Source organism: Hyla sarda, chromosome 1, assembly GCF_029499605.1.
Source record: "Hyla sarda isolate aHylSar1 chromosome 1, aHylSar1.hap1, whole genome shotgun sequence".
In the NCBI taxonomy this organism is placed as follows: Eukaryota; Metazoa; Chordata; class Amphibia; order Anura; family Hylidae; genus Hyla; species Hyla sarda.
In genome coordinates, this window is record NC_079189.1 from 85,310,815 (window position 1) to 85,432,710 (window position 121,896).

General features: G+C 42.3%; 1 protein-coding gene across 1 annotated transcript; it reads left to right on the top strand.

The window, feature by feature from the left end:
* Nucleotides 1-20,504: 20,504 nt before the first annotated feature.
* On the top strand, nt 20,505-121,338 carry SLC30A9 (solute carrier family 30 member 9). The gene is made up of 18 exons (XM_056557158.1): nt 20,505-20,784; nt 49,418-49,579; nt 58,786-58,848; nt 63,329-63,428; nt 65,868-65,960; nt 69,831-69,913; nt 73,322-73,380; nt 80,632-80,699; nt 81,351-81,453; nt 85,195-85,250; nt 90,534-90,669; nt 90,753-90,792; nt 92,268-92,339; nt 94,441-94,548; nt 96,494-96,659; nt 99,650-99,779; nt 101,895-102,008; nt 119,939-121,338. Exons 1-18 carry the CDS (start codon nt 20,685-20,687, stop codon nt 119,981-119,983), a joined length of 1,698 nt encoding a protein of 565 aa, XP_056413133.1. The 5' UTR covers nt 20,505-20,684; the 3' UTR covers nt 119,984-121,338.
* The last annotated feature ends 558 nt before the right edge of the window (nt 121,339-121,896 follow it).

Below are 121,896 nucleotides of genomic sequence, written 5' to 3' on the forward strand. Positions count from 1 at the left end.
CATCTGGAGGCCCACAGTTTGGAGACCACTGTGCAGTGGTTTCCAAACTGTGCTCTTACAGATGTTGCAAAACTACAACTCCCAGCATGCCCAGACAGTCCAGGCATGCTGGTAGGTTGTAGTTCTGTAACATGTGGCCCTTCAGATGTTGCCGAACTACAACTCCAAGCATGCCTGGAAGTCTAGGTATGCTTGGAGTTGAAGTTTTAAAACATCTGGAGGGCTACAGCTTGGACACCACTGCACAGTGGCCACCAAACTGTTACCCTCCAGATATTGCAAAACTAACTCCCAACATGTCTTTCGGTGGTCTGGGCATGCAGGTAGTTGTAGTTTTTCAACAGCTGGAGGCACCCTTTTTTGGGAAACACTGAGTTAAGTAACAAACTCAGTGTTTTGCAACCAGTGTGCCTCCAGCTGTTGCATAACTACAACCCCCAGCAAGCACGGACAGCCAAAGGGCATGCTGGGAGTGTTAGTAGTATGCCTCCAGCTGTTGCATAACTACAAGTCCCAGCATGCCCTCAGTTGTCACTGCATGCTGAGAGTTTGCAACGGCTGAAGGCACACTGGTTGTGAAATTTGTTACCTAACACAGTGTTTCGCAACCAGTGTGCCTCCAGCTGTTGCAAACTACAACTCCCAGCATGCACTGATAGACTGTACATGCAGGGAGTTGTAGTTTTGCAACAGCTGGAGGCACACTGGTTGCGAAACACTGAGTTAAGTAACAAACTCTGTGTTTTGCCACTAGTGTGCCTCCAACTCCCAACATGTCTTTCGGTGGTCTGGGTATGCAGGGAGTTGTAGTTTTTCAACAGCTGGAGGCACCCTTTTTGGGAAACACTGAGTTAAGTAACAAACTCAGTGTTTTGCAACCAGTGTGCCTCCAGCTGTTGCATAACTTCAAACCCCAGCATGCACGGACAGCCAAAGGGCATGCTGGTAGTGGTAGTTTTGCAACAGCTGGAGGTTTGCGCCCCCCCCCCCCCATGTGAATGTACAGGGTACATTCACACGGCCGGGGTCTACAGCGAGCTTCTTGCTACAAGTTTGAGATGCAGCAAGTTTTCCGCCACAGCTCAAACTCCCAGCGGCAAGCTCGCTGTAGACCCCGGCCGTGTGAGTGTACCCTAAAAACACCACACTATACTACATTACACAAAATAAAAAGTAAAACGCTACATACACATACCCCTACACAGACCCCCCCCCTCCCCCCCAAATAAAAAAATTCTCGTATGACACTGTTTTCAAAACGGAGCCTCCAGCTGTTGCAAGACAACTCCCAGTATTGCCGGACAGCGATTGACTTTCCAGGCATGCTGTAAGTTTTTCAACAGCTGGAGGCACCCTGTTTGGGAAACACTGCCATGGGGTATTTTTGGTATCGGAGGCAAGTGTCATTCTTGCATCCGGTTCCGTCCTTATGCAAATCCCTTATTTAGTCCTCAAATGCGCATGGCGCTCTCTCACTTCAGAGCCCTGTCGTATTTCAAGGCAACAGTTTAGGGCCACATATGGGGTATTTTCGTACTCAGGAGAAATTGCCTAGCAAATTTTGGGGGGCATTTTTCTCCTATTACCCCTTGTAAAAATGTAAAATTTGCGGGAAAACCAGCATTTTAGTGAAAAAAAAAATAATAATTTACACATCCGACTTTAACGAAAAGTCGTCAAAAACCTGTGGGGTGTTAAGGCTCACTGTACCCCTTGTTACCTTCCTTGAGGGGTGTAGTTTCCATAATAGTATGCCACGTCGATTTTTTTTGCTGTTCTGGCACCATAGGGGCTTCCTAAATGTGACATGCCCCCCAAAAACCATTTCAGAAAAATTCACTCTCCAAAATCCCATTGTCGCTCCTTCCCTTCTGAGCCCTCTACTGCGCCGATCGAACACTTTACATACACATATGAGGTATTTCCTTACTCGAGAGAAATTGGGTTACAAATTTTGGGTGGATTTCTCTCCTTTTACCCCTTATAAAAATACAAAAACTGGGTGTACAAGAACATGCGAGTGTAAAAAATGCAGATTTTGAATTTTCTCCTTCACTTTCCTACTATTCCTGTGAAACACCTAAAGGGTTAACATACTTACTGAATGTCATTTTGAATACGTTAAGGGGTGCAGTTTTTATAATGGGGTGATTTGTTTGGTATTTCTAATAAGAAGGCCCTTCAAATCCACTTCAAACCTGAACTGGTCCCTGAAAAATTCAGATTTAGAAAATTTTGTGAAATTGCTGCTGAACTTTAAAGCCCTCTGATGTCTTCTAAAAGTAAAAACATGTCAACTTTATGATGCAAATATAAAGTAGACATGTTGTATATGTGAATCAGTATATAATTTATTTGGTATGTCTATGTTCCTTACAAGCAGAGAGTTTCAAAGTTTTTATGAAATTTTGGAATTTTTCACCAAGAAATGATGCAAGTATCGTCGAAATTTTACTGCTATGTTAAAGTAGAATATGTCACGAAAAAACTATCTCGGAATCAAATTCATAAGTAAAAGCATCCCTGGGTTATTAATGCTTAAAGTGACAGTGGTCAGATGTTCAAAAAATGCTCTGGTCCTTAAGGTGAAAATGGGCTTGGTCCTTAAGGGGTTAAATCCCATATTATCACATAAACCATTATCTGGTTGCTAGCATGAGCCTGGAATAAATCATAAGTCAAGGACAGGATTCGTGTGATAAGCCCGTTTAGTCTGTGGGGAATAAGGTGTGGTAAAACACATCTAGACGGACACTGCCCCTATAAGAGTGATGTGGATGACGGTGAAAACGCCAGGTGAGCCTTTTAGCATATTAGTCGCCTAGGAGGAAGGCAACGAGGGAAAAGACACCTTACGAGGGTTTCCCCAATAAGCTACCTAGGACCAGACGGCTAGTATGAGTTAGCTAATGTCTAATACAGAATTGTCATGCATCACAGGTAAAGGCCAGGAGAGCCTTTTAATCAGGTAAAGGCCAGGAGAGCCTTTTTAACCTATTAGTCGCCTAAGAGGACGGCAACGGGGGAAAGACACCTACGGGTTTCCCCAATAAGCTACTTAGGACCGGACGGCTAAGGATGGGTCAGCTAATGTCCAAGAATGACGGAGAACCCCCAGATACACGCTCTTAAAACAATCCTTGAAGAGTTACATGGCAAGAATGCAGTAGTCCAGTTAGAGAAGCTCATGAAAGAATTCCATGTCAGCAATGAGAAACAGTTAGATGTAGAGTTTTGGGAAAGCATTGCAGAATGAAAGAGATGGAAAGTAATGCTATAGCAGGAATACAGGGATGTACGGAGTTAAGAATGAATTCAGAATGTGACAGTGATGGAGTAATCAGCGTTTGGAAAGATAGCAGGTTATGGGAATGTTGACAAGTTGAGTTGACTAAAGCTAAGTGAAGGAAATAGAAGTTTTTCTGTGAAATCTATGTGTATGTTTGTTATTTCCATACAAATTGTTTGTTTTTTCAAGTTGTGTTGTCTACTGTGTATGCAGGACATGGTGTGTCTAACATGCTACATTTTTAAGTGAGTCTTGTGATGGTAGAGAACGTGAAATGAAACTTTTTTTCTCTTCTCCTGGAACCTTTATGGTCTAAATATGGCATCTAGGGACTAGCCAGCGCCCAAAAATTCCAAGAGGAGGGGCTTGTACGTCACATACTGTAGACAAAGAAATAAGTGTTTACCTTATGGGATAGTTTGTGAATACTTTTTAGTAAATGTGGAAGTTGCCGGATTAGTGGAAATTCTGGAGTATGCAATGTTTTAGTTGAATGAAGCAGAATGTATTCTCTCAGTGAAGTTGTTTTAGAAGGCTACTGATAAGCTTTTGTGTCTGAGTATATATATATATCTTTGTGTCACTATTAGGTTTGTTTGGTTGTGATTTCTGATCTTCAAAGATAAATTCAATGTTTGTGTTTACTAATCCTGATCCTGTGTCACGATATCTGTTTAATATTTTAGTGTTCCCTATCTGTATCTAATTGTATGTCACTGATCATTCTTGGATTAGTCATTTAACCCTTGCCTCTTCTTGCTTATGCTGTTCTGTTTAACACCCTTGACTTGTAGCGGCTTGGTAGTCTGGGCTTCTTTCCCATCCAGTACACTCCTCTCTACACTAGATAACTGTGCCCTTGAATCCAGCTTCATTGCTCTCTGGTGGAGAATGACTGGATTCAGAGGGGGGAAGAGATGATGGGAGAGGGGCATAATTTAATAACAAACTCTGTGTATAATAATAATGATGATGAATGCCTGTATAGAGTTAATGTTACAGGAGACAGCAGGGTTCTCACATGATGGGGTATGCATTCTGCATGACACCAAGTATTCAAAAGAACAAACTCTCTACCTGCTTGCACAGGGCAAAAAGGTAATGAGTTGGCTGCACTAACTGGAGCTTACAGACTTGGCTGGGGTAAAACCGCTAACAGACTTATCTGAAAAACTTTTCTCACCTCTTCAGGCAGACCAATAAAAGATGCAGAGAGTTGGAGCACTCATGGAGGGGCTGCTAATGTCAGAGGAGGTGGGAATTGTCGAAATTAGGGTCCATACTAAGACTGGTACTTGCCAAAAATAATGAGTTGGCTGACACCACTACAGAGGCAGTCGCCGCACTGCCAGTGATATCTGTCAGAGACATGAAGGTAAGCGTGGAAAAAAAACCTTCACAACAGGCAGATGTTGCTGTAAAAAGAATCTTGGAGGATGTTAAGGGACAGAGGAGGGAAGACGGCATATGGGGGACTTCCGCAAAAGTTTGCCTGCCTAGAACTCTGTTTCCCAATGATAGTCCAAGTAATACATGGTAAAACACATTTTGTCCAAAGGGCCATGCTGCAAGTCATAGACAAATCCTGGATAGCCCCTGGTATCTCCACTACCGTAATAGCTTTTCTTCAAGCCTATATGACCTGTGCTTTATACAATCCAAGGAGGACTATACCAGCCCCCTGAAAGTATACCCAAAGCCACTCTGTCTGCTCTAGAGAGTCCAGGTAGATTACATAGGCTTGACCCCTTGTTCAGGCTATGTGTTTTTCTTGGTGTGTGTTGATCTCTTTAGGCTGACCTGAGGCCTACCCCATGGGGAGGATGTATTACAGTTATAACATTAGTATGAGAATCTGTCCTCATATGTGCAGTTCTTGTGAAAGTATCTGAAACTAACATGTGGGCAAGTGTTGTCTTTCCTTCCAGACCGGACAGCATTTAAGGAACCCACACTCTACAGCCTGGAGACGACGTGTATGTAAAGAAACATACCAGGAAGTCCCTCGAGCCCTGATTTGAAGGACCATATCAAGTCCTCTTGACTACAGCCAGCTGGATTCATGCATCACACTGCAAAAGGATGGTATCTGACCATGACAATACTTTGGTTTCTGTTTAACTGTCTAATATGTTACATCACAACCTTACATGATGAGTTACAAAAGCATCCAGATAACAAATTCTTGAAACACCACTTAATGTTGGCACAAAATCTTACAGTGAAAGATTGCTGGATATGCACACATGCTCCTACATCTGCCCAGAGTATGCCTTAGATTGGGCAACCCTGGTAGCAGGGAAACCTGAGCAGCTTTGGACAAGGACCACAGCAGATACTGACCTTTAAGGGGGGCTCCTGGGTAGCAAGTGAAGTCACACAAATACTAGACCTAGGACTAATACCCACACAGGGGATAAAGGTCAGTTTTAGCAGAACATATGTAAGTACTGATACATTTAAGCCTAGTCAAATAGAGAGGTACTTACATGACAAAAACTGGCTGAATAATACACTTTTTCCTCAAGGTACCGAAGAAGAGTGTCATAACATGACAGGACACCAAAAATGTAGTGAATCTTCATATTACCAGCCCTATGACCTGACATGTAATAACCCAGATGTAGGTTACTATGGCACATTAGGACAGAAACTCGTATGGTGCTACATGACTAACGCCTCAAGACTGATTGACAAAGTTAATAAACTGATTAATCAACATTCCTCATATTGGGAACTCCCAAGAGACATATATTGGGTATGTGGAAGGGGGGCCTACAAGTGGTTGCCAGTAGGGGTTAATGTACCCTAGCCAGACTCACTCCCTCGACTTTTGTGATACCCAACAAAGATGTTGACATGAGAGCAGTCCCAAGACACATGCTATACCAGATAGCAGCAGACAACAAGGAAAGAGAGAATGGAAGACCACACGTAGTTCAAATAGGAACAGCCAATAAACTCTTCAGCACTCTCTTTGTATACCCCTTGATGATGCAAATGTGGGACAAATTAGTTGAGGCCACTGACTACCTTGACGACCAAATATGACATTCTGGAAATCACTAACACCTCTGTGTCTGTACAAAATCAGTTGATGATAGTGACTAACCAGCACACGATAGTTCTTGATTACCTTACAGCTGCTCAAGGGGGAATGTGCCAGATTATAGGCCACACTTGCTGTCACTACAGACACCACAAGTACCATCCAGATGCACCACCAACTTGAAAACATACAAAAATTAAGAGAACAGTATGCTGAAGACAATGACAACAATAAAGATAAGTGGTGGGGAGACACTTTCTCCATAATGAACCCAGCCATCTTTTTGAAAGGTATTGGAGAATGGATAGGAGGTGCCATACACTTTATACTACAAGTCGCAGTTGTTATTTTTTTAATCTTATTTAGTTATAAAGCTTTTGATGATATGCATGCTGCAAATATAGAATCAGCAAGTACTGAGTATTGTTTACTTCAAATGAATGGGTTAACATAAGCATTGTATGCTGTTTTCCCAGGATGTAGAAGAAATAATGATCAGCATTTGTTTCCAGGTTCTCATGTCTCCTCTCTTTTCCTTTTGTTTCTAGATTGACATCACACCTGAAACACTCTTCTTGGTGAGGATGCCGGTCCATTACTCAGGGGACGGAGCCAATTTAAGAAGACTTGGTTCCCTCGGACAACTCGCGGTCTGGGATAGTACCTGAGGAAAGACCTGCTATACACCTGACCTGGAGGATCCAGTTCTTTCAGATGATGATGTCAAAGGGGGAAACGATGGAATTGGGTAGAGGAGAATCCATTTTGTATTAAGAGAATCCATTTTGTAATTCAAAGACTTGATATTCTCGGTCTAAGTGACTGTATTCTATTCTTCTTATGATTTCCACATAACTAACTTTTGAACTAGAGACGATGGGCACCTTATCTTCAAGAATGCAGTCACTCTTATCTTTTCCTACCCTAGATGCGTCCTTGAAACAATGGTTCATTATATTTTAGCTTAAGCAATGTATATTTTGTATCTAACTTTCTTCTGCAAAAGATTTATAGTTTCCTGTGTTTTCTTACACTGTAAAGTTTAGTGCGCATGCCTTATTTGAAAATCACCTATATAAAATACACTTAAAAAGAGGGCTAGGCCAGTTCTGCCTTCAGCTTACAGAGACAACGCTTGTGCTTGTGTCGTGATTTTGAATGGCAGGTAGCGTTGGAAGGAAAGTTGGGTGACTGCAGCCCCATACAGGCTTTCCACGCACTATTGGGAATCCGCCGACAAGACGTCTCGACCTTTTGGGTTCGAACCTAACAAAGTAACAATGAAAATTTACCACTAAAATAAAGTAGAATATGTCACGTTGGGGACCCCCGTGATCTTGCATGCAGCACCCCAGTTAAAATCAGTCCCCAGAGCAGCTGTCACGCCCCCTCCCATAGGCTTGCATTGAGGGGCGGAGAGTGACGTCACACCTCCGCCCCCGTGTGACGTCACGCTCCGTGGTCGCCGTTAATCAGACCCAGAGCGAACATGCTCCGGGGACTGATTTTAACTGGGGTGCTGCGTGCAAGATCACGGGGGTCCCCAGCGGCGGGCCCCCCACGATAAGGCATCTTATCCCCTATCCTTTGGATAGGGGATAAGATGTCTAAGTGCCGGAGTACCCCTTTAACCTCTTAAGGACCCATGATGTACCGGTACGTCATGAGTCCGCTCCCAATCTATAACACGGGGCCGGGCCTGGCCTCTAACAACGGCCGGGACCCGTGGCATGTAGCGCGGCATTGATCGCGGTTCCGTGCGCTATTAACCCTTTAGACGCGGCATTCAAAGTTGAATGCTGCGTCTAAAGTGAAAGTGAAACCATGCCAGTTAGCTCAGGGAGCTGTTCGGGATCGCAGCGGCGAAATAGCGGCATCCCGAACAGCTTACATGACAGCCGGAGGATCCCTACCTGCCTCCTCGCTGTCCAATTGCCGAATGACTGCTCAGTGCCTGAGATCCAGGCATGAGCAGTCAAGCGGCAGAATTATCAATCAGTGGTTTCTTATGAGAAACCCCTGATCAATGTAAAAGATCAGTGTGTGCAGTGTTATAAGTCCCTATGGGAGCTATAACACTGCAAAAAAAAAGTGAAAAAAAAGTGAATAAAGATCATTTAACACCTCCCCTAATAAAAGTTTGAATCACCCCCCTTTTCCCTTTTCCCATAAAAAAAACCCAGTGTAAACAAAAATAAACCTATGTGGTATCGCCGTGCACGGAAATGTCCGAATTATGAAAGTATATCGTTAATTAAACCGCACGGTTAATGGCGTACGTGCAGAAAAATTCAAAAGTCCAAAATAGTGCTTTTTTGGTCACTTTCGATCAATAAGTCCTATCAGTGCAAAAATGTTACCGCTAAAAACTTCAGATCACGGTGCAATAAATTAGCCCTCATACCGCCCCATACGCGGAAAAATAAAAAAGTTATAGGGGTCAGAATATGACAATTTTAAATGTATAAATTTTCCTGCATGTAGTTTTTCCAGAAGTACGACAAAATCAAACCTATATAAGTAGGGTATCATTTTAATCGTATGGAACTACAGAATAAAGATAAGGTTTCATTTTTACCGAAAAATGTACTGTGTAGAAACAGAAGCCCCCTAAAGTTACAAAATGGCGTTTTTTTTCTTCAATTTTGTCTCACAATGATTTTCTTTTTCCGTTTCGCCGTAGATTTTTGGGTAAAATGACTGACGTCATTACAAAGTAGAATTGGTGGCGCAAAAAATAATTTAGGTGCAAAATTGAAAGAGTTATGATTTTTTAAAGGTAAGGAGGAAAAAAAACGAAAATGCAAAAACGGAAAAACCCAGGGTCCTTAAGTGAGACCAGTGAGTATACCACCGAAAATTTGTTTAAACTAGTGCACAAGAATCTAAAAAATTATAATAAAACATGATTATACTTTATTAGGTATCAAGTTGAAAACATAAACATAGAACATAATGAATGAAATGAATACACAGACATCACTAAAAGACACTGGAATACTATAGATAGGTAGGTATGGATGAATGGATAAACTGAAATGGCAGCAAAGGAAGGATAACATATGTTTATCACTAACAGTGCCTGAACATACACAGGGGGGACCACAGAACAATCAAAAAAAAATAGCCCAAAGTGTATTAAGGATGCCAGACCATACCTACCAACCCCAGTGAGTGTCAGCTACTATCAGCAGCCAGACACTCACTGCTTATGGCTGGTTTTCTGCTGCTCGGCATTTAACCCTTTAGATGCTGTGATCAATGCTGATCATAGCATATAAAGTAAAAGTGCAAGTTTCCATTAGCTCAGTGGAACCCCCGAGGGTCTCCTTACCTGCCTCCTGTCTCTGATCGCCGATCCAATGATGCAGCCTGGCTTAGCCAGGCTATATCAGTGGATCGCTTATAACACTATGTAATGCTATGTCATAGGCTTGGCATTATACAATGAATGCAATCTGCCTACTATTATAGGGGGAGCTGCCTACTATTATGGGGGGGAGCTGCCTACTATTATGGGGGGGAGCTGCCTACTATTATGGGGGGAGCTGCCTACTAATGTGGGGGAACTGCTTACTATTGGGGGGGGGGACTGCTACTAATGTGGGGGAGCTGCCTACTAATGTTGGGGAACTCCCGACCTAATGTTGGGGAGCGGGGAGCTGGCAATCTAATGTGGGGGAACTGCAACCTAATGTGGGGGAACATGCTGCCTACCTAATGTGGGGGGGAACTATACTGCCTACCTAATGTGGGGGGGAACATGCTGCCTACCTAATGTGGGGGGAACTATACTGCCTACCTAATGTGGGGGGAACTATACTGCCTACCAAATGTGGGGGGAACTATACTGCCTACCTAATGTGGGGGGAACTATACTGCCAACCTAATGTGGGGGAACATGCTGCCTACCTAATGTGGGGGGAACTACAAGGTACTGTACATCGCGGTAGGAGGGGTAGTCTTATATGGCAAGTATATCCCAAACTACATTTTAACTGTAAAAGTTGGGGGTCGTCTTATACACCCAGTCGTCTTATACGTCGGCATATACGGTATATAAAAATTATGTAAAACCCCCTCTCCTAATAAAAAATCAAATGACCCTTATTTTCTCATTTAACAAAAATAAAAATAGTTTGGACATTTACACACGCAGTGATACCAAATATATTAAAATATGTTTATGATCCTGCACGGTAAACGACGTAAATGTAAAAAATAACAAACACCAAAAATACAGATTTTTATTCAGAGAAAAATTAACAAAAATCCAGTCAAAAAGTTGCATCACAACAAAAATGGTAATGGTAAAAACTACAGATCATGGAGCAAAAACTGAGCCCTCATACATCCCTGTATATGGAAAAATAAAAAAGTAATAGGGGTTAGAATAGGACAATTTTATGCATACCAATTTTGTTAAAAAAAAATAGCATTTTTTTTTATTAAAGTAGTACAGTAATAGAAAAACTATATAAAATTGGGTATAATGTTTTTTTTTTATTCAAAATAAGTTTTGTTGAAAAAGCTTTAGGAACACAATACAGGAACAAAGCAAAAACAACAGAGAAATTGAACACGAGGTCCAGGGGCCAATGGGGGCCCAAAAGGACAATAGATATAACATTGGAAAAATCGTAATTAGGCAATGCATCAAGTGCATGGTGCGTATCGTACAAACAAGGAATGAAGAATGCAGCGGAGTGCCTGAGAGGGATAGTAAGGTAAAGCAGTCAGGTGCCCAAGGGCATCAGTAGCTGCAAGCAAGACTGTAGAAAAGAGCAGGCCAAAAACCGAGAGAGAGGGAGCTAGGTCACGCCGCGTAGAGCAGAAAGAATCACTAAAGACAACACCATGGGGAAGAATACATAAAAATGATATCTAAAAGAAAGAGGAAACAAAAAGAGGTAGAGATAGAGAGCTCAGGAACAGGGAGGAGAACAAAGAGGGGGGGGGGGGGACCGAGAAACCAACCGGACGTGTGCAGGGAGCAAACCCAGGGTCCTATACCCATCTGAGGAACAGAACAAAGACCATGGGAGCCATATGGCCTCCATGCTGGCAGCATCAGACAGGAGGGTAGTTAGCAACTCTTCCATACGCCGGGTCTGAGCAACCTCCGCAAACCATTCGTCAATGGTAGGGGGGTTTTGGCCGCCTGAAGAAGGTGGGGTACTAGAGACCTCTTATAACTTGACTGCGCGATTGGAAACATAAACAACAGGACGGCCTCAGGGGTGTGAGGGATAGAGACACTGGTCACCTCAGAAATGATTTGAAGGACCAAACTCCAAAAGGGGGTCAGCGCAGCGCAATCCCACCAAATATGCGTCATTGTTCCTACTGCATTTCCACATCTCCAACACGTTTCAGGAACCGAAGGGTACCAGCGATGAAGCATCGCCGGGACTCGGTACCAGCGAGAAAGGATCTTAAAGCAGGTTTACTGGGCCTTGGTGGCAATCACCGCCTTATGAGTCAGAAAGAAACATCTGGACCACTCCTCAGGGGAGAATGTCCTACCCAGCTTGGTTTCCCAGGCGCGACAATAAGCCGGTAGGGAAAGAGATCCGGGGGAGATCAATAGATCATAGAGAGTGGAAATGCAGTGTCTAGGAGACGATGAGGCAGTGCAGAGGCGTTCAAAGGGCGTCAGTTCCCTATGCAGCGCAAAATGAGCAGGGAGCGAGGAATGAAAATGGCGCAGTTGGAGATAAGCAAAGGGAGCTCGTCAGGAAGACGGCCTCTCCAATAGCAGGGTATCCAGAGATTTGAGCTGACGCGCAGCCAGGATATGACAAAAACGGAGGGGAGCAGATAAGGAGGCTTCAAAGAAAGCCCCCTCAGAAAGCCCCCTCAGAGAAAGTCTGGGTGATCAGTTATTGAAAGGAGAGGGCCCTGACGATCAATTAAGCCACCTCCCACCCTCACATAGTGTAAGGAGGTAAGAGTGTGACGCGTGGAATGAGTGGTGGAGTAGGAAGTGAGGTAGGCCGGGGACCATGTCCAAGGCAGGGTGGCCAGGGCTTTAGGACAAACATCTTGGGCCAAACGCACCCACAGCTTAGAAGTGGAAATGTGCGACCAGTCAAGGACACGTGCATACACACAGGTTAGGAAATATAAACGACAATCAGGTAAACTCGCCCCTCCAGACAATTTAGGTCTGGAAAGCAGGAGACGGTTCAGGCGGGGCCGTGTCGATGACCAGACGAACAAGCCAAAGCATTGCTGTAACAGGCGCCAAAACGAGGAAGGGATATGGATAGGGATGGTCTGCAAGAGATATAGCACATGGGGTAATATGTTCATTTTAATGATGGCCATCCTACCAAACCAAGAGAACTCACTTCTATTCCAATTATTCAGGTCTGCACGAAACTGTGCCAACAGGGGAGAGAAATTGAGGGAGAACAATTGAGAAAGGTCGGATGGCATCTTTGTCCCCTAATAAGTAATACTACGGGAAGGCCATGTGAAGGGGAAACTTGAACGGAGGGAGGCTTCTGTGTGAGCTGGTAATGAAACGTTGAGCGCTTCCGATTTCGAAAAGTTAATTTTAAAATTAGACCACAGGCCGAAAGGCGGGCCATGAGGTTAGGCAGCGAGACCACGGGTCCGTAAGGTACACTAAAAGGTCATCTGCAAAAGCAGAACATTTACATTTGTGACCACCAGCAACCACCCCACAGATATTAGGGTACACTCTGATACTGGCAAGAAGGTGTTCCATCACCAGCACATACAGAAGGGGTGAGAGGGGTCAGCCCTGGCGTGTGCCGTTGTGAATGGGAAAAGGGTCAGAAAGCGTGCCATTAACCTTCAGGTGTGTAGTCGGGGAGCAGTAGAGGGCCATGATCCTAGCAGTGAATTGAGGGCCAAGGCCAACATGTTGTAGGGTTTGTGACAGGGAGGTCCAGGAGATGCGGTCAAAGGCCTTTTCTGCATCAAGGGAAAGGACCATCATAGGCAGTGCAGTAGTCCGCGCAAAATGAATAAGATCAATAGTCTTGATAGTGTTGTCCCGAGCCTCCCTCTCCGGCACAAAACCCACCTTGTCTAGGTGTATCAAGGAGGGGAGAATAGAGTTTAGGCTGACTGCCAGCAATTTGGAATACATTTTCAAGTCAACATTTAGGAGGGAGATGGGGCGATAGCTCGCACACAACTGGGGGTCTTTACCGGATTTGGGGATAAGAACTACATGGGCTACCATTGAAGAGGCAGGGATGGGATTGGAGGGGGAGATAGAATTAAAGGCCTGGAGCATAAGGGGGGAAAGGGAGTCAAGGAGGGTTTTGTCAAATTTAGCTGTAAAGCCATCGGGGCCCTGGCTTTTTCCACCCGAGAGGTCCTTGACAACCAGGGCCAGTTCCTACGGGGAGAAAGGAGCGTCCAGCATCTCCATAGTGTCAGAGGAGGAGGGGGGGAAGGAGATGGCATGGGCGGGGTGGAGGGAGGTTATATAGCTCAAAGAAAAAGGTATGAAAAGCAGAAGCGATGTCCTAGGTTGCGTGTAGCACCGAACCCGTCTGGTCGCGAATGCAGGGGACGTGAATCTGGGCCATCCTAGTGCGCAGCACCCTGGCCAGCATACGACCACTTTTATTACCATATTCATAGAACCTACTCCTCCCCATCTGGAGACAGCGGCCCCAGGATTCCTCCTGTAAACGTTTAACCTCGAGCATAGCTAACTGCAGTTTCCTGAAGACCGAGGGAGAGAGCAAGCGCTTGTGGGACAACTCAAGGGAAGAAACCAGATGTAGAGCATCACATAGGGCCTGGGCCCTAGCCCACTTAAGACGGGATCCATGTTTAATAAGGACATCCCGGAGGACACACTTAAGCACCTCCCATTGATAAAACGGAGCCGTGTGATCAGAGGCATGATCATCCAAAAATGTGGAAACAGATGTGATCAGTTCAGCCAAACATAAGGGATCAAGAAGCAAGGATTCATTAAGCCTCCACGACCAGGCTGACCTAGTCAGAGATGGAAGGTGAAGGGAGCAAAAGACTGGGGCGTGATCGGACCACAGAATGTTACCAATTGAGGAGGATGCAACCCAGGGCAGAGCAGCATTCTGGATCAGAATATAATCCAGCCGACTGTAGGACCCATGCGGAGAAGAGAAAAAACTACAGTCCCTATCGGACGGATGGTATAAACGCCATACGTCGGTAAATTGTAAAAGAGCAAGGGCACGCTTCACACGTTTAATGGCTGCATGAGACAGACTAACGCGACCCGCAGAATTATCTAATGTAGGGTCCAGAGTCAAGTTCAGATCCCCGCATAGGACCACAGTACCCGAGACCACCGGCAAGATGGAGTCAACCAGGTCGACTACAAAGCCCACCTGACCTTGGTTGGGAGCAAAAGCATTAATAACTGTGAGAATGGTAACCCCCCCCAGGAAAAGGCATAAAACAACAAACCTAGATAACGGGTCTAAAGTAACGTCAAGAACCTGGTGGGCCAAAGACTTGTGAAGAGCAATGGCCACCCCTTTAGTGCGCACCACCGGGTTATCGGCACAAAAGCAAACCGGGTAGTACCTGTTCTTAGGGGCAGGGGTACGACCCGACATAAAATGAGTTTCTTGGAAACAGGCGATATGTACCTTGCATTTATGGAGATGGTGTAGGATCTGAGTCCGTTTCGCTGGGGTCTTAAGGCCCTGCACATTATAGGAAGCGATGTTGAGTTCCGCCATAAACAAGAGCAGGGCAGAAAGCACACGTCCAGTCGGCTACCGTAAAGAAAAGAAGAGACGAGGGACAAAGCACAAAAAGGAACACAAGACAAAAGAAGGAAAGACAAAAATTCTGAAGAGAAAAGGGGGACAAGAGAAGGAAAGGGGAGGAAATGCACAACACTCAGAAGCAGCAGGGATAGAACTGCCGCAAGTCAAACTAAGAAAGTTATGGTCAAGGACCAAGGAGACAGGCGTCAGGAAAAGAACCCGGCGGTGTCTCCACCCTACGAGGGGGAAGCGGGAAGCAAGCAAGCAAGAGGGGAGCCGAATTCCAGCACCCCTATAGTAGCTGAAAAGAATAGGTGAGAGGAAAAGGTGACCTCAAGGGGAGAGCAGTATTAATGGAAAGGTGCCAAAGGAAGATGGGGGACACAAGATCCAAAAGAAGCAGGGTAAGAAGGTGCAGGAAGGGAGAAAAGCAGGTGAACTGATTAGTGGAGGGGAGGGAGGGGAACAAATAGATAAGTATGAAAGAACCAAAAATGAAAGAAAAAGGAGGAAGAGCTCCAGGAGCACGAATCGCCATATAAGACATCAGCAATCAGTGTAAATCTGCAAAACAGGAAATAAGGAAAACATAATATCAATTAGCATAACATCATGACAGTCATGTAGCATCAGAGGGCTCCGCCCTAGAGGAGGAAGGAACAGATTCCCAGTGAGTGACTAGCCTTTGACGGTGAGAGCCACGGGGTGGGAGACCAACACAGGCTTGCTTGGGTGATTTCTGGGGAGAGCGCTGGATAGGCCTTTTGGACACTAGAGGAGCGAGCATGGGCCATTCTGGCAAAGGGATGGAAGGAATGTCCAGGTCCTTAAGAAAACCCGGGAGGTCATCAGGAGTACGTAGAGTAAAAGTCTTGCCATCCATCCTAACCATGAGCGCGAACGGAAATCCCCAACGATAATTCAAGCCTCTCTCCCGCAGTATCCCCAGAAGCGGTCAGAGGGCCGCACGTTGGGCCAGGGTGTGGCGGGAGAGGTCCGGGTAAAGTTGCACTTCCACATCTTTGTATAGGATCCGGCGTCTAGTGCGGGCAATACGCAGAATGTCCTCCTTTAGGGCGTAGAAATGGACCCTGCAGATCACATCTCTAGGGCGTTGGTCATCCGGGTGGGGTGGGCGGAGAGCCCTATGGGCCCTGTACAGTTCAATGTGGGCATCAGCAGATCTGTCCAAGAGGTCATTAAATATCGCCAACAAAGCAGGATACAGTTCATCAGTTCCAACCGCCTCAGGTAGGCCTCGTAGACAGATATTGTAACGTCTACTACGATTTTCGATGTCGTCAAGATGCTGTTTTAAGACAAAAAGTGGGTCACTGTGTTTTTGCACTGTTTCCTGAAGAGCTTGGAGCAAAACTGCAGAGGAGTCATGTGCTGTCTCAACCGTGTCCAGCTTGGACGACAGGGCGGATACCTCAGTGCGAAGTTGAGCAAATTCTTGTTTGTATTCGAACACCATCTGTTTAGCCATGACCGAGAATTCCTCTCTAGTAGGTAATAAAGCAATTAAGAACTGGAGATCAGAGAAAGTAAGCGGCCTATCCGGCAGAAATGCAGGAGATGACAGACCAGCAGACGGTGCCCCCTGAGAGGGAGATGGCAGGGGAATAGGAGATGGAGAGGCATGGAACACAGGCAGAGTGCCTCTCAGGCTTAGTGGGGGGTCACACAGTGCAGGTGCGGTCATAGGCAGTCCATGCCAGCTTCAGGCTGGCCCAGAGTGGGGCAGAGGGACACTTCAAGGCCCCCCAGAGGTGGAGAGGGACACCGGTCACGAGCGTCCCAGGAGGATCCCTGGGGGCCACACTGGGAGGCCTGGGAGGGGTTCATCAGAGGGCCCTCCAGCAGGGGGGTGGGAGACCGTGAGTCCTGGGTGCCTAACAGCAGTGCAGGCCATGTGGGAGCGCCATGCAATATAGGGGTGGGAGCAGTAGGTGAGGCTGGGATAGCAACTGTGGCAGGAGCAATAGTTATGGGGGAGCAGGCAGCTGCGTAGCTTAGCTGGGGTGCTCTGCTCACTTGCGTCATCTCAGAGGTTCGATGAATCGCCGGCACACAGTCAGAGGCCGGGGGCTGTGCCGCACACTCCACAGCCCCGGCGCAGCATGTCAGCAGGTCCCGGCTGTCCTGTACTTCCGGTGTCTGTGGCCGCAGTAAAGAACCGGCCGGAGGCCGCAGAGGAGCAGCGAAGCTAGGAGCAGTGGTGTGCGGAGGTAGCAGGGTGGATGAAGGGCCTCCGGAGTCCCCTGTCTGCGCCGGAGTGGTGAAGGAGGGAGAGCACGGCCCGCCCCCGCAGGCCACGCTATGGGATCCAGGGAGGGAGAAGCAGCAGCCGCCATCTTGACCGGCGGCAATGAAGAGCTCCTTTTCGGCTGAGAGCGGGTAAAATACCGGGTGAGGCCACGCTGGGGGGGATGGCGGACGAGTCTGGGCCCCTTTACGATTTTTCTTGCAGGTGTTCCCCATGTAGTATCCCGGAGGTCACTGTGCAAGCAAGGGTGCAGGGACCGAGCTCCGGCACATGTCCTCACACCAGCATGGCTAGCCACGCCCCTTCATAAATTGGGTATAATTTTTATCTCATTGACATACAGAATAAAGGTAATATATAATTTTTAAAGTTTTCTTATAAATTTCCGCCCACAAATAATAATTTTTTGGTTTGCGGTACACCGATCACCGAATGACTGCTCAGTGCCTGAGATCCAGGCATGAGCTGTCAAGCGGCAGAATCATTGATCAATGGTTTCCTATGAGAAATCATTGATCAATGTAAAAGATCAGTGTGTGCAGTGTTATGGGTCCCTATGGGAGCTATAACACTGCAAAAAAAAGTGAAAAAAAAAGTGAATAAAGATCATTTAACCCCTTCCCTAATAAAAGTTTGAATCACCCCCCTTTTCCCATTTAAACAGTGTAAAGAAAAAAAATAAATAAACGTATGTGGTATCGCCACATGTGGAAATGTCCGAATTATAAAAATATATTGTTAATTAAACCACACGGTCAATGGCGTGCGCGCAAAAAAATTCCAAAGTCCAAAATATCGTATTTTTGGTCACTTTTTATATCATGAAAAAATGAATAAAAAGCAATCAAAGTCAGATCTATACAAAAATGGTAGCACTAAACACTTCAGATCACAGCGCAAAAAAGTGAGCCCTCATACCGCCCCAAACGCAGAAAAAATTTAAAGTTATAGGGGTCCGAAGATGACAATTGTAAACGTATACATTTTCCTGCATGTAGTTATGATTTTTTCCAGAAGTACGACAAAATCAAACCTATATAAGTAGGGTATCATTTTAATCATATGGACCTACAGAATAAAGAGAAGGTGTCATTTTTACCGAAAAATGTACTGTGTAGAAACGGAAGCCCCCAAAAGTTACAAAATGGCGTTTTTTTTCTTTCAATTTTGTCTCACAATGATTTTTGGGTAAAATGACTGACGCCATTAAAAAGTAGAATTGGTGGCGCAAAATATAAGCCATCATATGGATTTTTAGGTGCAAAATTGAAAGAGTTATGATTTTTTAAAGATAAGGAGGAAAAAACGAAAATGCAAAAACCCCGGGTCCTTAAGGGGTTAAACAGATTTTTTAATTACTTCTATTTCAAAATATTAATCCTTCCAGTACTTATCAGTTGCTATAGGCTCCGCAGGAAGTTATTTTCTTTTTGAATTTCCTTTCTGTCTAACCTCAGTGCTCTCTGTTGACACCTAGGTTTGCTGTGGGGATTTGTTCCTTCTCTGGACAGATTTAAAAAAAAAAATGTTTTCTTGGGGAGTTTTTAACATTCAGTTCTTCTGTTCATCCCCTGCATTTTCTAGTTTCTGCTGTTTACTCATTCTATACCGTGTCTAGTTCATTTATTCATATCTGTTGTTTATCTGGATTCCGGTTTCTGAACTGTTTGTTAGTATACTATATTCTGCTCTGTTTGCCTGTATATATTCTGTCTTGTATATCTGCTTGTTTGGTAGGCTTCTCTTTATGTTTCTGACCTGTGACCGACTATGTTTATTATTATTTTTTTAATGCCCACTGCACTTTAACGGAGGTAGGGACCGGAACCGTGGTTGTCGATCCGCCGTTTAGGGTGGATGGGCAAGTAGGCAGGGAGAGCGTTTCTAGGGACAGCTTAGGGCTCACTTCTCCCTGTCCACCCAGTGGCCATGACAGCAATATTTTAGTTTTTCCTTTTTAATAAATTAGCAAAAATTCCTAAAATTCTGTTTCCTCTTTGTCATTATGGGGAATTGAGTGCAGAAGGATGGGGGCAATTTTAACACAAGACTGCAAAATAAAATAATAATTATTATTAATAATTATTATTTATATAACGCTGCAACAAATTCTGCAGTGCTTTGCAATTTGCAACTTAACAAACTGTAAAAAAAAGTGAAAAGGTCTAAAAACTTTCTAAATTTGTTGGGGGGAGATTTATCAAAACCTGTCCAGAGGAAAAGTTGCTGATCAGATCGCTTCTTTCATTTTTAAAAAGGCCTCTGAAAAATGAAAGAAGCAATCTGATTGGTTGCTATGCTCATCTGAGCAACTTTTCCTTTGCACAGGTTTTGATAAATCTCCCCCATTGTGTGTATCAGGTTGGGTTCACAATATGGAATCTCTAAGGGCGGCCAGACATCAGTCAACGGTAGGACAGCACGGAAATTGGGGGAGATTTATCAAAACTTGTCTAGAAAAAAAGTTGCTGAGTTGCCCACAGCAATCAATCAGATCTCTACAATCTGATTGGTTGCTATGGGCAACTCAGCAACTTTTCCTCTAGACAGGTTTTGATAAATCTCCCCCATTGTCATCCCCGTAAACAGCAATGTATTCCACTTGGTATTACGTCAAAGAGTTTATTCTTGTGGTGGATGAAATTTAGCGGTAGAGGAATTCTTTAGTGTGCAGCAGAATCCTATTGACAGCAATAGGACCCTGCTGCACCAGAATTTCTGTGTGGAATTTCACTTGGAAAATTCATAGTGTAAAGCCAACGTTAGAGCCTGTTCACGCGATACCTAACAATACCTAATGTGAATGGGAGCTGACTGTATACCTACTGTGAATGGGAGACTGAGCTCTGATGTCAGCATCATATATAAATATATTAGAGAAGACTATACAATATATAGATATCAGAGCAGACTATATCGCCTGCTGTAAGTAGATAAATATACAAATGTAGGTATACATTTGCTGTTCATGCTGTGTCATCCTGTTATACAAATAAAGCTGTGTTGAAGTAACATAACCGCATTTTCGCGTATCCCCCACTAGATGGCGCCAATACGCAGCGCGTCGCTGGCTTTTTATGTCACACACACACACAACCTGTGACACAGACCCTCGCCGAGCGCCGTGTTTTGTCTCCTGGTTGTCGGCACCGCGCGCCATTTTCCTGAAGGCGATTCGCATTGAAAGCAACGGGCGATGTCTTCGACAAAATGGCCTCCATACTAGAGACACAAATCCACCGTTCTAGTGAAAGTATTCTTGACAGGTAACACAGACAGCTGGATGAGCTGTGTGTACCGCCCGGAAAGAATCACTATTGCACTATGGCTGGGGTGTCTGCCCGGAGCCGGGGCTGGTCCTCTCTCTGTAGGCTTTACCTGCGGGTTCATGCGGTATCGCCTAGCTGCGGACGGGCCTGTCATGGTGAGTAGGCTAATATTTAGGAGGACTGTGGCCCTAGGGTCTGGCTTATTGGGGGCCACATGTCATTTTTGTTTGTACTCCAGTATTTCCCAACCAGTGTGCCACCAGCCGATGTAAAGCTTCAACTCACAGCATGCCCGGACAGCCTTTGGCTGTCAAACCATGCTGGGAGTTGTAGTTTTGCAACAGCTGGAGGCACATTGGTTGGGAAACACTGATAGTGTATGAGAGGTCACATGTTCTGTTTATTATGGGGGAGTTTTTAGTGTGGGAGTCTCATGACCTCCATACACATCATACATTGCTCCTCTATCTATCTGTATGATCTGGGGATTGAGCTTAACCAAATTATTATACAATGTATATCACGGCTCTCCAACCTGTTGTAGAACTACAACTCCCATCATGCCATGAACGCTGCTTTTATATGGCACATGACCTCTTTTTAATCTGGTTTTGAAGGGGTTATCCAGGAATAGAAAACAGAGCTACTTTCTTTTAAAGGTGTGGTTCTGCAGCTCCGTTCCATTGAAGTGAATGGAGCCAAGTTATAAAACCACACCCAACGTGGGGACAGACGGGAAACTGTTTTAGAAAGAAATTAGCTCTGTTTGTTTCTATTCCTGGATAACACCGCGCACATGCCTGCTGATCCAGAACCAGTTTTGGATCCAATTCTGTATGCAACAAGCTGGATCTGTTACATCCAGCATCCCATGGGTTAAAACTGGGCACGCCGCCTGACCACATGGGGTCTGCATGCCATAGGTGATTGTATGACCACCTTTATATGACGGGTGTGGATGATGGGCAGCTATAGGGTGAGGTGGGGGATCCTGTAGTGTCCATTGTGATCTGAACGGTTCAAGGTTCAAATAGAAAAAGATTGCAGTGTAAACCTAGCCTTAGATCAGTTTCCATACATGCTGGGAGTTGTAGTTTTGCAACAGCTGGAGGCACACTGATTTGGAAACACAAAGAGGGAGATTTATCAACAGTGCAAAGGAAAAGTTGCCCAGTTGCCCATAGCAACCAATCAGGTTGCTTCTTTCATTTTGCAGAGGCCTTGTTAAGAATGAAAGAAGCGATCCGATTGGTTGCTATGGGCAACTTTTCCTCTCAGCAGGCTTTTATAAATCTCCCCCATTGTTTTTTGCACAGAGAATTTCCGTGCGGACATTCTGATTCTGACACAGGGTGTCTCAACTGTTCAAAACTACAATTCCCAGCATGTCCAGATATGGCTGTAAAATAAAGAGCACAGGGCTTTTTTCAGCCATTTACCGCTTACAAAATGATTTTTCTGCAGTGATCTTTATGAAACTTTTTTTTTTTTTTTTTTACAAATGAAATCTGGTTGCTATGGGCAACTGCTCCCCCGCACAAGGTTTGGTAACTCTCCACATAGCCTTAGTTAATATTCACATGCATTGTAAGGAGCATTTTCCTCAGTAAAGTTAATTTCCTGCGTCCTGTAGGTGCTCTTCTTATTAGAAGCAGCATCGGTCTGAATTGGGTTGTAATCCAATTACCTTTTATTCAGAGGCTCCATTGTGGAGTTCTGCTCTGGGGCATGTGACTGTAGTGAAGCTTCTGGAATGATTCCCGGCTCAGATGATTCTGGAGCCAATGGCAGACAGGGGTCTCTGCTTTGTTTGATTGTCATATACATTTAACTCAGCACAAGCTTATGGGGTTGCACATGACTTTGTGTACTTCATTTTACAGTCACCCTGTGGCATGTAGATCAAATACCTACGTACATATAGGGGGAGATTTCTCAAAACCTGTGCAGAGGGAGAGTGGTGCAGTTGCCCATAGCAACCAATCAGATTGCTTCTTTCATTTTCCACAGGCCTCTTTAGAGGCCTGTGGAAAATGAAAGAAGCAATCTGATTGGTTGCTATGGGCAACTGCACCACTCTTCCTCTGCACAGGTTTTGATAAATCTCCCCCATAGAGTAGAGGAAAACTTTTCCTAAGCATAACAAAATAGCGCCTGATAATACACAGCCCTGATAGCCTTTGTGAGGATTAGGAGTGTAAGTTTTATTCTGTCAGCGCTGGTGATATAGGAATAAACACTGTGCTCTAGGGGTTAAACAGCTGGAGATCACACGGGCACAGTGGTGCCCATGTGGTCTCGGTATTGTACATGCATTGCGCTCAGATTACCTTAAAGGGGTACTCCGGTGGAAAACTTTCTTTTTCAAAGCAACTGGTGCCAGAAAGTTGGACAGATTTGTAAATTACTTCTATATAAAAAGCTTAATCCTTCCAGTACTTATCTGCTGCTGTATACTGCGGAGAAATTTTCTTTTCTTTTTGAATTTCTTTTCTGTCTGACCACAGTGCTCTCTGCTGACACCTCTGTCCATGTCAGGAACTGTCTGGAGCAGAATAGGTTTGCTATGGAGATTTGTCCTACTCTGGACAGTTGCTGACACGGACAGAGGTGTCAGCAGAGAGCGCTGTGGTCAGACAGAAAGGAAATTCAAAAAGAAAAGAACTTCCTCTGTAGTATACAGCAGCTGATAAGTACTGGAAGTATTAAAGGGGTACTCTGGTGGATTTTTTTTTTTTTTTATGAACTGGTGCCAGGAAGTTAAACAGATTTGTAAATAACTTCTATTAAAAAAAATCTTTACCCTTCCTGTAATTTTTAGCAGCTGTATGCTACAGAAGAAATTCTGTTCTTTTTGAATTTCTATTTTTGTCTCGTCCACAGTGCTCTCTGCTGACACCTGATGTCTGTATCAGGAACTGTCCAGAGCAGGAGAAAATCCCCATAGCAAACCTATGCTGCTCTGGACAGTTCCTGACACGGACAGAGGTGTCAGTAGAGAGCACTGTTCTGGCATCAGTTGATTTAAAGAAAAAAAAAATTCCCAGCAGAGAACCCCTTTAACATTTCTGATTCCTATTAAAGGGGTACTTCGGTGAATTATTATTTTTTTAAATCAGCTGGTGCCAGAAAGTTAAATAGATTTTGTTAATAACTTCTATTTAAAAATATTAACCCTTCCAGTACATATCAGCTGCTGTATGCTCCACAAGACGTTCTATTCTTTTTAAATGTATTTTCTGTTTGAACACAGTTCTCTCTGCTGACACCTCTGTGTGTCTCAGGAACTGTCAAGAGCTGTAGAGGTTAGCTATGGGGATTTGCTCCTACTCTTGACAGTTCCTGAGACAGACAGAGGTGTCAGCAGAGAGCACTGTGTTTAAAGAAATTGAAAATGAAAAGAACTTCCTGTGAAATACTGGAAGGGTTACGTTTTTTAAATAGAAGTAATTAACAATTTACGTTCTGGCACCAGTTGATTTAAAAAATAAAAAGAAATTTCACCGGAGTACCCCTTTAATGTTCTCTCCTCCCCCATCACAGATAATGTTCTCTCCTCCCCCATCACAGATAATGTTCTCTCCTCCCCCATCACAGATAATGTTCTCTCCTCCCCCATCACAGATAATGTTCTCTCCTCCCCCATCACAGATAATGTTCTCTCCTCCCCCATCACAGATAATGTTCTCTCCTCCCCCATCACAGATAATGTTCTCTCCTCCCCCATCACAGATAATGTTCTCTCCTCCCCCATCACAGATAATGTTCTCTCCTCCCCCATCACAGATAATGTTCTCTCCTCCCCATCACAGATAATGTTCTCTCCTCCCCCATCACAGATAATGTTCTCTCCTCCCCCATCACAGATAATGTTCTCTCCTCCCTCCATCACAGATAATGTTCTCTCCTCCCTCCATCACAGATAATGTTCTCTCCTCCCTCCATCACAGATAATGTTCTCTCCTCCCCCATCACAGATAATGTTCTCTCCTCCCCCATCACAGATAATGTTCTCTCCTCCCCCATCACAGATAATGTTCTCTCCTCCCTCCATCACAGATAATGTTCTCTCCTCCCTCCATCACAGATAATGTTCTCTCCTCCCCCATCACAGATAATGTTCTCTCCTCCCTCCATCACAGATAATGTTCTCTCCTCCCCCATCACAGATAATGTTCTCTCCTCCCTCCATCACAGATAATGTTCTCTCCTCCCTCCATCACAGATAATGTTCTCTCCTCCCTCCATCACAGATAATGTTCTCTCCTCCCTCCATCACAGATAATGTTCTCTCCTCCCTCCATCACAGATAATGTTCTCTCCTCCCTCCATCACAGATAATGTTCTCTCCTCCCCCATCACAGATAATGTCCTCCTCCCCCATCACAGATAATGTTCTCCTCCCCCATCACAGATAATGTCCTCCTCCCCCATCACAGATAATGTCCTCCTCCCCCATCACAGATAATGTCCTCCTCCCCCATGACAGATAATGTTCTCCTCCCCCATCACAGATAATGTTCTCCTCCCCCATCACAGATAATGTCCTCCTCCCCCATCACAGATAATGTTCTCCTCCCCCATGACAGATAATGTTCTCCTCCCCCATGACAGATAATGTTCTCCTCCCCCATGACAGATAATGTTCTCCTCCCCCATGACAGATAATGTTCTCCTCCCCCATGACAGATAATGTTCTCCTCCCCCATGACAGATAATGTTCTCCTCCCCCATGACAGATAATGTTCTCCTCCCCCATGACAGATAATGTTCTCCTCCCCCATGACAGATAATGTTCTCCTCCCCCATGACAGATAATGTTCTCCTCCCCCATGACAGATAATGTTCTCCTCCCCCATCACAGATAATGTTCTCCTCCCCCATTAAAGATAATGTTCTCCTCCCCCATGACAGATAATGTTCTCCTCCCCCATGACAGATAATGTTCTCCTCCCCCATGACAGATAATGTTCTCCTCCCCCATGACAGATAATGTTCTCCTCCCCCATGACAGATAATGTTCTCCTCCCCCATGACAGATAATGTTCTCCTCCCCCATGACAGATAATGTTCTCCTCCCCCATGACAGATAATGTTCTCCTCCCCCATGACAGATAATGTTCTCCTCCCCCATGACAGATAATGTTCTCCTCCCCATGACAGATAATGTTCTCCTCCCCCATGACAGATAATGTTCTCCTCCCCCATGACAGATAATGTTCTCCTCCCCCATCACAGATAATGTTCTCCTCCCCCATTAAAGATAATGTTTGCCTATGCCTATTTTCTGAGGTTGGTTTTATTTTCCTCCTTTCCGTTAAATGTTGAGACCAACATCCAGCACTAAAATGGCAGAAAATTTCAAGAAAAAAAAAACTGTTTAATTTTTCTTCCCATGGCTTTAAAGTTTCCGGAAATTTTGCATCCCAAGTCATGTGATCTCAAATCTTCCAGTGCCTGATGGTTACAACAGAATGTCAGACTCTGACTTCCTGTAGACTACAGAATGACATCATCACTTACCATACTAGCTCCCAGACCCCTACCTATCTTTGGGGCATTGTTTCCCAACCAGGGGGCTTCCATGTGTTGCAAAACTACGAGATCAAACTGTATTCTTTTCGGAGGAGATCTGTTTTTATCCATTTTTTCCCCTGCGGTCACTACCTAGTCTAAGATTCCATGTGCTCTTTGGCACTCTCCTCAAAGTAGTTGTAATGTTACCCTGTAGTAGTAGTAATGTTACCCCTTTATTCCATGTTGAGTAACCTTTGTTAATATTTTGTTACTTTTTTTGTCATTTAGTAGCAGACAACTTTGGTTCTATACTTTTTAATAAATTTTATAGGCGAATAAACATAAAGTCTGATAAAGTGCTGAGTTTCCATGGTGCTCTGTTCCCTAGGAGGACGTAATTCTGGACAGTGACCATCAGGACGTGTGTGTCTGCCTGGAAGCCAAAATGTAATAAAGACTGGACCCGGCCAGAGGTCATCTGGTTATTACTGTAATGTTCCATCCTAGACAGACACCACTTCTCCATGTACCTGTAGTGGAGGGAGTCATATTGTCTGATCCAACACAAGCCATGAGAGTTGGCAGCTGATACCCCATCAGGAAAACGTGATGTGGCTAAGGGTCTCTGTTAGAGATTTCCCGATACCGGTATGGGGACCGATACTGAACATTTGTACTTGTATAAATGTCCCCGATACCTAATCTGATACTCGCCGGCGGGACCCTTGCCGGCAGGTATCACAGAGGTGCCGAACTATGCAGCGTGCCCAGCAGCTGAGCTCGTGTCATAGCCCATAGTGATGTCCGGCATGAACCCTATAGACGCTGCAATCAAAGTTGACCACGACGTCTAAAAGTCCTGAAGTTAACTGCTGATTAGCTCAGGGATGCTGATCAGGATCACCGCAGTGAAATCACGGTGTTCAGATTAGCTGTGATGACAGCCAGAGGTCCCTTAACGAGGTCCGTGCCATCCAATCGTTGCTCCTTTACTGCAGCCATCCATGGCAGGCAGTAGTAAAGGTATGCAGATAACACTGATCAATGCTATGCTATGGCATAATATTGATCAGTGTATGCAATCTACAGATTGCATGTAATAATGCCCTAATTCCCTTATATATGTTTTACATATTCTAGTAAACTACTAATCTGCCAATATAGAAAAGGACAAGCTTGCACAGATTTTCCTCTACAGACAGGAGCCAACCGGTTGCAGGCAGTAACACTGGGTACGGGCGATTGAGTGACTTTTACAATGATTTATTACTAGATGCTGAACTCTGTGTACTCTATAGTCATACACCACCGCTCTGTGTGATGTGAAAACTGGAGGATGTAGAAACAATGAATTATGACCCCAGATTTAGGGTATGGGACAAATATGTCAAATCTTTCTCTCTATCTGTGTTGTCTGCACTAACACTGTGGACCTATCCTAAGGGTGCTCCTACACAGTGCAGATTTGTGTAGTTTAAATGGCCACTATCACCAAAACTATATTTTTAAAAACAATAGAGCCATAAAAAATAAGTATCTCTAATACTACTTCATAATTTTTTCCCACAGTTTCCCTTACAAAACTGCTCCTATAAAAGTGGCCACTAGAAGTCCTCATAAAATGTCCCACACCTGTTACTATGGACTCCAACGTTAGCAACATCAGCATCTCAGTCTGAATACAGACTTTATACAGAGCGGGGGCCCTATAAGCCAGTGTGCGCTCCCTGTGTGAGGATCTCTGAACACAGAGATCAGAGGAGAGCAGGCAGTGTGTGAGCTGCTGTGATTTGCTGAGAGGAGGCCACACACCCTCTGCAACTCGAGTGAGAGAAGGAGGATGTCACCACAGTAGTAAGGAGATTACATGAGGAGGAGGTTTGTTACAGTGTGTCACCCCAGTAGTAAGGAGATTACATGAGGAGGGGTTTTGTTACAGTGTGTCACCCCAATAGTAAGGTGATTACATGAGGAGGGCGTTTGTTATAGTGTGTCACCCCAGTAGTAAGGAGATTACATGAAGAGGAGGTTTGTTACAGTGTGTCATCCCAGTAGTAAACATGGGAAAGCTAGATAACATATGTTGACAGCCATATTGCTTGTCATTTAGCTTTACTACATAGTAGAGTCCTGCATTGGGATTTGAATCCCGCAGGACCCAACCCAAAACATGCGGGCAGTCAGTAGGCTGCTGTGGGTGGGCCCGGGCGGTCAGGCGCAAATCTCGCAGCCTCAATAGAAGTCGGACTCAGTGACTGTCTCACAATGCTCCTCCCAGTCCTGTCCGCTCCCCCTGCCGCCAAAGCACCGCTATTATGTGGCGCGCTCAGCCTGCCCTGGAGGATTGTTTACGCTGTACTCCACCTTCTACCGCCGGCCTGGTAGGTCATAGCTGCCACCAATGTTACCCACAATTCACACACATGCGCTGTGCTGCAGCCCTTTTGCTTAAGTTACTGCATCCGTTGGTGATCCTCCCATCCAGGGCCTCTGTCTGCACTGCTAGTCACATGGGGGTAAGGGCACTGCAGAGCATTGCACCCTAGTGTCTTCTACAGACCCTAGGGTGCAATGCTCTGTAGTCTGCACATACCCCCTATGTGTGTGGCTGTGTTTTTATTGTACATTCGTATACAGGTGGGGGTATGTGCAGAGCCTTGTACCCTAGTCTGTAGTACAGACTAGAATGCAATGCTCTGCATATACCCCCACTTGTATAGGAATGTACACACACACACACACACACACACACACACACACACACACACACTGCTATACACATGGGGGTATGTGCAGACTGCAGAGCATTGCACCCTAGGGACTTCTATAGACCCTAGGGTGCAATGGTCTGCAGTCATGCCCCCCATGTATATAGCAGTGTGTGTACATTCCTATACAGGTGGGGGTATGTGCAGAGCATTTCATCGGTCAGAGACCGAGGGCCTCTGAGTCTGCAGTCACTGCTATTCACATCTGTACATACACTAGAGTGCAATGCTCTGCACATACCTCCATGTATAGCAGTGTGTACTTCACACACTACTATACATTGGGAGTATGTGCAGAGCATTGCACCCTAGTGTCTGTACATTCCTGTTAGTGGACGGGATTGGACAAGAAATCTTCGGGAGCAGGATTGAAAACCAGTCCTACGCAGGGCCCTACTACATTGGCCCTCATTTACTTAGAAAATCGGGTTGTAAGTCTATGTTGCTTTCTTACCCGACTGCTTTTTTCCCCTGGTATTTATTATTATGTCGCATCCTGTTTGTCGCACGTGGGTTTTGTTGGTTTTGGTTTCCAACTCCTCTGAGTTGTCGGGAAAAAATCCACAACAATTCAACAAATTCGGGTTGGAAACCTTTATAAATACGCGGGAAAGCTCAGAAATGTCGGGTTACGCCCCTTTTTCGGGTTTGGGAGAATCCACATCGGGTCCGTCGGGAAAAAATGTCGCATCGTGTCGCAGACTGGCGCACGATGTCTGCGACATGTTGCAGACAACGATGCGCCAAAAAAACCCGACAAAACAAGTCGGGTTTAGAATAGTAAATGAGGGCCAGTGTGTATTAGGAGAACAACAGGCAAACTCCAGTAATCCTTCTTCCTCTCTGTGTAACATGTGCAGCATAAAACCAGAGAGGAAATGGTTACAGAGCAGAGTCCAGTGATTGGCTGACAGCTCAGTGAGACACAGTGAGGGAGGAAGTTTAGTCATGTACAGTGAGGGCAAGAGAGGGACACGCCCCCTGCCTGTGAGAAGATGGAAATTCAGTGTGATCTGATATCAGCAGATTTTAAAAGAAATACAGAAGCTAGACACATAAAAGTTATATGAACATGGTCAGGATGAGGTACTGAGTAAGGGTGGGTTCACACCACGATTTTCTATACAGTTTTTGGATACGTTTTTTTTTTTTTTTTTTTAAACGTATGCAACTGTGCAGAAAACCGTGCCCATAGACTTTCCATTCAAAACCGTATGCACCATATTGTATACGGTTGTCTCCGTTTTTCACACCACACCGTTTTTTACCTTTTTTTTTTTTTTCTGGACAGAAAAACCGTGGCCTACCACAGTTTTTGGTCCAGGTGAAAAACCGTATTGACCCGTATAAGTTTTTTTTTTTTTTTTAACATGGGAGTCAATGGGAACCGTACAGAACCGTATGTGGGTACGGTTCCATCCAGTTTTTACCATACGGTTTTTGACTTTGCACAGTTTTTTTTTCTTGGAATTTCAATCAAACAAGTGAAACTTTATTCATAATGGAGTGAAAAGTTCAAAACGTATGCGTTTTTTTTCTTAAAAAACAGATGCAACCGGACATCACTTTTCAAACCATATACAGTTTTCAACCGTATGCAGATAAAACTTAGTACACACGTTTTGATACAGTTTAGTCAGGTTTTGAGGAATCCGTTTTTTTGATCAAAAACCAGAAAAAAAACTTTATTGCAAAAACGTGGTGTGAACCCAGCCTAACATATAACTTTATTTTTTTTTTTCTGGGATATGATAGGTACACTTTAAGTGTAGGATCACACATGCTGTATTTTGCTGCTGCGTATTTTCCTACCCACTGAAATCATTAGAAAGCAAAATCGGAGTATTTGCTACCCATTGACTTCAATAGTAGAAAAATATGCAGCAGCAAAACACAGGACATGTGATCCTACTCTTAAAGGGGTACTCTGATGGAGTTTTTTTTTTTTTTTTTTTTCTTCAAATCAATTGGTGCCAGAAAGTTAAACAGATTTGTAAATTACTTCTATTTAAAAATCTTAATCCTTCCAGTACTTATTAGCTGCTGTGTGCTCTATAGGAAGTTGTATAGTTTTTTTCTGTCTGCACTCTGCTGACACCTCTGTCCATGTCAGGAACTGTCTGGAACAGGAGAGGTTTGCTATGGGGAATTGCTTCTTCTCTGGACAACGAGTCCCAGCGACTCCCATTTACTATTATAGTAGCAGGAGAAAAAGATGGTACATGCAATAATTTTTCTCCCGCTATTCTGTCCGGCTCTCCCGATGGCCGTCACACTGCTGGGTGCCTAAACATGGCCTTAGGTTGCATTCCCACATGCTGGTGAATGCATGCAGCTGAAACCACCCCCCATTTGTTGGCCTGCATTCACCAGCTGTCATATTAAAGGGGTACTCCGGTGGAAAACATTTTTTTTTCAACTGGTGCCAGAAAGTTAAACAGATTTGTAAATTAGAAAATAAATTAGTTGATAAATCAACTAGAGACCAGTCCTCAAGGTATATGTAGGGGAAAAAGAAGAAATAAAGAGAATAGAAAAGAATAGAAATAATCCAGGTATTAATTACAATAGAATATATTTATTAAAAGGTAATGATGTTTCGCTGGTGTCTAGTGTCCCTGCAGGGCCGTTGCATTGGACACAGAACACAGCGTGGATAGTAAAATTGAATAAAAATAAGAAACTTGCATCTATAGTTCAGTATCACATATTCAATGTTAAAATCAATAATGATCAATAATCAGTATGCTTTCACTGCTCAGTCTCTTATAAGAACAAAGTGATGCCTGTAGCTGAATACACGATATCATATATCAATAGCAGATTATTGTAACAGTTGCAGTCACAGTATGTGGAGATATTAAGTATCCAGTCTTAGTGGTTCAGTTTCAATAAACAATGTATCATCCTTTGGTAGTACAGTATAACAAACTGTCTCGCAGATTCACTTGGTGAAATGAGGAGAAGAGGGAAAATAACAGAGTCCGGTGCACAGCACCACTCACCACCCTTACAGCCGCTGGTATTGCTGTTATCGCCAGAGGAGCTGTTTCAGTGATGTGGCACGGAGGTGTCAGGTCTCCGGCAGTAACAGTCTGTGTCTCCTGTGTCCGGCAATGCTATGTGTAGCGCTGTAGGGAACATTGAAAATGTTTTCTTTGCAAGGTCCGCGGCTGGCACGGATGGCACCGGCCTCACAGGTATGCCGAGGGTCCTTGGTTGGCAGAGTAAAACAGCGCAGGTACAGCGGTGTGTTTAGGGCAGCGGTGGGAGTGTGTGCGGCATGCCTCGTGTGATTAAGTGCTTATGCGCGCGTAGAATGGCAGTGAAGCCGCAGTGGTCCCAAAGCTGGGGCTTCCAGCAGTTGCAAATAGAGTTCAATAATAAGCTGGATTATTGAAAAATATGGATTGATGCAAGTAGAATAATCGATTCTAGACGCGTTTTAAGGCCGCGGGCCTTTTCTTCAGTCGCTTCTAAGATGATTCTTATTTTTATTCGATTTCTTTTTATTCAATTTTACTATCCACGCTGTGTTCTGTGTCCCATGCAAGGGCCCTGCAGGGACACTAGACACCAGCGAAACATCATTACCTTTTAATAAATATACTCTATTTTAATTAATACCTGGATCATTTTCTATTCTTTTCTATTCTCTTTATTTCTTCTTTTTTCCCTACATATACCTTGAGGACTGGTCTCTAGTTGATTTATCAACTAATTTATTTTCTGTACTGTATAGACCTTTGGGTGAAGGTAACACCAGTTCACCTCAGGTATATTTACCCACTGAGTGAGCTACACTCTCTTTTTAGATTTGTAAATTACTTCTATTAAAAAATCTTTATACTTCCAGTACTTATTAGCGGCTGTATATTACAGAGAAAGTTCTTTTGTTTTTGGATTTCTTTTTTTTCTGTCCACAGTGCTCTCTGCTGACACCTCTGTCTGTATCAAAAACTGTCCAGAGGAGAGGTTTGCTATGGGGATTTGCTCCTGCTCTAGGCAGTTCCTGATACGGGCAGAGGTGTCAGCAGAGAGCACTGTGGTCAGACTGAAAAGAAATTCAAAAAGAAAATTTAAAAGATTTTTTAATAGAAGTAATTTACAAATCTGGAAAACAAGGAAATATTAGTCCTCAGCTCAATATCTAAAATAGATTCAATGATTGATGTCTGGTATCAGAAAGACTGAAAAAAATGAAATATGCAATCAAATGAATTAATTAATATAAAAGATACAAATACAAAAAATACAAAATAAGGAAATTTTGCGTTTCCCGCAGGACCCTACGGTAGTGCAATACTAAAATCACAATAAATGAAAATATATATAATGTCCACTACAGCTGTTATAAATGGATAGCACTTATAGATAAAATAGCATATATGGTACAAAAATATCAATATATATATATCATGCAACGATTTCATCCAAGTGTAATAAAATGTGCTCTATATAACATTTGTATCCAAATGTTTCAACCTGTATTCATAAGCAAATCACCCTGCAAAAACAATAAAATCACCCTGCAAAAACGATAAAATCACCCTGCAAAAACAATAAAATCACCCTGCAAAAACGATAAAATCACCCTGCAAAAACGATAAAATCACCCTGCAAAAACAATAATAAACATCTTGTTGAATATGAGGGTTTTAGTGATGGTCGCACTATGTGCAGCCGCGCTCACCGGCGAGCTCTTCCTCGGCGTCTGAAGTCAGCGGTCAGCTGATGGCATCTCAGCTGACCTCAGGTGCCGGTGGATGTTGAATGCCGTGGGTTACAGATGATGTTTCAAGGCGGAACCCAAACGGCTTTAGCAGGCAAAGTTCTCAGATACAAGAGTCCAAATTTGACTGAGATAAAACAGCAGGTGGATGCCACAGGTTGATACTGCAAGTGAAAATTGGTAGCAGAATCTCTGCAAATAGAGCAATGCAATAATCGCTCCACAACCGCAGCTGTAGTGTGAACTATGACAATTGGTCTCACACCAAACGCGTTTAAAGAACGTGTATAGTACCCCTTCCTCAGTGGTGAAACCTTATAGTTTATGTGCTTGCTTTTATATGGTTCTACATCATAGGAAATGTAATTAATGTTACTTATAAGACCAGATACGGATACATGGTCTGGACTACATCTCCAAGGTAAATGGGAAAACCAGAAATGGACGAGAAATAAACAATATATAATATTCTATACCCCTTTGGTAAAAATAGCATTTACTAAGTGTTGCATATGGCATATAGAAATGAATAAAAAATGAATATTGAGGTGATCAAGGGAACAAAAAAATTAAAATAAAGATAGAACACTAAAAAATATAAAAATAAATATGAAAATAAACATAAATAATTATAAAAATAAATATAAAAATAAAAGTAAGGTAAAAATAAAAGTAAAAATAAAAATAAGAATAAAAATAAATATAAATAAAAATATAAATTAAAATAAGAATAAAAATAAAAATGCAAAAATAAAGAATGAAAAATGAATAAAAATAACAATGGAAATAAAAAATAAAAAAATAGAAATAAAAAAATAATAAAAATAAAATAAAAATAAAAATTCAAATAAAAATTCAAAATTCCTTTAAAGAAAGCCAAAAAGTTCTAAATTAGAATTGAGGCCTCTAGGTTCAAGGCTCTCAAATAAAAAAAAATTTTGTGCCTCGGCTCTAGACATATGGGTCAAGTAGCTGCCTCCCCTCCAATCCTTAGTTATAGCCTGTATCCCCACAAAAGATAATCCTGTAGGATCCCTATTATGTAGTTTGGCAAAATGACTAGATAATGGATGCTTCATGCAGCCCTTCTTGATGTTCTAAACATGTTCGGAGATTCTCACTTTAAGGGGTCTCTTTGTTCTGCCAATGTATTGTTTTTTACAACTACATTGCAGAAGGTAGAGTACCCCTTTAGTGGTACAGGTGATCAAGTTAGGTATCTGCCATTTGAAGTAATTGGCAGTAGATAATACCTCCAATGTCTTCTTTGGGCCACCTAACAAAAGACAATTCGGGCATAAACCGCAACGAAAAAAACCCTTGGTGGTGAGCCAAGTAGAAGAACTGGTGCTGGTGGGCTTTTTAATTGAAGGAGCCACAGTGATGCTCAAATTAGGGGCCTTAGTGTACACTATCTGGGGTCGAGATGGGACTATACTACCTAACAACCTATCCTGTTGGACCAAATGCCAATGTTTATGGATTATGTATTTGATTCTTTTGTAGTCCCTATTGAATGGGAGTATGATTCGAGGAGGTGCATCAGTAGTTGTAGAATTGTGTTCAGTGTCAAAAAAAAGTAGCTCTATCTAACTGATTGATCTCATTTAATGCATGGTCTAAGACATGTTGGGGGTGCATGAAGAATCCATTATCTAGTCATTTTGCCAAACTACATAATAGGGATCCTACGGGATTATTTTTTGTGGGGATACAGGCTATAACTAAGGATTGGAGGGGAGGCAGCTACTTGACCCGTATGTCTAGAGCCGAGGCACAAACATTTTTTGAATTTGGGAGCATTGAACCTAGAGGCCTGAATTCTAATTTAGAACTTTTTGGCTTTCTTTAAAGGAATTTTGAATTTTTATTTGTATTTTTATTTGAATTTTTATTTTATATTTATTTTTTATTAATTTTATTTTTATTTCCATTGTTATTTCCATTGTTATTTTTATTCATTTTTCATTCTTTTTTATTTTTATTTATATTTTTATTCTTATTTTTACTTTTATTTTTATCTTTTATTTTTATATTTTTGTTTTTATAATTATTTATGTTTATTTTCATATTTATTTTTATATTTTTTAGTGTTCTATCTTTATTTTTTTGTTTGTTTCCTTGATCACCTCAATATTCCTTTTTTTTAAATTCATTTCTATATGCCATATGCAACACTTAGTAAATGCTATTTTTACCAAAGGGGTATAGAATATTATATATTGTTAATTTCTCGTCCATTTCTGGTTTTCCCATTTACCTTGGACATGTAGTCCAGACCATGTATCCGTATCTGGTCTTATAAGTAACATTAATTACATTTCCTATGATGTAGAACCATATAAAAGCAAGCACATAAACTATAAGGTCATTCACCACTGAGGAAGGGGTACTATACACGTTCTTTAAACGCGTTTGGTGTGAGAGACCAATTGTCATAGTTCAATAATCGCTCCACAACCGCAGCTGTAGTATGCATTGCTCTATTTGCAGAGATTCTGCTACCAATTTTCACTTGCAGTATCAACCTGTGGCATCCACCTGCTGTTTTATCTCAGTCAAATTTGGACTCTTGTATCTGAGAACTTTGCCTGCTAAAGCCGTTTGGGTTCCGCCTTGAAACATCATCTGTAACCCACGGCATTTAACATCCACCGGCACCTGAGGTCAGCTGAGATGCCATCAGCTGACCGCTGACTTCAGACACAGAGGAAGAGCTCGCCAGTGAGCGCGGCTGCACATAGTGCGACCATCACGCCGCCCCGGCTGGAGCACATCTGATTCCATCTAACCCGGGCTGACGACGGTGCGGTGAGTGGCACGAACAGCTAATTTCCATTACAGGCTCGTCCCTAATAATTATTCAAACCGGCCAACAGTGCTGTGTGTCTATATCGGACTATATGGATTTGCCATAAACCAGCACATACTCACTAGCACGGCGCATTTACTTTGAAAGGAGCACACAGTGTATACTCTTCTTTTGCAGGACTTTTTTGTTTCAGGACGTTAACCCACGAGCACAATCTTTTAGTGCACAGGACTTATCTATTCCAGGTGTTTTTGCAGGGTGATTTTATTGTTTTTGCAGGGTGATTTGCTTATAAATACAGGTTGAAACATTTGGATACAAATGTTATATAGAGCACATTTTATTACACTTGAAATCGTTGCATGGTATATATATATATATTGATATTTTGCTATCCATTTATAACAGCTGTAGTGGACATTTTATATATTTTCATTTATTGTGATTTTATTATTGCACTACCATAGGGTCCTGCGGGAAACACAAAATTTCCTTATTTTGTATTTTTTGTATTTGTATCTTTTATATTAATTAAATCATTTGATTGCATATTTCATTTTTTTTTCAGTCTTTCTGATACCAGACATCAATCATTGAATCTATTTTAGATATTGAGCTGAGGACTAATATTTCCTTGTTTTCCATTTTTTTACTGCCTCGTCCTAGCAATCTCTGGCACTGACACGGGCAGCGCAGGAGATCGGCGGCGGGACCCGGCTGTCAATCACAGCCGGAGTCCCGCCGCAGCTGCCAGAGCCGCGATCACGCCAGTCCCAGCAACATTAACCCCATAGATGCCGTGATCAATCCTGATCATGGCATCTATGGTGTTGACAGGGGGAACGCGCGTTCCCCTGTTCAACTGCGGCGTCGCAATGCGATTGCGGGGCACCATTGGTTGCTATGGCAGCAGGAGGTCAGATCATGACAGAAGCAGACAGCCTGCTACAGAAACCTGTGAGATCCAGCCAGAGGCTGTACAGTGTGCAGCTGATCGGGTCATACTGTGCTGCAGTACAAATGTATTGCAGCATAGTATAACCAGTAAAAAGTTTAAAAGATAAAATAAAGAGTTCTTCAACAAAAGTATGAAGGTAAAAAAAAAAAAAAAAAAAAAAATGCCCCTTTCCCAATAAAAGCCCTGTATTATCATCAAAAAAGATCAAAAACACAAATCATATACATAACATGTATTGCCACGTCCGTAATGATTTGTACTATAAAACTATAATGTAAATTATCCTGTATGGTGAACGCCGTAAAAAACAAACAAAAAAAAACGCTAAATTCGCCAATTTTGGTACAAATAGCGGAATAAAAAAGGTAGCACGTATCTCAAAAATGATACCAATAAATAGTAAAGCTTGTCCTGCAAAAATAAGCCCTTACTCAATGGCATCTGACAAAAAATAAAAAAGTTACGACTGTTGGAAAATGAATGGCAGATAATGAATTTTGCTCAGAAAAGGAAAAAGAACATAGAACGCTATATAAAGTGGGTATCGCCATAATCGTACTGACCCACAGAATAAATATAACATCACTTTTACCGCACAGTGTACATCTAGAAAAAAAATAAAAATAAAATGCCGGAAATTTTCCAGTTTTTCTCAATAGTTTGGAGTTTTTCACAAAAAATGCTGCATGTGTCAACAAAAATGCACCACTTATATAAAGTACAATATGTCACGAAAAAACATTCTCGAAATCGCTCCGCTCAGAAAAAGCGTTCTAAAGTTATTACCATTTAGAGAGATATATGTCCAAAAAAAAAAAGAGCCTGGTCATTAAGGTAAAAAATGGGTCCGTCCTTAAGGGGTTAATGTTATTCATTCATTATACTTCTCAGCTGGTCCCCAGGTCATGTGGCACCAAATACTCTTCCTCAGAAATACTTAAAGGATATTGGATTTTCCGCTAATTCTAAGTCTCCATAGGTTTTATTTAGCCCTGCAGATTAGGCTTGTAGAGGGAACGCGGCCTGCACGTTCTACACAGTGTCAATAAGACATAATAAAGCTCTGTACAGCACTGAGGAATGTGCTGGAGCTATAGACATTAAGAAATTATTATGCGTATCCAGAGATAGGGCTGGTGCTACTGACAATTTTTATGTGGCGAGAGGCACAGCAGCACTTCAGTAAGAACTTATGGCTGAGCACCCAGATTCTTCTGTCCCATGTATACACTGTATGATGTGTTGTCATATGCTGTATATCATGTGTCCTATATAGGGAAAGGGTTTGTAATAAGTCATGTGGTGAAGCCTATTAGATTTATTCTTAAAGGAGATCTATAGTGCTCTGAACTTGATCCCCTATCAGAAGGGGATAAGTTTTAGATCGCAGGGGGTCAGAGTGCTGGGGCCCCCCGTGATCTCCTGTACGGGGCCGCGGCAATGTACAGGAAAGCGGGCGTTCTGTCCCCGCATGACGCGGCAGCTGGCACGCCCCTCCATGAATCCCATAGAGATACATGGAGGGGCGTTCCGGCTGCCGCATCATGCGGGGACGGAACGCCCCCTTTCCAGTACTGTGCTGTTGCTTGTCTTGGGGTTAAACGGCTATGTCATGAGATTACCTTATGACCTTGGGTAGCTTTTTGTGAACTGGTATTTCCTGTTTGAGTTTTCATAATTCCCATAATTCCATTTTTCTCCCTCCCACACATCAGCCACCCCACCCATTGAAACATAAATGAGCTGCATCCATTCAAAAAGACCTGTGGTTTTCAATCAGGGTGCCTGCAGTTGTTGCATTAGTTGCAGATTGATCTCTCTCCCACCAAGCGATCGCTCCACCCATTGAAGCAGACAGGCTCCCTGTCATCAGCTGACTAGTGAGTCAGGTCTCGGCCGCATTGCAACCTGGGAAAAATCTGAGACAACAGTCATTTTGTCATTTTATTTTAAAAATAAATATTGGGGTGAAAATCACATAATTGTGAGAAAACCGTCACAAACACAGGTACAGACACTATATTATGAATTACACTAACTTTACAGCCCCTGTAGCGTAGTGAAATAAAAAACATTTCCTGGAATACCCCTTAAGGGGGTTAAAAAAACTTAAGGGGTTAAAGGGTATAAAAAACATACATTATTCCCTTCCATACTAAAAGTTCAAATCACTCCCATTTTCTCAACAACTAAAAAAAAACGTTAACAAAAAATTTACTAAAAAGAATTCAAAAAGTCTGATCAATACCACAATGATACCAATAAAAACAACAGATTGTGGTTAAAAAAAATTAGCCCTCATAAAGCCCAGTATACAGAAAAGTAAGTGTTTAATCAGAAGAGGACAATTTTAAGCATACTTATTTTCATACAAAAAGTTATAATTTTTTAAAAGTAATAAAATAAAACCTATACAAATTGGGTATCGTTTTAATCGTATAAGAAAGATAATGGGGGAGATTTATCAAAGGATTTAGACTGGTTTTTCCTGTCTAACTTTGTCGCACAGAAAGTCGCAGTCTAAATATGTGCGACTTTTGCTGTAGAGGATTTTTAGAACATGATGCATGCAAGTCTATTTTAGACGGAAATGCATTGGAAAATGCATTGGTGCTGAATTTATCAAGTGCGACTTTTGTGCGACAAGTCGCATCTGCCCAAAATACGCTGAAATGTCAGACCATGTTGGAGCAGGTCTAAATGCAGTTTAAGCTGTAGACCCTGAAGTCTGAGCACAGAATTTATCAAGGGCTGGGAGACCTTTGATAAATTAGGAGCACAATAGACAGGAGACTACCACATATGCTGGTCTATAAGCATTCCCAGAATAGACTAGATTAGTAAATGTCCCCCAGTGTGTCCTATCTCCCGAAAAGTGCACTGTTCCACAAACATTTTTTCTTTTTTGCGTTTCACTGTAGATTTGGTGGAAAAATGAGTCATGGCATTACAAAGTACAATTTGTGGCGCAAAAAACAAGCCTCATATATGTCTGTAGATGGACAATTGAAAGCATAATAGCTATTAGAAGGCTAAGAGGAAGAAACGAAAGTGTAAAAATGAAAAATACCTTTTTCCTTAACGCCTTAAGGACCAATACAAATAAACCTGTACGCCCCTGAAAGACCAGGCCTGTTTTTTCACATCGGGGATGTCTGTCTTTATTAGAGAATAAATCTGGTAACATTTTGCCAATCACGATAATTCTGACATTGTTTTTTTGTCACAAGTTGTCCTTCATGTACATAGTAAAAGTAAGACGATATCATTTGTAGTTTTTTCTTTACAATGCAAAAAATCATGAAATTTTTACAAAAAAATTAAGATTTTTTGCTATTTTAACACTAATAGGTTGCATATATTTATACATACTGACCAAATAGCTCATGAAACTTATACTTTCAGATGTCTACTTTATTTTGACGTCATTTTTTTGTTTTTAATTAACATTTTAAATTAGTTAGAAGCCTAACAATTTAACTTGAAATTTTGGAAATTTTGAAAATTTGAAAAGTACATCTTTTTTTGTGTGCTATGCAAGGTTTGCAGAAATTAAAAGGTAGTAGAACATAGGAACACCCCCCCCAAATGACCCCATTTTAAAAACTAGACCCCTCAAGGTATTCGCTAGGGGGTACAGTGAGTATTTTAACACCATAGTTTTTTGGCAGGAATTATTACAAGTCAGTGTTAAAAATTCGAAATTTGCAATTTTTCACAAATGCATCATTTGGGGGGCATATTTTTTGTACATCACTTCTGATATTGAAAGAAATGCACCCTATATTTTATTTAGCTGCTTGTCCCATGTTAGGAAATACCCCCGCTTTGGCCATATATGGTTCCTTGGCCGCGTGGTAGGACTCAGAAAGAGAGGAGCGCCATTTGGCTTTCAGGGCAGAACAGTACCCCCACCCCCACAAGTGACCCCATTTATATACCGCACCCCTACAAGTTATTGGCTGCACCAGGGACCTCTCTGATTGGCAGTATAATGTGTCTGTCTGTGACAGTTAATGGATATATCCGCCATGTTGTGGGAATAAGCACCCGCTCATGGCGAATATATCCATCACTGCTGCGGCTGGGTAGCTCAGTGTGTCCGCTCATGACTGCTGGCGGGAAATCCGCCGCTATGAGTGGACACACAAATCTACCCAGCCGCAGCAGGGAGCTCATTACCGTGACTGCTGCATAATGTGTAGGATCACACGGTGGACATCCGCAGCATATTACATGCTGCGGATGTCCGCCAATGCGATCCTACACATTATGCATTTTTTTAAATTAGATTCATTTAATAAATGTATTTTTAATATATATATTAATTTTTTTTTTTTTTTTTTACACTTTTATTACATTTTTTTTTTTTTTTTTTTACACTTTTATTTTATTTTATTTATTTTTACACTTTTTAATGCTTTGGAATACTTAGTATTCCAAAGTATTGCAGTTATATGCTGCCTGACAGTTTTCACTAGCAGGCAGCATATTAGGATGTGCCTCTGGCACGTCCTACAGGCAATAGCCAGGGCAGACCTGGGGATCTTTGTAGGACCCCCGGCTGCCCAGGTATGCAGCAGCACCCTGCGATGCTCCGGGGTGCTGCAGGAGAGACAGAGGGAGCCCCTTCCCTCTGTCAGAACTCCTTACAGCGCGTGGTCACTTCTGACCGCGGCTGTAAGGGTTAAACTGTCGGGAGTGAAGTGAACATCACTCCCGGCAGTGCGGCAGGCCCCGGCCAGCCGTGGCCACACACACAGCACCCTGCGATCGCGATGCGGGGTGCTGCAGAGGAGACAGAGGGAGCTCCCTCCCTCTGTCATAACACTTACAGCCCGCGGTCACTTCCGACCGCGGCTGTAAGGGTTAAAACTGCAGGGACCGAAGTTTACTTCGGTCCTGGCAGTGCAGCAGGGTGCCGGCTGTGTGATACAGCCGAGTCCCTGCCGCGATCTCGTGGGTGCACTGGGCAGCACCCACGAGAATAATGGACGAGTATAGACGTCCAGGTGCGGGAACAGCCGCCAACCTGGACATCTATACTCGTCCGTGGTCGTTATCGGGTTAAAGGAGTACTCCGGCGCACACTTTTTTCCTTTTATCCCGTCCGGGCTGCAAAAAAAAAGAAAACACACTTTCTCTTACCTGCCAACGAGCCCCCGGAGCTCCGGTACAGGTGTTCGGTCCCTGGGCCTATCACCGGCCGCAGCGATGTCCTGCCTCGGCCGGTGATAGGCTGAAGCTCCGTGTGACGTGCCGGGCTAACAGGAAGTAAGAAGAATACAGCCCGGGGGCCGAACACCTGTACCGGAGCTCCGGGGGCTCGTTGGCAGGTAAGAGAAAGTGTGTTTTCTTTTATTTTGCAGCCCAGACGGGATAAAAGGAAAAAAGTGCGCGCCGAAGTACTCCTTTAAGGAGTTAATTACCTTCTTTTTTTGCAGTTTTTAGCCTCCTCTAGGGGACTTGTAAAAGCAATCATTTGATTATACAGATCAGTGCAATACATACAGTATGTATTACATTGATCCATTCAATCAGTGATCTACTAGTGCAACGTGGAAGACTGTAAGAAAAGATGTCACAGTACTCCGGTGGAAAACTTCTTTTTTCTTTTATAAATCCACTGGTGCCAGAAAGTTAAAACAGATTTATAAATTACTTCTATTAACCCCTAGGGGACGGAGCCCATTATAACCCTAAGGACGGGAAAAATTTTTGCAATTCTGACCACTGTCACTTTAAAGGGTACCTCTCATCAAAAAAAACTTTTTATTTATTATAGATTAATGTATGCAGAATAACTTTACAATTGCATGTTATTAAAAAATATGCTTCTTTTTATTTAATTTTCCATTTTGAAGAAATGACACTAGGGGTCTCCCTACCAGTCCTGGCAGCAAGCATTTCAGACTCATGCTGGAGTCCTAAACACTACGAGCTGCCAGTCTGCTTTGTTCACAAAGGAGAACACTCAGAGCTGCCAGCCTGCTTTGTTCACAGCCTGTTTGGCTGTGAACAAAGCAGGCTGGCAGCTCTGAGTGTTTAGGACTCCAGCATGAGTCAGGAATGCTTGCTGACAGGACTGATCGGGAAAAATACAATAGAAAGAAGCATATATTTCATTAACATGCTATTGGAAAGTTATTCAACATTCATTAATCTAAAATATATCAAAAGTTTATTTGATGAGAGGTACCCTTTAAGCATTAATAAACTCTGGGATGCTTTTACTTTTCATTCTGATTCCGATATTTTTTTTTCCGTGACATATTCTACTTTATGTAAGTGGTAAACTTTTGTCGTTACTTGCATCATTTCTTGGTGAAAAATTCCAAAATTTGATGAGAAAATTTAAAATGTTACATTTTTCTAACCTTGAAGCTCTCTGCTTGTAAGGAAAAAAGACATTCCCAAAAAATTATATATTGATTCACACATACAATATGTCTACTTTATATTTTCATCATGAAGTTGAAAAGTTTTTACTTTTGGAAGATATCAGAGGGCTTCAAAGTTCACAGCAATTTTCAAATATTTCACAACATTTTCAAAATCTGATTTTTTCAGGAACCAGTTCAGTTTTGAAGTGGATTTGAAGGGCCTTCTTATTAGAAATACACCACAAATGACCCCATTATAAAAAACTGCACCCCTCAAAGTATTCAAAATGACATTCAGAAAGTTTGTTAACCCTTTAGGTGTTTCACAGGATTAGCAGCAAAGTGAAGAAGAAAATTTGCATGTGTAGATCCAGTTTTTTTAATTTTTACAAGGGGTAATAGGAGAAAAAGCCCCCCAAAATTTGTAAACCAATTTCTCTCGAGTAAGGAAATACCTCATATGTGTATGTCAAGTGTTCGGCGGGCGCAGTAGAGGGCTCAGAAGGGAAGGAGCAACAATGGGATTTTGGAGAGTGAGTTTTTCTGAAATGGTTTTTGGGGGGACATGTCACATTTAAGAAGCCCCTATGGTGCAAGAACAAAAAAATAAATAAAAACACATGGCCTACTATTTTGTAAACTACACCCCTCAAGGAACGTAACAAGGGGTACAGTGAGCCTTAACACCCCACAGGTGATTGACAAACTTTCGTTAAAGTGGGACGTGAAAATGAAAAATTCGATTTTAACACTAAAATGCTGGTGTTACCCCAAACTTCATTTTCACAAGGAGTAATAGGAGAAAATTCCCCACAAAATTTGTAACCCCATTTCTCTCGACTAAGGAAATACCTCATATGTGGATGCAAAGTGATCTGTGGGTGCACTAGAGGGCTCAAAAGGGAAGGAGCGACATTTGGCTTTTGGAGAGTGAATTTAGCTGAAATGGTTTTTGGGGGCATGTCGCATTTAGGAAGCCCCCATGATGCCAGAACGGTAAAAAAAATAAAAAAAAATAAAAAACACACATGGCATACTATTTTGGAAAAAACACCCCTCACAGAATTTAATAAGGGTTGCAGTGAGCATTTACACCCCACTGGCATTTGACAGATCTTTGAAACAGTGGGCTGTACAAATGAAAAATTAAATTTTTCATTTTTACGGATGACTGTTCAAAAAATCTGTCAGACACCTGTGGGGTGTAAATGCTCACTGTACCCCTTATTACATTATGTGAGGGGTGTAGTTTCCAAAATGAGGTCACGTGGGGGGGGGGGTCCACTGTTCTGGCACCATGGGGCTTTGTTAACACACGTAGGCTTCAATTTCAGCCTAATTCTCTCTCAAAAAGCACAATGGCGCCCCTTCTCATCTGAGCATTGTAGTTTGCCCGCAGAGCACTTTATATCCACATATGGGGTATTTATATACTCAGAAAAAATGGGGTTACACATTTTAGAGGATTTTTTTCCTATTACCCCTTGTGAAAATGAAAAATTTGGGGTAACACCAGCATTTCAGAGAATTTTTATTTTTTTATTTTTATGTCAAAGACCTGTGGGTTGTTAAGGCTCACTATACCCTCTTGTTACGTTATTTGAAGGGTGTAGTTTCCAAAATGGGTTCACATGTGGATGTTTTTTTTTGCGTTAATGTCAGAACCGCTGTAACAATCAGCCACCCCTGTGCAAATCACCAATTTAGGCCTCAAATGTACATGCGCTCTCTCACTCCTGAGCCATGTAGTTCGTCCGCAGAGCATTTTAAGTACACATATGGGGTATTTCCATACTCAGAAGAATTTGTGTTAGAAGTTTTGGGGGTCTTTTTCTCCTTTTACTTCTTGTGAAAATGAAAAGTATGGGGCAACATTAGCATGATAGTGTAAAAATTAAAAAAAATTTACCCTAAAATGCTGGTGTAGCCCACAACTTTATTTTTTCATAAGGGTAAAGGGAGAAAAATCCCCCCAAAATTTGTAACACAATTTCTCTTGAGTACGGAAATACCCCATATGTGGCCCTTAAAGGAGAACTCCAGAACATAAAAATTGTCGGCCATACTGCCGGCAGTACAAAAAATAAAGATGTACATACCTTCCTCCGGGGCCTTCGGTAACCGGCTCCGGCCTCCGCCGTGATCCACTTCCTGGTTGCCGGTGGTCAGAGAGTCTTACTGCGCTCAGCCAATCACCGGCCGCAGTGAAGTCCCGACTCGGACGGCGATAGGCTGAGCGGCAGTGAGACGTTTTCGGCCCCGGCAGCAGGTGCCGGTGTAGTGAAAGATTTTGTGTCTTGAAGCGTTTTCACACTGCCGCTCAGCCTATCGCCGGCCGAGTCTGACTTTGCTGCGGCTGGTGATTGGCTGAGCGCAGTATGATTCATCCGACCACCGGCAACTAGGAAGTGGATCACGGCAGAGATCGGAGACGGTTACCAGAGGCCCCGGGGGAGTGGAGGAAGGTATGTACCTCTTTATTTTTTTACTGCCGGCAGTATGGGCGACAATTTTTTTATATTCCGGAGTTCTCCTTTAACTGTTGCCTTGAAATACGACAGGGCTCTGAAGTGAGAGAGCGCGATGCGCATTTGAGGCCTAAATAAGGAATTTGCGGACCCGGCTACAAGGACGGGGCTTGTCTTCACTAAAACCCTACAGCAGTGTTTCTCAAACAGGGTGCCTCCAGCTGTTGCAAAACTCCCAGCCTGCCAGGACCATTTATGGCTGTCCGGCAATACTGGGAGTTGTGGTTTTGCAACAGCTGGAGGCTCTGTTTAGGAAACACTGCCGTATGAGAAATTTTTATTGGGGGGGGGGGGGGCACGTGTAGGGGGTGTATATGTAGTGTTTTACTTTTATATGTTAGTGTAGTGTAGTGCTTTTAGGGTACATTCACAGTTTGAGCTGCGGTGGAAAATTTGCAGCAGCTCAAACTTGTAGAAGGAAACCCACTCTAAACCCGCCTGTGTGAATGTACCTTGTACATTTACATGGGAGGGGGGGGGGCGCCCCAAACCTTCAGCTGTGGCAAAACTACAATTACCAAAATGCACTGACAGACCGTACATGTTGGGAGTTGTAGCTTTACAACAGCTGTAGGCACACTGGTGGGGAACTGCTGAGTTAGAATACAGACTCTAGCTCAGTGTTTCCCAACCAGTGTGCCTACACCTGTTGCTAAACTACAATTCCCAGCATGGCCAGACAGTCAGGGATGCTGAGCGTGTAGTTTTGCCATATCTGGCCCTTCAGATGTTGCAGAAATACAACTGCCAGCATGCCTGGACAGTCGGGGCATGCTAGGAGTTGTAGTTATGCAACAACTGGGGAAGAACAGTTTGGAGACCGCTAAGTGGTCTCCAAACTGTAGCCCTCCAGATGTTGCAAAACTACAACTCCAAGCATGCCCAGACTGTCCAGGCATGCTGGGAGTTGTAGTTCTGCAACATCTGAAGGGCCAGATATGGCAAAACTACACGCTCAGCATCCCTGACTGTCTGGCCATGCTGGGAATTGTACTTTTGCAACATCTGGAGGGCTACAGTTTGGAGACCACCGTATAGTGATCTCCAAACTGTGCCACTTCACATGTTGTAAAACTACAACTCCCAGCATGCCCAGACAGTCAGTGCATGCTGAAAGTTGTAGTTTTGCAACATCTGGCGGACCACAGTTTAGAGACCACTACACAGTGGTCTCCAAACTGTGACCCTCCAGATGTTGCAAAACTTCAACTCCCAGCATGCCCAGAAAGCCTTTGGCTGGTGATTTGAGGCGATCGCCGACATGGGTCCGGTCATCGCCTGGAAAGCGGCGGTGTTCAGAAATACGGAGGGCGTATGGATACGCCCTCCGTCCTTAAGTGACGGGATGTGAGGGCGTATGCATACACCCTTCATCCCGAAGGAGTTAAAAAATATTAATCCTTCCAGAACTTATTAGCTGCTGAAGAGTAAATTATTTTCTTTTTGGAACACAGTGCTCTCTGCTGACATCTCTGTCCGTTTAAGGAACTGTCCAGAGCAGCATATGTTTGCTATGGGGATTTTCTCCTTCTCTGGACAGTTCTTAAAATGGACAGAGATGTCAGCAGAGAGCACTGTGCTTGTGATGTCAGCAGACAGCTCTGTGTTCCAAAAAGAAAAAAAATTCCTCTGTAGTATTCAGCAGCTAATAAGTACTGAAAGGATTAAGATTTTTTAATAGAAGTAATTTACAAATCTGTTTAACTTTCTGGCACAAGTTGATTTAAAAAAAAGTTTTCCACCGGAGTACCCCTTTAAATGGGGAAGTCTGGTTCCCATTCTAGAAATCATAGGGAGTTACAGCTGTCCAACCCCCAAGTGATCAGACATGTAACCCCTATCCTGTTGATAGCGGAGACGTTCTTATTGTTATGTTATACTGTTATATGTATATCTGTTGTCATGGCACCCTGCTGCCCGTTCTTGGCCTCTGTGGCTGCCATGACAAGTAGGGTCACACATGGCGTATTTTGCTAGGTATTTTCTACTGGGTATTTTTCTTCCCATCAAACTTATTGGGTCGCAAAATCAGCTGCAGAAAATATGTAGCAAAATATGGCACGTGTGACCCTACCCTTACTGACGTTTTTAGAGGTGGGAATACCCTAAATCTGTTATTATGAAAAACAGTCCAATCAAAATTTATTCTATGGAAATTGAATAACTAGCTGTTTAGTATTGGGGGATTTGACTGCTGAGATTCCCACAGATCATAAGAACATAGGTGAAATGGAATGGAATGAATAGAGCACATCATGCAAACTCAGCCAGAGCTTCATTCTCTATGGGGCTTCCAAATATTGCCATGTGCACTGTGGATAAAGGATAACCCTTTTAATAAAGTTATAACTAGTCAGCACATACAGTAAAAGCTGGTTGCAGCCAAGCTTATTGCTATCATTCTAAATGTTTCCTGTAAATGTGTAAGTTAAAGGAGTACTCTGTTGCAGACTACTCCTGCTCCGTCTTGCCCGGGCTGCAAAACAAAAAGAAAATAAACCATCACTCACCTTCCTGGGTTCCTGTGGAGCGCCACTACAGCTGATCGGTCCTCCGGTCCATCTTCATACTTCCGTGTGAAGGAAGCGTCACATGGCGCTCAGCCTATCGCCGACCGACGCGATATTCTGCCTCGGCCCATAATAGGCTGAGCGCCATGTGACGCTTCGTTCACACGAAAATATGAAGAAGATGGACCGGAGGGCCAATCAGCTGTAGTGGCGCTCCGCGGGAACCCAGGAAGGTGAGTGATGGTTTATTTTCATTTTTTTTTTTTTTTGCAGCCCGGGCAGGACGGAGCAGGAGTAGTCTGCACCAGAGTACTGCTTTGAAGGGGTCATCTTGGAGCAGGAAAGGTATTACCTTTCTTGCTCTCTGGCACTCCTTGAGTTGTTGTATAACTTACACGATCGCGTACTGTATCGCCATCCAGTGACTTGATGGATGAGAATACCATTCCTGAAGGATGCTGCCGGGGGTAATCCACTGTAGTATGTGCTTGTGTTGTTGGACATCATGCTCTGTGTGTAGTGTATGTAGATTCAGTTCTGTGATGCTTTTGTCATTGTAACTCCCTGTGTTTTTGTCCAGGATGGCAGTGTTCTGTGAAAAGTAGAGGGCTCTTTTGTGTAATGCCATCTAGTCGTCTGCCAGTGCAAGCACAAATCCGGCTATATTCTTCAAATGAGCCCAAGGAAGGAGGTGGGCCAACCGAGGCCAGTGCCACAAGCTCAACAGAGAAATCTACAGCAGGTAACTGATATATTTGCATATAATTTGCATGTAAAATGGTTGAGGAATAAGGCTTGGTGATGGCCGCTTCCCATCTCGACGCATATGACATCCATACACCCGAGTGACCTGATGAAGGTAAAAAAAAAGTGTCAACTGGGTTATTGTTTTTCTGTTGGATTGAAAACCATAGACCTCTGTTCTACTCCAGTAAAAATAAGTATACAAGGTAATATATGTTATTTTTATTTATTTTTTTATCTACATGGGATTCTGTGTACGATGGAGGAAGTGGTATCAATCATGGAGTCCACTGTCTTATACCCTTGCTGGACACTGCAAAATAGAATACATGTGCCTTCATGATTGGTTCAAAATTGGTGTTTCAAAAGGATAGGGGATAAGATGTATGATCGCGATCTCAGTTCAGCCGCCGGCATTCTGTGCTAGGCTCTGCCTCAGAGACCTTCATGTCTATGGGAGGGGGCATGACGGCTCCTTCCATTCATGTTTATGGGAGGGGGCATGACGGCCCCTTCCATTCGTGTTTTGACGGCCGTCTCGCCCCCCTCCCATAGACAGTAATGAAGTGGGCGTGGCGTGACATCCCTAGAGGGTGTGGCTGTCTCAGAGGCAGTGCCCGGCACAGAATGTTGGGGGCTGCACCGAGATCGCAGGGGTCCCCAGCGGCGGGACCTCTGCGATCATACATCTTATCCCCTATCCTGTCGATGGGGATAAGATCATGTTTACATGGTGAAAAATGTGTGGAGTGTCCCCCTAGAAAACACAGACGGACATTCCACACATTTGCATGTTCTGCCGGCATTAGCACCGTTTGGAATTGCCCCGTCTCAATAGACAGCAATGCATTTCGTGTTGGAATCAGTATTAATACTCTATATTTGTCTATTTAATTTTCTCTTTTTTATAATCAAAAAACATGTCCAAAAATGAAAATTCTATTATAGGGGATTTAAAAAAAAAAAAAAAAAATTTTCACACATTTTCTCCATTAGAGGACTACCAATGACTGTTTAAAGTGGTACTCCGGTGGAAAACATTTCTTCTTTTTTAAATTGACTGGTGCCAGAAAGTTAAACAGATATGTAAATTACTTCTGTTAAAAAAATCTTAATCCTTCCAGTACTTATTAGCTGCTGAATACTACAGAGGAAATTCTTTTCTTTTTGGAACACAGAGCTGTCTGCTGACATCATGACCACAGTGCTCTCTGCTGACATCACGAGCACAGTGCTCTCTGCTGAGATCTCTGTCCATTTTAGGAACTGTCCAGCACAGCATATGTTTTCTATGGGGATTGTCTCCTGCTCTGGCAAGTTCTTAAAATGGACAGAGATGTCAGCAGAGAGCACTGTGCTCGTGATGTCAGCAGAGAGCACTGTGGTCATGATGTCAGCAGAGAGCTCTGTGTTCCAAAAATAAAAGAATTTCCTCTGTAGTATTAAGCAGCTAATAAGTACTGAAAGGATTAAGATTTTTACTTTTTAACTTTCTGGCACCAGTTGATTTAAAAAAATAAAAAAGTTTTCCACCGGAGTACCCCTTTAAAACAACAAATCCATTTTTATAGATAAAGAGCCTGTATCGATGGTAACTCTTTATAGCTCCAGTAGTCAGTAACCTTTCCAGTGGCTGGGGCTTCCATAGAGTTGTTCTGATCTCTGTCCAGGATTATGATCCATAGCACAGATATGGGAAGTTATTCTTATGTACAGAAAGCTGCAAGCTGACGTCTAGTAAATTATTACCTGTTGTGTCAAAGTGTAAGACAAAGGGCTCTGGGTATAGGAGCTGCTGTATATAGGTCAGTAAGGTTTTGTTGTTCATGGTTTTTCAAGGTTTTTATAAAAAGAAAAGAATATTTTTCGCACAGTTAATCTCCTTATTGCATCCATTAAATGAGCAGGTCAATTTGCAATTCAGGAATCTAGGAGCCTTCAGTAGCAATACCTGTGGAAGCTGAATTCACACTTGTGGTGTATGAAGATTGATGTTTTTGAGCCATACATGAAGTGTCTTTTGCTTTTGGATCAACTCCTGGTTTTGGCTTAAATAATTGCACCAAAACTTCATGTGTGAATCCAGCCTAATAATGTCCCTTTTACACAGGCCGAGTTAATTGAGCCTTTACACTGCTCCATTATCATGGGACCTTTTAATTTAATTGTTATCTGCTGCACATTGCCAGTTTACACAGAGCGACCACAATTTTAATAAAAGATCTGATCAACCCCATCCCACTCTTAAAGAATCTTCCATGACTACAATGTAAAAGTCACGATAAATAGAAGTTTAGATACACTTTTACAACAACTGTTATCCTTATACACTTGTACCAACTAGATGTGTTGGTAAACATCAAATAACAATATTTAATGTAAAAAAATGTTGGTTTCTGGCCCTTTTACATGAGCGGATTATTGAGAATTAGCATTCTTATGAACCACTCTTTGGCAGATAATCAGCCCTTTTAAAGGGACCTTAAAGGGGTACTCTGGTGGAAAACATTTATTTTTTTTAAATCAACTGGTGCCAGGAAGTTAAACAGATTTGTAAATGACGTCTATTAAAAAAATCTTTACCCTTCCAGTACTTTTTAGCAGCTGTATGCTACAGTGGAAATTCTTATCTTTTTGAATTTCGTTTTTGTCTTGTCCACAGTGCTCTCTGCTGACACCTGATGCCCGTATCAGGAACTGTCCAGAGCTGGAGAAAATCCCCATAGCAAACCTATGCTGCTGTGGGGGGGGGTTCCTGACAGAGGTGTCAGCAGAGAGCACTGTGGACAAGACAAAAAAGAAATTAAAAAATAGAAGAATTTCCTCTGTTGCATACAGCTGCTAAAAAGTACTGAAATGGTTAGGATTTTTTATAGAAGTAATTTACAAATCTGTTTAACTTTCTGGCACCAGTTCATTTAAAAAAAAAAATGTTTTCCACCGGAGTACCCCTTTAAGGGGATTTTCTGGGCTACAGGATTATTGTGTAATGTGTACTGAAGATAAAAAAAAAAGCTGGCATACTCGCCTCTCCTGCTGACAGATCTTCCTGTCCCCGCTCCACTTCTGTCTTTCTTCTTTCCAATGTGTCCCTACTATAAGAACTTCAGCCAATCACCCGGCTGAGCAGGCAGCAAAACGTAATTGGTAGGAGAGAGAACATGAGCACCGCTGGGAGCAGCAGGGGGAGGTAAGTATGTTCCCTTTTTTATCCTCAGTACACAAGGAGTTACATTACACAATACTACTGTAGCCTGGAGAATCCCCTCACTCATCTGCCACCCAGACAAATATTTGGATCAATTTGATAAATACATAGTGACATTTTGAATGACCTATCCTAGCCTATAGGTGATGGATGTCACTGTTAGCCATCAGACTAATATGTCTGTTACCTGTAAGCTATAATAAATACATCATAATAAGCTACTGAAAACCTAAGAAAGTATCCATTAAACTAGATGCTTGTGCCAGTTGCCATACAGCAGCATCCATTACACATAGGCTGACATGGCCTCCATTTATTTATTAGGGACAGTTTTTATTTATTCAATCTATGGAAAAAGTGTAGTCTAAGACGTTATAGCCTATTGCCAAGAGGACACTTTTATATGAAATCTGTTATGTTTTTACTTTAATAAAACATCTAATAAAAATGGGACAAATCGTGCAAATTGACTGTATCTAAAATTTGGTGCCTGTTCTCTCTGCCGCATATCACTATTCAGCTTCCCGCACTGTCCCCATAGCAGCCATCTTCAGTGTGACCCAGCATAATGCTATTCTATGACACTGGAGATGGCTGCTATAGAAATAAAGCAGTAAACACCCTCTCAGATTGCAGGAAGGGAGAACGGCACCCCTTCCAATCTTTAGGGGCTAAATTTGAAATAAATGTCAATTTACAATGTAACTATCGGTATATGTTGTCATATTGGAAACATTTTTGTTGGTAGAGCCAATATAAGGGACAAAACAACCGTTGCTCTGTCTTGTATGTTTCCACTGGGTGTCCACTTAAAGTAGTGTTAAGGGTACTCCACTGGAAAACAATTTAATATTTTTTTTTAAACTGGTGCCAGAAAGTTAAATAGAGTTGTAAATTACTTCTATAAAAAAAAAATCTTAAGTACTGGAAGGATTATCAGCTGCGGTTATGATCCAGAGAAAGTTCTTTTCTTTTTGAATTCTGCCTGACCACAGTGCTCTCTGCTGACACCTCTGTCCATTTTAGGAACTGTGCAGAGCAGGAAAGGTTTCTATGGGGATTTGCTTGTACTCTGGACAGTTCCTTAAATGGACAGAGGTGTCAGTAGAGAGCACTGTGGTCAGGCAGAATTCAAAAAGAAAAGAACTTCCTGAGGATCATAACAGCAGCTGAGAAGTACTGGAAGGATTAAGATTTTTTAATAGAAGTAATTTACAAATCAATTTATCTTTCTGGAACTAATTGATTTAAAAAAAAAAAAAAAATATGTTTTCCAGCGAAGTACACCTTTAAATGTCGATTCTGCATCAATGTAAGGTCAGTAGGGGAGATTTCTCATTGCCTTCCTGACATTTTAGTCAGTTAGTTTTTGCGCAAAATGTTTGCGCAGTTTCAAAATGGACAACTTTGGTAAAGTGACTTGTAAAGGTGCTTCATTCTTGACTGTGCAGCGGACGGACGATTAACTGTGTCCTTTTTTTAAAAGGCACAAAAATAATGCGCAATCGTTTAAAAAAAAAAAAAAAAAAAATGCAAATTCTTACCACCTCTGCCTTGCCTTAGTGATTTTTCATTTGGGCAAAATTTATCAAAGTCTGTGCACCTTGTTGATAAATTTGGCGCACATAAGCTGTGAAGTGGCTGCACACAGAAACATATTGATAAATCTCCCCCCCCCCCCCACGTCCATGGCTGTAGAGCAATGGATTCCGCAGGCATGTTGAGAAAAAAAACCACATTTTTCATTTTCCATGTCGGCCCATCTACAAAATGGTTAAAATCATTACATTCTGACTGCGTCCTGAAGTAGTTTAAGGCAACAAACTAGTCACTTATTACAAATCCTGAATATCTAAACAGCAATACTTCAAGCTCCATCTCCCCCGCATAAGATTTATAAGACAAAAACATCTGCCGTCATTAGCAAAACAAACGGATATTAATTTCCCTGAAATCCATCAGTTGTTTGCATTTTCGGAGAAGTTTTATTCTTTGTATGCGATGGTTCATGATAAATGTACATGTGTTTAGAATTATTCATTGTGTGCTTTCTGTCAGCGAGTATTGTCCTAAGTATGCAAAGGAAAAAAAAAATCAAAAACAAAATCAGATTTTCAATCTTCGCCTTAAAAAGAGCCAAATTTTCTGGAGCCGTTTCCTTTGCGTCTGTCTTATTAACCGATATCAATACCTTGTTAGATCAGCAGACAATGCAGTACAGCAGAAGGGGATTAGACCAGAGAAGGATCGAGGCCTTTGTATTACACCATTAGCACACCTGGGTATACATAGAAGACCGAGTCCTGTTTTTATGCTAAAGTGGCTGTAAATCGACATATTTGGCAAAAATCTGAGAAAGCTGCAATAGAAGGATTAGGCTGTTTTCACACTATAAAAATACCTCCGTTATAAACACCCGTTATGGAAATCGGCTGTTAAACGGCCGTTCGAAAATCCCATTATAGTCGATTGGATTTTTCTAATAGCGGTTTCAACCAGTTACCGTATTTTTTGCCCTATAGGACGCAACGGCATATAAGACGCACCCTATTTTAAAGGTGCAAAATCTAGAAAAAAAAGATTCTGCACCCAACAGTGGTCTTCAACCTGCGGACCTCCAGATGTTGCAAAACTACAACTCCCAGCATGCCCGGACAGCCGCTGGCTGTCCGGGCATGCTGGGAGTTGTAGTTTTGCAACATCTGGAGGTCCGCAGGTTGAAGACCACTGGTATAGGAGGTAATACTCACGTGTCCCCTCCGCTCTGGACCCATCACCGCTGCACTGGATTTTGCTCCATCGCTGTTACCGCGTCCCCATGGTGTCCCCGATGCTCCGGACATCTTCTTCCCCGGGGGTCCACGCTCTCCGTCATCACGTCGCTACGCACGCCGCTCCTATTGGATGACGGGACGGTGTGCGCGATGACGTCGAAGGAGAGCGCCGCCATGCAGGGGATCCTGGCATGGAGAAGACACCGAGGAGGCAGGTAAGGTCCCTCCTGGTGTCCTGTAAGCTGTTCGGGACGCTGCGATTTCACCACGGCGGTCCCGAACAGCCCGACTGAACATCCGGATTAGTGTTGTTTTCGCTTCAGACGCGGCGGTCAGCTTTCATCGCCGCATCTCAAGGGTTAATACAGGGCATCACCACGATCGGTGATGTCCTGTATTAACCGCGGGTCCCGGCCGTTGATGGCCGCAGGGACCGCCGCGATAGGTGTATATTCACCGTATAAGACGCACCATAGACTATAATTAGAGATGAGCGAACTTACAGTAAATTCGATTAGTCACAAACTTCTCGGCTCGGCAGTTGATGACTTTTCCTGCATGAATTAGTTCAGCTTTCAGGTGCTCCCGTGGGCTGGAAAAGGTGGATACAGTCCTAGGAGACTCTTTCCTAGGACTGTATCCACCTTTTCCAGCCCACGGGAGCACCTGAAAGCTGAACTCATTCATGCAGGAAAAGTTATCAACTACCGAGCCGAGAAGTTCGTGACGAATCGAATTTACTGTAAGTTCGCTCATCTCTAACTATTATGGATTTTCTAACAGCCATTTAACGGCCGTGGAAATCGGCCGTTAAATGGCTGTTAGAAAATTCGATTTTTATAACGGAGGTATTTTTATAGTGTGAAAGCAGCCTTACGTAAAAGCCTAAGCAACAGACTTACCGTGAAAACACGTAGATCTGCATAGGCGCTATATATAAACAACTTCTTCATCAAGCACATTTACATGTTAGTACACACATCTATTATGGCTTTGTGTGTCCATACACTGTGTGCACAATTATTATGCAGGTTGTATTTTTTTTTTAGGATTCATTTTATTATTGAACAACTGTTGCTCTCCATCATTCCAAAATGTTAATAAACATGAAAGGAAAGCTGTCGGCCTGTTCGCCCACACTAAAGCCAATATACACTGTTATAGTGTGGGTGAACAGGAGTCCAACGTGGGGTCACTTACTGAAATATGTCCCCCAGAAGATCCTCTGCTGAATTCAGTTAAATCAATATCAATATCCATTGAATGTGACTCTTCATTCAAATCAAGTGGAGTGGGTGAAGCTCCACCCCCTGTGCGCAATTCACTGAATTCAGCAGAGGAGCTTCTCTTGGACCCCTCGTTGGACTCCAGTTCACCCGCACTATAACCCAGTGTAAAAGGTTTAGTGTGGGTGAACAGGCTGACAGTTTTCCTTTAAACCTGAATATAAAGGAGTAGTCCAGTCCTGAAAAACTTATCTCCTATCCTAAGGGTAGGGGATAAGTTTCAGATAGCGGGGGGGTCCGACCGCAGGGACCCCCGCAATCTCCCATATGGGACTCTGGCAGCCCGCGGGAAGGGGGCGTTTTGACACCGCGCAAAGTGGCAGCTGACACGCCACCTCAATACAACTCTATGGCAGAGCCGGAGTGATGCTTTCGGCAATCACTGACTCTGCCATAGCGCTGTATTGAGAGGGGGCGTGTCGGCCACAGCTTCGTGTGGTGGTCGACACACGCTATCAGGCCGGAGAGCCAGGGCCCGTACGAGAGACAGCAGTCGGACCCCCCCCAATATCTGAAACTTATCCCCTAACCTTAGGATAGGGGATACGTTTTTCAGGACTGGACTACCTTTAAGAAAGAAAGTGAGGTTTTGGCTTTCCTGGGAGAATATCTATGTACGCACAATTTTTGGGAATCTATAACTAAGCAGAATTAGTATGCAAGTAAATGAAAAAGAAACATTTTCCCATCTCATTTGATTATTTTCATCTGTTAACAAACAACTCAAAATTTACAAATAATTATTTAAAAAATTAACTAAAATTGGTGTCCAATATAGACACCCTTCTTTTCAGTAACAGTCTAAAGGGGTACTCCACCCACAAACATCTTATCCCCTATCCAAAGGATAGGGGGATAAAATGTCTGATCGCGATCTCCGTGCAGCACCCGACATGCTAAACCCTATGTTTAAAATGCTGGGTTTGGGCGGCCGGAGACGTGATGTCGCACCACGCCCCCCCTCCATTCATGTCTATGGGAGGGAATGTTCGTGGGCGGAGTACCCCTTTAAGCGTTCCATGGAGTCTGTCAGTTTTTTGATATGATATTGTTCCACTTTTTATGCAGCAGCAGCCATAGACACTATTCAGAGAGGTGTACAGTATTGTTTTCCTATACCATCAATCTTCCTTTTCCAAAGGGCCCACAAGTTCTCAATAGGGTTTAGGTCAGGTGAGGAGTGGGCCATGTCATTATTATTTTCATCTTTAAGGCCCTTACTGCCTAGCCATGCAGTGTATTTCTTCAAAGCATGCATGGTTGGATGAAGTACTTACTGAGGCCAGTTTTAGGCTGTCGGTGACTCCTTTTAGGGCTTGTAACATATGGAGGTCAGCCACAGGGGGACTCGTAGCCCAGTGGATTGTGGAACACTCAGGCGATTTGTGTTATCTACATGATGGGACATAATGTCAAGGTGAGGGTCAGTCACTGTTCACTGTTCTATTTGTATCATGCCAGCAGATCTGAACACTCTCATGGGCAATAGACAGATGTGTAATTCAAGGGGACTCTTTATTAGGAGACTTCTCAGCCGTGCCCTTTGATGAATCTCTCTGTAAATGTCATTTGGATTTAAATCTAATTAACTTTTATTTTTCATGGTTATAATTTAGTCCTGTCTATATTATTTAACTTTTTCCAAATTTAAGAAAAAAAAAAAAAATCAGTGTATTTAAGTTCATAAACTTTGATTGAATGACAATGACTAACAGGATAATACGATTGAATTGCCACCAGAAGCACAAATTATTTGACTTTTGTAATGCAGACCGATCAGCAGAATTCATTAGAAATGATTATAGGAAAAATAAATGTGTTTTTAATTTAAATTTTTATTTTAGAAATCTATAATAAATGTGATCTATTCTAATACACTGATGATGAAAATGCTTATTTTGGATATAGCTTAACAAATTTCTTGTGTCTTCATCAGGACTGGATCTTGCCAAATCTGAACATAAAAGCACTTTACCCCCAGACCCTATTCAAGTAAAAGGTTTGTGTTCAGTTTACTATATCATCTTTCTTTCTTATAGGAGCCATGAAAAATGCGATGGATACCTTTTCAAACTCACCCCCTAATGGATCCCATGGACTCTTAAGTCTTCTAAGTTTTTGGTATTTTTGGCGGTAAGAATAACATGGAAAACTACTGTTCTTGCTGTCAAAAACATCAAAATCCCTATAGTAGCCAATATATGTTCCACAATTTATTGTTCTCCCAGAGGTGCTGATATTTGCTATTTATACTGATGTGTTATTTATCTGTTGCCTACCCAAGTGATCTAAGATGATGGAATAGGTTTATCACCTTTTGTCCTATATACTGTACTAGTAAATAACTGCCCTCATCTATATAACATTTTATTTAAAATAGTTAACAAATATTTAAGTATTCAGGTTCTTTCTGTAGTTATGAATGGTTAAAGCAAACCTCCTGTCTACCCTTACTAAATCTCATTCCCTTCAGTTCCCCAGTAATTCATGATTTTATAGTCTGAACCGTTTTGCCCTTCTTGTAATAGATAACCCCAAAGAAATAAATACATAAATAATTAAAAATGTTTTTTAATTAAATTAGTACAGAAATATATTATTATTTTTTAAAAAAAGGGTAAAACAAAATACACACAGACAGAATAAAACCAGTATTAACTGTATGTAAAATTATGTAATATAATATAAAAATAGTGGAAGCTGGGGTAAGAGTCCAGTGATAGTAGCAAATATATCAAATGTATTAGTTACTAAATAGACACTGCTGCACGCTAAAATATCGAAAAAAAAGTGCAAAAGTGACAAAGGAAAAAATAATAACAATGGTACCTGAAAAAGGCAGGCCAATGACTAGTAATCATAAAGTGCACAAGTGCCAAGAAATATATATATCTATATATCAAAGTGACAGTAACAATACCAAAGTGTTAATAACAGCAGCGGCAGCAGATACTGGTGAAAATGAAAGAAAAAATTGGCAACTCACCACTGCTGCATAAACGAAGTTGGCTTTATTCCAAAGCTTACTTCAAGACACCCATCGTGGCGGGGACGGAAAGAGTGGAGGCAGGGGGTACTCGTGGAACAGCGCAGTTTCGTGCCTTTCTGGCACTTCTTCAAGCCACGTAGACGCTTGATCCATCAGGTTTACCTGTTAATGAACCAGGTGAGCGGGGATACCGGGGCATGGGGAGGAAGGGGGATGGGGCCACACACCGGTATACAACAGCTTCAATAGCAATAGCACAAATGTATAAAAAAATATACAAAAAGTTCATAAAAAGACACTTAGATCTTGTCTGTCGTTGAGATCAACCGGTCCCAAGGCATTGAACTTGATGATTCATCGACATTCCTCCCTGTCTCGGGATCTTAACTGTTTCAAGCCCGGCAAATTTAATACACCGACCATTCCCCCTGTGGACTTCTTGCTTGTGGGATATGGAGCGTATGTGCTCTCATACACCTTTCTTATATAAAAGAGTTCACAGGGGCAAAGGAGGGCATGGACCACGTAGGTGGTACGGCAAGTGATCAGGTACAGAATGACCTGTTCACAGCCGCCAATGAATGTGACTCTGCTGTTGATATTTAGCGGAAGGAACGAACAATGTCCACACGGTTTGTTACCTTTTTGGGCTGTCTGGGTTAACCAATTTTCATGCGTTGTCTCTGAACGTGGGACTGTAGATTTGAACTTTTCTCCTGCGGTGACGTTTTTTTCTGTAAGCAATGATTGGCTTAGTTTTTACAGTATCATTTAGGTCAGGGTCAGATTCCAAGATGAACCAGCTTTTATAGATGGCAGTTTTAATAATTTGGTTCATATTGGAATTGGGAAAAGAAAACATAAATCCTTAACTGTTCTGAAGAGAATTGGTTTGTTTATGAGTGAGGAGGGTGTTACAATCATTTTTGTGTGCTTTATCAAAGGCTTTGTTGATTATATCACTAGGGTAACCCCTGTCTTTTTAACCTGATTTCCAGCTTGTTTGCTTGTTCCAAATATTTAGTCTCATTGGTGTTATTACATTTAAGTCTTAGGAACTGGGAATACGGAATGCCATTTTTACAGTGTGGAGGGTGGGAGCTGGAATAATGGAGAAGACATCCTCCGAGCCTTCCCATACTACCAAAACGTCATCAACATAACGTAAAAAGGATTTAATATGGCACACTTAGGGGTTGGACTCGGAGAATACCCATTTTCTCTCAAATGATGCGAGGAGCAGATTGGCATACGTGCAGGAGACTTGCCTCCCATGGCCGTGCCGATCTCCTGCCGATACATCTGTCCTCAAACTGAAAAGAATTATCAGTAAGAATGAACCGTAATGAATCAGAGACAAAACTGATGAAATCAGATGTAATATCTGTACTAGCAAAAACCTCTGTGACAGCCTGTACACCCGCACCATAAGGTGTTGCAGGTAACAGTGTGTTTTAAGGATGGGGCGCAGTAGCCATTCACTGTATTTAGTTAGAGCCTCAGTCGCAGAGCTGATCCCCGCGACAATAGGTCTGCCTGGGGGTCGGCTGTGCGACTTAAAAATCTTCGGCAGACAACACCAGGTCAGAAATCTCGAAAAATCTGAAAGTAACTTTTCAGCTTATGTACGTGAGATGATACTTTTTTCAGTGTATTTACGAAGAGAGCGAGCAAAGATGCTGAATTTTATCAAGGGTGGGATTTTTTTTAGGTGTATAAACTGCTTTATTATTGAGCTGTCTGAGAGCTTCTTCACAACAATCTTCACTAAGCATGACGACTGTTGCTCCACCTTTATCGGCTTTTTTCAGAGCCATTGCAGAGCCTTTTTTCCACCACTGGACATGTTGTCTATTTTAGTAGGGTATATAAAAGATTTAACCTCTCGCAATACCGTCCTTTCGAGCACGTCTAATGGACTGACCGGCAGGATTGGGGGGGGGGGGTTTGGTAAATCTTGACGTATCTCCTCCTCTTAATAATGAAACCTCGGTCGCGGATAAATCAGTATCTTTAATAGGGGTATCAGTTAGATCACAAGGATCTAGTATAACCTGTCTATCTTGTTCACTGCCATTGTCTACTGGGCTACAGCCTAATGGTCCTATCAGTACTGGGACTTCCCCTTCTGGTATGACTAAGGTGATGTTCTTAGATTTGGGGTTCTTGAAAAATGTGTGTAGGTTAATTTTTCTGACACCGTTGAACAGGTCCACCTCGAACTGAACAGGGTCAAATGACTCCATCAGTCCCAAGGTTAAGACCTTTAGATAGAAGCTACATGCAGTCAGGAGATAGGGTAACGAGATATTAATGACATTAGAACAGTCAAATGGTCTCTTCAAGTGCCCGTTTTCTTTTTTTTTGTAGGGACCCCTCCGTGGTTCTCTTCTTCTTGTGTCTCCCTCTCCTGGTTCTTCTAAAGGGGTCGAGTATTCCGTTGATTGTAGAATTGTGGCAGAAGATGTCCTAGGGCCTGTATCATTAGATTGACTTGACTCTGAATCCGTAGTCCAAAAGTCTGATATTGGTCTACGGTGATTATTGGCATATCTCCTATTCCCTTTTGCAGTTTTTCTTTGGTTCCATGTAAACTTGAGACTCTCCCCATCTTCACACCAAATCTGATGCCTTTTGTCAGGAGGGACTTTATCCAGGAGTGGTGTTCTCCTGTAATAGACATTATCTCTCCAAGCACTGACTTCATGGTGAGCCTGTAGTAGGCTTGGGTTTATAACATAATAGCCAGTCAGAAGAGGCAGAGCTGTAGTCTAAACAAAGGACACATCAGATTCACATTCAGGGCAGGCACATTGAGCATAAGGCCGATGCCTAAATGGGAACAGCATGCCCGTGCTGCAACTGGAATCATTCAGGAATCAAAGTGCGCAGGCTTTGAAGAGGTCCCAGACAAGTCCTGCTTGTCTGTCAACAAGCGACCAAGTGGGAAAGCACAGCACAAAGTGGCCGAGGCACATCGGATCCTAGGCCATGACTTTTTGACAACCATTTCATAAAAGTATTTTTTTGAGAAATAAAGACACTGATGCACTATACAAAGATATCCACTGTATTATTTTATTGCATACTGCTTAACACCGTTGGCGGTTCTTAATTTATTTTTCATGTGACCATTGCATTTTAAAGGGTTTTTATGGGAATACACTTTGATCGGACAATTTGGACTCCCTTATTAGCCAAATCATTTACTCATGGCATATCCACATACAATGATGCTTCACTATGTCTTCATTAAAGGGTTACTGGCACTACAACAAGTGGGACATCTTTCTTATTATGATCTGTGGAGGGCCCAGGGATGAGCCATCAATGTGCAGCTCCAGAAAAACAGATTTGGAAAAAGATTTTGAAAAGTTTTGTTGTACTCACTACTATATAACTTGACATCATTTTCTTTTCCTACTGTATGTTGTACTGTTTCAGTAATTGAACCCAACTTAATGTTGTTTATTTTTTACCTTTACTTAAGTTAAAGCAGTGCTAAAAAAGCGTGACTATGGAAGCAAATACATGAAGAATAACTTTATCACCGGAATACGAGCAATGAATGAGTTCTGCCTTAAACCCAGGTATTCATCTATGTTTCATAAAGAGACCTTGTTTGATGGATCATCAGAAATGTACAGTGGGGCAAAAAAAAAGTATTTAGTCAGCCACTAATTGTGCAAGTTCTCCCACTTAAAAAGATGAGAGGCCTGTCATTTTTATCATAGGTATACCTCAACTATGAGAGAGACAATGATAAAAGAAATCCATAAAATCACATTGTCTGATTTTTAAAGAATTTATTTGCAAATTATGGTAGAAAATAAGTATTTGGTTACCTAAGAACAAGCAAGATTTCTGGCTCTCACAGACCTGTAACAACTTCTTTTTAAGAATCTCCTCTGTCCTCCACTTGTTACCTGTATTAATGGCACCTGTTTGAACTTATCAGTATAAAAGACACCTGTCCACAACCTCAAACTCCAAACACCACTATGGCCAATACCAAAGAGCTGTTGAAGGACACCAGAAACAAGATTGTAGACCTGCACCAGGCTGGGAAGACTGAATCTGTAATAGGCAAGCAGCTGGGTGTGAAGAAATCAACTGTGGGAGCAATTATTAGAAAATGGAAGACATACAAAACCACTGATAATCTCCCTCGATCTGGGGCTCCATGCACTCTCCATCTCACCCCATGGTGTCAAAGTGATCACAAGAACGATGAGCTAAAATTCCAGAACCACATGGTGGGACCTAGTGAATGACCTGCAGAGAGCTGGGACCAGAGTAACAAAGGCTACAAACAGTAACACGCTATGCCGCCAGGGACTCAAATCATGCAGTGCCAGACGTGTCCCCTTCTTAAGCCAGTACGTGTCCGGGCCCATCTGAAGTTTGCTAGAGAGCATTTGGATGATCCAGAAGAGTATTGGAAGAATGTCATATGGTCAGATGAAACCAAAGTAGAACTTTTTGGTAAAAATTAAACTTGTCTTATTTGGAGGAGAAAGAATGCTGAGTTGCATCCAAAGAACATACCTACTGTGAAGCATGGGGGTAGAAACCTCATGCTTTGGGGCTGTTTTTCAGCAAAGGGATCAGGACAACTGATCCATGTAAAGGAAAGAGTGAATGGGGCCATGTATTGTGAGATTTTGAGTAAAAAAGCGTCCTTCCATCAGCAAGGGCATTGAAGATGAAACATGGCTGGGTCTTTTAGCATGATAATGATCCCAAACGCACCGTACAGTCAATTAAGGAGTGGCTATGTAAGAAGCATTTCAAGGTCCTGGAGTGGCCTAGCCTGTCTCCAGATCTCAACCCTATAGAAAACCTTTAGAGGGAGTTGAAATTCTGTGTTGCCCAGTGACAGCCCCAAAACATCACTGCTCTAGAGGAGATCTGCATGGAGGAATGGGCCAAAATACCAGCAGCAGTGTGTGAAAACCTTGTGAAGACTTACAGAAAATGTTGAGATGAACTTTTGTTATTTACCAAATACTTCTTTTACACCATAATTTGCAAATACATTCTTTAAAAATCAGACAATGTGATTTTATGGATTTTTTTTCTCATTCTATCTCTCATAGTTGAGGTATACCTATGATGTAAATTACAGGCCTCTCTCATTTTTTTAAGTGGAATAACTTGCACAATTGGTGGCTGACTAAATACTTTTTTGCCCCACTGTATGTCTGTTATTTTTTGCAGTACACCACAGTGTCATCACTAAAGGATCAGATCATTTGGAGTTATGGAAAGTCACACACCACATTACACACAGTACACCCCGTACTGTTTAATGTCTTGACCCCGAACGTATTGGATAACTACAAGTCCCAGTATGCCATGAATGCTGCAGACCCTAAAGACCTGCTGGGATTTGTAGTTCTCCTTGCAGCTGTTTTAAGCAGAACAGGACAAGTTATCTGCACTATACAATTGTTTTAACATACAATGGTTGTCCTGGAATAAATTAATCTTGTATGTAGAGGGACCACTTTATTGTAGCATGCATCACATGTATACTTTGAGGTATACTCCCAACTTACCTCTGTCAAAAGGAATAAACAGAAAGAGCTCTATTAGTGGTACTGAGATTATTTACGTAAGACTAGACAACTCTTTTAAGGCATGGTGTCTTGGGTAACACTGTGGCACCACATGGAGGTTGTATGTTCTCCCCGTGTTTACGCAGGTTACCTCCCTACTCCGTAAACATACTGACTGGTTTATTTCCTAAGGAAGTTAAGGGAAAGGGTCTGTACAACAATGCAAAATATGTTGGTGCTATATAGGCAGAAGGAAATTTATAATAATAAACATCTGTTCACTCTCAGTTTCAGCAAAAATGAAAAAGTGATATTTTAAATGTGCTGGTGCTAGGACTGTACAGAAAGAAAAGTCTGTGTTAATACATCAAAACTAAAGAGCAGATTGGCTTCTATTTTTATGATGTTTTGTCCAAGAGAAATCCAGTTCAACCGCATTAACCCCATTATTTCTCTTTGTTACATCAGTGACCTGGAGACACTACGGAAGATTAGACGGAGAAGTCCACATGATGATTCTGAATCATTTACTGTGTTCCTGAGATCAGATGTAGAAACAAAGTAAGTACATAGGGGGAGATTTATCAAAACCTGTGCAAAGGAAAAGTTGCCCAGTTGCCCATAGCAACCAATCAGATCGCTTCTTTCATTTTGCAGAGGCCTAGTTAAAAATGAAAGAAGCGATCTGATTGGTTGCTATGGTCAACTCAGCAAATTTTCCTCTGGACAGGTTTTGATAAATCTCCCCCATAGTCTTCTAAAGCAACACAGATTTAACATCTAAGTGTGTGTTATTACATATTCTCTCTGTGTCTGCCAAATGTAACTCCCAATAAAAGGGACTGAACAAACTGGTTGGATAGGTGGGACAACCAAGCAACCCCTACCTAATAGACTGACATTGCAGAAGGTAATAGCATGTCAGCCCTTTCATCACATATCCCATAAACAAGAGGTTTAATATTCATTTTCACATGACTGGGGAAGTGAAATGTATTTAGCTTCTTTGATCTGTGTACTGCAAAGTGAGTTTTGCACACATAAGGACATACGTACCTTAAAGTGTGTATGAGTAGCCACCTCTGTACTGCACGTGGATTATTTTTTTTTTTTTGTAACATACTTTATTGAATTTCCTTCATAGAAAAATACAACAAAAACAAAGGTATAAGTAGAAAGAGTACAACATTTTACAAAGCCCATAGTCCTAAAAAAGCCCACAATCAAAACAAGACTTGATATGATGGGATCACGTGCCAAAATTCCGGAAGTCCAATAGACTTTGCATGGCACTTCAGGCATTTTGACTCGTAATCCCCTCATGTCGCGCCAAGTCTCGGACTAAAAGAATGCGGCCGGATCACACAAAGAAATAATATCATACAATGGATAGGATACATGATAGAGCATAGGAGAGTATATGTGCGTTGGAAGCCTTAAAGCCCCCAGCATGTCCCAAAGAACACCCAAGCAGTACCAGGAAGAGTCTAACAAAGCCTTCTGTTTCTATAATGCAAGTGGTCTTTAAAGGGATGTTCCCATCTTATAAATTGATGGCATATAGCTAGGATATCCCAGTACTTTATGATCTGTGGATGGCTGACCCCTACTGGTCTTGAGAAAATAGTGACAGCAGTGCTAAATTAGTGCTGAAGCTGCGCTTCTCGTAAATTTTTATGAAAAACTGTAGTAAATGAAGATATTCTGGGGTTTCCATCTACAGTGGATAAGCACTACTCTACAGCGAAAGGGAGCGTTTCTGAGCCCCACATTATATGCTTAGTCACCCTTTACTAAAGTAAAAATTAACATTTGACAAATGACTGCTCCTTAATCCTTCGTTATTTACATTTTGACAACTTCTAGCAGGTTGTAATGACACGTCAGAAATATTGGTCAGTGGGGTCTGACTAATATTTAGTTGCTAGAACAAAGGGACAGGATCACTGAGCCGGCTTATTTACACTGTACCTGCAAAAGGGTTTATTGAAAGTTTCCATACATGAAATCTCTTATCCCACACACAGAAATGAATGTGCACAGCACATGCAGCCGAGCACTTCTGTCCCTTTATTTTACCAATCAGTGTGGGTCTCAGTACCCAAACTTTAGCAATAAAAACCTTGCAGACATGTCAGAAGTTTGTCAAAATGATACATTATGGCACAGACAACATTTCTGGCGCAATGTGCCAGAATCTGGCACACAACCCGACAAAACATTTTGGGTTTACAATAGTAAATCGGGGCCAATTAGTGATTTTTTTCAGTCTGGTCTTTGCTAATTTTATCTCTGCTGGCTAGCTTAGAAAACCATATATGTGCAGGTGCAAGCCAGATTCTTGTGTACCTGTGATTAGCATAAGACTGATCTATGGGATTCTTTAGAGACTGAACTTTTATAAGGCAGGTAATGTACAAGGTCTCAAGTGCCCATTCTCCAGGAAAACAAGAGCCCATTTAAGTCCAGCCCAAGCCCTCAAGTTTACTGTCGTTGTGTCCACTGTCAATCAAAGGAGGGTACGGAAGTGGTAAATAAGAGGAGATGGGCCAGATAACCCTGGGCTCTTGCTGTGCTGGGGAAACCCCCCCCCCCCCAAGGGAAACCTGAGCCTCATTTACCTGTTAACAAAAAGGCTTATACAGTAATGGCCGTAAATGTTGGCACCCGTGACATTTTTTAAGAAAATGAAGTATTTCTCACAGAAAAGGATTGCAGTAACACATGTTTTGCTATACACATGTTTATTACCTTTGTGTGAATTGGAACTAAGCCAAAAAAGGGAGGAAAAAAGCAAATTGGACATAATGTCAAACCAAACTCCAAAAATGGGCTGGACAAAATTATTGGCACCCTCAACTTAATATTTGGTTGCACACCCTTAGGAAAAAATAACTGAAATCAGTCGATTCCTATAACCATCAATCAGCTTCTTACACCTTTCAACTGGAATGTTGGACCACTCTTCCTTTGTAAACTGCTCCAGGTCTCTCTTATTGGAAGGGCGCCTTTTCCCAACAGCAATTTTAAGATCTCTCCACAGGTGTTCAATGGGATTTAGATCTGGACTCACTACTGGCCACTTCAGAACTCTCCAGCGCTTTGTTGCCATCCATTTCTGGGTGCTTTTTGATGTATGTTTGGGGTCATTGTCCTGCTGGAAGACCCAAGATCTCAGATGCAAACCCAGCTTTCTGATACTGAGCTGTACAGTGCGACCCAAAATCCATTGGTAATCCTCAGATTTCATGATGCCTTACACACATTCAAGGCACCCAGTGCCTGAGGCAACAAAACAACCCCAAAACATCATTGAACCTCCACCATATTTCACTGTAGGTACTGTGTTCTTTTCTTTGTAGGCCTGATTCCATTTTCGATAAACAGTAGAATGATGTGCTTTACCAAAAAGCTCTATCTGGGTCTCATCTGTTCAAAAGACGTTTTCCCAGAAGGATTTTGGCTCACTCAAGTTCATTTTGGCAAAATGTAGACTTGCTTTTTAATGTCTCTGTGTCAGTAGTGGGGTCCTCCTGGGTCTCCTGCCATAGCGTTTCATTTAATTTAAATGTCGACGGATAGTTCGCGCTGACACTGATGCTCCCTGAGCCTGCAGGACAGCTTGAATATCTTTGGAACTTGTTTGGAGCTGCTTATCCACCATCCGGATTATCCTGCGTTAACACCTAGCATCAATTTTTCTCTTCCGTCCACGCCCAGGGAGATGAGCTCCAGTGCCATGGGTTGCAAACTTCTTGATATTGTTGCGCACTGTGGACAAAGGCAAATCTAGATCTCTGGAGATGAACTTGTAACCTTGAGATTGTTGATATTTTTCCACAATTTTGGTTCTGCAGTCTTCGGACAGTTCTCTTCTCCTCTTTCTGTTCTCCATGCTTAGTGTGGCACACACAGACACACAATGCAAAGACTAAGTGAACCTCTCTCCTTTTTATCTGCTTTCAGGTGTGATTTTTATATTGCCCACACCTGTTATTTGCCCCAGGTGAGTTTAAAGGAGCATCACATGCTTGAAACAATCTTATTTATCCACAATTTTGAAAGGGTGCAAATAATTTTGGCCAGACCATTTTTGGAGTTTGGTGTGACATTATGTCTAATTTGCTTTTTTTACTCCCTTTTTTTTTTGTTTAGTTCCAATACACACAAAGCATGTGTATAGCAAAACATGTGTTGCTGCAATCCTTTTCTGCGAGAAATACTTCATTTTCTTGAAAAACTTCAGGGGTGCCAACATTTACGGCCATGACTGTATCTCATAAATAGTAAGGTATGCCATGGGCTTATTTTAAACTTTTTAGCTGCTGACAGGTCAGTTTTAAAGGGGGTTTCTGGGAATACACATTCCACCCATGGCACCCCAGGCATCACTGGTGTTGTATAGATAACAGTGGGTATTTCTTTACACAGAGCTATGGAAGTTTGGGGCAGCCCTGAAGCCATTTTCAGGGAAAGGAAGTTAAGAAAAGAAGAGGAAATAGCTTACAAAGAAAGTGAGTTTTAAAATAATAATGATAAGTTAATAAACATTTTGTATACATTTAAGGTATGTAATGTTAAATGTTGTTCCAAACCTTTTCCCTCAAAGTGATGGCCTTTGTAATCTGTAGCATATTTGTAAATATTTCAATTACCTATAATGATTCCTTTCCTCAGAAAAAACGTTCTAAACTCTCGGTCACCAGTTGTCTCACTTCTCTGCAATCTAGTGTCCACTGCCTGTTGTCAGGAAAAATATATATGTCTCTAGTAACAGCTAAATAGAGACAAATAACATAAAACACTAGACTGTGTACCTGCAAGCTGAGCCAGGCTATTAAGCTGAAATGAACTGCAATGTTCTGGAAAGGTAAATCAAGGCTTCTCTTTCATCACTGTCCTGTAAGTGGCCAAAGAAGTAAAGGAATTCTTGTATGTTTACTCCTGACAAGCAACCTAGCTCTAGTCCTGCACCCTGAAATTGACAGAATGAGCAATAGCTGTGCACCATCTCAGGGTCCCAAAAATCACCTTGTCACACCTCTTAAGGGTTAGTCTAACTAAGCCACGCAGGCTTAACAAAAGGTACAGTTTATAGAACTACCCTTTAAATTTATAGCATTTCCACCAAAAAATAAAATAAGATTTTAGTTTCCCATCTGTTGCGTTTTAAGTGAATGCCAACTTATTTAATGTGTTTTTGGCATTGATACTTTCTAAAATGTTCAATTCCGTCATTAATTTAGCTGAGAGTGAGAGATACACTGCTGATTTGATCTTTTTAAGATCTACTTGGTTAATAAGGCTGTGAAATCTGTTTTGTTTTAGGCTCTTTTCGCTTTAGTGTCATGACTTCTGTTTATAACATAGCTATGACGCCTATGTCGGTAAGGCCAGTTGTCTCTTACATTGACATTGATGTGGTGTGTCAGTCTGAAAGAATCGGGGCGACACCTTACAAAGATAATGAGAATTGAGCCTAGGGTTATTTTAAATTAACATAGTAACATAGTTCATAAGGTTGAAAAAGACCAGAGTCCATCAAGTTCAACCTATAACCCTAATGAGTCCCTACTGAGTTGATCCAGAGGAAGGCAAAAAACCCTCATACTAGAGGTAAAAATTCCTTCCCGACTCCAAATATGGCATCAGAATAAATCCCTGGATCAACGTTCTGTCCCTATAAATCTAGTATCCATAACCTGTAATGTTGTTGTTCTTCAAAAATGCATCCAGACCCCTTTTAAATTATTTTACCGAGTTAACCATGACAACCTCCTCAGGCAGAGAATTCTACAGTCTCACTGCTCTTACAGTAAAGAACCCCCATCTGTTCTGGTGTAGGAACCTTCTTTCCTCTAAACGTAGAGGATGCCCCCTTGTTATAGATACAGTCCTGGGTATAAATAGATCATAGCAGAGATCTCTGTAAGGTCCCCTAATATAAAGTGATGGCCGTAAATGTTGGCACAAGTTCCAAAAATATTCAAGCTGTCCTGCTGGCTCAGGGAGCATCAGTGTCAGCGCGAACTGTCCATCGACATTTAAATGAAATGAAACGCTATGGCTGGAGACCCAGGAGAACCCCACTGCTTACACAGAGACATAAAAAGGCAAAACTACATTTTGCCAAAATGAACTTGAGTAAGCCAAAATCCTTCTGGGAAAACGTCTTTTGGACAGATGAGAAAAATATAGAGCTTTTTGGTAAAGAACATCATTCTACTGTTTACTAAAAATGGAATAAGCCTACAAAGAAAAGAACACAATACCTACAGTGAAATATGGTGGAGGTTCAATGATGTTTTGGGGCTGTTTTGCTGCCTCTGGCACTGGGTGCCTTGAATGTGTGCAAGGCATCATGAAATCTGAGGATTACCAACGTACAGCCCAGTGTCAGAAAGCTGGGTATGCGTCTGAGATCTTGGGTCTTCCAGCAGGACAATGACCCCAAACATACATTAAAAAGCACCCGGAAATGGATGGCAACAAAGCACTGGAGAGAGTTCTGAAGTGGTCAGCAATGAGTCCAGATCTAAATCCCATTGAACACCTGTGGAGAAAAGGTGCCTTCCAATAAGAGAGACCTGGAGCAGTTTGCAAAGGAAGTGGTCCAACATTCCGTCTGAGAGGTGTAAGAAGCTTATTGATAGTTATAGAAAGCGACTTATAGAAAGTACTGTGCACAGTATTCTGGGTGGTCTGACTAGTGATTTTTACAGTGGTAGAACTATTTCCTTGTCATGGAGGTCTATGCCCCTATTGATCCACGATGCACCCAATGATTTTATTTGCCTTGGTAGCAGCTGCCGACACTGGTCACTACAGCTAAATTTACTCTTAACTAAGACCCCTAAGTCCTTTTTCACGTCAGTTGTCCCAAGTGTTCTCCCATTTAATACATAATCCCAGCCCATTTTATTCCTCCCCATGTGCATCACCTTACATCATCAGTGTTGACCCTCATCTGCCACTTTTTAGCCCAAACCTCCAACTTATCCAGGTCCATTTGTAACAGTGCACTGTCCTCTATAGTGTTTTAAACTTTACAGAGTTTAGTATCATCTGCAAAGATTGCTACTTTACTATTCAACCCCTCTACAAGGCCATTAATGAATATATTAAATAGAACAGGACCTAAGACTGACCCCTGTGGTACCCCACTAGTAAGTCACCCAATCAGAATAAGTACAATTAATAACCACCCTCTGTTTCCTATCACTGAGCCAGTTACTTACCCACTTGCACACATTCTCCCCCAGCCCAATCCCTCTCATTTTATGAACCAATCTTTTATGTGGCACCGTATAAAATGCTTTGGAAAATTCCAGATATACGACATCCAGCAATCAGCTGATCAGGTTAGTTTGACAGCACCGATCCCTCATAAAGCCATGCTGATATGGAGTCATACATTTATTTTTATCAAGATACTCCAAAATAGCATCTCTTAGAAAACCCTCAAACAATTTACATACAACGGAGGTTAAACTAACAGGTCTATAATTCCCGGGGTCACCTTTTGACCCCTTTTTAAATATTGGCACCACATTTGCCATGCCTTAGTCCTGGGGAACAGCCCCTGAATATTCAAAATAGGGGTCTGTCTATTACTTTTTTAAATTATTTTAGAACACAGGGATGAATGCCATCTGGACCTGGTGATTTGTCTATTTAGATTTTTTGTAGGCGGCACTGTACTTCTTCCTGTGTTAGACAGGTGACCCGTACTGGGGAGTTTACCTTATCTCGCTGTATTTCACCTGGCATTTAATTTCTTCTATGAATACAGTGGAGAAGAATTTGTTTAATATATTTGCTTTTTTCCTGATTCCCTTCTATAATTTCTTCTTTGTTTTTTTTGTTCTTGTAAACGTCTCTATGATGTGTTTTACTAAATTGATGTTTCTTCTTGGTTTTAGATTTATTTAGAAATCAGAAATTATTAAAAGAATACAAGGAATTCCTAGGAAATACTAAGGTATGAGTATTTTCTAAATTTTTATTTTATTTGTGAACACATTAATTAACACATACAGATTTCAAAGCCGCTTTATATACGATGGAATACAAATGTTGCCCACTCTCCAAGTTTCTTAACTTTTCCATGAAGTGAGGAAGATTTCTGTAAGTAGTTGTTCTAGTTTTACTACTCTCATACTATTACTTACTCTACGCTATGTATAAATATGGACTGGGTAGATTATTTTTTGTTTCTAAGCCTTAATTTTTTTTTTTTTTTTTACCAAAAATTAAAGGGTTCTCTAATAAAGAGACTCCTTTCAATTTATAGGACTCTTATAGGCTATGGATAGAGCATTTCCCATTGGCTACTCAAACTACAATTCCTCCTATTGTGGATATAATATATAAAGGGGAAATCACATCAGCCAAAATGGTCTTCTTATGTGTCATTGGAAAACACTGATAACTGATATCTCTGAATCACAGCAGTCCGAGTGCTCTATAGAGCTTTTATCATCTTAGCTCACTGTTTCCCAACCAGGGTGCCTCCAGCTGTTGTAAAACTACAACTCCCAGCATGCCTGAACAGCCTTTGGCTGTCAGGGCATGATGGGAGTTGTATTTTTGGAGGCCCCCCTGGTTGGGAAATGCTGTTTTAGATTGACCATCTATGATGCTGACATTCATTGTATAGCACCAGAAAACATGCTACAACATAAAAGGGGTTATCCCATATCCACCACAGCCCAATCAACTGTAAAGCAGGTCAATTGTCCCCTGAGTGATTGGAACAGCAACACACATACTCGGCAATAGGGCTGAAATTATTTGTAAAATCAATTAGTTAGCCAATAATTGGTATGATTAATCAGTTTAAAAAAAAAACTGTATTAGGGGACCAGAAAAGGGTTAACGGGAGGAAGTGGGGACCGCATTGTGAAGAATTAACAGGGTGAAAAGAGAGGAGACAACACCTGAAGGGTTAACAGAGCGTAGGAGCAAATGGACAGCATCTGAAGGGTTAACAGAGGGTAAAAGCGAAGGTTCGGCAACTAAAGGGTTAATAGGGGAGAAAAGATACGAGTCAGCACCTAAAGGATTAACCTATGAGCCTTGCTGCAGGGGAGAAGGACTAGTTCAAGGACATAAGTAATGGTCATCCTCCCAACACCATGGCCAGACAGGGGGGCTCCCATGATGTACAGGACTGGAGGCGCCGAGGACAAGGAGGCGGCACTAGCTTTCGAACTCTGTGCTGGAGCTAGGTGGCAGATGTTGCAGGCCAGCAGCATCTTCAAAAAGGCACCCAGAGGGTAAGGGAGACTGAGGGGGGACATTTAGGGGCTGGCTGAGGGGCTAAAAGGCAGCGAAAGTAGTAACAATAGTAGGTATACTATGTTGCTAGGCCACGCCCCAATACAACTGATTAATTGATAATGGGAATCATCGACAAACGATTTTTATTATCGATTTTTATCTACCGTATATACTCGAGTATAAGCCGACCCGAGTATAAGCCGAGACCCCCTAATTTCAACCCAAAATCCCAGGAAAAGTTATTGACTCGAGTATAAGCCTAGGGTGGGAAATAAATCATCCCCCCCCCCCTGTCATCATCCAGACCAGTCATTAACATCCTCATCATCATCACCACCTGTCATCATCCAGACCCTCATCATCATCACCTGTCATCATCCCCTTGTCATCATCCCACACATCCCCCCCTTCATCATCCCCTTGTCATCATCCCCACCCCCCTTCATCATCCCCACCCCCCTTCATCATCCCCTTGTAATCATCCCACACACCCCCTTCATCATCCCCTTGTCATCATCCCCACCCCCCTTCATCATCCCCCCCCCCCTTCATCATCCTCTTGTCATCATCCCACACCCCCCCCCCCTTCATCATCCTCTTCTCATCATCCGCCCTCAGTGGTCTTCAACCTGCGGACCTCCAGAGGTTTCAAAACTACAACTCCCAGCAAGCCCGGGCAGCCATCGGCTGTCCGGGCTTGCTGGGAGTTGTAGTTTTGAAACCTCCGGAGGTCCGCAGGTTGAAGACCACTGCGGCCTTCAACATCAACCAGCCCCCTCTCACCCCCCTTTAGTTCTGTACAGTACTCACCTCCGCTCAGCGCTGGTCCGGTCCTGCAGGACTGTCCGGTGAGGAGGTGGTCCGGTGGGATAGTGGTTCCGGGCTGCTATCTTCACCGGGGCGCCTCTTCTCCGCGCTTCCGGCCCGGAATAGAGGCGTTGCCTTGACAATGACGCAGAAGTACGTTGGCAATGAACGTACCTCTGCGTCGTTGTCAAGGCAACGTGACTATTCTGGGGCCGGGCCCGAAGCGCTTAGAAGAGGCCTCCCCGGTGAAGATAGCAGCCCGGAACCACTATCCCACCGGACCACCTCCTCTCCGGACAGTCCTGCAGGACCGGACCAGCGCCGAGCGGAGGTGAGTACTGTACAGAACTAAAGGGGGGTGAGAGGGGGCTGGATGATGTCGAAGGCCGCGGTGGTCTTCAACCTGCGGACCTCCGGAGGTTTCAAAACTACAACTCCCAGCAAGCCCGGACAGCCGATGGCTGCCCGGGCTTGCTGGGAGTTGTAGTTTTGAAACCTCTGGAGGTCCGCAGGTTGAAGACCACTGCGGGTGGGGGAGTTCACTCGAGTATAAGCCGAGGGGGGGTGTTTTCAGCACGAAAAATCGTGCTGAAAAACTCTGCTTATACTCGAGTATATACGGTATAATATTGATTGATCACTACAGCCCTACTCGCCCACCACTCCATTAACTCTTTATGTGATATCCAAACATTGCTGAGCTCTACTCTATCCAGTAGTGCCATAGATTGGGAACCAGGCATGTTTGCTGTGGATCCATTTATGTAGGAGACAGTTGACCTCTTTTCTTATGATAAGTGAGGGTCCCAGACATCAGATCCCCCACCAATCTGTGGATATCGGTATCTGTGGATACCTTTAAAGCAGTGGTCTCAAACTGTGGCCCTCCAGATGTTGCAAAACTTCAGCTTGTGCTATCAACGATTGTATGTTAGTTATTCCCATTGTGGGGGAGAAGCTCTCCATCTGTGTCTGTATCCTCTCTACTCTTTGGGTACCAGCATTAACCTGCTGTTAACCTGTGTATCAGCTGCCGAGTGGGTATCACTGGTAATGTAGGCTATTAGAGCCACAAATGAAATGTCTAATGTATCGCTATTTCTTTTGTAATAGAAGTTTAGGGTAATGACCTGAGATATTGTAAAATAATGAAGCCATAAATCACAGTTATTGATTTCCTAGAAGTAAAACTCATTTATAGTTTGCAGTGCTGGAGAAGGAAGTCTGTATTCTCTTCTTGGGGATTGTACCTATTTGATTGGAAGTTTCAGAGAAGACATTTATGACGTACAGAAAGTTAGTGGTGCATGGTGCCATCGTTCCATTGTAGCCTCGCCATCAGGTGACCCTTTCTTGCAGCCGGGTAAACAGTCTGCTGATATTGTCTGACCTCTCTGCAAGCATGTAGTAAGATAGTAATTTAGTAATAATATTTATTTATATAGTGTGCCAACAGATTCTGTAGCACTTTCCACATTTTGGGTACAAATAAAGACAAGTATCACACATTACAAAATTAAGCACTAAATATTTAAATGGACACTGTCACCAACTTTTTTTTTTGATATGTTGTAGTACTTATGTACTACAACATATCTCTAATATACTTTTATTTTATTTTTTTTAATTAAAATGGTTTAATTTACATTTGAAAACCGGCCAGTAGGGGTCTCCCTCCTAGTGGCCGGCTGCAGCCTGGCATGACGTCACGCCTGAAAAAGGACTGATCCGGCCGGGCATCGGTCCTTTTTCATTCAGCCTGCGCTCGCTCCCTGCCTGTCAATCAGACAGGCAGGGAGCGAGCGCATTGGCTCCCCGGCCACTATCCCTGTCACCACCGCTGTCCCTGCACGCCCGCTGCCGGACTCTGCAGTAAGTGTAATGAGGGAACGGGGTATGCGGGGGGGGGGGGGGGAGACGGAGGGGACGGGCTAGCGCTGCATGTAACTAATAGTTTATCTACACAGGGTGCCTCCAGCTGTTTCAATACTACAACTCCCAGCATGCCTTACAGCCAATTGATGTCAGGGCAAGCTGGGAGTTGTAGTGATGAAACAGCTGAAGGCACCCTGTGTAGATGAACTAAGGGCGGAAGTCCCCCCCCCCCCCCCCCCAGCAGGCATCAGTGACGTGGTGCCTGCTGGGGAAGTCTGCCTGGTAGTGAGCACACTGCCAGGCAGACAAAAGGCATTTTTAATACAGTAAAAATAAAAATTAAAAGCAGGGAGGGGGTTAGGGATAGATTGGCAATAGGCAGGGACAGAAAAAAAAATTAGGATGGTGGGAGCTACCCTTTAAACACTTGTGAGAGCTTACAGACTGTGAGGAATGAGGTTGAGATGAAAAGGAAGAAAGTGCTTTATTGATACAATAATCCAGCCATGTTTTATAAATAGGGTACGTTACATAAAGCAGGGTGAACCAGTCACCAGCTAATCTCTGAATGTCTACAGGGCATAAAGCGTAATTTGACTGCATGTGTTTCTTTCTGAAACAATGTGCAGTCCTATGTAAGGAAGCCATTTCCATAGGAAAACGTTAAGGGGTGCGGTACAACGGTGTTAGCCACTATACCTTTTACCTGCCTTAACCCCTTAAGGACGCAGCCCTTTTTCACCTTAAGGACTGAGCCCTTTTTCGCAATTCTGACCACCGTCACTTTACAAATTAATAACGCGAAAACGCTTTTACCGAATATTCTGATTCTGAGATTGTTTTTTCGTGACATATTCTACTTTATTTTGGTGGTAAATTTTCGGCGTTAATTGCATTCTTTTTTGGTGAAAAATCCCCAAATTTCATGAAAATTTTGAAAATTTAGCATTTTTCCAACTTTGAAGCTCTCTGCTTGTAAGGAAATGAATATTCCAAATAAATTAAATTTTTCTTCACAAACACAATATGTCCACTTTATGTTGGCATCATAAAATGGACATATTTTTGCTTTTTGAAAAAAATAGAGGGCTTCAAAGTAGAGCAGCAATTTTCAAAAATGTCATGAAAATTGCTAAATCTGAAGGGACAGATGTTACAGAACTACAACTCCCAGCATGCCTGGGCAGTCGAGGCATGCTGAGAGTTGTAGTTTGGCAACATCTGGAGGGCTACTGTTTGGGCACCACTGTTTGGGCATGTTGCAAAACTACAACTCCCAGCATGCCCAGACAGCCTTTGGCTCTCTGGGCATGCTGGGAGTTGCAGTTTGGCCCCCCTAGTGGTTGCCACAGTAAAGATCAATTTACTTTCACTTTCAATTCCCCCCCCCCCCACTGTCGATTCCCTACCCGATCAGGATCCTGCAGGCTCCAGCGAAGATCCCAGGTCCCCAGGCATCTTCTCCTGCAGGTACGGCCTCCATCTTCTTCCCAGAGCCCCTCGACATCCAGGGGCGGGCAGAACGGGGGGTTGCAATGGCAAACCCCTGTCCTGCGCTGCCAATGGTCAAAACTCCGTTCTGAGTAATGGCAGGGGATAGGAGGAGATCGCAGCTTTGCGATCTCACTCCAATCCTTTAGGCTGATCGGGGGTGTTGCTGACAACTCCGATCAGCCCTATTTTCCGGGTGATCGGGTCACCAGAGACCCGATCAGCCCGGAATTGGAGAAAATCGCATGTCTGAATTGACATGCGATTTTCTCCGATCGCCGACATGGGGGGGTCTCAGGATCCCCCTGGGCGATGTGCCAGGGTGCCTGCTGAATGATTTCAGCAGGCATCCGGCTCCGGTCCCCAACCGGCTAGCGGTGGGGACCAGATTTCCCACGGGCGTATGGATACGCCCTCGGTCCTTAAGGACTCGGAATGCAGGGCGTATCCATACGCCCTGCGTCCTGAAGAGGTTAAAGGGGTACTCCACCCCTAGACATCTTATCCCCTATCGCGGGGGTCCAGCTGCTGGGGACCCCTGCAATATAGCATGCGGCACCCACCTGTTTCTTGTCCGGAAGCGCTGTCCGACCACGGGAATGGAAGTTCGTGACGTCACGACTCCGCCCCCGTGTGACGTCACGCCCCGTCCCCTCAATGCAAGTCTATGGGAGGGGGCGTGACGGCCGTCACATAACATTGCTTTTTTAAGGGTATGTTCACATCTATACCAGACACATCTGTTTGTGGTATACTACAAACTGATCTACCAAAACAAGACCAATTTGGCACAATGTTGCATATGTTTTTGTGATATACGTTTTTGTTTGTGCTTATATACGTATTTAACGTATAGATTTTTTTTTTTATACATGTTAAACTATGTAAAAACTGTAAAGCAAAAAAAAAAAAACCTATTCCACACAGTGCGTCACTAATATTCTTCTATGGGGGAAAAAAAACATGTACCACAGCATACAATTTTTTTTGGTACAGAAAATTATACACAAATGTACAGGGGCCAAAAACTGTTCCAAGCTGACATGCTTTTGGTAACTTTTACATAATGGAAGTCTATAGGTATACCGCTGCATATATTTAGGTACCGTTTAAATGTGTCTTGCTGCATACTGCTGTGGTATAGATGTGAACAAGCCCTAAGCTGCCTATACACATGGGTGAAATTTTATTGGGGTCAGATGACCATCTAATGGAGTGTTTCCAAATCAGGGTGCCTCCAGCTGTTGCAAAACTACAACTCCCAGCATGCCCGGACAGCCAACGGCTGTCCGGGCATGCTGGGAGTTGTAGTTTTGCAACAGCTGGAGGCACTTACTAGGTTGGGAAACACTGATCTAATGTGTGTGTGTGTGGGGCCCTTGGTGGAGCAGCCCTCTGCCTGTGCCTCTCACTTGCCACAATAGTGCCAACAGTAGTTTGGTAAATATGGCACCTGGCTTGTTGATTTATGTGACTATCTCTAACGTAAAACAGTTTACAGTATTAAATGTTTTCTATATGAACTATGGGGGAGATTTATCAAAACCCGTCCAGAGGAAAAGTTGACCAGTTGCCCATAGCAACCAATCAGATCGCTACTTTCATTTTTCAGAGGCCTTTCCAAAAATGAAAGAGATCTGATTGGTTGCTATGGGCAACTCAGCAGCTTTTCCTCTGGACAGGTTTTGATAAATCACCCCCATATATAAATTTGTGTGCGACGTGTTGTCTCAACTTAGCTTTTTTCTTAATACATTATGTATTTGTTTGGTTTCAGCCTAGGTTAAGTACGGCATCCTTGTTCTTAAAGGGCCCTGGCAAAGTGGTGATGGTAGCTATTTGTATGTAAGTATATTTCAACTTTAAAATGTAACATCTAATAGTGGATTAGTGGGATCCTTTATGATTGTATCTGTAAGGGTGCATGCATACTACGTTTCTTAAGATACGGGACCGTATACGGCTGGGGAGAGGGGGACGGAAAGTCGGGGGCGGGGCAACCACATGCTGCCGTATGCGGTCCCGTATCTAATGTATTTCAATGAGCGACCGGAGTGAAACGCTGCCTCTGGTTGGCTCCGTTTTGCCCCGTATACGGTTTCCCGACCGGACCTAAAAACGATGTTGACTACGTTCGTAGGTCCGGTCGGGAAACCGTATACGGGCCAAAACGGAGCCAACCAGAGGCAGCGTTTCACTCCGGTCGCTCATTGGAATACATTAGATACGGGACCGCATATGGCAGCGTGCGGTTGCCCCGCCCCCGACTCTCCGCCCCCTCTCCCCAGCCGTATACGGTCCCGTATCTTAAGAAATGTAGTGTGCATGCACCCTAATATGGCTGTTGTGGTCCCAAAGAGGAGATCTCACTAGGAAGCGACCACCACATTTATGTGTATACATTTCTTAGCCAATAACATGTCATTGTTCATGCTAAAACAATTACACGTAGTAACATGATCTTTTTGTATGATTTTTTTTCCCCTTGAATTACAGAAATGGATTAAACTTTTTCTTTAAGCTGTTGGCCTGGGTGTACACTGGATCTGCTAGTATGTTTTCTGAAGCCATTCACTCCTTAGCTGACACGTGTAACCAGGTAAGGAGCTAAAATAATAATTTATACCTCCATTCTATGGTAAAACTGAATTAAAGATGTAAAATACACTATATGGACAGATGTATTGGGACACCTACGCATTTCACCTGCAGGAGCTTTTAGGATATCCCATTCTCAATCCCATTCTCATTAAAGGGGTATTCGGGCAAAAACATCTTATCCCCTATCCAAAGGATAGGGGATAAGATGTCTGATCGTGGGGGTCCCGCTGCTGAGATCCCTTGCGATCTCCCTGCAGCACCTGCATTCTATGCAGGGCTGCGTCTCTACTTTTGGAAACCTCCGGGTTTCCAGGACTGGAGACGTGACGTAATGCCACGCCCCCTCCATTCATGTCTATGGGAGGGGGCGTGATGGCCATCACGCCCCCTCCCATAGACATGAATGGAGGGGGCGTTGCGTGATGTCACGTCCCCAGTACCGAAAACCCGGAGGTTTCCGACACTAGAGATGCAGCCCTGCATAGAATTCGGGTGCTGCAGGGAGATCGCTGGGGGTCTCAGCAGCGGGCCCCCCACGATCAGACATCTTATCCCCTATCCTTTGGATAGGGGATAAGATGTTTTTGCCTGGAATACCCCTTTAATATGGCATTGGTCTCCACTTTGCAGTTTCCAGCTTCCACTCTTCTTCTACAGCAGTGTTTCCCAATCAGTGTGCAAAACTACATCAGTCTTCGGCTGTCCAGGCATCCTGGGAGTTGTAGTTTTGCAACAGCTGGTGGCACCCTGGTTGGGAAACACTGTTCTACAGACTGCATTGCTAGGGGAGGGATATTATACATCTTTGGCAATGGGACAGATTGAAATGCTTGACTTCAATGTTAAGTCCAATACTTTTGCTTATATGAGTATAACTTAACTGGTGATCTGGTACCTGTGGTATCTAACTTGCCGCCAATTGTCCAGACCTTCACCACCTCCATCCATTTCAGGGAACTAGTGAGAGGAGACATACGCTTTCCCTGCATTTAATTGTATCAGTGAAGGACAATGATAAAAATGAATAGCCGAGGACTGGACAGACAGAGGGAACACGGGGCTCCCTGCTCGGCAGCCCAGCCTTATGCCCTTTATGTCCTTCTGCAAATCCATGATGGGAGTTTGCAACAGCTGTAGAGGTAGAGTCACAGGTTAGAAAACAATGATATAGAAGCACAATGACACTGTTCATTAGGGGGGCAACTGCTGAATTATTTGGTTCAGGGGCATAGTGTGTGGCAGTATTATATTCAGGGGCAGTATTCAGGGGGACAGTGTGAGCCTTAGCCATGTTAATGAACATTCACACATGGTTATTTTACCACACTTCACCTAATTTGCAAAAAATTAAAATAGTTTTGTTTTATTTTGGCCTAATAAATAAGTTTTACAATTAATTTTGCAACGGATTCCCTGGATCACCTATTTTCCTTGTGCACTTCTCATGTTGTCACAACAGAGAACATGTTGGAGACACAGGGAACATCAGGCTGTTTTTCATTTTCCATTTTCATCTTTTAAGGTAAATGAACTAGCCGTTGAGTAGTTGGGGGGGGGGGGGGGGGGGGGAGAAATTTTTTTTGTTTCAAAGACCAGTATTGATAAGGATTGGAAATGCTCCTGTTGGAACGAAGGCTCCATGTGGGGCCGCATGCATTATACAGTTTCCCTCTGTGTGCAGTTTTGGATACGATTTTTTTTTATACCAAGATTCAGGGCTTATTTTATTTTTTTTCTTCCCATTGCAAAAAGGAAAACTGGTGAGAAAAGTGGGCGAGGTCAAGCAGTAAATGTACTTTGGTCTTATTTATCAAGCGCAAACCATTGGAAAACATATGCAAATTAGTGCCACAAATGTAAATATGCTCATAACAGAGTAAGGGCATTTTTCACAGCCGTTGTGCTCTGGTAAAGGTAGTTCTGTCAGCCAGTCCACCGGGAACGATGGAAGTTGAGCAGAGAAGAAAATACTGCATGCCCTATTTTTTTTTCTTCTCTGCTCTGCAAAATACTGGATCTGCGACGGACCCCATTCAAGTCAACAGGATCCATTGGGACCCGGTGGTGTCCAAAACAGTTATCAGAGCTTTGTTGTCAAGAACCACGCACCTGTTTGTCACAAAAATCTTACAATCCCGTGAGAAATAAATGTATTAGATTAGAAGAATTTGTACAAACAATAACCTTTACGTGCTGATTTTTTTTTCTAAATATGACACTGTTAACTACTGTGTGTTGCCTCTAGATGGCACTGCTTTACATCAATGACTTCATGGAGAGCAGGATGTGTAGATTGGTGTTGCTCTTGCTTGTCTATTGTAGTAGTAATATTATCGTTATGCTATTATACTTTATACATCTAGTACCAACACTTTATTCTTCATGTTATTGTAGGGGGTTGATAGATTTATAATACAGCCACAGCCCATGTAAACATACTAGAGGACAGAGCAGTGTTTCCCAACCAGGATGCCTCCAGCTGTTGCAAACCTACAACTCCCAGCATGCCTGTTCAGCCTTTAGCTGTGCAGACATGCTGGGAGTTGTAGTTTTGCAAAAGCTGGAGGCATCCTGGTTGGGAAGCCCTGGCACAGAACTTGCCTTAGGCCAAGTTTCCACTTGGTTTTCTTTCTGGCAGTTTTTGGATATCTGCCACTGCAGTTTTTGAGCCAAAGTCAGAAGTGGATCCATAAGGCAGGAGAAGTATGAGTCCTTCCTTTATATGTCCCATTCCTCTTGAATACATTTCTGGCTTTGGCTCAAAAACTGCAGGGGCAGTATTCCAAAAACTGCCAGAAAAAACCAAGTGGAAACTTAGCCTTACAATAGAGAGTAAGGAGAAAGTGATAAACACAAAGGGGAGTCAGAATTCACCATTTGAGACAGAAAGCATTTACACCATCCCTACCACCTGGTAACATTGTAAGTGAATGAGGCGTCCCTTAAATAAAGGCTGTAGACAACATTGCAATTTTTATTGCATGTGTTATATGAAAATAATAATCTAACTAAATATATTTGCTTCTGAGGCTTGCAAGTACTACAATACATTGCAAGCTGCCCAGTGCCGTTCAGCGTTTATCCTGCAGCCTCACCCTTTTTTGCCAACTGCTCCTGTCACCCTTCTAAATGAAAATTTATGCTCAATTCTGATCAGACGGGTTAAGATTAGTTTTCTGAGCTGACAGGGAGCCTGTCTTAAGGGATTGGCAGTGAATGGCCTTGTACAACCTGCACTGTATTGTAATACATACATACATACATACATGCAGGCTGCAGAACAAGAAACTTAAAGGGCCACTCCAGCACCTTAAAACCTATCCCTTATGCACAGAATGGGGGATAAGTGTCTGATTGTAGGGTGTTGGAGTGTTGGGACCCCTTGTGATGTGTATTGGGAACCTGGAACTTGAAAACATATCGACATCGTAGGGGGTCCCAGTGCTCTGACACTTATCCCCTATCTAGTTGTTTTTAAGAGCTGCAGTATCCCTTTAAATATAAACTTCTAATAGCAATAACATAGGAACTGAGCAATGCAAAGTATATGTGTCAGGAAAGTTTCTCTCATATGCATCACACGTCTCTATGATGCTTCATCCACTAGGTGGAACAAAGAGGAGTGTTCCTCCCAATGTATACCTCTGGCAGACACTACAAATTTAGTGTGAAAGCAAACCTTACCTTTTATATGAATTCTTATGATGACTTGTCAACGTTTCCTGCTTGTATATTTCAGGCACTTTTGGCATTAGGCATTTCACAGTCTGCCCGGATACCGGATCCTGGACACCCGTAAGAAGAGTTATTTAATAGAACCCAGGATAGTTTATTGAATAAGTTGTGTTTTTATAGTCTGTGACACCATAAAATACCAGAGCTGGTAAAAGAGACCCTATATTTCACATTCACCCATCGTGTATTATAACATATGATTATCTTTATTAGCAACTCCCTACACAAACTTTAAAGCTCTCTAGCAACCTGTATCTAGTGTATCAATAATGTGTTGCCGCTTTGGCTTCAAGCCATAGACCCTGTATGTAGTGTTGTGTGTAGTACATGCTTCTGACGCACACTAGATCGCTAACTGGATTGTAAAAACCTGCGCTCTTCTGCATCTTGTGTAGTTACTCCTGTGGCACCGCTGGTGAGTATACGTCCACACCATCTCGGACAGCACACTTTCAGCAATTCTTATGATTGGTGCAGGTGGAGGACAGCTCTAGTTTTCTAGAAGTCGTCGAAAATGTCCAATTGCCCTCTGAGGGGAGACTGATCCCAATTTGGCTTTAGGTTTAGCACTACCACAATGATGACACTGTGAGAGGTTGTATAACCCAATTATCAGCTCTTTAGCCTACCACCTCTTGACAAAGCCACTGTATTTGGTGAAACCTGTCGAGGAGGGGCTGTGCTGTAATATTTGTATTACAGTTAGAGATCTAGTGTACTGCAGACATGCTCTACAACTAACATTATATACACGGTCTAACACTTACAGCCAGTGGGACAAACTGTAGATTAGTCAATGTTGAGGGATAAATAGTAAGGTTGTCTATTTATGTCTGTATCTATATCTTTCTGCTTTTCTTTACCTGCTCTATTTATAATATAATAATAATAAATAATTATTTGTTGTTTGTTTTTTCACCTAAATGTGTGTCCCTTAAAGCTTACCCATCATTGTTGTAGATAGGACTAGTGAAATCAGGGGACCTCTATGTAAGAACCACATGTCATCATGGTCCTAGGCTAAGTTAAGCATACAAGCAAGTCTCTGAATATCCCTTGCATACAATGAAATTGGGTCTCTGCAGTATGAACATTGATTTCAGCAAGCCCCATTCCTATTCTCCATAGTAAGAATTTTCCCTCAACAAATAAGCTACAGGTGAATATAGCCGTAACCTTTATTTGCTGAAACAGTCCCTCATTGATCATCTCTAAAATTGCCTTGAATTTAGCCATTTTTTGTTGAATTATATCCACTTTGTTAATGTGGTACCTATAGCTTGGATGTTGCCATTTTGAATGCATTAGAGAAATGGACCAGTTTCCCATAGCAACCAATCAGATCATTTCTTTAATGTTTTTAAAAAGTTCTCTAAGGCTATGTTCACACACCAGAATTTCTGCATGGTATTCTGCATTAATTTATAGCCAATACACTTCAATGGGATTCCCCTGTCCCATTCACACAGCAGAAATTCTGCCATGTGAGCATAGCCTAAAAAATGAGACATGATATCATTGGTTGCTATGGGCAACTGCTCCACTTTTCCTCTACTTAGGTTTTAATAAATCTCCCTCATAGTCTTGAAGATGACATCTTCTGATAACCAGACATTGTCATAACGTAACCTATACAACCAACACCAGCTGACCATACCAGTGTGAGGGGGTGCCTTAAAATATAACGTTTATGTAATCCTCTAAAAACACACAAAAGGATTAATTAAATTGTTTCAGTATTGTGCCGAGAATTTTATTATGGAAAGCAAACCTAAACATAGACTGCTAAAATGCCACAATTTCTCTTAACCGGAGTGCAGTGATAGGGTTATGCACCTCACGGATACCCCAAAAATGTACCCGTCAACATAGGTCCTCCCAACCCATTTCTATCGTAGGTAACTGCAATGTCATCAGGGGAGCGCCCTTAGGTATAGAGCAATTAATCAGAACCTTAGGAGATATTTCTACTCCAACAGATTATAGTGTTATAGCATCATGGCGGTAGCCAATATTCAGCTGTTTGCATTAACAGATGGGGTAAAAATACCAGGATCACAGTTTCAGTACTGGGTCCTTCACTGTACATGACCCAAAGTGCTGGACATCGAGTAGCAGATCCGGTTTCAAAGAAAACCACAGCAGCGCATGGGTCTGGCATTTACAGCCGGCCATTCTGCCACTGCAGGAGCACGCTGTTTTCTTTGAAACAGGATCTGCTAATCAATGTCCAGCACTTGGGGTCATGTACAGTGAATGACCCGGAACTGTGATCCTGGTATTCTTACCCCATCTGTTAATGCAAACAGCTGAATATTGGCTACTGCCATGATGCTATAACACTATAATGATCTGGTGATGATGCTACAATGATATGGTGATGATGCAATATGCTATAACGCTAGATTGATATGGTTATTTAAAAGTGGCTTGTTACTATACTATAATAGGGATCTGTTGGAGTAGAAATATCTCCTAAGGTTCTGATTAATTGCTCTATACCTAAGGGCGCTCCCCTGATGACATTGCAGTTACCTGCGATTGAAACGCGTTGGGTGGACCTATGTTGTCGAGTACATTTTTGGGGTACCCGTGAGGTGTATAATCCTATCGTGGCACTCCGGTTGAGAGGAATTGTGTCATTTTAGCAGTCTATGTTTAGGTTTGCTTTCCATAATATAATTCTTGGCACAATACAATAACGCTTCAATTATTTCTTTTGGGTGTTTTTAGAGGATTAAATATGTTATATTTTAAGGCACCCCCCCCACACTGGTATGGTTAGCTGGTGTTGGTTGTATATTTTATTGCTGGGAGGTTCACAATAGAGTCAAGTGCATCACCATAAAATCAGTGTACATAGTTATATACGCATAACGTAACCTACCATCACCTGACATACAAAAGTAGTATCACTTACCCATCTTATCTAGTGCGCCATTAGTATACATAATGATATAGAAGAACCGAAAAAGCCTTTTTGGAAGGGGGCTGCTGGCCAGGTCTTGATAGATGCACTACATAAAGGGGTTGTGCACCCCCCTTACTTTATCCAACACTGAACAGGGAGAGATGCTGCTGCACACCAGGCAGGACAGTGCAGAGAAGTATTGGACATAGGTGTCATTATTAGAAAAGGGATACTTTATTTTTTTATGAAAAATAACTTTATTAGCAATCATTTGTCAATCACATACACAATAATTAATACATTTATCATACATAGCAACTTGCTCAGCACCAGATGGTGGCCTCTACAGCTGTCCCACCTGGCGTACCACATCACCACATCTCGTCTCCAGATTTAAAGGGGTATTCCAGGAAAAAACTTTTTTTTATATGTCAACTGGCTCCAGAAAGTTAAACAGATTTTGTAAATTACTTCTATTAAAAAATCTTAATCCTTTCAGTACTTATGAGCTTCTGAAGTTAAGGTTGTTGTTTTCTGTCTAAATCCTCTCTGATGACACCTGTCTCGGGAAATGCCCAGTTTAGAAGCAAATCCCCATAGCAAACCTCTTCTAAATTGGGCGTTTCCCGAGACAGGTGTCATCAGAGAGGATTTAGACAGAAAAGAACAACCTTAACTTCAGAAGCTCATAAGTACTGAAAGGATTAAGATTTTTTAATAGAAGTAATTTACAAATCTGTTTAACTTTCTGGAGCCAGTTGATATATAAAAAAAAGTTTTTTCCTGGATAACCCCTTTAATGTCAGATTGGATTGGAGAGGCCACACAACCCCTTTAATCCACAAATAATTAATTTTTAAATGTTATACATTTCTTAAATGTAGAGTCCCCACTCTATGTACAAAAATTGAAATAAATCTTATCTAACTAATATGCACCATTTTGTTTTTGCCTGCTTTTATTTGTATTTTATTTAGGTGTATTCAAAACATTTAATTTCCCCTTTCCCTGTTTTGTATACATTAGCTGATGGTACAGCATTCTGCAGAGGATAGGTCGCTCACCTCCGCCCCTTCCACCTGCCAGGCTGCTGCCCTCATACAGAGCATTTCTGCGCAGGAAGCCCAGTCAGTCTATTCCTAGATAATAATTACCAGCTTTTTGGACTTCTAAATGCTGTAAAATTACAAATATGAAAATGTATTTCATGTATCAAAATGTATCTGAAATTGTTCAGAACGACAAGAGGAATTAAATTCAGGATGGTATTCGGCGAATATTTAAACACTCCCCTGTTCATTAAACATCTGAATGCATTAAAAAAAGGGATTAAATCAATTTCATCAGCAGCTGTGGTGCATAACATTAAAGTAATAAGATTAGATCTAAATAGCCTATGCAGGGAGAGGATTAGAAAAAAATATACAGAATGAAATTACTTTTTTTTTTTTTTTTTTAAACCCTGAAAAGGCCATGCAATCATAATACTGTATTAAATGCCTCTGCCCCACTCTTAATTTGTGTACTTTTACAGTACTTAATAAATGGTATTTTTAAATACAATGAAACAAAATACTGCTGTTACTATACCACAGCAAACATAACTTACTGCATTGGATACCCCCTTTACTGACCAAAAACTAAATGCAATGGTTGTTTCATCATCAACACCCCAATTCATTTTACAACCACTTCCAAGACCCCCATCAAACAGATTATTTGTTCTGGGAAAAGTTGCTTACTGCTGATTTTCCCTCTGCATTATACACTACCAAGGAATGGCCATCAATGTAAGCTGGGTTGACACTTTTTTTTTTTTTTAAACTGGTGCCAGATAGTTAAACAGATTTGTAAATTACTTCTATTAAGAAATCTTTATCCTTCCAGTACTTATTAGCAGCTGTATGCTACAGCGGAAATTATTTGCTTTTCTTATATTGTCTTTTCCACAGTGCTCTCTGCTGACACCTCTGTCCATGTCAGGAACTGTCCAGAGTAGCATAGGTTTGCGATGAGAATTTTCTCCTGCGCTGGACAGTTCCTGATACGGGCATCAGGTGTCAGCAGAGAGCACTGTGAACAAGACAAAAAATAAATAAAAGAATTTCCTCTGTAGCAGACAGCTGCTAAAAAGTACTAAAAGGATAAAGATTTTTTTAATAGAAGTAATTTACAAATCTGTTTAACTTTCTGGCACCAGTTAATTAAAAAAAAAAAAAAAAAACTAAATGTTTTCCACCGGAGTACCCCATTAAGTATTTTAAAGGAAAATCCATAGTGGAAGAGAATCCACTTGTAGAAGTCTATACATGCTGCAATATGGATATTACAGATGCCTGTACTGGGTCGTATGTTCTGTATTAGTCATATTAGAAATATATTGATAATCCTGTGGTAATATTGACTCTTATTTTCTTTTTGTTCTCACACAGCTATGGCTTTACCAATATGCGCTATATTGCTTCATTGATCAGCGGTGTTGGCATTTTTATGATGGGTGCCGGGCTGTCTTGGTACCATGGCATCATGGGTTTGCTTCATCCACAACCTATAGAGTCTCTGCTCTGGGTAAGCCTTACGTTTTACCTTACTTCACGCTGACAAACAGCCTTTTCCCAGAGAAAGTAAAAGAATTGTGTTACTCATTGCAGGCATATTGTATTCTGGCTGGATCATTAGTTTCTGAAGGAGGTAAGACATATTGTCTATATATTTTATTCTTCTTTCTTTAGCTTGAGTACGTTTTCACTATCGTCTGTCATTAGAGAGAATAAGAAGCATCAGTCCCGCCACAGGATTATTGTTGGAGCTGATTCTTTAGGATACCTTGAAATCTACCGTATATACTAGAGTATACGCCGAGGCCCCTAATTTCACCCCAAAAACCCCGGAAAAGATTTTGACTCGACTATAAGCCTAGGGTGGGAAATACATCATCCCTACCTCCCCCCATGTCATCATCCAGACCTCCCGTCATCATCCCCCGCCCTTCATCATCACCGCCTGTCAATACCTTAATAAGTGGTGTTCAACCTGCGGACCTCCAGATGTTGCAAAACTACAACTCCCAGCAGGCCGGACAGCCATCGGCTGTCTGGACTTGCCGGGAGTTGTGGTCTTGAAACCTCTGGAGGTCCACAGGTTGAATACCACTACGGCCTTAGTCATCATCCAGACACCCCCTTTAGTTTTCTACTCACCTCCCCTCGGTGGGAAGGAAGGGTGAGCTGGTCCGGGCCATCTATGCTGCAGGCACCGTCCGGTGGGGAGGGTTAATCGTTCCGGGCTGTCCATTTTCACCGGGGGGGCCCTCTTCTCCGCGCCCGGATTAGTGACGTTGCCTTGACGACGACGCACAGTGACGTTCATGCGCGTCCCTGTGCGTACTCATCAAGACAACGTTACTAGTCCGGGCCCGGAGCGTGGAGAAGAGGGCCCCCCCCCCGGTGAAAATGGACAGCCCGGAACGACTAACCCTCCCCACCGGACGGTCCCTGCAGCATAGATGGCCCGGACCAGCTCACCCTTCCTTCCCACCAAGGGGAGGTGAGTAGAAAACTAAAGGGGGTGTCTGGATGATGACGAAGGCCGCAGTGGTCTTCAACCTGCGGACCTCCAGAAGTTTCAAAACTACAACTCCCAGCATGCCCGGACAGCCGATGGCTGTCCGGGCATGCTGGGAGTTGCAGTTTTGCAACATCTGGAGGTCCGCAGGTTGAAGGCCACTGAGAAGGGATTGACAGGCGGAGAGTTCGCTCGAGTATAAGCCGAGGGGGGCGTTTTCAGCACAAAAAACCGTGCTGAAAAACTCGGCTTATACTCAAGTATATACGGTAATTTCTGTGATTACATGCTGGAGGGGTTTCTTTGTGCGTTTACCATGTTACAGGTGGCACATACAAGAGGCAGGTCTTTAGCTTGGACGTATCCAATAGTATAACCGTAAGCTATGTACAGGCCACTTTTTATTTATGTTCAATATTGGAGAATCCAGAAAAATAGAATTGAATATGTTTGATGCAATAGAAATCATTGGCCGCATTACATGAATGAGGTTAATGATATCTCTATGTCCTGTCTACACACTGAAAACAAATATGTATATGTGATCACTTCTGATGCCTGAGCACTTGGCTACAATAATGTTTAATTTCTCATTGGTTTAGCAACACTCCTGGTTGCTGTGAATGAGATTAGGAAAAGCTCCAGACTGAAGGGATTGTCCTTCTATCAATATGGTATGTATAGGTCTTAATGTATTATAATACCTTAGTCATTTGTATCTCCTAACCAGAGCTCCCCGACTTTACAATCCACATTCAGCTTTCAGGGATAGTTATAAACCACATCCAGCTCAGAAATAGAGAAGATGAGCTAAGTGTTGGGGGGAAAAAAGAAACCGTCAAATTTCAAACACTTGCAGATATTTATTGTGAAATTTGTGGAGCTCACTATGAAAAATAGGTATGATCCCATCCGAATTGCCACTGTTCTAGGGTTAGGGTATGTTTGCAGTATTGTCAGTGGGAAAGTATTAAAGTTTCCAAATTTCTTCCCCTTTCCAATGGGTTGGAGATTGGTATCATGATTGGTGGGGGGGGCTGACCGCTGGGACCCCCCATGATCTCCTGGATAGAACAGCAGTACATGTTTAGCTTCTGCTATTTCTTTACAAGACATCCATAGGTAGCCAAGTACAGCGTTCTGCTTTATTCTGAACTCCTATGAGATTAAACAGATCCGAGGCCAAGCATTGGAGGCTGCCACTCCATTGACTCGGGGATCAAGGGGCTGTGGTATTGGAATTAGTGGAGGGTGAGATAAGGGATAACCCCTTTAATATTCACACACCATAAATACTGTCATGGGTTGGGGACTTCTGTGCTGTGATGTCTATCTAAGCTGCTTTTCAACCTATGAACACATGCTTTAGTGTCCCAAAATATGTCCACATGATCCATCTTAAGCCTCACTCCCACCAATATTAGGCGCTATGTGACATTAGAAAAAGAACTAGACAGCAAAACCAGACACACCCTATAGTGAAGAGTGGTGCTGGAATTAGGCGAAGAGCCATTTCTAATTTTATACACCCCCTGTGAGGACATTGCTGACAACACTTGCTTTGTGGAAGCCTCTTTGTGAAAGTGTGTGGTGCTTTTTTCATCTTTTAGGGAATTGTTTAAGCTGCGGTTCACTATAATACACAAATAATGATCCGTTTAGGCTCCTGTGGAAGGGCCCATTCACACTACTTATTTTCAGAGCAGAATTCTCCTCTGGAAAATCTGGTGCTGCAGCCTCTCATTGTTTTCATTGGGATTCTACTATACCATTCACAATATGTTCATTCTCTGCTCAGAAATGCATTGTTGTCTATGGAGAGGGCGCATGTGTAACTGGTCCCAGTGGCTGCTTGTTATGTTGGTGCTTTATGTCTAGAATTTCTTTAAGTGGAGATTCCGTAGTGTGAATGGGAGTGTTTTAATCCCAGCTGCAGAATTTATGAAATGTCTGATCTCCCTCTTCTACAGACTAATATTTAACAAATTTTGAGCCGGATGGGATGATATAGGTTTTTGCTTATGTACCTTAAGAAGATTTTGAGCTTTTTGAAATTCCTGAATATCTCTTTATTAAATTATACATTTCCATACATGTGTTTAGGGCTGTGGCGTGGGTCAGCCAGGCTTCTGACTCCTTAAAGGGGTACTCCACTGCTCAGCGTTTGGAACAAACTGTCCGAACGCGGGAGCCGGCGCCGGGAGCTTGTGATATCGTAGCCCTGCCCCTCACGACGTCACACCCCGCCCCCTCAATGCAAGTTTATGGAAGAGGCATAGCTGCCATCACGCCCCCTCCCATAGACTTGCATTGAGGGGGAGGGGCTATGACATCACAAGTTCCAGACTCGAGCGTTCGGAACAGTTTGTTCCAAACTCTGAGCAGCAGAGTACCCCTTTAATGACTTTATAAATTCCTGATGTAAAATACATAGTAACAAATTTACTGTAGTAATATGGGAACATCCTTTTATCGCAAATCCTACAAATAAACAGACTTTCTAAAGCCAGAGTTGGATTTTTTCTGATTCCCTAAACTTACTCTGATGCTATGACTCTCACTCCGTAGCCACTTACGCGGAGTCTCACTCCATAGCCCTGCTTATGTTTCTTTCCGTTACACCTCTTGAAATCAAATAAACAGGTTTTAGTTCCGTCTGTCTGTATTGGAATTTTCAATTTTTATCCATGATGTCCGTACTTCATGGAGAAAATTTTCAATTAAAAGTCTTATTTCTATTCTGCAGCATGGTAAACTCTGGCATTGTTCTTCTAGTGATCCAGTCCAGGGATCCGAGTACTAATGTGGTCCTGATGGAGGACGCTGCAGCAGTTTTGGGAGTAATAATGGCGGCTTCCTGTATGGGTCTGACGTCACTCACAGGTACTGTGTGCTGTTCTCTGAGATCTGTGTATCACTGGGTTTGCTTTCTTGTGTGTGATTAATCCAGTGATGTCCAAACTGTGGCCCTCCAGATGTTGCAAAACTACAACTCCCAGCATGCTGGGTATGCTGGGAGTTGTAGTTTTGCAACATCTGGAGGGCCACAGTTTGGACACCACTGGAATAATCCTTCCAGAGGTGGGCACATAGGTTTACATTGTTGTTTACATTTAGCTACAATTTATAGTAAAGCAAAGGGGGTCCTCATGGGATTCATCCAGCCTTGATATACAGTAGGCTATGAAATGATATGGTGCAGCTCTTTGGCTTATCATTGAGTAGACAGGTCATTTAGAGAACAGTTTATCATCTGAGAAGGTATCGGGGACTAAACTAAGACCTTTTGAAGCACCTTGTGATTTCATGTAAATTCTCTGATAAAATAATGTTAAATATATGATTGCAGGAACAGGCAGACTTCCTATATTTTGGGGCATTTCACCTGCAGGCAGTTTAAAGGGGTACTCTGGAGGCAAAAAAAAATTTCAAATCAACTGGTACTAGAAAGTTATACAGATTTGTAAATTACGTAAGATTAAAAATGTAATCCTTCCAGTACTTAACAGCTGCTGTATACTACAGAGGAAGTTGTATAGTTCTTCCCAGTCTTACCACAGTGCTCTCTGCTGACACTTCTGTCTGTTTCAGGAACTGTCCAGAGTAGGAGCAAATCCCCACAGCAAACCTCTCCTGCTCTGAACAGTTCCTGATACTGACAGAGGTGTCAGCAGAGAGCACTGTGGTCAGACTGGGAAGAACTATACAACTTCTGTAGTATACAGCAGCTGAGAAGTACTGGAAGGATTACATTTTTAATCTTACGTAATTTACAAATCTGTATAACTTTCTAGTACCAGTTGATTTGAATTTTTTTGCCTCCAGAGTACCCCTTTAAACTTCCTCTGGAGCATACAGCAGCTGATAGGTACTGGAAGGATTAAGATTTTTATATAGAAGCAATTTACAAATGTGTATAACTTTCTGGCACCTGTTTGTTAAAAAAAAACAAAAAACTTTTCTTTCCCTGCCGACTACCCCTTTAATATTCTAAAACATAGTTTAGGGTTCTCTGTACCCAGTTATCTATTGTACAACACAGGTGACTACACATTATTATATAACAGAGGTGACTTGGTCACAATTCCGTTTGTGAATGTTGGGGGCCTCCAGCTGTTGCAAAACTACAACTCCAAGCATGCCCGGACAGCCTCCGGCTGTCCGGGCATGCTGGTAGTTGTAGTTTTGCAACAGCTGGAGGCTCCCCTACTGGGGAACACTGTCATATGTAATATCCAGTTCAGTATGTGATATCCAGATATGATTGTATACCCTGCAGCCATATTGAAAACGTAAAAACCAGAAATAGTAGTATGTTTCTATAGGATTATCCTGAATTCCCAATAAGCCGCATCTGGTGTCATTCTTCCTAATAATAAATCAGGGTTTGATATAGTTGTTGGAAACATTTCCTTGATTGGACACAGGCACCCAAGGCAAATCTCCATGAATTATGTGTGTACACCGCTATTTTCTGAACTTTTAATGCTTTCTTTCACCTCATAAATCTCAGCAGCCACATCTGTTAGTTCTGCCAAGTGCAGGCTCACGTCTCTTTGTTTTATTGTGTGTCACCTGTCACAGAGACAGGTTCAATTTTGAGGTTTCTAATACTCTTATCCGCTCTGCTGATCTCTACCGCTGCCTAGAATGACTTTCTACTGACTTCTTGTTTTTCAATAAACTTGCGCCACTTATTTGTTGCACCAGCTCGGGCAGCGGCAGGCGCATGTTTTTATGTGTGCGAATCCTGATCGGGTTTTATTGTTTTGAGTTTGTTTTCTTTTATTTCTGCCGTTATGTTATTGTGACTTCTGACCTCTTTCAGGGAATCCTTACTATGACTGCCTGGGTTCACTGGGTGTGGGGACTTTGTTAGGAGCAGTATCGGCATTCCTTATATACACCAACACCGAGGCCCTTATTGGTCGATCGATACAACCGGAGCAACTCCAGCATCTTACTGAACTCCTTGAAAGTGACCCTGCTGTAAGGTATGGGCAATGGCAACGTTGGTTTTAGATGATATAATAATCCCAAAAATGTACCTGAACTTGTCTAAGCCTTCCCAGAATCCCTTAGAAATCAATTGAACTCTGCTGCAGCAGAATGTTTGTGCGCAATTCTAATGTGGAATTCCGCACTGAAATTTCATCATGTGAACATAGCCTTAGAGTCTAAGGCTATGTTCACATGATGAAATTTCAGTGCGGAATTCCACATTAGAATTCCGCGCAGACATTCTGCTGCAGCAGATTCCCATTGATTTCTAAGGGATTCTGCCGCACTGTGCACATTTGGGAATTTCTGCCATGGAAATCCTGATTCTGGAGTCCTCAGAAAGAATAGATTGGTTCATTCTTTCTGTGGATCCTGAACAGACATGCATTGCCATCTATGAGATGGAACATTTCTGAGTTGTCCTAACACCAGTATGTCCTGCAGACACTCCGCTTTTGGTGGAATGTCTGCATGGAAATTTTATACGTGGACATTCCACAGTCTGAACATAGCCTAAGAGAAAAATACTCTTTGTTTTCTGATTCCCCTAGTCTTCTCATTGCATCATGCTTTTCCTTACCGCGTGTTTTGGGGGACAGTTACCTAAAAAAGAAAACATAAAGGCCTGTTGTTATCCCAACTTTATAATGTATCCCCTATCTTGTGGATAAATAAGTTATACTCTTGGGATAACCCCTTTCATAAATAAGCTGTTTTGGGGACAGCTTTGCTTTAAAGAGTACTTTTGTATTGAAAGTACGTTACAGAACCTAACAAAAAATATAATCGAAAATATCAAGTTCCTGTACAGTATCACCTTTAGTGAAGAAAGCACATTCTGTTCCCAGGAATTTATGGCATATCCTGTAGATAGGACATAAATGTACAAGATGGAATTACCCTGTAAAGGGATTTTCCAGGACTTTAATATCGATTGCTTATCCTTAGGATAGATCAGTGTTTCCCAACCAGGGTGCCTTCAGCTGTTAGAAAAAAATGTATCAACACTCTGAGCATGCCTGGACAGCCATTGTATGTTTGCAACAGCTGGAGGCACATATGTTAGGGAACACTGGAAAAAAACATCAGTACCGGATCAGTGTGGTCTGTTCAGGTGAGCAAGGCATTGTGCATTTTGTATCGGCTGTCATGATACTACATGTGGATCATCCCACTTCACCTAAATTTGCAGTGCTTAAAGTCCCAGCTGATTGGTGGGTTTGCTGGGAGTAGGACCACCAGTGATGTGATATTGATGGCCTAAGCTAAACTCCCTAGAAACCTCTTTAAAAAGCAAAAACCAAATAAATTAGGATTACTTGGTACCCACAAATAAAAACATTTGGGGAGATTTATCAAGCAGCCTGAAACCCTACTTGTCTGTTTTTTCTCACAGCAACCAATCACAGCTCAACTTCCATATCTTAACAAGCTCTGGTAAAGTAAAAGTTGAGCTGTGACAAGAAGGGTTTCAGGCTGATAAATCAGGCCATTGAGTGCCCATGACAACCCTTGTGGGTACCAGACTCCATCAAAGAGCCTCTCATCACATTCACACAGGGTTTGGGCTTAGGCATTTAAACATACTAAAGAAAATGGCAGCAGCACACAAAACGGAGGCTCGTAACCACCTCCTGTGAAATAGGGGAGGGGATGCACGGCTACAGAGGGAGCCACTCCCCCCACATTGCACAGCAAAAACAAAATAAAACAAAAATGTAGCCAGCACCTAAACCCAATACATGGGTGCACGCTGCTGTGGCAAGTAAAAGACATGTAAAAAAAAAAATGGCAGCAGCACACTTGGTCAACAAAATGGAGGCTCTTGGCGCACTTTTTGATCAAAACGTGTCCCCCCCCCCCCCCCCATTCACCTCGTGGAGGTGGCCTCATATAGGATGGGACCCTAACAACCTAAAACCATGCTGGATCCACTAACAACCTAAAACCACCTCCTGTGAAATAGGGGAGGGGATTTTACATGTCTTGTACTTGCCACAGCAGCGTGCACCCGTGTATTGGGTTTAGGTGCTAGCTACATTTTTGTTTTATTTTGTTTTTGATTTACACATACTGTATAACTTATTTTTTAATAGTTTATTGGTGATTTGCTTTTATTTCATATATTTTAGTCACTATATGAAAACTAAAAATAAATTGCTATTGTTTGTATGAAATACGGGGAGAAAACAATCCACATGGATGTTTAAAAGTAAAAAAATTAATAAATAAAATAAAAACATAACACATATGGTATGGAACTTTTTATGAATTTTCTTTGTTTGGAATTGATATTTATGCAGTTTCCTATTATTTGCACTTCTTCCAGCCATAAGACAATATTGTAATAATTATTTAGTTGCCTTTTAAGTTTTAGACGTGAGCCAATAAGTTGGGTAGCTTATTTGCATATAAGATTTTTCTAAAAAAATTTTTAACTTTTTATTTTTCCTTTCATTTGAGAAATAGCAGTTCTGGTGAAAGATCCTCCATTAGGCTCATTATTAGGAAATGTGCAGAACTTTTATAGAGGTCAATCACTATTGTTAGAATACAGAAGTTTCGGAGGAAACGGTTTCCAGAGCCCTGAAGGTTCAGAACTATAAGAAAGCTTATATTTACGAAGGGGCAGTTTAGGCAACCTGTGGCGTTCCTGTTATTAAGGGACTTGTATTTACAGCTGAACCTGCTCAATTATTGTCCTACAACATAAGCCATCAGAGGCCGGGATTAATGTGTATCCTATTTATCCAGAACACATTTCATCTGCAGAACGGTGGTAATTGCAGAGAGGCCGCTGAATGTGTATTAATAGTCATTTAATCTGCACTAATGGCACATAGCACTTTATGGTACTGGTCAGGTTTTTCAATCCATTTACCGACTGCAATGAAAAAGTACAGAAAGCCAGGTTATATGTCCGATACAGGTTCAGTGCATGGTAATGTTGGTCACTTCGTCTCTGACATATGTTTCCTTTCAGGGCCATTCATGATGTAAAAGCGACAGACATGGGATTGAATAAAGTCCGCTTTAAGGCAGAGGTTGATTTTGATGGGCGTGTAGTGACCAGATCCTACTTAGAAAAGCAGGATATTGACCAGATGTTACATGTAAGTTTCTTGCTGCTAAATTTCCTTATAAATAAAAATGCATATGCCTGAATATAGTAACAGAAATGTCAGACTGTTTCTGAGAGTCTCAGTAGTTAGTCATGGTTATTTTATGGATTCAGATCTGGAGGCAGGTGCTTTATTGGGACCAAACAGAGTATATATATACGTTTGGAAAATGTATGCAGTCACAATTAGACTACTTTAGTGGGATTGTCGGAGACATACTAGGCTTTATATCAGCATCCCTTTTTGACATTATACCAATGTACAGCCTGACGGATGTCATAAACCTCATGTTCATGGGACCTAAGAAAGACTTTTAGCTCCTGTGCTCCTGTGTTACTGTTCTCAAAATGTCCCAATCCTGCTACCTAAGGCAACTTCCTCCCCTTTATCATGTAATACCCTTACCTCTGTTATCACTTGTGAAGGCGGTAACCTTATTTTGCCCACAGGGTATTATTAGTACCTATTCCCCTATCTCTGCTAAGAACTTTTTAGAATGGACAGTAGCATCTCTCCTCCAAAGTTTAAAGGGGTACTCTACTGCCCCAGTGTTTAGAACATTCAGTTCCAAAAGCTAAATACGGGGTCGTGATGTCATGGCCACGCCCCCCCAATGCAAGTCTATGGGAGGGGGCATACGCCCCCTCCCATAGACTTGCATTGAGGGGGCGTGGCGTCACAAGGGGGCATGGCCGTGATGTCACGACCCTGCAGCCCGCAACCAGATTTCGGAACTACATGTTCCGAATTCTGGGGAAGTGGAGTACCCCTCTAAGAGAGCATAACTGCAAACACCCCTTGACTTGCTATTCTCCTTAAAGGACATCTGCAGTGCTGGTACTTTAAAAACATTTTTTTTTCATCTGATAGCTCTTTGAAAGACCTTTCTAACGATACCTCATTTGTCCAAATTGGTCCAGCCGTTCTCCGGTAATTGCAGCCCGAAGCAGTAAGCAGCCATGTCATAGAGACTACATTTCCCATAACTCCCTGCGCCCTGCTTCCTGTAAGCTGCTGCCCTCCCACCTAGGACATTATAATAAAGTGACACCCACAGCTCCTTCCCTTGTGGTTCTCCCCTGCCCAATAGGAGAACAGGGTGCAGCACATACTATCTATGAGAGCACACTGCTGGAATGTATAGTGTATGGTAAAGCACAAACCTTCCCTATAAAGCAATGTTGTCTATAGTTATTGTGACACTACAACTCCCAGCATGCCCAGACAGCTATGTGCTTTCAGGTCATGCTGGGAATTGCAGCGGTGCCTCCAGCTGTTGCAAGACTAAAACTCCCAGCATGCTCAGACAGCTGAAGGCTGTCTGGTCATGCTGGGTGTTGTAGTTTGGCAACAGCTGGAGGCACATTGGTTGGGAAACACTGCTTAATTGCTTCAATGGCTGCAGTGTAACTATCAGGGATATATTTGGCCTGCTAAAGTCACATGTCCGGTCCCGGCTCTGTAGTGAGTGCGCAGGCGTGGACGGAAGGCTGTGATTGGCCAGGGGCGTTTGCACAGCCCAGTGAATCGCGGCTGTGCAAACGAAGATGCCATGAATATGTAAAATGTGGCAGTGACCCACAGGAGGCTAGTAGGGCCAGCAGAGAGCGGGGAGGATGATTACAAAGGTGACGTTTCGTTACCAAAATGGCAGCGGCAAGCAAAATGAATAGGGGACGAAATTCATCATTGAGAAACCCAGGCTGTACCTCCGGATTTCGGAAACTCAAGGATGCTTGCATATTACTGAGTGGAGGTCATTAACAAATGTTATATAATTTAGGATTATCCTTTAAATAGTCCAAAAAACTTTTGCTCCGGAATACTACTTTAAGAAGATGTCCAGCACAAGTAAATGTATCCCCTATCAGCAGGATAGGGGATAAGTGTCTGATTGTGGGGGTTCTGACTGCTGGGACCCCCACAATCTCCCGTACATGGCCCCGGCTCTGCTCTGTTACTGCATGTTTTGTACCCAGCACGTCAGCTGGTCGCCATGTATCGATAGCCTAAAGAGCGTGTGGGTGGGGCTTTATTTTTCTTAAAATGAAGTATTAATGTTCATAAAAACTGTATTTGATAATGATTTTCTCATTTGTGATGCAGGATATTCGGCAGGTGAAGACTCCAGAAGACTTGGAAGCTTTTATGCTTAAACATGGAGAAAACATCATTGACACCCTAGGAGCTGAAGTAGACAGACTTGAAAAGGAACTGAAGGTAAGTAACATGGATTTTTACTTTTTCTTTCACAAAATTACATTTCTGGGCCTCATCTATGCAAACGAGTTAACTGAAAGAACTGGCTTTGTTGTCCCTAGCAACCAGTTACAGTGCAGTAATCAATCTTTTATTTACAGCAGTATGAGAAGGAAGCTAAGCTCCAATTGGTTGCCATGGGCAACAAGGCCTGTGTCACTGTATTGATAAATAAGGCTTCCAGAAATACAGTTACGGACCTGTTGCTCATGGCAACCATTTGTCCCCCATAGCGGTCAATCATATCACAATTTCATTTCATTTCATTTTCTAAGTTGAAAAATTGTGGGGGAGATTTATCAAAAACTGTGCTGAGAAAGATGTCGTCTTTCGTTTTTTAGAGGTTTTTTTTTTCTAAAATGAAAGAAGCGATGTGATTGGTTGCTATGAACAACTAGTCAGCTTTTCCTCTGCACAGGTTTTGCTAAACCTCCCCATGTATTTTTATTCTTTTAGACAGTTCACACAGGCATATGTGTTGTAAAAAATTCGTATGTAAGTCTACAGTGTTACAATAGCAGCAAATAGATGGGATTTTAAGAAATCTTGTCCTCACATTGTGTAAAATGTAGCTCATAAATTGACCTGCAGTACAGACTTTGACCCCATTATCCTACCATTGTGTACTGGTACATCATGGCGACATTAAAGGGGTACTGTTCCGAACACTGGCGCCAGGAGCTTGTGACATCATAGACACGCCCCCTCAATGCAAGTTTATGGGAGGGGGCGTGAGATCCGTCACGCCCCCTCCCATAGACTTGCATTGAGGGGGCGGGGAAGTGACATCATGAGGGGCGGTGCTATGACGTCACAAGCTCCCGATGCCGGCTCCAACATTCAGAACCGTTTGTTCCAAACACTGAGCAGTGGAGTACCCCTTTTAGAAGTGTATGGAGCAGGCCGCCGCTTATAGCTGGCACAGAGTGGTCTCCACTGTCGGCTGTTTTAGGGTACGTTCACGCGTACGCAGATTTGATGCACAGGATTTTCTGATGCAGATTTCAATGTAAACTAAATGACTGAGTGCAGCTTCTAATCTGCAGTTACAAATCCTGCGCATCAAATCTGCGCAGGATCCTGTACATGTGAACGCACTCGTAAACAGTATCTGTGTTTTAAACTGTTCAAACTACATTATGGGCAATAAAACCAGCTTGCCTACCGTATATATACAGATTTTCCAATACTGTAGAAAACAGGGCAGAGACCAAGCCGTAACTAGTCACAACTACTTTAAGGGCTCGTGCACTCTACGGAATTTCCACCCCAAATTCTTCAAAGAGATTCTGGTGCAGAAGCCTCCCATTGTCTTCAATGGGTTTCTGCAGCACACTGCGGAAATTCCAATTCTGAACAAGTGAAAGAATAAACATGCGCATTCGTTTGGCGGAATGCTGGCCGGAAATTCATTACCACCATTGGGGAATGGCACATGTCTGAGACGTTTTCTCCTGATGCTAATTCAATAGTGTTCATGGGCTCTACCTGTTTTAAATACTACTGTTAAAGCTGACAGCACATTTAGACAGTACTGACGGTGGGTCGTTGGAGCCCAAGGTCAGTACTAGGTACCCAAATGAAATGTCACAGGAACTAGGAAGAGGAGGAGAGCAGCGGGAATTTGGGGGATGGGAAAATGTCAGTGGTAAGGGGAGCTGGGCAGGTGCATTAGGTGCAGAATTCTGTCTTATTTAGTTTAGTAATTCAATCTAATGTGTTTATTATATACTTGCTTCCCTGGATCGCCAACCTTTTGTACTATTGTTGAAAATGAAGAGTTGCGTCTTTGTGGAGTCTCCCTTGCTGCGTTTGATCCTTTCCCTGTAGTAAAGATCCAGTGGCTTTGCATAACATTTTACCTTTACGTGCAACAAGCAAGACAAAGGGGAAGCTTACAGAAACAATAGAGATGATAATAGAGGTGACAGCACTGGGATGGGGATGAACTATCAGATGCAGGTTATTTTCTGCACGCTCTGAATCAATGAGGTATTTACATTTCCTAAGTACAGTTGATTAAGAGCATTTTATGTTCTTTGGGATTGTATCCTGCCGGGGAGCGCAGTCACCAAGCCCCAGACAACAAGAACCAGTTATTGTTTGACATTTACTTCTATGTTTCTGCAACAGACTTTGCTGCTGCTAATTTATAGTTGCTAATTTCTTCACTATTCAACTTGTCAGCTCCCCGGAGAGTTTATTTTCAGTTTTCGTGTACATGTGTTTTACCATGCTGTGCTCACACAGTGCTCTTGAAGAAACTTGTGAAATTTAGGTTGTTCTTTCTAATTTAATTTTTTGGATCCTCTTTGCTAACTTGGCACATAGAAATAGGAAACTACTTCTGAATAACTGAATACATCAGACGTGGCGGAAAATCAATCATATTGTATAAATTATTTTTAACCTCTTCATGACCTCTCAGGGCTTGCCACCCACAAGAACATTGGAAAAGTATTCTACAACTTACATTTTTCATTTTGTACTTCCTTCTTGTGTTGTTGTTCTATCTGTTGTATTGCAGGGATCAGGTTCTATAAACTTATTATAGATTTTAACTCCTGCAAGCTATGCTTTCTCTAATATTCGATGGGGGGTCTGAACACCGAAAACCTGACCGATCAAAATTTTAGACATGTCTTTGTGATATGTTGTTGTGTTTTTTTTTTTTTTTTTTACTAAGAAGTCCTAGTAATGCTCCCTCCTGAGCAGTGGCACTGTAGACCATTACCCAACACACAGTGTGCATTAAACTTTGGGGAGGCTGTCAGATATACCACCGCTTTATGGGGGACTCTGAAGGAGGAAAAGATGACCAGCTGACTATGCCATGATGATCTAACTGTCTGTATTATAATTTCAAGGTGGCAACATATCCCACTGTATGCCTTTCATCAGAGATAAGGCCAAAATATGATGGGTTCTTACTTCGGTAAAACAAAACTTGAGAAGATAGCAGAGAATATTGTAACTATTCAGATTTATACTTAACTTACTAACTATTTTGTTTATACTTTACCTGTAATTGTTGTAAACAAATTCCACTTGTCATAGTCCAATATAACTTAAAGGAAATATGCAGTGAAATAACCTTATCCCCTATCCGCAGGATAGAATTTTTATTGTGGGTATATCCTGTTGATAGGGGATACGTTTATTTCACTGCAGATGTCCTTTAAGTTCTTCAATAGAGTCTCATTTAAAGGCATGCTCCCTCAAGGCTATTCCATATTTTGATTAGTGAGTGTCAGACCTCTAAGTGAGGGTATGACCTGACGATTAAGATAATAAAGGGGCCCATATAGGCACCTGTGTTTAGAGCTCTTTAATTACAGATAGTCAGGAGAACAAATGGGACCACAACACAAATTTTTGAGGGGTATTGCCATTTGATAGAATAGGACATAATAAGCTGATCCGTGGGGGTCCCAAGAGTGGGGAAAAAATGTCCTCTAAAGTAAAGCACTTGGCAATGCTCCTTCTTGGGATCGTTGGGGGTCCCAGCAGTTGGGACCCCCTCTGATCAGCTTGGTATACCCCATCCATAACTTTAGATGGAAATACCTCTTTATTTGCATCAGCTTTTTTCTCAGGATCGGTGAGGGTTCTTGCATTTGGACCTTTACTGATCAGAAAATTGTGGCATACCCTGGCAATATGCCATCACTTTCTATTACGGATAGACGCCGTCCATGGAGGTGATGGGTCAATGCTGTTACAATCTGCTGATTGTGAAACTATAAAGCATCTTTACTTTGCCCTAAATCAGTAATATTTTTTTCACTTGGCCATACATGGCAGATTCTCGCGCGCACCTTTTATAGTGGCATGGTATTGGAGTGTTAATAGCCTCACATAATTAATTTGCTGGTCCGCCGTTTAACAGAATAATATATCATGTTTTGGCATAACTATAATTAAAGATTAATTGTGTGATTATTGCTGAAATGCTTTATAATTTTATGAAAAATGAGCTCTTGTCTTTTAATAAAATCGCTATAAAATGGTTATCAGCATATACAATTTTAGGCATTCATGTAGTTAGAAAGTACATGCATATCATGGTCACATGTCTGTGCTATTTTTGCACTCTATATATTGCTCTTCCTAATGTTGGCCTTCAGAATGTAGCATTTTTTTTTTTCACCATCAGATTAAAAGAACCATTATTTCAATTTTTCACTTATAAACAGACGTGGACAAAATTGTTGTTTACGCCTCAAAGACAGAAACACCCTGTGAATTAACTAAAAACTGACAAATGTAATAATAATAAATAAAAATTTACCAAAAATTACCGTAACTGATGAAAATCAGAATTGTGTTTCACCACACAAAGCCAAGGAGAGGGTTGTCTCAGAAGATTAGTAAGAATCTTATAGAAAAGCATGTTATAGGTAAAGGCTATATGGCTATTATTTAGTAACCAAAGAGACCAGAACAACTTCCAAAGACATTAGAGGTAAACTCCAAGGTCAAGGTACATCAGTGTCAGCTATCACCATCCATCAGATATCACCATCACTGTTTGAGCCAAAGGGACCTAATGAAAGACAACCGAGGAAGATACCACTTTTGAAAGCAAATCATAAAAAAGCTAGACTCCCAATTTGCCAAAATGTATATTGGCAAGCCACAAAGCTATTGGACAGATGATACAAAACTGTAGCTTTTTGGCAAGTCATATCAGCTCTGTGTTCACAGATGCAAAAATGAAACCTACAAAGAACAAAACACTGTACCTACTGTGAAGCATGGGGGGGAGGAGGCTTGGTCATGTTTTGGGGCTGCTTTTCTGCATCTGGCACAGTGTGTCTTTAATCTGTAGTGGTTTCCAATGAGCTATCAAGGCATTCCGGAGTGAAATGTGCTGCCAATGTCAGAAAACTTGGTCTAAGTCTCCAGTCTTAGGCCCTCTAACAGTAGAATGACCCAAAACACACACCCAAAAACGGATAAGAGCAAAATGTTGGACTATTCTAAAGTGGCTTCTATGAGCCCTTATCTGAGTCCTATTGAACATCTGGAAACAGGGAAGACACCCTTCATACCTGATACAGCTGGAGCAGTATCTTATGAGGAGTGGGCCAAGATACCTGGAAACAAGTGCAGAAGTGTCACTGAGGGTTACAGAAATTGCTGGAACAGTGCCTGCCTCAAAAGGGTGTGCAACAAAATACTAGGTTCAGGGACCATCATTTTTGTCCAGACTGGTTTTATTATTTTGTCTGTTTATTTTTAAGTGATTCTGTTCAATTCAGAAGCGATGTCTGTCTGATTTTCATCAGTTAATTATCAGTCATTTTTCATTATTACTTTTGTAAATTTCAAGTTATTTCATTGTGGGTTTTTCTGTGTCTAACGGAAGGGCACCAACAATTTTGTTAGTAGCTGCATGAGGATTTTTTTTGTGTGTATGATGAGTTTTACTGTGTTATTCAATAGTACCATTTTTGGGGTACACAGTCATACGTTTTTGTTAGGGGACTGTATTTCAGTATATTATTGCCAATCAGTGCCTAATTGGCAAATACACTGTGGACATGGAGGCATTTGTCAGGCCCCCAGCTGTCATGACAGCCCATGGGTATTCTGCAATTGTGTCCAAAGTGCGAAATGGAGTGACAGAGGGAACCATCATCTAAGGGGTTCGGAGTATATGTTGGTTGATACCCTCTGCTGCTGGTAGACTCGGTTTAATGATCACTGCAACATGCAGGGAAACCTCACTAAGAAGACTCACTAAGAAAATCTATGTATGGTGGACCAAAATCTAAATTATATATATATATATATATATATATATATATATATATATATATATATATATATATAATAAAATTAATATCAAAATTATATGTTGAATAAAATAGTTAGACATTGTAAAAAAAAAAAAAAAATATATATATATATATATATATATATATATATATATATTCAGATCCAGATTGTATCACTTCTCTAGCTTTCATCAGTAAATATCTGGACTAGTGGGAAGAGTATTCCGAACATAGTGTCTATAATTGTGAAAATTGGGACCAGTAGGAGCCTTAAAGGCTCAAACAGAATAGGACTTTGTTTAGAATCTGTTTTCTTACAGACAGAGCAGACAATGGTGGATCTCCACATATGGAGATGTGGATTTGTCGCTCAAAATGATGTTATTGGTCTTATCTGACACTGTTAGGCAGATGGCATCTAATGCACAGCCTTTGAGGGAGAGGGAATTTTTTGTCGCTCTGTTAAAGCTTCTAAACCAGATCACATATGATAAAACAATACAAGCCGTCACCTAATACTGATAAGTGATATAGTAGCATCTGTGGTCCCAGGGCATCAGTAATATTGTTATACATATCAATGAATGGGATCTGGAGGGGTCTGTAGACATTACATATTGTTCTGTCTCACTCTAGTATTAGATAAGGAGACCATTATATACACTACATTTGTAAAGTCTTTAGACCCTTTCACCTTTTTCACATTTTTTTTATGTTGTGACCTTGTGTTAAAATTAATACAAAAATAGTTTTCTTGGGTATTCAATATGCACTGAATACCCAATGATGAAAGCAGAATTTTAGAAATGTTGCTAATTTATTAAAAAGGAAAACCAAGGACTATGGACATAAGAATTCAGATTTGTTTGTTATAACACTTGGAATTTAGCCTTGGCGGGCTTGATTGGAGTCGCCTGTGGTAAATTCAGTTGATTGGACAGGATGAGGATAGAAACAGCCCTTTATTATGTAATGTCTCACTGCTGACAATGCTTATCAGAGAAAAAATCAGGCCATGAGGTAGAAAGAACTGCATGCAGTGCTCAGAGATGGGATTGTGTGGAGGCACAATTCTAGGCAAGGGTACAAATAAATTGTGCTGCACTCCTAGTTCCCAAGAGCACATTGGCCTCCATAATTATTAAGTGGAAGAAGTTTGGAACAAACAGAACAAAATAATTGGAAGAGAAGGGCCTTAGTAAGAGAGAGGTGACTAAGAACCAAATTGTCACTCTGGTTGAGCTCCAATGGTCCTGTGTACAGATGGGAGAAACTTCCAGAAGGTTGACCATGACTGAAGGACTTCACCAATCTGGCCTTCATGGCAGAGTTTCCAAAAAAAATCCTCTCCTCAGTAAAAGACACATGAAAGCTTGCATAAAGTTTGCAAAAAAACAAAAACAAAAAACACCTAAAGAACTCTAGTCAAATGAAGCAAGGATTGAATTTTTTGGCCAGTGTGATGTCTGGAGGAAACCAGGCATTGCTCATCACCTGCCCAATACCATCCCTACAGTGAAGCACGGTGGTGGCAGAATCATGCTGTTGGTTTTGCAGCAGCTAGAACAGGGAAACTGGTCAGGGTGGAAGGAAAGCAATGGAGCAAAAATGCAGAGATATTCTTAATGAAACCCTGATCCACAGTGCTCTGGACCTCAGACAGGGCTGATGATTCACCTTTCAACAAGACAATGGGGGAGATTTATCAAAACCTGTGCAGAGGAAAAGTTGACCAGTTGCCCATAGCAACCAATCAGATTGCTTCCGTAATTTTTAAAAGTGCCTCAAAAAAATGAAAACCTACTGAGCACTCACGTGACCATGAATATTCAAATTCACCCAGCGGACCCGCAATTCACCGAAGATAGAAGAGGATCTTCAGAGGGACCGGGCGCTAGACAGATGTATACTAGTCAGAGGTCTCCTGCTCACCCGCACTATAACCCGGTGTATTGGGTTTAGTATGGGTGAACAGGATGACCGCTTTCCTTTAATAAATTAGCAAAGATTTCTGGCATTCTGTTTCTGAAGGTTTTTATTTTAGCACAAGGCAGCAACATAACAAAATGTAAAGATGAATGCCTTGTTCACAGCAAGGGAATGGATTCCTCCATTTCTTTCGGGAACTGAACACTAGACTATTTCTTTGTTACCAAAGTTTGCAGATAATTGGAACTTCATCTTCATCCAGTCTTTGCAGTGTTGGTAATTTATCTATAATAGGCATGTGCTGATTCGTATCTTATAGATTTCCTTGCTCACATTTCTCCTAGGTGTCACTATATTTATTTTCCTGAGCTTGCAGTAATGTTGCTTGTTTGCTTATCTATTATATGCACATTCTGTAATGTAGTCATATACAGGAGCATAATCCAGGCAGAGGGTGTCTGTTGATGCATGTGCTGAAGAGATGAGCTCTGTCACATTAACTTATGCATCATTAGATGAGGTAAGAATACAGCACATTATGTGCAGTACACAATGCTAAACATATTCCCGGGTTCATACTGCTCAGGAGGGGCTCCTACAGAAAGTCAGAGTGCCACAAGCCTGGTCATTGGAAATCACTTTTATATGAGACGACACATCAGCATCAAAGGTGCATAGTATGTAAAGACAATTTTTCAGAAGTCCTATGTCTATATATTAGGGGTTACAGGACGTGCCACATTGCAGTTTTCTTATAAAGCTTATTGGCCAAGCAAGACATGCAGGGGATTTACAGCTTAAAGGGGTATTCCAGGAAAAAACTTTTTTATATATATCAACTGGCTCCAGAAAGTTAAACAGATTTGTAAATTACTTCTATTAAAAAATCTTAATCATTTCAGTACTTATGAGCTTCTGAAGTTAAGGTTGTTCTTTTCTGTCTAAATCCACTCTGATGACACCTGTCTCGGGAAACGCCCAGTTTAGAAGAGGTTTGCTATGGAGATTTGCTTCTAAACTGGGCGTTTCCCGAGACAGGTGTCATCAGAGTGGATTTAGACAGAAAAGAACAACCTTAACTTCAGAAGTTCATAAGTACTGAAAGGATTAAGATTTTTTAATAGAAGTCATTTACAAATCTGTTTATCTTTCTGGAGCCAGTTGATATATATATAAGTTTTTTCCTGGAATACCCCTTTAATGCGTTTGTTGCCCGGACAATATAATACAGGCCTATGTTGACCCCCTTGATATTACCTGGAATTCTGCATTGGTCGTTAATAAAGTGTGTTCTAATTATTATTTAAGTAACAGTTATAGACACACAATCTAACTAAACAAATATTACACAAACATCTGTACTACTCGTGATTTCAATGTGCTAAATAAAAGACACGTTACTTGTATTAATCTACAGGCAGTATTTAATAGAGCATAAAGAACTTAGTGTGTGTATATAGATAGCCGGCTCATAGGAGAATATGCAGCGTATTTTGTGCAGCATGAAATGCACTGCGTATACGCGATGTGTGACCCTACCCTAAGTAGTCATTTTTGTCTCCTAAACATCTGTTCTTTCTGGGTTTAGGAGTTCAATGTGCAGTCCTAATCTGTGATTGTGTAGTACATTCTAGAGCAGTGGTCTTCAACCTGCGGACCTCCAGATGTTGCAAAACTACAACTCCCAGCATGCCCGGACAGCCAACGGCTGTCCGGGCATGCTGGGAATTGTAGTTTTGCAACATCTGGAGGTCTGCAGGTTGAAGATCACTGTTCTAGAGGCTAAAGTTAAAGAGGTTATCCACCATAAGGTGATTTTAGTAGTACGTATCTGCCTGAACTGGGTATTTCCTGTTGAATTTAATTCTCTAAACTACACATCCCATAGTATGAGGTCACTTTTGTTCCTCCCACACATCAGCCACCCCACCTGAAACACACCTGTGATCCCTTCAATGCAATAGACCAGTGTTTTCTAACCAGGGTGCCTACAGCTGTTGCAAAATGAACTCTCTCAATTGTCAGTTTGGCATCTAGGACTGTAGAAAGGTGCATAAATGATATTAGCTTATTGGCTGTTACCCAGCGTTCCCAGAAATAGTTATACATAAACCCTGCTGAATAGAATTTGTAACAACTTGACAGAAGAGGACAAAATGCACTAACACAAGGTTATGAGTTATCCTGAATAAACATGATTTCCTTCTCATATAAAAAAAAAAGCTTGATACTATCTTTAGCAGCTGTCATCCTTTCTCTAAATGCCACTCGTATGCCACTGCTTCTCAATGGAATAAGTACCATAAAATGGAGACTGTTTACAGAGTGCATCCAGTTATCATTCCAGTGATGTTATTCCCATCATATACTACTTTATGTACTGTAATAATGCAGCGCCGGTTTTTCTTGACACATGCCCTGTCTGTCTTTTTGCAGCTCCTATGGATCACAATAGAAGCATTGCAGATGCCACCTTTACTGTAGAATCAAGAATAAATATTTGGATTACTACTCAAAATGTGAATTTGTAGCTATTTATGCCATTTTATTGTGGTGTGAAATATATATATATATATATATATATATATATATATATATATATATATATATATATACACACACGCACACAGTAGCTCACATGAGTCCACTCCTTACATTTTTTGAAAATATTTTATTATATCTTTTCATGTGAAAACACTGAAGACATGACACTCTGCCACAAGTAGAGGGCATAGCCTGTATAACAGTGTTTGTTTATTGTTGTGTCCTCTCAAAATAACACGTAAACATATACTTTTGCAGTTTTTTTTTTGTATTTTCTTAAGTGACAGGTACACTTTAACCTCTTAAGGACGCAGGGTGTACCTGTACGCCGTGAGTCCGCTTCCTTTCTATAACGCGGGACCACGGCGTGGCCCCGCGTTATAGTGGGTCGGGCCGAGCCTCTAACAACGGCCAGGACCCATGGCTAATAGCGCACGGCTTTGATCGCGGGGCAGCTCGCTATTAACCCTTTAGACACGGCGTTCAAAGTTGAACGCCGCGTCTAAAGTGAAATTAAACTACTTCCAGCTAGCTCAGTGGGCTGTTCAAGACCGCCACGGCGAAATCGTGGTACCCTGAACAGCTAGAGCACACAAGGAGGGTCCCTACCTTTCTCCTGGTGTCCGATCGCCGAATGACTGCTCAGTGCCTGAGATCCAGGCATGAGCAGTTAAGCGGCAGAATCATTGATCAATGTTATCCTATGGTATAACAATGGTCAATGTAAAAAGATCAGTGTCTGCAGTGTTATAGCCCCCTATGGGAGCTATTACACTGCAAAAAAAAAAGTGAAAAAAAATAAAAAGTTAATAAAGATTATTTAACCCCTTCCCTAATAAAAGTTTGAATTACCCCCCTTTTGCCATAAAAAACAAATATATAAAAATATAGAGCATACAAAAAAAAGAGGATTGCAGCAGCACACATTGGTCAAAAAATTGAGGCTCTTAGCGCACTTTTTGATCAAAACGTGTCCCCCATCCACCACGGGGAGGTGGCCTCATTTAGGATGGGACCCTAGCACAAATTCTGAGCCTAACGCTCAACTATCCACTCACCTCTGCTGGGCATATAGCCTCTGACTGGGTGACATGCTGGATCCATTAAACACTCCACCTGTGAAAAAGGGGGAGGGGTGCACAGCTAAAGAGGGTGCCATTTCCCCCTGAATTGTACATACAAGAAAAAAGAAAGATAGCCAGCACAACAGCCTAATACACGGGTGCACACTGCCATGGCAGATACAGAGTATACAAAAAAAGAGGATTGCAGCAGCACACATTGGTCAAAAAATTATATATATATATGTGTAAAAATAAACATGTGGTATCGCTGCGTGCGGAAATGTCCGAATTATAAAAATATATTGTTAATTAAACTGCATGGTCAATGGCGTACGCGCCAAAAAAACTCCAAAGTCCAAAATAGTATATTTTTGGTCACTTTTTATATCATGAAAAATGAATTAAAAAACGGCCAAAAAGTCCGATCAGTACAAAAATTGTACCACTAAAAACTTCAGATCACAGCGCAAAAAATTATAAAAATATATTGTTAATTAAACCGCATGGTCAATGGCGTACACGCAAAAAAAATTCCAAAGTCCAAAATAGTGTATTTTTGGTCACTTTTTATATCATGAAAAATGAATTAAAAAAACGACCAAAAAGTCCGATCAGTACAAAAATAGTACCACTAAAAACATCAGATCACAGCACAAAAAAATAGCCTTCGTATTTCCCCGTACACAGAAAAATAACAAAGTTATAGGGGTCAGAAGATGACAATTTTAAACATATACATTTTCGTGCATGTAGTTATGATTTTTTCCAGTGCGACAAAATCAAACCTATATAAGTAGGGTGTCATTTTAATCATAAGGACCTACAGAAAAGAAAGGTGTCACTTTTACTGAAAAATGCACTGCGTAGAAACGGAAGCCCCCAAAAGTTACAAAATGGCATTTTTTTCTTGTCGCACAATGATTTTTTTTTTCCCATTTTCACCATACATTTTTGGGTAAAATGACTGATGTCATTACAAAGTAGAATTGGTGGCACAAAAAATAAGACATATGTTTTAGGTGCAAAATTGAAAGAATTATGATTTTTTAAAGGTGAGGAAAAAACAAAAGTGCAAAAATGGAAAAACACTGAGTCCTTAAGGGGTAAAGAGACATCTTTACAGACTGTAAAAGGTGTACTCCACTGGCCAGCATTCAGAAGTAAATGTTTTCGTGCTGCGTGGGTCGGCCACGCTCCTTGTGACATCACGCCCCCTCAATGCAAGTCTATGGGAGGGGGCGTGACAGCCATCTCGCCCCCTCGCTTGGACTTGCATTGAGGGGCGTGATGTCACGAGGGGCGTGGCCGACACCCGCAGCGCAAAAACATTTACTTTCGAACTTGCATGGGGGGGGGGGGGGGGGGGGCGTGGACGTGATGTCACAAGGGGCGCGGCCGACTCCTGCAGCTCGAAAACAGCATTCGGAACATTTACTTCCGAACGCTGGCCAGTGGAGTACCCCTTTAAAGACCAGGAAGGGTATTCTGAGGCTCTGTTCATGTGTTTGGGTCTTCTGAGGACAAGGTTGTTAGATTTGTCAGTAAGAGTCCTTTCACATTCAATGGGCTTCTTTGGGCGCCATTACCGTTCATCATAGGACAGATCTTCCTCAAGTGTCGTGACTTCCATAGCCGAAGATACATCCCCTGATATCAACACAGCCTAAATTAGTGCTGGGTGGTATACCGGTTCATACCGAATACCAAAATTTTTATGCTGCACGATATGAATTTTTCCCATACCGCAATACCGGTAGGCCTCTCCCCCTTGGGAAAGAATGAATTATTAGCCCAGCGCTGCGCTGTCCCCATCGGGGAACTAATCATATGTGACCCGCCAGCGCTGTTCTGCTCCCCCCCCCAAAGTGATGCTACCCACCAGCGTTGTTCTGCTCCCTGCCCCGGCCAATCCTGCCCCGGCCAGTGATAGGCTGAGCGCACTGTCATGTAAGAAGCCGGCCAGAGCTCCTTACATGACTGTGGGCTCAGTCTATCACTGGCAGGGGTGGGACATCACTGAGGCCGGTGATAGGCTGACAGCTCTCAGACGTTCCCGTCCCCAGCGTAAGGCCGACGTAGGTAAGTTAAAGTTTATTTTCTTTATCTTTTGCAGCCTGGGCATAGAGATACAGAGTACGGCAGTGGTCTCCAACCTGCGGACCTCCAGCTGTTGCAGAACTACAACTCCCAGCTTGCCCGGACAGCCGTTGGCAACATGTGGAGGTCCGCAGGTTGGAGACCACTGGCGTACAGTATAGAGTTCCAGCGCCAGCGGCCGCAACAAAGAGGAGGAGGGCAGTGCTTGTGGGTGACATATGTGAGTAGTACCCCGCTGGGCTGATAATTAATTTGGGGGGGAGCAGAACAGCGCTGGCGGGTAACATGATTTGGGGGGGGGGGGGAGCAGAACAGTGCTGGCGGGTCACATGATTTGGGGGGGAGCAGAACAGCACTGGCGGGTCACATGATTTGGGGGGGTGAAAGAAATACCGTTACATACCATGGAACCGCCATAAGTTACAAAAATACCGTGATACACATATTTGGTCATACCGCCCAGTTGTAGCCTAAATCTTCCACCTAAAGCTAAACTCTATGTAAGATACAAAAATGCATTCACAAAATAGAATATCAATGAATATAATTAATATATCTAAATATCTGTTAACCTTTCCTATAATGTGTATTCTAGAGAACCATGTAGAACTGCTCTTAATAAACAATTAAAAAATAATAAAAATAATAAAAAGCTGAATAAAATGTTGGCTTAATATAAATCTGGACAGATATAGGTATTTCCCTTTATACTTATCTGCATGTTGGTCATCTAGCCTAAGGCGCGCTCCTTTTTGACTGGTAGATCTATTCTCTTATGGTAACATTCTCTTATTAAAATACACAAAGGACAACCTCGGGGACGGTTTGGAAGATAACAGTCAAACCATATTATGGTATATTATCATTGAGGTAGAATTACTTCACTACCACGCTTCTCCCCCGGACATGGTATGTATATAAAAGGACTGTATTATCACTTTGTCTTGTATGCCTGAGGAAGGAGGCGATTCTGTAAGCGCTCCGAAACGCGTCGCAATAAACCCAATTCTACATACCCACGGGCTGCCCGGCCATTCTGTAAAACTCTCCTGGAAGGGGATGATGTGAAAGGCAATTCCACCTACACATCTCCCCTAGTGAAGTAAGTCTACCTTAATGATAATATACCATAATATGGTTTGACTGTTATTATCTTCCGAACCGTCCACGAGCGCTGGTTTTTCTACTTGTCTTTTTCCTATATATACGGACCACGGTTCTGTGATTCCGGCTCACCCTGCGCCCTCCCTAAGGGGTGTCCATATGACGGAGATTGGTTCAGTTTATAAGCGTGAAGAGGACTCTAGGTGTTAGTGGGGGAGCACTGTCCTGTGACCTCCCACATACACCGGGTGAGTACATACCTCTTACACTTTCATTGGTTTTTGGGATTCGAGCGCCGCCCTTTTTTCTTTTTACCTACTATATTTTCACAAAGGACAACCTGGAAAGGGGCAGCTAGGACAAGTTTCATGTCGGTGACTAAACATTATATCATTTTGTCCTTAAACCTGGGGTAGAACATGAACTTGATTTACACTCTCTGGCATAAGCAGCCTGGCCGGCTCTTGTTGCCTTCTCTAAATTCATAGCAGATGTATCCCAGCTACAGCTTCACTAATAATTGCTCTATGTATGAAGGTGAAATAGTCTTTCTGAGCAGACTGATGATTTTCCGTGTTAAATGTAGCTTTCATAAGAGCTTCGCTGATAGATTTTTATCTTGAGAGTCTAAAGTGTACAGAATACAGAAACTTGCAAACTCTGGATTTCAGTAATTGCATTTTTTTTTTTTATTGCCAATATTTTTTTATAGCACTGTAATGTTCTGTATTCATACACACACAACAATGTTAATGGAAGCTTGGACTGCAGAAAAAGTGTAGTACCTGGAGTAAACCCTGTGTCCGCGCCGGCTGTGTCATTGTTTAACCGGAATCTATAAGCCTCGGGGTTTGCAAGAGTATAGTGCCAACCACTACTGATTAACCCTTGTTCTTCCACAGTTTGGCAGATACTCTCCAAGGTGATTATTCTGAACTAGAGATGAGCGAACTTACAGTAAATTCGATTCGTCACGAACTTCTCGGCTCGGCAGTTGATGTCTTTTCCTGCATAAATTAGTTCAGCTTTCAGGTGCTCCCGTGGTCTGGAAAAGGTGGATACAGTCCTAGGAGACTCTTTCCTAGGACTGTATCCACCTTTTCCAGCCCACCGGAGCACCGGAAAGCTGAACTAATTTATGCAGGAAAAGTCAGCAACCGCCGAGCCGAGAAGTTTGTGACGAATCAAATTTACTGTAAGTTCGCTCATCTCTATTCTGAACCATAAGATTATCGGTTTATGAGTTGTGTCCAATACTGCAGCTTATATGCATTAAAAGGGGTACTCTGGTGCTCCAGCGTTCTGAACATTTTGTTCAGAATGCTCAGAGCCGGAGGCTGTGAACGTGACGTCATGACCCTTGTGATATAAAGCCAAGCCCCATCCATTCATGTCTATGGGAGGGGGCGTGTCTGACGACACGCCCCCTCCCATAGACATGAATGGAGGGGCATGGCATTACGTCACAAACCGTGTGGTCATGACGTCACGATCACTGCTGCAGGAGCCTGGTGTTTGAGATCGTGGGGGGGGGGGTCTCAGCAGAGGGATCCCTGCGATCAGACATCTTATTCCCTATGCTTTGGATAGGGGATAAGATGTCTAGCAGTGGAGTACCCCTTTAAAGTGAATAGGGCAGAAAAGCGATACAGTTGCAGTTTTAAATAGAAAACCCCCTTCAGCATTATTAAGCAATAACAATAATCTGCAGAGAAATGTGATCTGAAAACATTTCCATTTATTGTGCCAGATGTTGATAGGGAGAACACAGTAGTTGTATTACCATAGAAGTACAGGGTACCTCTCTACTAGTTGTATTGACAGTGTGATCTATGAACCTGTAGATTGCATTAGAGTATTCAGTCTTTCAAGAATATTTTAAAGGGTTATCCAAAACATATGCACAGGATAGGGGATAAGTGTCTGATCGCAGGGGGTTTAACCGTGATCTCCTGAACAAGTACCACCTACCTCTCCCTGCTGAACTCAAATTCACGAGTCCACTGCGACTATTCGTTATTGTTGAAGGGTCCCCAGTAGAGATGAGCGAACTTACAGTAAATTCGATTAGTCACGAACTTCTCGGCTTGGCAGTTGCTGACTTATCCTGCATAAATTAGTTCAGCTTTCAGGTGCTCCCGTGGGCTGGAAAAGGTGGATACAGTCCTAGGAGACTCTTTCCTAGGACTGTATCCACCTTTTCCAGCCCACCGGAGCACCTGAAGGCTGAACTAATTTATGCAGGATAAGTCATCAACTGCCGAGCCGAGAAGTTTGTAACGAATCGAATTTACTGTAAGTTCGCTCATCTCTAGTCCCCAACAATGATCAAAACATTCCTGTGTTGCTTCATGAGGAATACAAATATTTATGAAAATGGGAATCTGCTGGAATTGGACTCTGCGTTGGGATTTCTCCGCTCGGAGATTCCGCAGTAACAAAGATTAATTTCTTGAATTGACAGTGGATATTATCTTATCCCATCTTAACATTTAAAGGGGTATTCTGGCTTTATACGTCTTATCCCCAATCCAAAGGATAGGGGATAAGATGTATGATCGCACGGGTCCCGCTGCTGGGGACCCCCGCGATCTCTGTGCAGTCCCCGGCATTCTGTACCGGGCGCTGCCTCCGAGACAGGGACGTGACATCATGCCACGCTCCTTACATTCATGTCTATGGGAGGGGGAGTAGACATGAATGGAGGGGGTGTGGTGTGACATCACTAGGGGGCGTGGCTGTGACATCACGTCACTGTCTCGGAGGCAGCGCCCGGCACAGAATGCACAGAGATCGCGGAGGTCCCCAGCGGCAGGACCCCTGCAATCATAAATCTTAAGCCAGAATACCCCTTTTAGCACTTTAGAGTCATATTACGTGTTGTCTGTCTACCATCTTCTCTCTTTTTACTTCTGTTGGTCCTGTTTGAAAAACATACCTAGACAGGAATGAAACTGTCAAGAAATGTATTATTCTTAGGGCGACAATGCATTTGAATACATATGGATCTATTTGAAGGAAACCTGGAGCCCCTACTGACAGAGGTGCTCTATATCTTTAACCTCGGAGTGTGCATCTGCCTAGCTGTCTGTTTCTCCAAACCTTCCTTCTAGACGTAGCTGAAGGCAGGGAGAAGAGGACTTTCCATGGTTAATTCTGACCATTAAGCCTCGTTTATGATGGGAACAGATTGAGGTTGCAGAGCATGTCTGCGGTTCTGCAGGCAGGGGGCATTTCTTCCCCCAACCTCTTATCTTTCATAGACTATATCTATAGTGGAGACCATTTTTCTATTGCCAAAGACAGAGTAATGTGGCCGGGATGCAAATGTTTCTTATGTGTCATTAATTACATCTCTCCTTTGTTACAGCAACGCAATCCTGATGTTCGGCATGTTGACTTGGAAATTTTATAGAAGCAGAAGAATTTGCTATTCATGCAATTCATCGAGGAAGAGGAAAGAAGACTGTACGAGAAGCTTCATTTCATTTTCCAGGGTGCATGCTCCATGACTAAATTGTAAATGAGTGCAGATCGCACGGCAATGCAAATGCTTCGCATAATAAGTCATGTTTACAAGAGCATCTTAGAGTCCGTGGTTGTAACATTATTACACTTTTTTTTGGTGCAGGACAAAGGAACGCAAATGTTATTTATTTGTAAAACTCACTAAACCACCCTGTTTTATTCCATTCCATTGGCAAGAATAATAGCTTCTTTTTTTTTAGAGTTTGTTTTTAAGTTGGTTCCTTTTTTGACAGGCAAGGTTTATGCTTTAGCTTTGATCTTTTTTGTTTTTATGGGAAATGCACTCCTGTAACCAATGAGGCCATTCCGTCATCATATTTTTATGCATATTGTATAGATCTAGAGTTCCGTTAGAACATATAGTTTTTGAGGAAGTGGTTATAGTGTTGTTTTTTTTGTTTTTGTAACTTTCAAAACCTTTTTTGATAAAGCTGCTATATAAAATGGAACCACAGAGCTCCACACTACAAGATGACAGGCGTAGCTTAGGTTTACCAGTTGGGGATCATACATGTCATTTTTATGGTTGAGATTTACGAACACCTTGGTGTTCTACTTTAGTTAGGAAGCATTTTGGTTTTCAATTCCTCTGCCTGCTGTTATTCAGTGGAAACCTCTTCTGTTTACATCTAGTGGATAGAAGATCTTATCCTGGAGATATGACACACAGGAGCACAAGATCATCATTATGTAACTATGTGACTACCACAAATGCAACATATGGAAATTGTGTAGGAACCCATTGAATGACTGCAAGCAGAATACTTGAAATCCATGAGGAGTTAGTTGATACAGAAACTCATTCAAAAGTTGTAAACCCTATTCTACAAAGAATAATTTTTACCGAATCCTCTGCTGACTTCCTAATTGGACACCAGATGTGACAATCATAGTTTAGACCAGTGGTATCCAACCTGCGGACCTCCAGATGTTGCAAAACTACAACTCCCGTTGGCTGTCCGGGCATGCTGGAAGTGGTAGTTTTGCTACATCTGGAGGTCCGCAGGTTGGATACCACTGGTTTAGAGGATGGGCTAGGGAAGCTCCCAATATACAGAGCTCTGGACACTTAACTAGAATAACCTGACTCATGGGCATTTGCCACAGCAGCAGCTGGGAACATCAGTGTTTTGGCTGTCATGCAGGTTGCATGACTGCAACACAAGGTAACCTTACACTCCGATCCTCGTTCTTAGTGATAATCTCTAAAGGGGTTATCCAGGGAAAAACTTTATTTATATATACATATATATATATATATATATATATATATATATATATATATATATATGAGCTTCTGAAGTTAAGGTTGTTATTTTCCGTCTGTGCTCTCTGAGGACACGTGTCTCGGGAACCGCCCAGTTTAGAAGAGGCGTGCTATGGGGATTTGCTTCTAAACTGGGCGGTTCCCGAGACAGGTGTCATCAGAGAGGAACAACCTTAAAGGGGTACTCCGCCCCTAGACATCTTATCCCCTATCCAAAGGATAGGGGATAAGATGTCAGATAGCTGCGGTCCGCTGCTGGGGAGCGCTGGGATCCCCGCTGCGGCACCCCGCTCTCATTACAGCACAGAGCGAGTTCGCTCTGTGCGTAATGACGGGCGATACGGGGGACGGAGCAGCGTGACGTCATGGCTCCGCCCCTCGTGACATCACTGCCCGTCCCCTTAATGCAAGTCTATGGGAGGGAGCATGACGACCGCCACGCCCCCTCCCATAGACTTGTATTGAAAGGGGCGGGCTGTGACATCACGAGGGGGTGGAGCCGTGACGTAACAATGCTCCAGCCCCTGTACTGC

Excerpts from the sequence above, each read along its gene's own strand:
- SLC30A9 (XM_056557158.1), top strand. The coding sequence starts at position 20,685 with ATGGCTGGGGTGTCTGCCCGGAGCCGGGGCTGGTCCTCTCTCTGTAGG. Across the intron at positions 65,961-69,830 it reads AGATCAGATGTAGAAACAAA|AGCTATGGAAGTTTGGGGCA; the intron begins GTAAGTACATAG and ends TTCTTTACACAG. Across the intron at positions 96,660-99,649 it reads GAAAGTGACCCTGCTGTAAG|GGCCATTCATGATGTAAAAG; the intron begins GTATGGGCAATG and ends GTTTCCTTTCAG.